The sequence below is a fragment of the Erpetoichthys calabaricus genome, chromosome 10 (assembly GCF_900747795.2).
Source record: "Erpetoichthys calabaricus chromosome 10, fErpCal1.3, whole genome shotgun sequence".
Classification (NCBI taxonomy): domain Eukaryota; kingdom Metazoa; phylum Chordata; class Cladistia; order Polypteriformes; family Polypteridae; genus Erpetoichthys; species Erpetoichthys calabaricus.
This window is the reverse complement of record NC_041403.2, coordinates 157,943,869-158,088,047: the sequence shown is the minus strand read 5'-3', so window position 1 is coordinate 158,088,047 and position 144,179 is coordinate 157,943,869. Positions and strand designations below refer to the sequence as shown.

At 42.3% G+C, this 144,179-nt stretch overlaps 3 protein-coding genes across 4 annotated transcripts in view; 2 read left to right on the top strand and 1 right to left on the bottom strand.

Moving 5' to 3' along the window:
* The first annotated feature begins 3,346 nt into the window (after positions 1–3,346).
* On the top strand, positions 3,347–45,916 carry znf692 (zinc finger protein 692). 2 transcript variants are annotated; one of them, XM_028812198.2, is made up of 11 exons: positions 3,361–3,694; positions 11,710–11,893; positions 13,992–14,023; positions 14,146–15,162; positions 19,056–19,104; positions 22,899–22,994; positions 23,266–23,322; positions 23,426–23,504; positions 38,065–38,179; positions 41,701–41,800; positions 45,559–45,916. In XM_028812198.2, exons 2-11 carry the CDS (start codon positions 11,718–11,720, stop codon positions 45,803–45,805), a joined length of 1,968 nt encoding a protein of 655 aa, XP_028668031.1. In that variant the 5' UTR covers positions 3,361–3,694; positions 11,710–11,717; the 3' UTR covers positions 45,806–45,916. The 2 variants fall into 2 exon arrangements, with proteins under 2 accessions (XP_051788524.1, XP_028668031.1); XM_051932564.1 differs by lacking the exons at positions 38,065–38,179; positions 41,701–41,800; positions 45,559–45,916 and adding an exon at positions 23,597–23,828 and having other exon boundaries at positions 3,347–3,694.
* A 5,056-nt stretch (positions 45,917–50,972) lies between these two features.
* Positions 50,973–119,004, top strand: lpxn (leupaxin). The gene is made up of 9 exons (XM_028812197.2): positions 50,973–51,241; positions 88,242–88,372; positions 88,507–88,577; positions 92,602–92,698; positions 101,089–101,310; positions 105,192–105,365; positions 109,371–109,452; positions 113,562–113,710; positions 117,898–119,004. Exons 1-9 carry the CDS (start codon positions 51,229–51,231, stop codon positions 118,162–118,164), a joined length of 1,206 nt encoding a protein of 401 aa, XP_028668030.1. The 5' UTR covers positions 50,973–51,228; the 3' UTR covers positions 118,165–119,004.
* Positions 119,005–120,640: 1,636 nt separating this feature from the next.
* nphs2 (NPHS2 stomatin family member, podocin) overlaps positions 120,641–144,179 on the bottom strand; it is a 24,494-nt gene continuing 955 nt past the window's right edge. The window contains exons 1-8 of the mRNA XM_028810639.2: position 144,179; positions 140,594–140,697; positions 132,738–132,810; positions 132,543–132,625; positions 129,976–130,179; positions 127,797–127,852; positions 122,994–123,072; positions 120,641–121,073 (exon numbers count right to left, since the gene is read on the bottom strand). The exon at position 144,179 is cut by the window's right edge and continues 955 nt beyond it. Coding sequence (XP_028666472.1) covers positions 120,804–121,073; positions 122,994–123,072; positions 127,797–127,852; positions 129,976–130,179; positions 132,543–132,625; positions 132,738–132,810; positions 140,594–140,697; position 144,179 — 870 coding nt within the window. The 3' untranslated portion in view covers positions 120,641–120,803. The remainder of the gene's footprint in view (positions 121,074–122,993; positions 123,073–127,796; positions 127,853–129,975; positions 130,180–132,542; positions 132,626–132,737; positions 132,811–140,593; positions 140,698–144,178) is intronic.

The window sequence follows — 144,179 nt, the reverse complement described above, 5'->3', positions numbered from 1 at the left end:
GTAACTAGTGTGTGCTTGAAACTGAAACCTCAGGGCATAAGTAGCTATTGTAGCGTGTGTTACATAAATAATATTACACATGCAGCCTCAGAGACCAAGCGGCATTCCTTACCGTGTGTTTCAAAATAAAAACTTAACTTATCGTATGTTACATGTAATTCAAAACCTGACTGTTTAATGTGTACTCGCCAATTATGAATATTCAGGCCGTGCTCACTGGGGGGGAAAAAAGGTGTACAGCAGTAATACTTGTGATAGCAGAGACAAAAATCAGACCTGGATTACAGTAATTAACAATTTATTACCTAGGAAACTCAATTATACAATGTACAGTAACAAAACACTAGTATAATTACAGAGATTCAGTATATTGAGGATAATGGCTAAGACCACAGAGGTGTGTTCTGGGAGATCGCTCTAAAATCTTCCAAATTCTCATGGTGTCCACATCTCCTTATCGTCTGTTGTGCAGCCTTGAGGCTAGTTGCTGGACCACCAACTAAAAACACAGACTGTGAATACAATTCTGTAAACGTTTGCGGATCGATAAGTTGTCAGATGGCATGACTCCCAGGAATGTGAAGCTAAGGTAACAGACTTGACGATAGATAGATAGATAGATAGATAGATACTTTATTAATCCCAAGGGGAAATTCACAAAATTTCCTGACTTTGATGTCAGGAAAAGGAAGAAAATCGTAACAGCTGTGTTGTGCCAGGAAAAGGTTCTTGTTCACGAGAAAGAGCTAAAGACTAAAGTGAACTCCTTGTCTGAGGTGACGTTGGCTTTCTTAAATAATCACCCTCCGAAAAAATCTTAAGTGTCCAGTCTCCATGATGGTGCATCTGAAGCAGGCAACAGTTGTTGTTCCCATCAGATGAAAATCACTCCTCTCACGTTCTGATGGTGTCTACTAATGCAGTGCCTAACAGGCATCCATCCTCCAGTAACTTTATGGTCAGTCAATCAATAAAATATCTTGCTGTCCACACTCTCCAATCTCCAACAACTGTCAGCTAATGAGGTTTTCAATAGGAGTGTGTGAAGAAACGCGACCAGGAACACGTTTACTTGTATAATTCCTCATTTTGACTTTGACTGCGGGCGGTACGGTGGTGCAGTGGTAGCGCTCCTGTCTCGCAGTAAGGAGACCAGGGTTCGCTTCCCGGGTCCTCCCTGCGTGGAGTTTGCATGTTCTCTCCATGTCTGCATGGGTTTCCTCCCACAGTCCAAAGACATGCAGGTTAAGTGCATTGGTGATCCTAAATTGTCCCGGGTGTGTGTGTGCCCTGCAGTGGGCTGGTGCCCTGCCCAGGGTTTGTTTCCTTTCTTGTGCCCGGTGTTGGCTGGGATTGGCTCCAGCAGACCCCTGTGACCCTGTAGTTACGATATAGCGGGTTGGATAATGGATGAGTGGATGGACTTTGACTGTTCTTGTTCTCTTTAGCAGGTCAGAAGTTTTCTTCTTTTTTTGTAGTTCTGGGGGGTATTTGAGGGAGGTTGTTAGTTTGTTGTATTTACTGAGCTCCTGCAAAAAGCTAAATTTCTTTCTTGGGACAAATAAAATTCTGTCTATCATCGGTCATTTGAAAAAGTATGCACACCCAAGGAGAATGTTGACTTTTTTAAAACGTATTTGAACAGGAAAATATGCAGACAGTGCCTGCAGAAAAAGGTGACATACCAGAATAAAAACTCAAGTAACATCTGCCTTTTCAATCATTTATTCAGCAAAAACCCACAGATGTAATGGAGAAGAGAAGAGTCCACCTTTGGCCTCAGGAGCTAGCATTGGCCCCCTTTAGAAGAAATGACATCTTGCATAACTTCCCATCAGTCTTGGTTATCAGCTCAGGGAACTGTTTGACCAGTCGTCCATGCAAAATTTCTTCAGATGCAAGATCTTTGTGAGATTTCTTGTATGTCATACCTGTTTCAAATAAACCCGATAACATGTCAATGAGATTTAAATCAGGGTTTTGAATGGGCCAGTCCTGGCACACCTCGCATGCTGGTCAAAACTGTACAATCTGTTCTGAACTGTAGATGCAAGAACCTTGACGTCAAATTCCACAAGAATTACCTGCAGATACTGCGATAAAATGTTGGGGTTCTTGGAGACTTCTTTTAGCAGCAAACAGTCATCGGCTCTTGGGCTGAATTTGATGGGTCAGCCTATCCTGGACAAATTAACAGTCGTTTGAAATCTACACCATTCTATAATGCATATATTATATACTAGATAGATAGATCTTTATTGTCATTGTCACTTTTACAAAGGAGCAACGAAATTGAAGGTGCAATATTATATACTAGATAGTGCACTTCTGTCTGGCTATAGTCTGTCTGTCTATTTATATAGTGTATCTGTCTTATATAGCACATTTCACTATAATATATACTGCTATTCACTATTATATAGTGCCTTTCACATCTATTATATAGATAGTAGATAGATACTAAATAGATAAATAGATAGATAGATGGTACTATATAATAGACAGAGTGAAAGGCACTATATAATAGATAGTACTATATAATAGACTGAGTGAAAGGCACTATATAATAGATAGATAGATTATCTAGTTGGCACCCTGCCCAGGATTGGTTCCTGCCTTGTGCCCTGTGTTGGCTGGGATTGGCTCCAGCAGACCCCCGTGACCCTGTGTTCGGATTCATCCATCCATCCATCCATTTTCCAACCCGCTGAATCCGAACACAGGGTCACGGGGGTCTGCTGGAGCCAATCCCAGCCAACACAGGGCACAAGGCAGGAACCAATCCTGGGCAGGGTGCCAACCCACCGCAGGACACACACAAACACACCCACACACCAAGCACACACTAGGGCCAATTTAGAATCGCCAATCCACCTAACCTGCATGTCTTTGGACTGTGGGAGGAAACCGGAGCGCCCGGAGGAAACCCATGCAGACACGGGGAGAACATGCAAACTCCACACAGGGAGGACCCGGGAAGCAAACCCAGGTCCCCAGGTCTCCCAACTGCGAGGCAGCAGCGCTACCCACTGCGCCACCGTGCCGCCCGTGTTCGGATTCAGCGGGTTGGAAAATGGATGGATGGATAGATTATCTATCTATCTATGTACATTTCCCCTTGGGATTAATAAAGTATCTATCTATCTATCTATCTATCTATCTATCTATCTATCTATCTATCTATCTAAAATATGATTTTCTATATTTCTTGTTATTGTATAGCACTTACATATATACGAGGCTGTTATTTTTCATCCTATGCCTTTCCCATTTTCTCTTTGGCAGTTCCGTCCACTTTATAAGGAACAGCACTTTTCACAAACGCTGCCCTCTAGGACTCAGGGTCTTCCGTCAAACCAGCGATGCTATCTTGGTTCGTGTGTGTGTGTGTGTGTGTTCACTCGCGTTTTGTAGTGAGAAGTTATCGTCTCTACCTACTAAAGATGGCAGAAATCCACGCCGTTTAACAGAAGCAGTCCCCGACTTCCGTTAGCGAGATGCATTCTGGGAACACCCGAAAACTACATTACCCAATAAGTCTTTGTGCCGCTTTGGCCTGTTACTGAGACGAAACGAATTAAGTCAATAATAAAGTTATAAAATCTAAGAGCACGCATCCATTAGTTCGATTTATCATTTTCTTTAACCAAAAGGAAGGAGGATACGGATTACGCCTGAAAACAACGTATTTGAGGTGAGTAGGCCGGCACGTCTCCATAATTAAAAGGGCAATGTCTCGACAGCGGATGTGTATTGTGGGGTCCACTGCGCTTTTAAATAAAATCTGTGCGCAGAAAAGTTCGGTTTTACTTGTGAACATTACTGCTCTCACTTGATGTAACTTGTTAGAAATATTTCATGTTTTTTTCGATGTATATAGCAGAATGCATTAATAAAGACTACAACATTTCTACAGACGTTTCTGTTGAAGTAAAGCTGCCTTTTTCAAAAAGGAAGCACAGAATCAACGGACAATCCGTGGAAATTAAGAATCGCGCAAAGGCCCTCGGGCGAGGCTGGCATTGTGCGAGGGCAGCTTTGTGGGCCAAGTCCGGGGCAGCACTCGAGGTGCGCATGGGAAGGAGGGGTGGGGTGGGGTGATGGTCTTGTTATTCCATTGCTGTTTGACAGGACAGCTGCGATGACTCCTTTACGCCTTGAGTCACTAAATAGTGCCCGCATATTTAAATACAAGCCTATCTGGTCACAAAGACATGGAGAGTGTCCACCGCAGTTTTACCCTCAGCGAAATTTGGTAGACATTATGGACAAAAAGCGGCCGATTAGATCTACTCACGATCGTCTTGAGAGATTTTGCGAATAGGAGACCACCACCGCAATCAGCTAAGCACTTACTGCCTTCCAGTTTCTCTAAATTACTCCAGTGTAAGAAATGGAGGCTCCTGTCTGCTACTTACTTAACTCCATAGCCCTTCCAAATGACATAAGCAGATGTTAAGAATTTGAATGTACACTTGTGCACGTGACAGCCTGACCACTGGACCACATCACTGAAAGTGGGAGCTCTGGTGATCTTATCAACCGAGAACAACTGTGTGTCAACAGAGTCAGGCTGCAGACCTCTGGACCCCCACTCCGAACATTAGGATCTGCTTCTTAGTTAGTAAGGGACACTACTTTTGTGGTCAAGTAGTGGCACCGAGTTCCACACATGTGGTCCACTACTGACCTTGAGTTATTTTTGTGAATTTCCCCCTTGGGATTAATAAAGTATCTATCTATTTATCTATTATCCCTGGAATTGGGATCACTATGGTTATCATCTCTGGGGTCTGCTTCTGGTCAGTTCCTGGCACTGAGCCCTGTGCCTACTGATTTATTAAACCCTGCCAGTCTGTTTATTGGCACTAGGATCTGTTCTGGTCAGTAACTGGATGTGTCCACTGGCACTTTGAGGTCAATGACTGGTCTTGGGCTCTTTCAGATTGTTTTTTTTTTTCACTGACCACGAGGGTCTGATTTGCTTTTGTCACAATTTAATTATGCAAGATGCAAAAAAAGTGACCACCATTATCCTGTCAAGCAAGTAGCGGAGTAATAGAAACTATCAAGTGGTGCCCACCATCTTGGCCCTCACTTATTGGCAGGGTCTTTCGTGGGGTTATTAATTTCCATGGATTTGTCTGTCAAGCCCTGAGGTGGGTTGGCACCCTGCCCGGGGTTTGTTTCCTGCCTTGTGCCCTGTGTTGGCTGGGATTGGCTCCAGCAGACCCCCGTAACCCTGTAGTTACGATTTAGCAGGTTGGATAATGGATGGATGGATGGACGTCTGTCAATCCAGAACTGAATAAGGTGACATTAGGGTTAGTGGAGGAGGATTGTCCTGCAAGACAAAGACTTTGGCACACTGTAAAAACAGTTTTAATTAGAAACATGTCACGACTATTAAAACCACCCCCCATATTCAATAAACACTCCCCCCTAAAATTATCCTTCTACTAAACCTATAAATAAGTTTATACAATAGGATAAATAAATAGGTCTAAAAGCAGGTTTTATTCTTTGTTAAAATACCCACCCCTTAAACTAGACCTAATAATACACCTATCGTACACCTTAAAAAACCTTTAAAACTGATTTTACAAAGGAATAATTAAAAAAGGGATTAAACTATTGTTTAAAAGGTATTTCTAAAAACAAATAAATAAATAAATAATAAAATTAGTCCATATCTGAAGTCCTACAGGGTACTAATATTTAACCTGAGGGACTAAAAACTATTCAAAATTAGGGTTAAAATTTATATTTAAAAGCAAGGAAAGGGAAACTTTAACATTAGGGCTGCCATAGTAAGTATCTTAAGATTTACTGTAACAGTAGCTGCCCTTTCAATGGAGTTGGGGAAGGAGTAGACCATCTCTAACAGATTCAAAAGTGTGGTTTATGATTAGGGCCCTAATACACCATTTTAAGATTAGGCTCTTAGAATTAAGACTTTAAGATTAGGGCTAAAAACACTAAAAAATCTGATTAGAATGGGGCCAAGGGAGAACATACAAAAGTGACACTAACTAAAATTTAAGAATAGGGTCGGGTCAGGGTAGCGGATACCAGCCTAGACTGGTAATACTGGGGTTCACACACCCCATTATTAAAATATTAGTTATCAAATTTTTATTTTCAATTATTTTATGAAGAGCTATCCAAAATAATTACACTGTATGATAAGTACACTGTAAGATGCAAATTACACAATCCATTATTAACTATTATATATGTAAAAGGAATATAATTAGGGTTAAAACATGCCCTATCCCTGCTTACATTAGGTTTTTTTTTTAAAATTATATTAACATTAGGGATTCAAAATAATTTTAAGATTAGGCATAAAAGGTTACAATCTGCCCAATTCCGCTGACTTAACATCAGGGCCTTTATTTATTAAGGTTAAGGTTAGAATTTGAGCGAGGGGAAGACCATCTATCTTAAATCGGTGTGCAATTCAGCCTCACCCCCGAATGATCTATAAGTTGTATCACGTTTTTTAAGGCCTGAGGAGGATCCAGTCGACTAGAGTTTGATCTTAAATCATCCAACGGATCCATTATAGAACATTGCATCCGATCTAACATTGCTCTATTCATAAAATCAAAAAGTTTTATTTTTACCTTATCCATTTCAAATGTTCTAAACTTAGCCATTATATAAAACTAGTCATTTAGCCCGTTACAATAACGGGCGCTAGAACAGTAGTGCATAAACATTAGTAGGAACAGTCTATATTAAATGGCAAGGGACTTTGACCTCATTCTTTTTGTTGGTCGTATTTTTCTTTCTTTCAGCCTTTCTTTTGTTGTTTACTTGCTGAGCTGACCGTTCTTCGTGGGCTGCCGCCGTGTATTGTGTGTCTTTAATTTGCTGTGACAGTGATACTGTCTTGTACGGCTCTATTCAATAAGGGCGCGCACAAAAAGGCGAGCTTCAAAAGGGTGACCTCAATTGAGCGCGGCGAATAAAGGCGTTCGTAGATAATTTAGTTCAAATGGCTCTGGAATATGTGAAGAGCAACAAAGGTGCACATCTTTATTTACGCGCGCCTTTATTCACTGCACCCTTTTGAGGCTCGCCTTTTTGTGTGCGCCCTTATTGAAGGATACTGTCTTGTACGTCCGCTGGCTTGTACGTCCATAATATACCTTTAATTTTCTCTGGCGGTAATACAGGCATGCACGTCGGTAATATGCCTTTAATCTCCTCTGAAAGTAATACTGGCTTGTATGTGGCTGTAATATGCGTCACTGTATTGTGTACCTTTAATTTCCTCTCGCAGTAGTAATACTGGTTTGTATTTCCGTAAAACGCCTCTAACTTTCTCTGACAGTAATATCGCGCATAGCACCGTGCCCCGCACATGCGCACTTCATCAGAAGACACCCACACATGGACACCTGGACGCACATAGGGATTTTATATATATATATATAGATGATATATAGGACGCTGGAAAAGAATTTCTAACCAGTTTACCAAATTGTTGGACTACTTTATACTCAATTTCCTCTAAACGTCAAATCTCTATTGTCCCAATACAAAAGATTACTTATTGAATCTGGACTTGTGGCACCATCTTTTCAAAAAATCTATTAAATTGTGCCATAAAATGAACCTCAATCACCTCCACCTGCAGACCTGTTGCTCGAAATGGCTTCAAAAATGTACACATTGCATCTCCTATAAATAGGATCGGTTGTCTAAATATAGGTCGCCAATTGTCAACCATAAGGCTGATATTTGGTGTAACAACATCGCATTCAATTGGCGATGATTGTGCCAAAGGAGATATTTCAGAAGAGGTAATGTGCAACATTTTGTTTTTATGACCACTACCTTTCATTATCATATCTTCCTTTGTTTTGTTACCGTTAACCTTACGGTAAAGTCTGAAACAAATGTAATAATTGGTATTAACGCACTCTGTTAAAAAGTATCAAAAAGCCTTGAAATGCTTTAGCAGGTTAAATCTAATGTTCGCACTAATACAAACATTGGCAATCCAGAACTTTTCTGTGAATGGATTTAATTTAAAAAGCACGTTGGATGCAGAAAATATATTAAAACTAGAAGTAAAATATCTATAATCGACTGTAGTTGTCTGACACATCCAAAAGAATTGTGTACTATAGACCATAAATTCATTCAAAAAGTACAGTAGTGTCTGAGATCGGCCCTGAAACACAAGACCCCCCTCAGCATCGTCTGACGTGATTCGAGTTTGCTTGTTGCTTCTTCAGGGCTGACTCTGAATTAAGAAACAAAGCGTGTTGTGGCCACTAGGGGGCGCCCCAGAGACCCAAACGTCAGACTCAACTCAACCAAACACAATTTTAAGTTCAATAAAACGTAGTTTAATGTACAAAGATTTCAGTCATGCCAGCCCAATAGTAATGCACAACTGGTCATCTTCCATCTTGTTCCACCATGAGTGTCACCTGCTGCTCTAACTCACTCACTTCTTTTATGCCAGACCCGGGATTATTTTTGCTGCATGTTGGAAGCACTTCCAGGCCAGGGTGGAAGCCCCCCAGAGGAGCGATAGTGGTCCCCTGTAGCTGTCCCGAGTACCCCAACAGGGCTGGATATGAGGACACCCTGCAGGTGTACAAATAGGAGTTTCACCAGAGGGATGCTGCCACCCTGTGTATATATGGCACCGGGAAGCATCCTCTCCCTCTGTCCTTCCATTATGGCCTCCCAGCCGGGAAAGATACCAACAACCAATCCTGATGGGCTGTGTGTCCAATCACATCCTTCAATTATCGTCCATTTCCATCGGGATTCCAGTCCGTCCATTATGGCATTCACGGTATATAACACGGAGGCTAACGAGACCCCCGTGTGACCACGGCTCAAGTCAAAGTTCCACTCATCCAGCTTCTGAGCCTAAGGCCTGATTCATACCCAGGTGTTCGCCGAGACGCATGTTGGTGGATATGTGGTTTCCTTTTTTTGTTTGTGCATTGACGGTGTTTTGTCCTGATTGAGTCCTGTTCTCCTCTTTATGGCCTTTATTAATAGGACCTTAACAAAATGTCTGACGTCCCACATACTTGCCATTCTTGTCCCATACCGCAGTTCAGTACTTCCTCCCCCTTCCCTTCCACATCTATGACCTCCGACAATTAGACAGAGTAAAAGAACAGACAGCAGAGAGATTTGAAGTGTTAATTAATGATGTTTTATTGATAACAGTTATAAGGGAGCAGAATACAATGTGTGTCGGTAACAAACCAGTACAACCTGACAATGCTAGACATGTAGTTTCAGGTGGTGCAATAGCTTGTAGTGACATTCGATTCTTCTGGTCAGCTCATCATCTGCCTGCCTGTCTCAATATGGCTGCCGGGAAGAAGTCATCTTCTTCATGGAGAAATGGTGAAAGAAAGAGGGGTGGTCTTCTCTTCATGACAAGATGGCGAGAGAGAGAGAGTGCATGCCTTTCTTCCTTTTTATTGCCCCTCTGCGGCTCCTCACACACACACACACACACACACCTCCTGGACACGTCCTCCTCAATGAGTGTCGTCTCCTCCTTCCCAGCTCTGACTCATTCATGTAGCTTCTTTTATGCCTGACCCAGGAGGTTTAGGTTTGAAGAGAAGAGCCACAAGGATTAGGGTTACATGTGATGGAAATCTACTCTCTTTCTCTCTCTCTCTATATATATATTTACAGTATATCTATAAAAGCCAAATACCACTGACTCACTCATCACGAAATCTCCCGAACCATGAGGACTTGGGACTTGAAATTTGGAATGTTGGTTACCCTTTGGCCCATAGGTGCTCGATAAGAAACGGTTCTAAAAATTTCGTGATCCAAGCGTTTTTAGACCTGTTTGTATGTCTGTCCGCTTTTCAAGACAGAACTACTTAACGAATATAGATCAGGTTTTTTTCTATAATTTGCTTGAATATTCTGGATGATTTTGTGACTTTTCTCATTATGCTATGTATCATAGTTCGCTCGCAGTACCAATTTATTAGCGCGAATCCGAGAGAGACTCATCGGGATGCAGGACCATCCACACTCACGCGTCTGCCTCGGGGCCTAACCTTAACTCTGCTTAGTTAGCGAACGAGAGAACTACTTAACACATTTAGATCGAGTTTTTTTCTATAATTTGCTTGAACATTCTGTTGATTTTGCGACTTTCTGATCGCGCTAAGTATCATAGTTCGCTTACGGTACCAATTTATTAACGCGAATCCGGGGTTACGGGGCCCTCCTCACTCACGCGTCTGCCTCAGGGCATAACCTTAACTCCACTTAGCGAATGAGAGAACTACTTAACACATTTAGATCGGGTTTTTTTCTATAATTTGCTTTCTGGTTGATTTTGCAACTTCTCTCATCGCTCTGAGAATCACAGTTCGCTTGTAGAAGTGATATATTCGCACTACTCTGAGACAGAGGCTGAGGGCAGAGGGGAGTGGGAAAGAGTGACGTCAGGAGTAGAGACCTGGGTGGGGCCCTCCTCACTGTCCTGTTTCACTACTCCGAGGGTGGAGCCGCGGGTGATGGCTAGTATATATATATATATATATATATATATATATATATATATATAGTGATGGATTGCCGGCTTCATATTCTGGCCTTCACCCCCAGGCCGCCAGGAGGAGCTCTCCCGACAGCATGGACATGCCCCGAATTCCAGCAGGGCCTCATAGACTATGTAGTTTTTATACACAGCCTTGCTGTATACCTTGGGGACCACTGGGAGTCGCTGTCGGGAGGCCCGTGGACTCATATATGCCCTATAACCTGGAAGTGCGTCATAATCCTGGGACAGGAAGAAACTACGTGCTTCCAGGGTGAAGATAAGGACTGTTTACCCTGACCCGGAAGGAATAAGGACTTGTGGACTGTTGTGCAGGAACACCTCTGGGTCAGGGAGTATAAAGGACTCTGGGAAAGCCCAGTACACTGAGCTAAGCTGGGAGGTAGGGTGGCTAAGTGTCTGGGAGCGGAGGAAAGAGTATTGTGATTGGTTATTGAGTATATGAGTAGTGTGGAGTGGAGGGTGCTTGGTGCACTGTATTATTGCAAAATAAAGAAGTCTTGGACTTTTACCTGGTGTTTGGAATCGTACCTGAGGGTTCAAGAGGTGGATACATGCCTCTACTGCTACAATATATAAAGATTACGTAAATCATGTGACGTTTTCACACTCATTTTTCTTCAATACATCATATTTTATACATCTTTATGTCATTTTTTTATCTTCACTGAGAGAATACAACAATGATACTCTCATTTCAAAACAACCAATTATAACAAGAATACATAAAAAAATACATTATATACTCCGCTAAGAACAGTATTGGTAGAGTTGTATGTTAGCAGTCGACAAGCCACGCAGATAATACAATGGTGGTGCGGCTGTCTTGCATTAAAGAGATTGTGATTTTTGCCTCCCGGGTCCTCCTTGTGTGAAATACTGTTAAAGGAGTTATTTATTTATTTATTTTTTTCATTTAATAAAAAATTTCACTGTCCACCAATAGCGAGCAAAGCGAGCTATCGACAGAGGACTTGGCTGCCAGAGGTGGCCAGGGGGGCACACCCTTAGCAACCCTATAAATGTATAATTGCTCTCCATTCTTCGTCACTTCTAATTTGAGTAGTGTGATTGAAGGATGAAGATAATCCATCACACTTCTCTTTTGTTTCCTCTCTTCGCTTCAGCGTTTTCCATGTCGTCTGCACAGCCCACAGGGGAAGAACTGCGCAAACAGAAGCGAAGGGAGCTCGACGCCCGGCGCAGCAAGTCCCGGATCCGCATTGGGACACACCTGGAGAGCTGGTGTGAGGTGAAGGAGCGGCTGGGTTTTGGTCTGCACTCCGACTTTGCACACTTCCTCCTGCAAAGGTAAGGCGCAGGAAATGTAGTGACTTAATGGTGATTAAAAATATTAAAGATCTCATCGAAGGGAGGGCAGTGATGCCACCAACCTGCAAGGACTGCAGGAATCTGCTAAGGACTTCTGTTTGTGTAGTGCAAGGTCTTTGCTCCAGTGATTTGATTAAAATTGTGTGTTAATGTCCTCATGAATAATTTGATGATAAACAAACCTGGGGCATCATGTATAAGGCCTTGCTTAGATTCTATACTAAAATGTTGCTTATGTTTGAAAGGAAGAACCAGTGTACGTGCAAAAAAAAAAAACAAACTTTATACGTGAGTGTTAGTAGGCTTTGTGCCCTCGGAACCAAGTTACCCAAACCATTCTATGACATGTCAGTAATTATTTACCTCTCTGATGCTGATCTTTCTGGTCACAAAAAAGGTCATTACAATAGTAATTGACGAGAAGAATTCATAATTAATTGCAGAATTACGGTATTTGAGGGTTCCTCTAGAGCATCTCTTTCTCTTGTACAATTTGGCTCAAAAACTAATCAGCACATCATCATCTCATAACAGGATTAAGTTTCAAGTTTGGTATTTTTCCGTACAGCTGTTTTAGCTCTAGACCGTCCAAAAGAAACTGTGACAAAAACAAACACACACACCCATCATCGAGATATCGATTTTTTTCGGTATCGGGGGACCCTAAAATGTCGAGATCCATCAAAAACCGAAGATCAAAATTTTTGATGAATCTAAAGCTTTTGCTCCCCCCGTATAGACGATAGGTTACGGTGGGGAAGGGCGCAAAGCAAAAAATAATGTATAAAGCCATACGTGTGCCACGTGCCATGCCAAGTTCTTGTATAATCTCAAATCAAGTTAAAACTACTGTATGCACTCGTGCATGCGCTTTTAGCCAATCCTACGCCTGTCTCTAACCATATATGGTGTAAAAACACCTTTTTAAAAAAATATTCATGATCTAATCACCATACAACTTTGGCCACGTCCCTGAGTGATGTTTTTATGATACACCAGTAATACACCAGAGATTGTTAAACTGCAAAGAGCACCCCTCACATGTCTTATCGTGACACCGTAATGTTTGTTGTGGTTGCCGGCATTTTGGGCTTAGTTGTGTACTGTTGCTAGCCACATTGCTATACAGGACAACTACAGGTTAGGGTTAGGGTTAGGGTTAGCTATGGTGATGTCACCATAGTGAGGATTTAAATGTCAGTGTCACGCACTTCCTGGTTATTCAAGATTGCAGATAGACACCTCAAACTTTGGAAGGACCTGTATTAGTTATTCAGTCTTCTTGGTGCAATGAAATTTTGGCTACGACTTTGTTTAGTGATTTGGATTTGACAATAGATAGGTCTGTCCCACCATTTTGGACCTTGGCTCATTTTGTGACTATTTCATCTCCCGGTCTTTATTTAGAATTACGTCTGCCTTTTTCCTCAGATGCCATTACAGTTCGGATGTTTGCTTATCTTACCTTGACTCATTTCTTCTTGTATTACAATATAATTCATAACAACTAATCCATTGTGATCATCAGGATGATTGGCTGGGAATGGGACACTTTATTTACATATTCATTGTCTACCCAACACTTGTTGTGATCGGTACAGCGGATTCCGAAATTCTTCAGACTCCTTCACTTTCTGCACACTTTATTGTGTTAAATATTTGTGATAAATTTGCCACTTTTTCCCATCGATCTACATTCAGTAACCCATAATGACAAAGTTGAAACATGTTTTCAGAAAGGTTTGCAAATTTATTACAAATCCAACACTAAAATCTCTCATCCAATGAAGTATCTGGAGCCTTTGCTGTGGCACTCCAGATTGTGCTCAGGTACCTCCTGTTTGCCTTAATTCTCCTTGAGATGTTTCTAGAATGTGATTGGAGTCCACCTGTGCCAAACTGAGCTGATTGGACATTAGTTAGAAGGCTCCTTATTTCCATACTGGGATGTATAAAAGTGAAGTTAGCTTGAGAGCTCATTAGAGATGATGACGTGCTTATTGTTCTACCTTCATAACGCACACGATTGCAGTGTCTCTATGCTCATTCCTGACATGTTTTCTTCTCTTTCCCACAGTTATGCGAATAAGGGTTGTCTATCCTGCACAGGTAAGCCTTTTTTTTTGTCTTTTATTTCCTAATTCGGCAGTAGTAGAAACGTTGCATTGTCACAAGCACAAAGATTCTGGGTACTTCCATTAATATTCATTGCTCTGCTTTTTCACTTACAGCCCGCATCAGCCAAGCAGAAAATTCCAATGTCTTCTTTACATCGAAGGACTCGTTGTGCCGCCTAGTGGTATGGCTGCACAACCACAGTGGGGAATGCCAATTTATACCAAAACTCAGGTCTGTTTCTAAAAACTACCCTGCTGAAAGTCAACTGGCCAACCCTCTAACTGAAAGTGCCAATGAACTTCAGCGGCCCACCTCAGAAGATCAGAACACTTCCAAAGGCAGCGCTAAAATTTCTGCATTTAACTTGCCTACCGAATCTTTGGCCAAAGATGGTAGAAAGATAACAAGTATGGGGTGGCTACAGCCTGTGGATCCCAGCTACACCTCAAACTCCCTGATGTTCTGGGAATGTCTGGGAGGCCACACGTTTCTGTGGAGCACAAACACAGAGAGAGAGGAAAGGAGTGAAGAAAAGGAGGACGCAAGTGATGCTGGTCGGTCTTTTAAGCCAGCTGCTCCTGTGAAAGAAGATAGCAGCAGGATATGCAGGCCTTGTGAGAATGTGAAGGGTTCAAACAGTACTGCTGGGTTTAACAAATCAAGACCCCAGCGGTCATCTGCTGCTGGGCTGAGAAGAAGAAAAAGAATGTCTCTACTCAGTTACCCTCAAAAGGAAGACATGAAGGTCAGCAAAATTCAGAATATGAAACAACCTATAGAGCCAACCATAGAACTGGTCGAAGATGGTAAGAACCTGTCATCTGGATGCACGGCAGTGGAGGAAGTGAGTCGGGATTATTCTGAAAACATTGGAGAAGTCCCCAAAAATACACTGGTGACGGGACGCTGCCTTGAGACCACCAACTGTCTTCCTAAAAGCAGAACTGAGGATGACTGGGCAACAAATACAGAAGGGGAGAACGACCCAGTTGAAGATGAGGACTCAATGACTTCTGTGGGAGAAGAGCCAGAGAATCCCGATGGCGGGACCTTTTTAGGAAAGATGGAGGATGTGGTGGCTGGGGATGATACCAGAATGGAACGAGACACTCCTGTTCTGGAGAGAGCAGGTAAGAAGCTATGTGGTACTGCTTTGGGAAATGATTTCACTAAGAAAGGTAACTCCATTGTCTGAAGTAAAGATGTTGTGTGTTTGGTGCACTCGAGTCACCCACACACACAGAGCAAATGACAAGGAAGCCAACGTTTTTGGTAAATGAAGCCCTCCAGGGGTCATAGTTCAGCAAGCGTTTTCCCCCTGGCTGATATTCAAAGTTGTGTCCCTTGTTAGTTTTGTTTAATTTTATAACATTTATTCATATTAATGTTTATTTTATTTATTGTATCTGTTTTTCTGTGTATGGGTTGGTAAAGGAGACTGACCTTTGTTATGTCCCATGTGTTTTGTGGGTGGCTCCCCAAGGTGTGGAGCCACCTGCCAATTAACACTGGGAACGGCCCTCCATCTGATTTAAGGGAAAGCCTCCCATAGTTCCTGGTGGTTCATTGAACATGCTAAGGACTTGAGGGTTTTTTGTGAGTATCTGTGCTTTTTGTTATGGCTTTTGATTTTTCTGGATTTTTAAAACCCTTGCTCTGTATTTGACATCACCTCTGGATTTCGTTTTTGGGACTGCGTTATTTGATAATCCACCACCTTTGGATTCTGTATTGGGAGTTTGTTTTCCTGTGTATGTCTTGCCTCTTTAGGCATCTCCTTTGAGCTCTTTGGAGCTTTGTGGAAATCAAACTTTATTTTATAAATATTTGTGCTTGGCCCTTTGGGTTTCTAGTCATGGTTTTTGATGGTGTTTTCTCTTACGTGAGACACGACTATGCCGTTGCCTGAGTGACACTTGGGACTAACACTTTTAGTGCTTGTATTTACAGTCTGAGTAATGTGCAGGTCCAATGCTAAGGGGGTTAAGAATATAGGCAGTGTTTTTTGTTATCTGCACTGTCTCCTTTATGTGGAGCCCGAGAGTAATCGTATGGCAGGGCTGTGGAGTCGGAAGCAATTATCAGTTTACTGGAGTCGGAGTCAATGGTGGGGCCTTTTTAGGAAAGATGGCGGATGTGGTGGCTGGGGATGATACCAGGATAGAACAAGACACTCCTGTTCTGGAGAGAGCAGGTAAGAAGTTATGTAGTAGTGCTTTGGGAAACGGTTTCACTAAGAAAGGTAACTCCATTGTCTGAAGTAAAGCTGTTTTGTGTTTGTGTGAGTCGGAAGCAATTATCAGTTTACTGGAGTCGGAGTCACAGTCAGTACAAAAGTGTCAACACCGACTCAGACTTTTACTAAATGTAAATCTGTATATCTATTAGAATGTCTGACTGTATACAGTCAACCCTTGATATACGACCGGTCTGACATGCGAACAACTTGCTTTACGACCAAAATTTTTCTTTTGAATTACGACCAACGTCTTGCATTACGACCTGAATGCGGTCACGTGTATTCGCTTGTGCGATTGTAAACAAACAGCTGAGAGTGTTTGTAAGTGTCAGTCAGAGCCCAGATACATGTGTTTGTGGACGTAATTTCGGTCAGTGCAGTGATTTATATAATTTATTTCGATAATTGCTAAGGAAGGAAGCGAAGGTAACAAAGGTAAAGAAAGCGATCACAATCGAAACGAAGAAGGAAATTGTGTGGAAATATGAGAGTGGTGTTTGTGTGACCGATCTCGCTAATATGTACAGCATGTCGAAATCCACCATCTCGACAATTTTACAAAGAAAAGACTTGTATAAGGAAACTCCTTCCAAACAATAACCACCTTCCATTTCATTCTCCTCCTCCTTCCTTCCTGCAAGCCAAAGATGTCAACTTAAATGGTGAGTACAGTATGAAATTGTTGTTTCTGGTAGGCTAGGCACTTTTTATAACTTTTTGGTTAGTACATTAGAAACATTATTGGTGTTTTGGTAAATTATGCACATTATACAACCCTTTTTTATTATGAAAAGGTTAAGTAAGTGTTGCTGTGGGAGGTTCGGAACGCATTATGGGTATTTCCATTATTTCTTATGGGAAAAATAGTCTTGACTTACAACCAACTTGAGTTACAACCAGCCCTCGCGAACGAATTGAGTTCGTAAGTCAAGGGTCCACTGTATTCCCTATTCAATCATAAACCCTTTGACCAAAATCTGGACCACATTTTACATAGTTACTCTGTAGGACTATACAGACAAGATCAGCTACCATGAAACCTGGACACCCCACCTCCTCCCCGATTTAATCACCTTGACTCATGAAAAATGTGGTAACTTTTTCTTTATTAACTAATTTCAACCAAAATTGGTACCTGTGTGTTTACTGGGTCATAGAATTTTTTTTCGAAATTCATTATTGCAGATCAAAATTTTTCCACATGAAAAATGTAGGCACTGTTTCATTATTAGCCGATTTTGATCAACATTGGTTCCTGGGGGTTTTCTGGGTCACAAATTATGAAGCTGGTTTATTTATTTATTTATATTTTCGAAATTCAGTGTGGCGAACCAAAACTAGCAGCATTAAAATGTAGGAATTCAGGGGTTCCAGGGGTTATTACTTATTTTTTGTTAGTAGCAACAATTTTAACTGGTAATTTTAAATTCTAAACCCCCTGACATGCCGTTTTACTTTTAAGTGACTGCAATATCCAGTGTGAGTTCAGGGCTGTCTTAACAGCATTGTAGGGCCCCAGGCAAAGCAGTGCACTACCACTCACACGAATAAAACTGTAAAGGGTTGATAAAATTAAACACAATATTTATTGTATTGGTACTTCCAACAAAATCAGGGTTTAAACATTAAAAAACATGCTGTACTGCAAAGATTAAACAACAAAAACATCTGAACAATATAACACGTGCCTTGAAAAACACAAAAATTTCAACATTTATATGATGCTCAATTGGTAAACCATAGAGACGGAGATGGCACAGTACGAAATTACTATGAATTATTTATTATTAATGTAGTGTTCAACACAAACATTGGCGAAATTTCTTTGCAGAGAATTGAGTTGAATTGATGTTAACTTGTATGTTTTTACGTGGGTATGACATCTGTACACAGACATGCACGTGAGGTGGCAGAGGTGACTGTGATAATAAATCGGAGGCGAATGCCAATGTCCACTTGTAACACAATAACAAATATTTATAGTTTAGTATAGTATAGCATTTATTTATTGACAGCAAGTCATAACATACTGTACATAGATGTTTGAATGTCTAAGCCCCATTTTTGGGCCTGTGCAGGCCAGAAGCCTGCCGTTAGAGTTTTGGGCCTTGTTGTCAGCTGTGAGGTTTACTCTGTGGAGCCGGGCTTTGGTAGAGTGCTGATATGGCTTGTGGCTTTTCCCCCATTTATTGAGTTTATTGTGGCACAAATCCAAAACATCATCATTGAGTTGACAAGAAAGGTCATGATACTGTCTTGGTGGACTTCTGAGTCTGATAGATAGATAGATAGATAGATAGATAGATAGATAGATAGATAGATAGATAGATAGATAGATAGATAGATAGATAGATAGATAGATAGATAGATAGATAGATGTGAAAGGCACTATATGATACATAGATAGATTAATAGATAGAAAGCTGCCGCTCTGCTCACTTCTTTAAGACACACGGGGGTCTTCCACAGTACTGGCAGGTCTGACCTCTAAATCTGCCACTGATTCCGGACACATTGGGTATTCCGTGCCCTCCATGTTTGATGTAAAGACACATTTTTTTCCTTGATATCCCCCTCTGCTCCACATTTTAAAATTACAAATCAAACAATTCAGAAATTGTGATTAAAGTGCACATTGCAGACTTTCCTTTAAGGGGATTTGTATACATTGTGGTCACACCACACGTTTTATACTTGGTGTCCTCATTTCCGGTGACCATAATATTTGGGACACAGCAATGGCAGGTTTATTGAAACGGTCACTTTCTGTATTTTTTTTAATAGGAAATACACAAGAGGAGCATTTTCAGGAGGCTGCAGCAGGTGAATGGCGGTAAGAGCACTTGAACTTTCTTTATCAGTAGGTTCTCCAACTGATGCACTTCTTTGTTTCATTGAATGAGCCAACAACAGCATTTTTCTGAAGAGTTGGGTTCAAATCCAAATTTGGTTACAACGTGTGTACAGTTTTGCATGGCCTTCTGTGTTCACTGTTGCTTTCTCTTCTTTCTGTCATTTTTCCTCCCATGACTCTACATTGTTCTGGTCACAGTGAGTGTTGGTGGGCACACGAGTGTGTCCTGTGATCACCTGGCACCTGACATCAGCTTGTTCATACTCTGAATGTAATGCTGTCATGGAATTAGTGGCTTTAGGGAGTAGGTGGATATCTTATTATATAATTACACAGTTGTGAGAAAAAGGTTTTTGAACTCTAAGTTCCTGTTTGAATAACTCCTGAAGTATAAAGTGATCTTCATTTCAGTCATAATCAGAAGAAAAGGCTAATAATACAGACAAACATTTCTGTGTTGTATTTTTTAACACATTGTTTAAATACTGTATTTACAACCCAGCAATGCCTTCAGATAGAGAAGGATGCATGCAGTTGCATTGACGGTGCTTGTTGTCATGAGAAGCACCCAACTGCAGAGCCGCAGAGCTACATGTCACTGAAGTCTCTTGGTGGAAGTCACTGAGTACAATGAACAGCAGTTTCACGGTTTAAGTGACGTTACCTCGTGTCTGTACTGCATGCTAACAACATAAACCCCTAACCTTAAGTTATCCTAATCTTACTGTGGTCAAAAACTGTGATGATGTGTAACGCTGCGGCTATGCAGTTGGATATCATTGGTTAGTTTTGCTAATTCACACGGAGTAATACCACCAGGGGATGGAATTCATTGTATATGCATTGGATGGCACAAATAGACTACAGATAGTGGCACCAGGGAGGAAGGCTGGGAATGAAATTGGTAAGAGTTCACCTGGTCATCAGGTGGCAGCCTACTTAGAAGTTGCCAGGGTAGTCTGACTCTTCTTATAAAAAGTTAGGCCATGGAAGGCTGGGGAGATGGTAAGAAAATACAGGCCAATAGTGGGTGGGTCATAGCCTGGGACAGTGGGTGCTATGCTGTCCCTTTAAGGAGGTCAGGCGCTCTGCTCCAGTTTCTACATGCAGAAAATGAGTTGGGAAGATCAAGTGGACCAACATAATATTAGTGTGCTTTGTAACAGTGTGGTGTCGTGCAGCTGAGGCTCGATTCTTTTCTTTTACAATCCTGTAATGGAATAATGTAGTGTTCTGTAATTCTATCTATCTATCTATCTATCTATCTATCTATCTATCTATCTATCTATCTATCTATCTATCTATCTATCTATCTATCTATCTATCTATCTATCTATCTATCTATCTATCTATCTATCTATCTATCTATCTATCTATCTATCTATCTATCTATCTATCTATCTATCGTGGTCAAGAGAAGAAGAGTTGATGAGTCAAAAGCAGTTTGAGGTGCCAGCACAGCCCTCCCTGTTTTCTAGCAGTTCTACCAAACAGACACACAATGGCGTAAAAACAACAGAATCGCCTCACATAGCAAAATGGCTTCAATCATCTCCCTGGTTAAAAGATACCTCCATTCAGGTTGCATTCACTTTTAAGGGAATTTTTTAATTTCCCTCACCAGGAGTTTTCTCTAGACTTTGAAGGAAGAACTTGACAAGGCTGTTAGTGGCAGCTCCCCCTCACAACCTGATGTGGTATTACAGTTAGGTCCATAAATATTTGGACAGAGACAACTTTTTTCTAATTTTGGTTCTGTACATTACCACAATGAATTTTAAATCAAACAACTCCGATGCAGTTGAAGTGCAGACTTTCAGCTTTAATTCAGTGGGTGAACAAAACGATTGCATAAAAATGTGAGGCAACTAAAGCATTTAACACAATCCCTTCATTTCAGGGGCTCAAAAGTAATTGGACAAATTAAATAACTGGAAATCAAATGTTCATTTCTAATACTTGGTTGAAAACCCTTTGCTGGCAATGACAGCCTGAAGTCTTGAACTCCTGGACATCACCAGATGTTGGGTTTCCTCCTTTTTAATGCTCTGCCAGGCCTTTACTGCAGCGGCTTTCAGTTTCTGTTTGTTTGTGGGCCTTTCTGTCTGAAGTTTAGTCTTCAACAAGTGAAATGCCTGCTCAGTTGGGTTAAGATCAGGTGACTGACTTGGCCATTCAAGAATTTTCCACTTCTTTGCTTTAATAAACTCCTGGGTTGCTTTGGCTGTATGTTTTGGGTCATTGTCCATCTGTATCATGAAACGCCGCCCAATCGATTTGACTGCATTTAGCTGGATTTGAGCAGACAGGATGTCTCTGAACACCTCAGAATTCATTCGGCTGCTTCTGTCCTGTGTCACATCATCAATAAACACTTGTGTCCCAGTGCCACTGGCAGCCATGCACGCCCAAGCCATCACACTGCCTCCACCGTGTTTTACAGATGATGTGGTATGCTTTGGATAATGAGCTGTTCCACACCTTCTCCATACTTTTTTCTTGCCATCATTCTGGTAGAGGTTGATCTTGGTTTCATCTGTCCAAAGAATGTTTTTCCAGAACTGTGTTGGCTTTTTTAGATGTTCTTTAGCAAAGTGCAATCTAGCCTTTCTATTCTTGAGGCTTATGAGTGACTTGCACCTTGCAGTGCACACTCTGTATTTACTTTCATGCAGTCTTCTCTTCATGGTAGACTTGGATGTCGATACGCCCGCCTACCCCCTGGAGCGTGTTATTCACTTGGTTGGCTGTTGTGAAGGGGTTTCTCTTCACCATTGAAATGATTCTGCGATCATCCACCACTGTTGTCTTCCATGGACGTCCAGGTCTTTTTGCGTTGCTGAGTTCACCAGTGCTTGCTTTCTTTCTCAGGATGTACCAAACTGTAGATTTTGCCACTCGTAATATTGTAGCAATTTCTCCGATGGGTTTTTTCTGTTTTCGCAGCTTAAGGATGGCTTCTTTCACCTGCATGGAGAGCTCCTTTGACAGCATGTTGTCTGTTCACAGCAAAATCTTCCACATGCAAGCACCACACCTCAAATAAACTCCAGGCCTCTTATCTGCTTAATTGATAATGACATAAGGACGGACTTGACCACACCTGCCCATGAAATAGCCTTTGAGTCAATTGTCCAATTACTTTTGAGCCCCTGAAATGAAGGGATTGTGTTCAAAAATCCTTTAGTTGCCTCACATTTTTATGCAATCGTTTTGTTCACCCCACTGAATTAAAGCTGAAAGTCTACACTTCAACTGCATCGGAGTTGTTTCATTTAAAATTCATTGTGGTCATGTACAGAACCAAAATTAGAAAAAAGTTGTCTCTGTCCAAATATTTATGGACCTAACTGTACATACCTGGGAAGAATTTGGATGATGATCTTCAGATGCACATAGGTGACACTAGCTACACTAGCTCTTTCTTTCTTTCTTTCTTTCTTTCTTTCTTTCTTTCTTTCTTTCTTTCTTTCTTTCTTTCTTTCTTTCTTTCTTTCTTTCTTTCTTTCTTTCTTTCTTTCTTTCTTTCTTTCTTTCTTTCTTGACCTTTGGACTGCTGGAGTTCTCCTTTAGTGCAGTTCATATCCGAGCCCTGCTGCTGCCTCCATCTTAGAGAGGATGCGCATCTGAGTTTGGGTTATCGCCACCGCCAGAGACAACTGGCCTGCTACTCACGCTTTCTCTAGTTGTCCAGTTTCATCACCACTTTATTTATTGCTCTAATTACATTATCCTCCTCATACAGGTTTTTCCTCATCTCTCTGTTCCATTAGCCTTCCAGATTCGGACACCAGACAGCCGCTTCACACCAGTGCGAGTGAGCCACAGAGTGGTGAGTCAGAGCTTGGACAGGAGAGTCTGAAAAGCAGGTGAGGATGTTTTAAAAAAGAAAATAAAAATCTCTCCTCCTGCTTGTGTCTTTCTAATATATACGTAAAGCATAGTGGTTAAGGCTTTGTAGATTTAAATCCCACTGCTGACACCACTGTATGACCATGAGTAAGTCACTTCACCTGCCTGTGCTCCAATTGGAAAAATAACAAAGAAGTGCAACCAATTGTATCTCAAATGTTGTAAGTCAAATAGGATAAAGATGTTTGCCAAAAATGTTAATAATAACACGTATGTTTTAATTTGTAGGAAGAGGGGGAACAAACCAGATGACGATCTTGTGCAGATTGGGCCCAGAAGGATCCGGTTAGTATGCTGGTGGTGCCCTCTCATTGCTGTTGTCTCTTTGCTCTTATCTGTGCTCACCTTGCTATTCAAGTGCTTGAGCCATCGCCTCCTGTTTTTACAGAAAAGCGACTCCAAAAGAAATCCTCCTCTGCGAGTTTGACAGCTGCGGCAAGCTCTTCTCGACAAGGCAGTATTTAAACGTGAGTACTTCTGCTCCTAATTCACACATCTAGACAGGGAGGCTTCACTTATTTGTCTGGTTGTGATTCAAACACATTTTCTTTTTGGTCAGGCTTTATTTGTAAATGATGCCTTCAGAGCGACCGCTCACAACAAGCCTTTTCATACCAGCCAAGAATGATAATGCAAATGGACAGAATGTGTTGTGTTTACTGATTGTAATTTTACTGCTGAAGTCAAAAGACTTGCAAGAAGTACTCAAAGAAGATTCAAATCTATGATCACGGCCAGAGGGGCTTCAAAAAAGTACTGAATTAAGGGTCTGAATCATTACGTGAATGAGAGATTTCAGTTTTTGATTTTTAATGAATCTGCAAACCTTTCGTAAAATATGTCCTCCCTTTGTCATTAGGAGTTATTGAGGTGTAGATTGATAGGCAAAAATACGGATGTGAGCATCAGTAGGCTTTGTGCCCTCAGAACCAAGTTACCTGAATTATTCTGTAACATTTCATTAATTATTAACCGCTCTGAAGCTGATCTTTCTGATCATAAAATAGGTCATTACGATAGCAATTGATGAGAAGAATTCATAATTAATTGCAAAATTATTGTTGAAATTTAAGTTTTGAGTTTGGTATTTTTCCGTACAGCCGTTTTAGCTCTAGACCGCCGATTCCCAACGTGGGGTGCATGCCCCACTGGGGGGCAACTTGATTTTTTAGGGGGGCAATTCGAGAATTTAGGTACATTAAACAATTTATAAAATGATAAAACAGAAATTCACTGTTAAAAATGATAGAAAAAAATAAATAATTTTTATTTTTATTTTTTACAGAGACATTTATCTATTTATATAAACACTAGACATTAAGCCCGTTACAATAACGGGCGCTAGAATAGTAGTGCATAAATATTAGTAGGAACAGTCTATATTAAATGGCAAAGGACCGTCTATTTTCTGTTACAGTAATACTGGCTTGTATGTGGCTGTAATATGTGTCACTTTATTGTGTGCCTTTAATTTTCTCTCACAGTAATGCATCTCTCCAGCAAGTATTTTAATCTGTGCTGGCGTGCAGCTGATTATTGTATGTATGGCGTTTCCCTAGCAATGGATTTTATGTGCGCGAAAATAAATCTACTTTTAAAAGTCATCCTATTGTAATATCATGAAAATTTGTATATTTCGGAAAACACTTTACACTTTACCGGGCCAAGCTTTTTAATCGCAAATCTGACATCCTCAGAGTGAACACTTGCACAGCAACAAACACTAATCCCACCTCTTTGGGGAAGCTGGTCTCCGCGTCTCAGTACCCAATTGGATTTTTTGTGCCTTATGTTTTAGGTGTTACCTCATTTACCGAAATCCGATTGGATCGGCCGCGCAATATTTTATAGGTCCCGCCCTCTCTGTCTTGTGTGACGCGTCAGGCGGCCTTTGAAGCATCGCACCATGCCCCGCGCATGCGCAATTCACCAGAAGACACACACACACACGGACACACACAGGGATTTTATTAAAGAAGAAGATAGAAGGGATGGTGAAGAACCCTTTAATTTATGATTTTACAACTGGCTTGGGTTTTTCCACTTAGAAATTGTTTTTACCTTTAAAATAATATGAATTGTAACAACGATTATAAAATTTTGCAATATAACAAACATACAGAATGATCAAAATGTTACAGAAAGTTATTTTATACAGTGATCCCTCGCTATATCGCGCTTCGTCTTTCGCGGCTTCACTCCATCGCGGATTTTAAATGTAAGCATATGTGAATATATATCGCGGATTTTTCACTGCTTCGCGGATGTCTGTGGTCTACAGTACGTGTGCTTCCTCAGTTGATTTGCCCATTTGAATTCAAACAAGGGACGCATTTGAATTCAAACAAGGGACGCTATTGGCGGATGGCTGAGAAGCTACCCAATCAGAGCACGCGGTTAAGTTCCTGTGTGCTGCTGATTGGCTCAGCGACGGAGTGCTGCATTAACCAGGAAGTCTTATCTCACTCATTCAGCATTAACGCACGTTACTGCTACTGCTTCAGGGGCCGTGTCCAAGCGCCAACAGAAGATGCAAATGATTGCAGAAAAGGTAAAAGTTTTGGATATGTTGAAGGAAGGAAACAGCTACACCGCTGCAGGACACCATTACAGCATCAATGAGTCTACGATTCTTTTTATTTAAAAAGGAGGAAAAGCATATAAGATCTACGGCTGCAGTGTCCTTTTACCAGGGCGCAAAACGAGTTGCAAGTGGACATGATAAGGCAGTAGTCTGGATGGAATCTGCTTTAGGGATTTGGATTGAAGAGTGATGGAAGAAGAACAACGGCGGTGCTAAACAGTCGCCTGAAGAGGCTGTAACGCTATCCTTTGTAGTGCAGTAAAATTAAACTCATTGTTATCGGACAAGTCGTCGTGTCATTGTTGGTGAGAAACCATAATTAATTATTTATGTACAGTACTTATTACATGTACATAGTTTAGTGTCACTGTATACAATTTTTCTTGCAGTGTACGTATTTATTGCTGGTGGCCTGTCTGTCGTAATGGCTGTAACATATGTGATATCGGAGACGCTTGATATCTTTAAAATAATATTTAGGTTTTACTGTATGTAAACTGTGTTTACATACATAATTTCAACGAATCTTACCTAATATCTAAGAGAATACAAAGGGGTTTTGCTGTATAATTGTGCGTGAAATGTTTATAATAGTGTGGGAGAGTTTATAAGGGCTTAAAATATCTAAAAATAACCATATGAACATATAGTTTCTACTTCGCGGATTTTCTTATTTCGCGGGTGGCTCTGGAACGCAACCCCCGCGATGGAGGAGGGATTACTGTATTTATGAATATCATATCTCTTATTATGTTTTCAAAACTGTATTTGCTGTATTTTCATATTACTTATTATATATATATATATATTTTTTAACAATTTCTTTGTGATTTCTTTGTCAATACTTCAACTATCCTTTCCCTCTTTTGTTTCCATGTTCTTTGGAAGCTTGTTTAGACCAAATTAATGACATTATGGGCTTCCTCCACGTGAGTAGGAGTTCACTTTTTGAATAGGTAATAATAAGAATAAGGTAAATGTTACAGTGGGGGACATCATGATTTTAGAGAGGCCTAGGTAGGGCATGGCCAGAAAAAGGTTGGGAACCACTGCTGTAAACCGTCCTCAAGAAACTGTGACACACACAGACACACAGCCATCATCAAGATATCAATGTTTTCTGTATCAGAGGACCCTATAATGTTGAGATCCGTTGAAAACCGGAGAGTGAAAATTTTGACGAATCTAAAGCTCAGGGTGATGTTTGTAGATGGGTGCAGAATTGGCTCAGACAAAGGAAGCAGAGGGTGATGGTGCGAAGAACCTCATCAGAATTGGCCGATGTTAAGAGTGGTGTTCCACAGGGGTCAGTGCTAGGGCCGCTGCTATTTTTAATATATATAAATAATTTAGATAGGAATATAAGTAACAAGCTGGTTAAGTTTGCAGATGATACCAAGATAGGTGGATTAGCAGATAATTTGGAATCCGTTATATCATCACAGAAGGACTTGGATAGCATACAGGCTTGGGCAGATGAAATTTAATGTCAGTAAATTTAAAGTATTACACATAGGAAGTAAAAATGTTAGATTTGAATACACAATGGGCGGTCGGAAAATCGAGAGTACACCTTATGATATGGATTTAGGAGTCATAGTGGACTCTAAACTATTGACTTCCCGACAGTGTTCAGAAGCCATTAAGAAGGCTAACAGAATGTCAGGTTATATAGCGCCTTGATGTGTGGAGTACAAGTCACAGGAGGTTCTGCTCGAGCTTTATAACACGCTGGTGAGGCCTCATCTTGAGTACTGTGTGCAGTTTTGGTCTCCAGGCTACAAAAAGGACATAGCAGCGCTAGAAAAGGTCCAGAGAAGAGCGACTAGGCTCATTCCAGGGCTACAGGGGATGAATTATGAGGAAAGATTAAAAGAGCTGAGCCTTTACAGTTTAAGCAAAAGAAGATTAAGAGGTGACATGATTGAAGTGTTTAAAATTATGAAGGGAATTAGTCCAGTGGATCGAGACTGTTATTTTAAAATGAGTTTATCAAGAACACGGGGACACAGTTGGAAACTTGTTAAGGGTAAACATTAGGAAGTTTTTCTTTACACAAAGAACGATAGAAACTTGGAATAAGCTACCAAGTAGTGTGGTAGACAGTAAGACTTTAGGGTCTTTCAAAACTCGACGATGTTTTTTTGGAAGAAATAAGTGGATAGGCCTGGTGAGCTTTGTTGGGCTGAATGGCCTGTTCTCGTCCAGAGTGTTCTAATGTTCTAATTCTTATTATTTTTTAATATGTGAATGCTATTTGTGCTCATATATAGAAAGTTGTGAATGCTCACATATAGAAATGTCATACTGGGTCAAAGATTAGTCTCTAACCTCTGTCACTTTCAATCTTGTTTCTGATTGGTTCATTCTGGCCTGTTTTTTCACTTCCTAGTTTAGACCCCGCCTCTTTTCTGACCTGTCACATCTCTGTTTCCCTTTCAGTCACAATGGCTGTGTGGCTATACCTTCTAATATACGATTTGAAATTTTATAGATTGATTTTCCTGATCTGTGATTTTGAAGAATAATCATTCAGCCATCCAATTTTATACAATTTTATACCCGTGAGCAGCAAGAGCAAAGCAGAAGTTAACTCAGAATAAGGTGTCAGACTAAATTTCGAGTGCTCACACATACAAGGACAGTAGCTAATGACCTGTAGCAAACGAATAGGCTGTAACCTAGATGCCATTCACAATCCTGTTTTGCGCATTTTCCACCATTTTGCATGGTGGCAGCCATATTGTTTATGCTTGGTATGCCCTTTACCCGTCATGATCTTCTTAGGTTGTGTTCACACTACTAAGATTTAATGAGTTTTTTAATCTAAAATGATCTCCAGCCACACTAGGGTCTTCACATCATTTACAAAAGTATTTCCACCCACACTAAAATGATAACATGTGATGCCCCAGTGCCCACAGCCATGGGCACTACTACCTGTTAGGACACAGAGAAGACTTTCTGTGCCAAAATATTTCTAAATTTTATTACAAAATAAAGAATTAAAGTGTCAGTGCAATCAGTCCTTCAATAAATAACTCTTCTTTAAAAATTGTGACCATAAAACCAATGTCTTCAGGAGTGCAATAAATAAATTTGTGTTTTTAGATATTTTTTATTAAGTAAAATAAATAAATGCTTTTAAAAACGAAATACTCATTCTATGTTGTGCTCCCTTTCCCTCTGTCAATACACTGGAACAATTTCTGACCTGTGGATTCCTTGGCAATTCCCAGTCTGCCACCTCCTTCGGTACCCGCAGATAATCCAGCAACCAGTCCAGCCAGTATTAGCTGTTTGCTCCCTTGTCATGTCTCCTCTCCTGACGAGGACCTCATTTACCTCCGATGCCACAATGCTTTGGACACTGTCCCCCATATTGTTCCTGCTGCAACTCTCCACTTTTCTCCACCTGCCGTCTCTCTCTCTCTCTTGGCCAATCAGCAGATTTGAAGCCTGCTGCCTCCTGGAACTCCTCACAGCAGCCAATTCTGCTTCCTTACACAGCTCAATAATGCCCACCAACTGTCCTCCTCTCGATTGACCGGTTCACTCGAAACCCTCACCCACCAAAACACTTGTCCTGCCCACTTTTAACGGTGGTACATGTTAATTACGTGCTACTTGTCCTGTAATTAACACGAGCAATCATATCTGAGCTGCTTGTCAGCACCTTCAGGAAGTGCAGTTATACTGCTGAAAATGTTTAATACATTAACCCATTAAAACACTCTGTGACAAGCCTTTTCACGATATGATTTAGATGTTCATCTACATCGGTGGAAAAATCCTTGAAAGGTTAATGACCCCATGGGCCATGGGATTGATGGCAAAACTGTTGCCTTTTGCACATGCATGCAGCACTCAAACTGCGCAGAACACAACTTAGATGCATACAGGTAAGCAGCACAACATGCACCATGGAAAACAAGTCTTCGGTGTTTGCAATGTTGGAATACGGTATCCTTCTATGAAGAATGACCAATCAGAGAATGAGGAATAATTAAGCACGATCCAATCAGGGATCATAAGTATGAACAAATCAGAGCGTGATAGGAGTCTGCGTTTTCACCCATCCACATACTAGGGTGTTGTACCGTGTTAGCCATTATGGGTGTAATGAGAAGTCAAGCAAAATGACACCTTTTATTGGCTAACTAAAAAGATTACAATATGCAAGCTTTCGAGGCAACTCAGGCCCCTTCTTCAGGCGAAATGTTCCCTGCAATATCAAGCTGGCGTTTTCAGAAAACATGCGGCTCTGGAGAGCATTTAGAAAGGTCTCCATTATTCAGGGTTAAAAATGTTGGGGTTTTGTGGAAACATAAGACTAATATTTGCATTTTTTGAATGGAAGCATAGTAGTGTGGTTACAGCCTTAGCTTTGACTAAATGTTTGTCTTTTACTTCTATCTTGATTACATTGTTTTCTTTTATTTTTCTTTCTTTCATTTTTGAATGTCTCTTAACAGCTCTTTTCCATTTCCTGGTAAAGTTCTTAAAATAAAATTAATTTCGTTTTAGTCCTTTGGCATGTAGTGTCTCTCATAAATGATTACACCTGCCTGCTTATGCTGAGCCAAGATTGTCATTTAATCTAATAGTCACTATTTAGCAGAGAAGGTGGACATCCCTGTCTTTTACTTCTATCTTGATTACATTGTTTTCTTTTATTTTTCTTTCTTTCATTTTTGAATGTCCCCTAACAGCTCTTGTCCATTTCCTGGTAAATTTCTTAAAATAAAATTAATTTTGTTTTAGTCCTTTGGTATGTAGTATCTCTCATAAATGATTACACCTGCCTGCTTATGCTGAGCCAAGATTGTCAATTAATCTAATAGTCACTATTTAGCAGAGAAGGTGGACATCCACTTGGATATGGGAAGAATCTGCAAAGCTCTGCACAACTATTATCCAATTTTGGAATTCAGTCAGAGTCCGTAAAGCTGAGCTGTCACTCAGAAAATGCCCAGATCAGGATCTGACTTTGGTTCAGTGCTAAAAATCACACCACTGTGCAGCAGTGCAGTAACCTACAGTACATTTTTAGATCTCACTTCATCCAGGGTTGACTGTCCTGTTTTGTGCCTGAGGCAGCTGGGATCAGCAGCCTGAATCGGATTCAGCCAGTTTTAAAATGGATATTTGGCCATTTTACATCTAAAAAAAATAACTTTTCAGTTTATTGCCCACATAGTGTCTTATACCTTTTGTCAGTTCCGGTCTAAAATTAACAGGCTGTGTCTTTGAGATAAGACATTTCAGAGAAAGTGTTTTTGAGAGTGCATTTGTACACCACAGATTTTAGCCACAGTACTGAGGGCTGCCATCTGCAGAAATTATCTGATGACTGTACAAGAATGGGAAGAATCAGGCATGGTGACAAGATGGAATACAGGAACGTAGTGGACCGTTTTGTTGACTGGTGTGAGCTGAATCAGCTGCCGGCCAACACCAGTAAAACTAAAGAACTGCTGGTAGATTTAAGAAGGTCACAATCTTCAGTTACTTCCCTGCCCATTAGGGGTGTGGATGTGGAGATCATTCAGGAATCCAAGTATCTGGGGGTGCATATGAACAGCAAGCAAGACTGGTCCAGGAACTCACTGGCCATATACTGTATAAGAAGGGTCAAAGTCGGCCGTATTTCCTACGAACACTCAGATCTTTGAGGGTCTGCCACACTCTGCTGTGGATGTTTTATGAGCGTGTGGTTACCAATGCTATTTTTTTTTTGCTTTGGCATGCTGGGGGAGGGCAACATGAAAGTAGCAGACATTAAGCAGACTAACTCAGAAAGCTGGCTGCGTGGTAGGAGGGAAACTGGACATCTTGAAAACCAAGGCAGGTCAGAGAATGATGTGTAGACTGAAAATGCTAATCGCCCATTTCACTGTGTTGCGTTCAGACAGAGACAGCAGTAGGCCGACTAGCATGAAGTGCCCTACTGAACGGCACAGGAAATCCTTCCTCCTTCCCCCCCCCCCCCCCGCCTTCTCTTCCTGTCAATCACCCACACTGTAAGCTGTTTCCTTTTTCTGTAATGGATATCCCAGTATAATAACCTGTCTGTTCTTCTCACCTGAATAAACTTTTGTTCTCAGAATGTGCAATATTTTCAATTAATGTGCAATATCATTATGTGAAATACTTCAAGCTCAGTATGCTATTACTGTCTGGTATACTAGGGACTCTATAAGATACTCACATACACAGTATTTATTGTATTTCATTACCATTTACCTGTACAGCTAAGCGAATGATGATTTATTGTACTTTATTTTGATATTCATATTCTATTTATATTGTCATTTTACATTTTATTTTTTATATGTGTGCCTTTGTCTATGTGTACATAAATAATTTCCCTCAGGATTAAGACAAGTTTCTGATTCTGATTTAGAAAGAGGAGCAGCTGATTGTTCAGTGAGGGTTCGCATAAGAGTAGACTGCACATCCAGAACAGACCCCACTGCAGACCAGTTTAGGATTAGCAAAGGCGGTTTAATGAAAATAGCCATCATTAGAAGATAGGAGAAAACGGAACTATTAATGAATACAAAAACAATGTATCAGTAACAAACAATAAATAAATTTGTGCTACCACACCATTTTTGTTTTCCTATGGGAAGCATTTTTAGGACTTTTGTGTTGGTTGTTGCCATAGTAATTCTCCCAGAATCCCCTGCCACTTCTGATAAAATTGGAGTGACAACTTAAGGGTCTGTAACCAGAAATGAAAAATAACTGTTTGAAAATTGTGGTTTGTGAGCCTGAGTGTTTAGCTTATGTGGGGCTGACGTAAGGCGGGTCTTTCAGGCAAGGAGTTTGGTTGATTAAAGCAGGCCTGACCCATCACTTCCAGGCAGAAGCCGTGAACAACAACAACATCTATTTCTATAGCACATTTTCATATGAATGATGGAGCTCAAAGTGCTTTACAAGATGAAGATAGAAAAAAGAAAAATATAAAAATAGGATTTAGGCAATACTAATTAACAGAGAATTAAGTAAGGACCGATGGCCAGGAGGACAGAAAAAAAAAACAAAAAAATAAAACAAAAAAAAAACTCCAGGGGCTGGAGAAAAAAAAACAAAATCTGCAGGGGCCACAAGACCACCCAGTCTCCACTGGGCTTTCTACCTAACATCAATGATCTCAATCAGTCCTCATGATTTTCAGGCTTCACGTGGAAGAATTAGATGATGATGGTCATGTGGACCTCTGGCCTTCCATCCATCAATGTTGGGACTGCATGGTGCCCTGATCAGGTGGTAGTGGCGCAGATCACCACCACAGAAAACCGGAAAAAGAACAGCAGAGAAAGGAGGGGTTAGTACGGATTGTGGAGCCATGAAAAAATGACATTACGGCCAAAACCCGAAATCGGCCAAAGTGGGATGTGTCCGGCCAAATCGGGAAATGGCCAATGTCACTGTAAATTGACCAGCCAATGTCTGATCTTTCCTTGATTTCGGGATTTGGCCAGCCAGTTTGCGAAGTAGCATGGAGCGATTGGCAAAAGTCGGAAGAAAAAGGATGAGCAGCGATTTGTTGTGCACTTAGTAGTGCAATTGCATCGAGTGTAGCCTTGGCCGCCGGTCGATGATTGGGAAAACGCGACGGTTCCTAGTGATTTTTCTTCTGTGCCTACGGATTCCAGTGTGAGCAGTTTGTCATGCAGAATGGAAAACTCACTTCTGAATCTGCTTCTGAAATTTTTAAGCATCTTTGCACCTTGAGTGGACAGTCTTACATCAACACATCGAATTTTGGCCAGGGATTTCTCGCCACTTTGCGAAATGGCCGGCCAAAGTAGCATATACACTGGTCATTTCTAGTAATTCGGACTTTGGCCACACCTCTCTGCCAAATGGCCGGCCAATTTGGGAACTGGCAGAACTTCAGGTTTTGGCCGTAACATATACCGTATAATATCAGGGTTACACTAAAATGAAGCTATGAGAAAAGCCAGATTAAAGTAATGGTTTTTAGCAGTTTTGTTAAGTGCTCCACCGTATTAGCCTGGCGAATTTCAATGAGTAAGCTATTCCAGATTTTAGGAGCATAACAGAAGAAGGTCGCCTCACCACTTCTTTTACGTTTAGCTCTTGGAATGAATGATGAATAAATGATCAGAGCAGGTGCTATTTGGGTCTTAAATGAGCACATAGCTCAGGTGGTAGATACCCGTATGTGGGAAGTTTCATAAAAAGCTCACTGAATATGCAAAATGTGTGACCATTTATAATGGAGAGTAGGGATGCACCGATACCGATACCAGTATCTGGTATCGGCCTCGATACCACATTTTCTAAAGTACTCGTACTCGTTAAAAGTCCCCCGATACCGGGGACCGATACCACGGTCTGAGAAATGTCTATGTTTGAGCGGCGTGTAAGGGGTTAATCACAGGCACCGAGTGCCAAGCCCCGGCTGCAGCTCAGAGCGGGAAGAAGGCGAGGCGAGACATGTCAGCCATGTGGAACTATTTCAAAGTGAATGAAGACGACAAAACAAAGGCGGACTGCAAATTGTGCTCAGCGAAATTGTCCAGAGGAGGCTCAAAAGGTAGCGCATTTAACACAAGTAATTTAATCAAGCACCTAAAATCCCAACACGACAACGAGTACAAAGAGTTTACCCAAGCTTCTAAACCAACACAACCCACGCTGCAGCAAACTCTTGCAAGACGAGAGAAAATGTCCAGAGACAATCCACGTGCTGTGAAAATAACACAGGCAATTATCGAGTACATTGCATTGAGTGACCAGCCACTCTCGGAGGTAGAAAATGTGGGATTCCTGCGTCTCCTCCATGTTCTGGAGCCCAGATATGATGTCCCAAGCCGCTACATGACTGACACGGAGCTGCCTAAACTACACGACTCTGTGAAAAAACATATCCACAGCCTACTGCAAGCCTCCTCTGCGTTTAGTTTCACCACGGATATTTGGACAAGCAGTGTTAGCCCCATGTCGCTAATTAGCCTAACCTCCCAGTGGATAGATGAGAGTTTCACGCCGCAACGAGCCATATTACATGCGAAACAATTCCGCGGCTCGCACACCAGCCAGGCTATAGCGCATGTGTTTGAGGAAATGCTCCAGACATGGGGTATACCTAATCATGTTTTTATTAAGTACTCGGTATCAGCGAGTACTGAAATGCAAGTACTCGTACTCGTACTCGTTTTCCAAAAAAGTGGTATCGGTGCATCCCTAATTGAGAGGAACCATCTAGAAGCTAGAAGCCTTGCACTTCACCGAACTGGGGGCACAGTCATCAGTATCCCTTGCTGAAGAACTGGATGATGATTGGGCTGCTCCATGGGCTTCTTCTTCTTGGATATGTACTGTATGTATAAGTGATTAATACTACTTTATATATTGGGAGGGAAAGCAGCATTTTAAAGCCAGTTAAATATACGAGGGTGAGTCGAAAATGATCCACACTCCGGTTATATTAAAACGTGTATTGGCAACACCGTCTTATCAGCGCTTTCTTTCCATACGAGGTCCCTGTCTCCCTAATCTCTGTTGTGCAGGTTACGTCAGATCATTTGTAACACCGGTGCGAGAAAAAATGGCTGCTCCACTTGTGATTTACACAAAAGAAGATCAACATGTGGTGGTTCGTTTTTTTGTGGTCTGATGGTGTGCCTGGCGCTCACTGAAGAGCTAAAGCCTAAAGCTCAAAGGACTGTTATCCAAGGGCATTGTGTTCTTGCATGACAAAGCATGTCCGCACACCGCTGCCAACACTATTGACACTCAGCAAAAACTTCGTTTTGAGTTGTTACAGCATCCTCCCTATAGGCCTGATCTCGCCCCATTGGACTATCACATGTTTGGTCCCCCGAAAGAAGTCCTACGAGGACGAAGATTCACGTATAATGAAGACAGAGGTGTATCCATGGCTCGCAGCTTGTTGACAGATGGACAAAGTGTATTGAAAAGCAGGGAGATTAAGTCAAAACAATGATGTTTTTGTCTTTCTTGAAAGTTGATTAAAATAAATTCTACAGCCGGAGTGTGGATCATTTTTGACTCACCCTCGCATACAGTTAGGTCCATAAATATTTGGACAGAGAACACTTTTTTCTCATTTTAGTTCTGTACATTACCACAATGAATTTTAAATGAAACAACTCCGATGCAGTTGAAGTGCAGACTTTCAGCTTTAATTCAGTGGGGTGAACAAAACGATTGCATAAAAATGTGAGGCAACTAAAGCATTTTTTTAACACAATCCCTTCATTTCAGGGGCTCAAAAGTAATTGGACAAATTAAATAACTGGAAATCAAATGTTCATTTCTAATACTTGGTTGAAAACCCTTTGCTGGCAATGACAGCCTGAAGTCTTGAACTCCTGGACATCACCAGATGTTGGGTTTCCTCCTTTTTAATGCTCTGCCAGGCCTTTACTGCAGCGGCTTTCAGTTGCTGTTTGTTTGTGGGCCTTTCTGTCTGAAGTTTAGTCTTCAACAAGTGAACTGCCTGCTCAGTTGGGTTAAGATCAGGTGACTGACTTGGCCATTCAAGAAGTTTCCACTTCTTTGCTTTAATAAACTCCTGGGTTGCTTTGGCTGTATGTTTTGGGTCATTGTCCATCTGTATCATGAAACGCCGCCCAATCAATTTGACTGCACTTAGTTGGATTTGAGCAGACAGGATGTCTCTGAACACCTCAGAATTCATTCGGCTGCTTCTGTCCTGTGTCACATCATCAATAAACACTAGTGTCCCAGTGCCACTGGCAGCCATGCACGCCGAAGCCATCACACTGCCTCCCTCCACCGTGATTTACAGATGATGTGCTATGCTTTGGATAATGAGCTGTTCCACGCCTTCTCCATACTTTTCTCTTGCCATCATTCTGGTAGAGGTTGATCTTGGTTTCATCTGTCCAAAGAATGTTTTTCCAGAACTGTGTTGGCTTTTTTAGATGTTCTTTAGCAAAGTCCAATCTAGCCTTTCTATTCTTGAGGCTTATGAGTGGCTTGCACCTTGTAGTGCACCCTCTGTATTTACTTTCATGCAGTCTTCTCTTTATGGTAGACTTGGATATCGATACGCCTACCCCCTGGAGAGTGTTGTTCACTTGGTTGGCTGTTGTGAAGGGGTTTCTCTTCACCATGGAAATGATTCTGCGATCATCCACCACTGTTGTCTTCCGTGGACGTCCAGGTCTTTTTTGCGTTGCTGAGTTCACCAGTGCTTGCTTTCTTTCTCAGGATGTACCAAACTGCAGATTTTGCCACTCATAAAATTGTAGAACGATGTACAGATACACCATCTGCAGCAAGATGTTCTTGCAGGTCTTTGGAGGTGATCTGTGGGTTGTCTGTAACCATTCTCACAATCCTGCGCATATGCCGCTCCTGTATTTTTCTTGGCCTGCCAGACCTGCTGGGTTTAACAGCAACTGTGCCTGTGGCCTTCCATTTCCTGATTCCATTCCTTACAGTTGAAACTGGCAGTTTAAACCTCTGAGATGGCTTTTTGTAGCCTTTTACTAAACCATGAGACTGAACAGTCTTTGTTCTCAGATCTTTGGAGAGTTGCTTTGAGGATCCCATGGTGTCACTCTTCAGAGGAGAGTCAAAGGGAAGCACAACTTGTAATTGACCACCTTAAATACCTTTATATCTCATGACTGGACACATCTGTCTATGAAGTTCAAGGCTTAGCGAGCTCATCCAACCAATTTGGTGTTACAAGTAATCAGCATTGAGCAGTGACAGGCATTCAAATCAGCAAAATTGCAAGGGGACCCACATTTGTGCACAGCCACTTTTTCACATTTGATTTCATTTCATACAACTAAATACTGTGTCACTAAAAATCTTTGTTCGGAAAACACCGCAGTACTCAGATGTTCCTAGGAAATGAAAGACAAACCACTGTTATTTTTTTTTGTTGAAAGGAGTGTCAATTATTATGCAGGCTGAGAGGGGCTCCCAAACTTTTTCATATGACTGTATGTGCTAAATCTGGCTCTGTGTCATCTGTGCATGTGAGTAGAAAAAGACAGATTTATAAAATGTATTTGCACAGATCACAGTGGCATATTAAACTTGTACACTTATTACATGTGCCTAGCCAGGCACCAGAGAGTCTGTATATTGGTTACTAGGACTGTGCACTGTGGGAAACTCTTCCTATAAGATAAATAAAAGCCTTGTGTTTGTCAACTTGTATCTGAGCGTTTTGTGTCCGGTGTTTGGGGAGGTGCAGCGCCCCCTGTTGGCCACAGTTGCTACAATGTTTTACATATAATTATTCTGTAGAAAGGGTCTCTCATGTTTATAGCTACACAGACTGGAGCCATAATGCTGTTCTGTCGTCACTGTGCTAGTTTGATGAACCCGATTTCATCTTATCCTGTACGTCGAGCGTTCTTACTGACAGCACCCTTTCTTTTTCCTCCTAACAGCATCATATGAAGTACCAGCATTTCCAACAGAAGACGTTTACCTGTTCACATGCATCCTGTGGCAAATCATTTAACTTCAAGAAGCATCTGAAAGAACATGAGAAGTTGCACAGTGGTGGGTGTCTCTTGTCTCTCTTTGGCTTCAAACATATGACTTCATGTTAATGACATTTTTGGCACTGGTGGCTTAGAACGCTGGACTAGGAACCTCTGCCCCCATCCCAGGGGAATTCCCGGTCCATCCTTAGCTTTATTCTCTCCTCTGAGTTGCATTTAAATGGTAGTCAGTTGAGGCGAACAGCATCGTGCAGGTGACCAGTCTTTCTTATTGAGCGGTACATCAAAGTGTAACATTAATACAGGTGCTGGTCATAAAATTAGAATATCATGACAAAGTTGATTTGTTTCAGTAATTCCATTCAAAAAGTGAAACTTGTATATTAGATTCATTCATTACACACATACTGATGTATTTCAGATGTTTATTTCTTTTAATGTTGATGATTATAACTGACAACTAATGAAAGTCCCAAATTCAGTATCTCGGAAAATTAGAATATTGTGAAAAGGTTCAATATTGAAGACACCTGGTGCCACACTCTAATCAGCTAATTAACTCCAAACACCTGCAAAAGCCTTTAAATGGTCTCTCAGTCGAGTTCTGTAGGCTACACAATCATGGGGAAGACTGCTGACGTGACAGTTGTCCAAAGACGACCATTGACACCTTGCACAAGGAGGGCAAGACACAAAAGGTCATTGCTAAAGAGGCTGGCTGTCCACAGAGCTCTGTGTCCAAGCACATTAATAGAGAGGCGAAGGGAAGGACAAGATGTGGTAGAAAAAAGTGTACAAGCAATAGGGATAAGCGCACCCTGGAGAGGATTGTGAAACAAAACCCATTCAAAAATGTGGGGGAGATTCAGAAAGAGTGGACTGCAGCTGGAGTCAGTGCTTCAAGAACCACCAGGCACAGACGTATGCAAGACATGGGTTTCAGCTGTCGCATTCCTTGTGTCAAGCCACTCTTGAACAAGAGACAGCGTCAGAAGCGTCTCGCCTTTGGACTGCTGCTGAGTGGTCCAAAGTTATGTTCTCTGATGAAAGTAAATTTTGCATTTCCTTTGGAAATCAAGGTCCCAGAGTCTGGAGGAAGAGAGGATAGGCACAGAATCCACGTTGCGTGAGGTCCAGTGTAAAGTTTCCACAGTCAGTGATGGTTTGGGGTGCCATGTCATCTGCTGGTGTTGGTCCATTGTGTTTTCTGAGGTTTTCAGGAAGTTTTAGAGCACTTCATGCTTCCTGCTGCTGACGAACTTTATGGAGATGCAGATTTCATTTTCCAACAGGACCTGGCACCTGCACACAGTGCCAAAGCTACCAGTACCTGGTTTAAGGACCATGGTATCCCTGTTCTTGATTGGTCAGCAAACTCGCCTGACCTTAACTCCATAGAAAATCTATGGGGTATTGTAAAGAGGAAGATGCAATATGCCAGACCCAACAATTCAGAAGAGCTGAAGGCCACTATCAGAGCAACATGGGCTCTCATAACACCTGAGTAGTGCCACAGACTGATCGACTCCATGCCACTCCGCATTGCTGCAGTAATCCAGGCCAAAGGAGCCCCAACTAAATATTGAGTGCTGTACCTGCTCATACTTTTCATGTTCATACCTTTCAGTTGGCCAACATTTCTAAAAATCCTTTTTTTGCATTGGTCTTAATTGATGTTCTAATTTTCCGAGATACTGAATTTGGGACTTTCATTAGTTGTCAGTTATAATCATCAACATTAAAAGAAATAAACATTTGAAATACATCAGTCTGTGTGTAATGAATAAATCTAATATACAAGTTTCACTTTTTGAATGGAATTACTGAAATAAATCAACTTTGTCGTGATATTCTAATTTTACGACCAGCACCTGTAGATGGAACTGAAGTGCCAGTGTGCTTTAAAAAGACTCAGAAATGCCGTACATCTGTTTCGAGTTGAGCTGGCAGACTGAAATCAGAAGTAGTGCAAGAAGGTGTCTAATTTCACAACAGTGCAATGAAAGAAAGAGCATCTGATCTGTTACAATGGAAACTTGTGGCTACTGTAGCTCTGTGGCAGTGATGTGTGGGCTTGGAGGAGGGGCTGTGGCCACCACCAGGATGGCATTAAACAGGGCAAGTTCTCATTAGAAAGCCTCCAGGACACAAAGAGATAGAGCCACACTGGAAGAATTAGTGGTCCATGGTCCAGCAGATGGTAGCACAGCAGCCACTAAGGGGTGGTATGGTGATGTAGGTATCCTAAAGGGGAAATAGTCGAGGGCACTTACATATAGAAGAGAAAGTGGCAGCTGGGGTGGATGTGTGTGGTAGTTCCAGGGTGCCAGGCGACAGGCAATCCAGAAGCTGGTAAGGATGGAGAGAGAGAGAGAGAAAGAGCAAAACCAGAGAGCGAATGCCTGAAGTATTGATACTTCCTGGCCTGAAGTGGGCACACAGTCCCAGATAGGAATATATGAGACCGTGCTATCTGTCTGAGTGGGCAGACAGCAGAGGACCCATCTAATGCCTTAATGGTTACGGGGACACTGGGAACAGCTAAAGAGAGTTTTCATTTGATGCTCATTGCAGAAAAACGTGAGGCTGCAGGTTTGTTTTAAAGCTACCTCCCGGCCAGAAGGTAGTGGAAACGAGATAGGAAAACACTTCACTGATATGAAAGAAAGAGAAGCCATAATTTACAGTGAGAGCAAACAAACACAGGAAGTGGAGCGATGCTTCTGTGATATTTTAGGATGGGCAACCTGTGTCTAGATAGGCCCAGAAGAGCAGTAGGTGTGATGTTTTAGTGTATTTTTTTTCTGTGCTCATCCATCCCTTTCCACAGGGATGTTTGGGGCTGGCCAGTACTTGGATGGGAGACCATTTAGAAATAGCTTGGGTTGTTGCTGGAAGAGGTGTTGGCGAGGCCAGTAGGGGGCGCTGACCCTGTGGTCTTTGTGACTTTTCCCAATGCCCCAGAGCAGTGATGGGGACACTGTGTTGTAAAAATGATGCCTTGACTCTCTGTGGTCATTAAAGATTACTGGGCATCCTTTGAGATGTCCTGCCTAACTTGAACCTCACAGCCTGAGCCCCCCTAATCATCCCCTGTCTCTCATTGGCTAGCGATCTCTCTCATTCCTTCATCACCTGATAGCTAATGTGCGGTGAGTGTACTGGTGCAAGAATGGCTGCTGTTGCATTGTCTAGGAGGATGCTGCACATTGATGGTGGTTGAAGTGGCTCCCCACTATCTACGTAAAGAGCTTTGAGTTGGTTAGAAAAGCGCTATGTAAATGTCATTAGATTTTTATTTATATTCATCACTGTCATATCTGGCTTGTTTGTGGGATTGCCAGATTTAACTTTTGTCATTGTTCATTTTGTACTTATCCTCGCCTCAACCTTTACGCTTTTAGAATTAGCCTGCGGTCAGTTAGTAGTCCCTCGTACGTGTCTAACGTCCATTCATCCATTTTTGAACCTGCTCAACTTAATTCTTTGTTAGATGATAAATCTGCAATTTGTAATGTATTGCACTGGAGCTTTTCTTGACTCTTCACTTTACTGCTATTCTCTTTTTTTTCCTAACAGACAAACGTGATTATATTTGTGAATTCTGTGCCCGAGCTTTCCGGACAAGCAGCAATTTGATAATTCATCGAAGAATCCATACAGGAGAGAAGCCATTGCAGTAAGTTTTAAGAAATGTCTGTGAGATATCAAAGTAGGAGAGCCTCTGTAATTCAACATCTCAAGTTTATTGTTTGGGCCATCAGAGTCCGCCTTTAGAGCTGAGGCCTCACAACACTTGCCTCATGTTGAATGATGGCAACTACAGACTCCGAAGGGTAGGAGCAAGCTGAGGTATCTTATGAGGCCCTGAAACCCACCTGAGGAATCACAAACACCTGAGATGCCAATTGGCCCAAACATTATGGTGCCCTGAAATAGGGGGACCCTGTAGAAAAACTGTTTGTGTGACCAAAATGTATGCAAATCCCCTTAAATCGTGATGTCTGAATTGTAATTTTAAACTGTGGAGCAGAGAAGGATATCAAGGAAAAATGTGTCTCATAAACATCATGGAGGGCACCATATATACACACACACTCTGGTCTAACTTACAAACACACGGCTGCTGAAAACAACAAATCAGTGTTCACAACAGCAAACGCAGTGAAGCACGTGATGCTCTTCCAGAGTCTGAGCTCCAGTGCCACTCATAACAGCAAGTCAACGTGTGCTGGATATTCTGAAATTTAGCTCAGGGCGAAATGCAAAAGTTCGTATTTTTCTTTGAAATTCTCTCATTGACAAGACTGCATACATTGACTCCTCCTTTCTGCCTTCTGTTGATCTTGTACATGGCACTTGTATAAAAGAGTGAAGATGACTATGGTTTCTTCTCGAGTTTCATGGTCTCTTTCTGTCTCCTGCAGCTTTAATGGTGGTTTTTAATTCTTCTTGCAAGTTTAGATAACATGCTTGACCTGTTACAAGATAACAACTCGTACTGTGCCTATAAAAAGTATTCACCCCCCTTGAAAGTTTTCACATATTATTAGAAAACTCTGAATCACAGTGATTTCCATTTGTGCCTTTTGACGGCAAGCAACAACTTTCTCTCACAGATGGCAATGACTGCTTTGGTTAAAATATGTGCATATTAAATTCTTAAAATTCCCTCGGGATTAATAAAGTATCTATCTATCTATCTATCTATCTATCTATCTATCTATCTATCTATCTATCTATCTATCTATCTATCTATCTATCCATTTTCCAACCCGCTGAATCCGAACACAGGGTCACGGGGGTCCGCTGGAGCCAATCCCAGCCAACACAGGGCACAAGGCAGGAAACAATCCTGGGCAGGGTGCCAACCCACCGCAATCTATCTATCTATCTATCTATCTATCTATCTATCTATCTATCTATCTATCTATCTATCTATCTATCTATCTATCTATCTATCTATCTATCTATTATATAGTGCCTTTCCTATCTATCTATCTATCTATCTATCTATCTATCTATCTATCTATCTATCTATCTATCTATCTATCTATCTATCTATCTATCTATTATATAGTGCCTTTCCTATCTATCTATCTATCTATCTATCTATCTATCTATCTATCTATCTATCTATCTATCTATCTATCTATCTATCTATCTATCTAGCTACTTTTATCATGTCATACTTAAAAACATATTTACCAAATGATTGATTGCTTGTCACTTCTTCTTCTTTATTCGGCTATCTATCTAATGCAATCTCGCCTCTCTGACTTTGTCACCCAACCATCCAACTTGAGCTGACCCTCTAATGTCCTCATGTCTTATCCTGTTCATCCTCGTCACACTCAATGCACATCCTAGCATCTTTAACTCTGCCACCTCCAGCTCTGTCTCCTGCTTTCTGGTCAGTGCCACCGTCTCCAGCCCATATAACATAGCTGGTCTCACTACAGTCCTGTAGACCTTCCCTTTCACTCTTGCTGATACCCGTCTGTCACAAATCACTCCTGTCACTCTTCTCCACCCATTCCACCATGCCTGCACTCTCTTTTTCACCTCTCTTCCATAATCCCCATTACTCTGTACTGTTGATCCCAAGTATTGCTTTTCACTATGGCACACAATTCTCATGTCAGTTTGAAATGCAATACAAAAGCGCATTGGATTTGAATTCATGTTCACAGATAGCATATCATAGCTGAAAGGAAAGCAGACATATTGCATTTCGCTTAGCGACAGCTCCGTGCATTTTGCATTTCGATTCAAGGCCACACTTTACAATTGTCAAAACTAAAAGTAATTAAATGACCAATCTGTGTCAAAAGGTGGGGCAAGGGGCATCAGACACTTCCCACTTGGATGAACTGCCACCTTCAGGTCTCCCCACAGACGTTCTTTGTGTTAAGTTTTGGGTTTCGGCTGGGCCACTCAAGGTTCATCTCCAAGACTTGTCGTAAAGCCACTCACTCCAGCATTGCCTTGGCAGTGTGCTGTGGGTCATTGTCATGCTGAAAGGTGAACTGTCTGCCCAGTTTGAAGTTGTGTATGCCCCACTGGAAGGTTTTCTTCAACGACTGCTTCGTTCATCCTTTCTGACCAGTTTCCCTGTTCCTGCCAATGAGAAACACCCTCATAGCATGATGCTGCGACCACGACACTTCACTGTAGGGATAGTATTAGACAGGTGACGGGCAGTGCCCGCTCTCTGTCCAACATAGTGCTTGGAGTTCTGTCCAGTTTTTGTCTTATCAGACCCAAGAACCTTTTACGTCCTGCATTCAGAGTCCTTTAAATACTCTTTGGCAGACTCCATCTTGGCTACTGAAGAGTGTCTTCCCCCTAATTGATGGATGTCTACTGAGATGGTCATCCTTCCAACAGGTTCTGCCATCTTAGCAGGGACCTTCTGAAGCTCTATTAGTGTGACCATTGGTTTCTCGGTCACTTCCATGACCAAGGTTCTTCTTGCCCAGTTACTCCGCTAGACCAGATGGCCAACTCTAGGAAGAGTCCTGGTGGTCCCAAGTGTCTTCTCTCTCATGAGGCCACTGTGCTGATGGGATCACTCAAAAGCTTTAGAAAATGGTTTTATAACCCTGCCCTGATTTGATTGTGGAGGTCTACAGAGAGTCCCTTGAACTTCATTACTTCATGCTGTGTTAATTGTGGGACCTTCTATACACAAGTGTGCGCATTTCTAAACGGCGTCCAAGCAATTCAGTTTGAAAGATGTGGGCTCCAATCAGGTTCTAGAAACATCTCGAGGAGAATTAAAAGCAAACAGAATGCACCTGAGTACAATTTGGAGGGTCACAGTAAAGGGTCTGAAAACTTCTAGAGACTTCAGTTTTTGATTTTTTACAAAATTTTCTGAAAGCAAGTGTTCACTTTGACATTGTGGGTTATTGTATGCAGACCGTTGGGCAACAATGGCGAATGTACCCATTTAAAATTCAAGTCAACAAGATAATAAAGTGCACAGCTAGTGAAGGAATCCATTGTTAAGTATGGTGACGGTGACAGCAATGCGCCTTTTTGTGGTTATGAAAAACTGATGCCACTTTGAAGGGCGGATGAAGTGAGATGAGAGGTGGACGTAAGATGCCTTTACGGGTCCTGTTCCGCGTCCTGGTCTTGGTGGCTGAGAGTTTTTCTATAATAGTGCCATAAATAAAAATTAATAATGCAACTGGTTGCACACATTTTTACATTTGGAACACAAGCGGGTTAAATGACTGGAGTGTGAGTTGCAGACAGGAATTGAACTGGCAGCCATTTGCTTTCTAGGCCTGCCGTTGCCCACTAAAGCACATTGCCCACCAGAGACCCAAGCTCATCTCGAGCACCACGAGGATTTCCGTCATCCATATTTGTAGAAGGCGGTCTGTGCCCACTCACCCAATCCTTCTCTGTCCTTCTTCCCCACAGGTGTGAGGTGTGTGGTTTCACCTGCCGGCAGAAGGCCTCCTTGAACTGGCACATGCGAAAGCATGATGCCGAAGCGGGCTACCAGTTTGCGTGTGAGCTCTGTGGCAAAAAGTTTGAGAAGCGTGATAACGTCGCTGCCCACAAGAGCAAGAGCCACCCGGAGCCTTCGTGTTCCTTCCCGGGAGAGACGATGACGGCGGCACACCCAGATGGCATGGAGGACGCCGTGCGAGAGCCCCTGGGCTGATGGTGCCCTCTCCCTCTCTCTGTCTCACACATAACAGTGACTGCTTTGATTGATACGTGTATATGTATATATGTCTGTATATTTTTATAAATAATAAATGTTAAAGCTGTATATATGGATTCCTAGACAATATGATAGGATCTCACAGATGTGAGATTCATCACTGCCTGATTGGAGAGGCGGCATTGGCCTGTTAGGATTTGTGCCACCATCTTGTGCTTCAATAAACTTGCAGGCCATTGATCCGTTGTGGCTCTCCAAAGCAGACCCTGTCCCCAAAAAGTCCCCCAGTCCACTCCATGTAACTCCTTCAGGGCTGACATCGATTTCTGTCGACATTCAGGGGTAGAAGACGATAATCAGCTGTAAACTACGACAAGATGTTTTAGATAGATAGATAGATAGATAGATAGATAGATAGATAGATAGATAGATAGATAGATAGATAGATAGATAGATAGATAGATACTTTATTAATCCCAAGGGGAAAGTCACATACTCCAGCAGCAGCATACTGATAAAGAACAATATTAAATTAAAGAGTGATAACAATGCAGGTATACAGACAATAACTTTGTATAATGTTAACATTTACCCCCCCAGTGGAATTGAAGAGTCGCATAGTTTGGGGGAGGAACGATCTCCTCAGTCTGTCAGTGGAGCAGGACGGTGACAGCAGTCTGTCGCTGAAGCTGCTCCTCTGTCTGGAGATGATCCTGTTTAGTGGATGCAGTGGATTCTCCATGATTGACAGGAGTCTGCTCAGCACCCGTTGCTCTGCCACAGATGTCAAACTGTCCAGCTCCGTGCCTACAACAGAGCCTGACTTCCTCACCAGTTTGTCCAGGCGTGAGGCGTCCCTCTTCTTTATGCTGCTTCCCCAGCACACCACCACGTAGAAGAGGGCGCTCGCCACAACCGTCTGATAGAACATCTGCAGCATCTTATTGCAGATGTTGAAGGACGCCAGCCTCCTAAGGAAGTATAGTTGGCTCTGTCCTCTCTTGCACAGAGCATCAGTATTGGTAGTCCAGTCCAATTTATCATCCAGCTGCACTCCCAGGTATTTATAGGTCTGCACCCTCTGCACACAGTCACCTCTGATGATCACGGGGTCCATGAGGGGCCTGGTCCTCCTAAAATCCACCACCAGCTCCTTGGTTTTGCTGGTGTTCAGTTGTAGGTGGTTTGAGTCGCACCATTTAACAAAGTCCTTGATTAGGTTCCTGTACTCCTCCTTCTGCCCACTCCTGATGCAGCCCGCGATAGCAGTGTCATCAGCGAACTTTTGCATGTGGCAGAACTCCAAGTTGTGTTGGAAGTCCGATGTATATAGGCTGAACAGGACCGGAGAAAGTACAGTCCCCTGTGGCGCTCCTGTGTTGCTGACCACAATGTCAGACCTGCATATCCCGAGACGCACATACTGAGGTCTGCCTGTAAGACAGTCCACGATCCATGTTACCAGGTATGAATCTACTCCCATCTCTGTCAGCTTGTCCCTAAGGAGCAGAAGTTGGATGGTGTTGAAAGTGCTAGAGAAGTCCAGAAACATAATTCTTACAGCACCACTGCCTCTGTCCAAGTGGGAGAGGGATCGGTGTAGCATATAGATGATGGCATCCTCCGCTCCCACCTTCTCCTGGTATGCGAACTGCAGAGGGTCGAGTGTGTGGCGGATTTTTAGTTTGACTCTCTTTGCTAGGGTTCATCTCTGTCAAGTTTCTGTTGGAGTCTTCTTGGCAGAACCTGATGTGGTCCGAGTTCTGACGGAATCTTTAACTCTTTCAGGGCAGATGTTGACTTTTGTTGAGCAAGACCCTTAACCTGTAATTGCTGAGCGCTTTGAGTAGTGAGAAAAGCACTATATAAATGCAAAGAATTATTATTATTATTATAGGGGTAGAAGACGGTAATCAGCAGTAAATGGAGACAAAACGCACTGTTATGTTTTAGTTTGACTCTCTTTGCTAGAAGGAAAGTTAGCTTCGTCGATCTCACCTTGATCTCCTGCATGTGTATGAGTAGCGAAGAGCAAACAACCTCTCGAATGGCGTCGGCATCAGTGAAGAGGCCAAAGCGAAATGAAAGCAAAATACGCCGTGGATGATGTTTTGTGTATTATTGGCAAATCGGACTGCGACTTGTCGGACTCTATTTCTGATTCAAGTGATCTGCAGATGGAGATCATAAAAAGCGAATGTGAGGTACCAGCGTCAGCTGATCAGTCCCCACCTGACCGTGGCTCTGGATAGGTTTGTGTTGCTGATGCGCCTACAGCCACGGTTTTCAAACTGTGGTACGCGTACCATTGGTGGTACTTCAAGTCATGCCAAGTGGTACTCGTGTTGTCCTTTATTTTCCACGAATCGATGTTGCTAGAATGCCAATATGTTGCATATAATCATAAATAGTATAAGTATACAACTGTAAATGCGTGGGAGACTCCAAGCCGGCTTTTATTAGCGCGCGCACCCATTATTAGTTTAATATCACTTTAACGTCATAATTATAGTCATTATAGTGATTATAGTGACTTTTTCTTCAAAATAACACGGGCGTAAATTAACGATTCATTGACAGTGGTACTTCAGTTTACTGGTCCTCACGGAGTGGTACTTGTTTAAAAAAGTTTGAAAACCGTGGGCCTACAGCAATATTCCCCTGGGATGAGCGCCACTAACGATGACAAGAGGTACAAACCAGATTGCATCGCATGGCCACCGTCACCTGACGTGCGAAGACAGCCATGCAGCTGGGTAGCAGCGCATTCCTGCTGGCCATCGAAAACCCAGAGACACCGAACAGCAAGACGATCTATGTTGATTTATTTGTGAAGCTATCGCTCTGTGTGCTTTTCAGAAAACGGAATTTTTAAAAAAGAATATCAGTTAAGAGTTAGGAAGGGCATTTCATTACAGAAAACACAATATATGAAATAGTAATGGCTCTACCCGTCTGGGCCTTTCTGAACAGTTCTGTTCTGTCACTCCTGTCTAATGTGACGCACCCAGTGACTGCGAACAAGTAGTCTGCGACTGGCTACAATACAGTGAAACTCGTCTGATTGGTTTGTTAGTCGGAGGGGCGGGCTGTGTACACAGGTCAGCTGACAACCCAATGAACCAATGAACGCTCACCTGGTAGTGCAATGCATGGACTGTAACGATGAGGAGGAAGGAGCGCGCGTGTTTGGAACCTCACAGACAGAAGAGGAGCGGGTCTGTGTGATGCCTCGCGGTTTTACGTGCCGTGACAGAAATTAAAGGCAGAGTTGAAACTAAACCCGCTGTTAACCCTTCGTAACAATCTGACTGACTCCATGACTGCTTTAGTTTAGTTGCATGTTTGACTGTATAATAGTAGTACGGTTCACTCTTGCTGTGTTTTTTTTATCCTTGTTCTCTGTTGCTTTTGATGCTTACAGCTTCTAATCATTCTTGTGTGGATAACGACTTGCTTTGTAAGTCACCTTGGACAAATGAATAATAATAATGATGATGATGATGATGCTACTACGACTGCTGCTCAAACACAACCAAGCTCTGCATGAGTGCAAATCCATCGTGAAGAGAGGCCATAAGATTAAAAAAAAAAAAAGTATGGTCTGTCTGAGACCAGCAGCGCCAGCAGCAAGAAACCCAAGCAATTACTCAAGTCCAAGATCATGGAAGGTGAGGATGCAAGTAGAAGCCACTGCATGGCATGGGGAGTTCCTGTGTACCCGAAGAGCTCTTGGTACTTTGTCTAGTTTCTCTTCATACATTTTCCAGTACAGCTGAGTGAATCCCAGGCATCACAAACGAGCTCTGGATTGGGAGTGTCAGACGTGGTCTCTCTCACACACACACTCACTCATACATACACACACACACTGAACCAATAGGCAGGGGTGTCGAACTCCAGGCCTGGAGGGCTGCAGTGGCTACAGGTTTTCATTCTCACCCTTTTCCTAATCAGTGAGTAGCTTTCACTGCTAATTAACTCCTTTTCCCTTCATTTCAATAGCCCTGTTTTTAAGGATTCAGTGCTCTGAATTGATTTGTTTCTTCACTAAATGGCAGCCAAACAGAAATGAGACATGAAACGAGCCAACAGATGACCAGCTAAACTGGGATTTCAAACTCCAACCAATTTCACTCCAAACAGTCTCTTAATGAGAAGTTGATTCTTGCTGTTAATTAAGCCCGTTATTTAATTCCTTGGCTTGTTGCTGCTCTCATTCTGCCACAGCAGACATTTCCAAATCTGTTGATTTTTCTGTTTTTTCTGTCATATGGTGGCTTGTTTGATGTCTCATTATTGTTTGGCTACTAATTAAGGAAAAAGAAACAATTAAGGGGCCTGAGTCAAGTTAATTAAAACTATAACAAAAGAAGTTAATTAGCAGTAAAAATGGCTCACTAATGAAGAAGATGGTTAGAATGAAAACATGCAGCCACTGCGGCCCTCGAGGACCGCAGTTCGACACCTGTGCAATAGAGAGCCTTCGGTTATTATGACATTCATGGGTTTGAGGCGTGGGATGAAACCAAAAGTCACACTTTGATGCGGAGTGACGGTGTGAATGTTGGGAGGCCTTTGTTTCTTCAGTTTGTGAGCTGCTTTTTCCTTTAGCTGGGGGGGACACTCTCTGAAATAAATAGCGGGCGGCACGGTGGCACAGTGGGTAGCGCTGCTTCCTCGCAGTTGGGAGACCTGGGGACCTGGGTTTGCTTCCCGGGACCTCCCTGCGTGGAGTTTGCATGTTCTCCCTGTGTCTGCGTGGGTTTCCTCCCACAGTCCAAAGACATGCTGGTTAGGTGGATTGGCGATTCTAAATTGGCCCTAGTGTGTGCTTGGTGTGTGTTTGGTGTTTGTGTGTGTCCTGCAGTAGGTTGGCACCCTGCCCGGGATTGTTTCCTGCCTTGCGCCCTGTGTTGGCTGGGATTGGCTCCAGCAGACCCCCGTGACCCTGTGTTCGGATTCAGCGGGTTGGAAAATGGATGGATGGATTTCTGAAATCAGAACAGAAAAGCACTTTTAAAACACGCCTAAGTTATTCTCTGACAAAATCTTTGTTAAATGGCAGGAAGAACTTCTTTCGTTCACGTATCTCAGTTTTGCTCTTCTCGACTTATCTCGATCTTTAAAAGCGCCTCGTGGCCGGGCGCGTCATTTTCACATTCTGTGAGTGGAACTCTCACTAGACGGACACCATCTGCTTAGCTTCACGACTTTCACGTACGCACATCTCTACCTGCCGGCCGATGTCCTCTCGCTGTGGTGCTGCAACCGCGAATGTCACGGCAACTCTGCGCACTGAATTAGGGCAGAAGCGCCGGCGGGAGGTTTGCACTGCACATTAGCACAGGAAACGGCGACACGCTGAGCTAAGCGGCTCTGAAAGCGCAGCCGACAAGCGCAACACACAGAGGAGCGACATGGACGAGCTGGGTGAGTCTGAAAGCTTCATTGTGTAGCGCCTGGCGAGGCGAGCTGGCAGGTGGGCACAGAAGTGTAAAGGGTCACCGTGAGGGGGCTTATGTGGTCAAGAGAGACGTCAAACCGGCAAGGAGCTCAAACGGTAGACCGCCGCTGTAAGACGTGTAAACTGACAAGGGGGACATGGAATGAATAAAACTGGAAGCTAAGGGCATCGATACTTAAATAGATACATAGACTGGAAAGGCGCTATAAAACAGATCGTTTTATTAAGAATATGGCTGTTTTATACCGAGCGTCTCCTATTTTATTACATCATGCCTTCTACACCAATCGATCTGTAATATTGTGCCTTTTATTTCATATAGTAGAGTACGGAGCAGCTTTCCTATCATTGTGTTATGTTGTGCCTCTCATTTCTATCTATCTATCTATCTATCTATCTATCTATCTATCTATCTATCTATCTATCTATCTATCTATCTAATGTCCTCACCCACCTTCCCTCTCTCTGTACTTAAGAAATTGGAACTTTTTACTTTCTGTGTGGTTTCTAAAGATTGCTCTACTCTCAGTGTCTATTTTTGGAAAGGGAATAACTTGCGGGCAGCACGGTGGCGCAGTGGGTAGCGCTGCTACCTCACAGTTAGGAGAGAAGGGTTTGCTTCCTTTGGGTCCTCCCTGTATGGAGTTTGCATGTTCTCCCCATGTCTGCGTGGGTTTCCTCCTTCAGTCCAAAGACATGCAGGTTAGGTGCATTGGCGATTCTAAATTGTCCCTATAGTGTGCTTGGTGTGTGTGTGTGTGTGTTTCCTGCGGTGGGTTGGCACCCTGCCCGGGGTTTGTTTCCTGCTTTGCTCCCTGTGTTGGCTGGGATTGGCTCCAGCAGACCCCGTGACCCTGTAGTTAGGATATAGTGGGCTGGATGATGGATGGATGGATGGAATAAGTTGCAAAAAGTAGAAACGGCAAGTAGGTCTAAATGTTCAAAATGAATTGCGTTGTCGGGCTGAGCACTCGGTTGTATAATTAATTGTGTTTTACACTCAAGGAGAGTAAATCAGGGAGTTTGGAAAAGAGTACGAGAGGGAGCCGGTTATGCCAAGTAACAAATTATCTATCTATTATATAGTGCCTTTCATATCTATCTATCTATCTATCTATCTATCTATCTATCTATCTATCTATCTATCTATCTATCTATCTATCTATCTATCTATTATATAGTGCCTTTCACATCTATCTATCTATCTATCTATCTATCTATCTATCTATCTATCTATCTATCTATCTATCTATCTATCTTTTCTATCTATCTATCTATCTATCTATGCTATATAGTGCCTTTCACATCTATCTATCTATCTATCTATCTATCTATCTATCTATCTATCTATCTATCTATCTATCTATCTATCTATCTATCTATCTATCTATTATATAGTGCCTTTCACATCTATCTATCTATCTATCTATCTATCTATCTATCTATCTATCTATCTATCTATCTATCTATCTATCTATCTATCTATCTATCTATTTTTCTATCTATCTATCTATCTATCTATGCTATATAGTGCCTTTCACATCTATCTATCTATCTATCTATCTATCTATCTATCTATCTATCTATCTATCTATCTATCTATCTATCTATCTATCTATCTATTATATAGTGCCTTTCACATCTATCTATCTATCTATCTATCTATCTATCTATCTATCTATCTATCTATCTATCTATCTATCTATCATATAAATCATTTCACATCTGTTAAATTGCACATTTTATTTCTTTTATAAAGTACAGTATGTGCCACCTTTCCTATTTCTGTCTATCCTTCTCATTTTTATAATTTACTTATTAAGCACAACGTACAGGAAACACACTTCACTCTTAGCTGAGGTGAGAGAATAACAACTTAGTTTATTAAAATAATAAAGAGGTCCATTGGTCAGGGGGCCTTCACAAACCCTGAATCTCCTTTTGTGAATGTCATGGGTTGGATTTCTACTTCGGCCCTCGCCTCTTCACATCATGTCCTGTGTGCAGACCCTCAGACAGAACAGAAATGTCACACTTTGATCAGTTCAATTAGACTTCATGTCCCACTAGTAAAACACATGGAGCTGCAGTCCTAAAATAAAGTGCAATTAAAAACCAACCTAAAGATAGGAAGCTACTGAGAATTGTTACATTTCCTGAACAGGTAGTTTTTGCAGTGTATTTCATTACCTCTGGTGGCTCATCTTCAACAAGCAGAACTTCTCTATTTTGTCGACGTGTTTTTGACATCCAGCTTGACGTGACTTTGCTAAGTGGTGCTCTTCAAAGAAACACCAGTGTGAGAATGCAAAAGCGATGCTTTCATAGTGTGGGACGTTCTGACAGTTTGACGATCTTCTCAATGGTTGCCATACATTTCTGCCCATGGTGGGCGTTCTTGGATTGTGTATCTTGGACTTTGTCTTGCATGCCGTGTTTGTCTGCTGCTCCACTGCTCCATGTTCAGGATTACATCTTGCTTGCCATTGGCTTTCAGCATCTTGTCTTCTTATTCTTTTTTATTCTCTGTCACTGCATTACCTTTGCAATTTGTTTGACGCTCAGCAGATGTTGCTGCTCTTCTTTATTTTCTGCTATTATGGTGGCTATTCGTTTGTGGTTATTGTTATTATTCGTGGTTTTTCATTCACTTTGCCGTAAACACCCTAAGTGTTTTTGGCCACCAGTTTGCCACTACCTATTTTATTTTTTATTATTTCTTAAACATATCAGGTCAGAAGCTTTTGAGTAAGACCAAGATCGAGGTTCAAGCCCCAGTAGATTATGAGTAACAAACGTGACAGACAAAGAGACCGTAGCAATGAAAATTTGTAAATATCAATAACAGGTGAGTTTGTTTCCAAGCTTCCAGGGTGCGTCTTTGTTAAATAAACCTGTTGTGTGACACTTCTTGATTTACATTTTATTCGGCTCTTGTGTTGTGCTACTTAATAATTTTATTTAGACTCATTATGGGATTTCTTTCCTTGCAAAATCCATTTCGAACACCGCTTTCTGTTTAGCCTATGCTATTATAAATATGAAAATGTATTTGTAACGTATCAATCGCCATTTGGGGTTTGTCACAAGCATCGCCATCTTGAGGGATTCTTTACAAGCTTGTCACCGTGAAGTGTGACGTCACTAGCGTCACAGGATAAAAATTCAGTCTTGATGTCCGAGATTATGGTTGTAATTCTAACAAAACAAACCTTTTATGTTTTATTTTCTGATTTTTCTTTACTACTCGCTTTGTTCACCAACAGGGCGCCATGCGCTAGTCACTTTGTGGATCTGCCGCTCACGTATGTGGAAGCGGATGGACAACTTAAACACATTGTTACTTTCATGGGAATTGTTACATATGCATAATACTGTAGAACTAACTATTTTACAAACAGAGTAATTAACCATAGTAAAAAATAGTAAAACGTAATAAATTGAAAGAAAATTATGTTTCATGTTGCGTTAGAGGTTTTCGTTGCATTATACGTTTTCGTTCTGTTTGGCTTTGAAGTTAACATGCAAATACTTTTTAAACGTACACTTTTACCGTAAAACTTAAGTAAAAACAATATTTGGAATTAACTTTTTGTCGATTTTACATTGAAGTTTGATTCCGTGTTTGGACTGACATTGTGACAACACAACATATAACTGGCTGTGAATGAATATCGCTTCTTTCTCTCTAATAAATTAATCGACTTTTTTGAATGTTTGTCCCTATGATTTATTAATTGTCTTTGCAAAAGCTATTCTAACGGGAAACTGTAAACGTTTTAATACGAATGGCATATCACGATCTCCTTTGGTGACTAATGTTATCCACAGAAGATGTACTACATTACCTTTCTTGTCACCTCTTAAAATTTTACATGTCAGAATTGTTTGACCAATTTTGAATACAACTACAGTAATCCCTCACTTATCGCGGGAGATAGGTTCCAAGGCCGACCGCGATAACTGAATTTCCGCGAAGTAGGGACACCATATTTATTTAATTATTTAACGTGTATTTGGACGTTTTTATACCCTCCCTGTATTGTTTACAACCCACCCTTTACTCTATTAATAACAGGGACAACTGCTAAGCAATATGAAATCGGTAGATAAGTTTACACTTACTGTATAGCGAAGTACACGTAGCAGCTTGTAGGCGGTTATGACGTCGTCGACCTTGCTGCAAAGATTCCTAAAGCAGATTCCATCCAGACTACTGCCTTATCACGTCCACTTGCAACTCGTTTTGCACCCTGGTTAAAGGACACTGCGGCCGTAGATCTTATATGCTTTTCCTCCTTTTTAAATAAAAAGAATCGTGGACTCATTGATGCCGTAATGGTGTCCTGCAGCGGTGTAGCTGTTCCCTTCCTTCAGCATATCCAAAACTTTTACCTTTTCTGCAATCATTTGCATCTTCTGTGGGTGCTTGGACACGGCCCCTGAAGCAGTAGCACGTTAATGATGAATGAGTGAGATGAGACTTCCTGGTTAATGCAACACTCCGTCGCTGAGCCAATCAGCAGCACACAGGAACTTAACTGCGTGCTCTGATTGGGTAGCTTCTCAGCCATCCACCAATAGCATCTCTTGTATGAAATCAACTGGGCAAACCAACTGAGGAAGCAAGTAAAAAGACCCATTGTCCGCAGAAACCCGCGAAGCAGCGAAAAATCCGCGTTATGTATTTAGATATGCTTACATATAAAATCCGCGAAAAGTGAACCACGAAGTAGTGAGGGATTACTGTAATCCTGTCCTATTGCAACGCCCATCACTCAGACATAAATTAAGCAATAACATCACGATACATCCTTCTGTGAACAGTAATTCGGCGGGTGGAAGACTGGATGGTGTTAACGGTTGTAGATGTTCCTTGTGATATTGTAAGTTGTTGTTTTCATCTTCCGCACCATCACCACCAACTGTTTCAGCTGAGTCTATTGATACGCATTTAACCAATTTGTCGTGTAACCGATCGACAAGTTTTGCATTAATTTGTTTGACTTCATGGTTCCTCGGTGCTAGGACTGCCCGTGTACTCATTTCTTCTGTTGATAAACCTTTGGGATGAAATTCTTCATTAAGATTTGGACATAATACGTCTTCTTTCATTAGGAACTTAAAGTGAGGAAAATGTAAAAATGTATAAGAGCTTGTATTGAGCTTTCATCTTAATGGTTTCCATCTAAATACGTCTCATCTTCTGATCCTAAAAACTAATAGCTGAATCTTCCATCTTTGCGGTACATTAACATCAAAGGTTGCTGGACCTCGGAGTTACGTTACGTGAACAAATGTGGCCAGACTTGCTTCACAGACTGAGCTGCCTCAAGTTGGATGTTCTTCCACAATCACATATGGTATCTCTCATATCTGTCTTAATGTTATATAGTGTATTTGAGCATGAGAAAGCTGCTATATAAATAAAGTGTATTCTTGTTATTTTTATATGAGGCGTTTTCAACCTGTCTTAGGGACCTCATCTGGCTGCTGGATTTTGTACCAACCAATTTACAACACAACACAACCCCACTTGTTTTCATATACAACTCTTCACTGGGTGCAGGCGCAGAATGCTGCTGGCAATTCTCAGTTAAAAAACTGATTAATTACTAAATACAGATGCACATTAAAATATAGATTTGCTAAAACACACAACGAACAAGGGAGAAACTGATTAAACATAAATGGGCACCAACAATATAGTTAGGTCCATAAATATTTGGACAGAGACCACTTTTTTCTAATTTTGGTTCTGTACATTACCACAATGAATTTTAAATCAAACAACTCCAATGCAGTTGAAGTGCAGACTTTCAGCTTTAATTCAGTGGGGTGAACAAAACGATTGCATAAAAATGTGAGGCAACTAAAGCGTTTTTTGAACACAATCCCTTCATTTCAGGGGCTCAAAAGTAATTGGACAAATGAAATAACTGGAAATAAAATGTTCATTTCTAATACTTGGTTGAAAACCCTTTGCTGGCAATGACAGCCTGAAGTCTTGAACTCATGGACATCACCAGATGTTGGGTTTCCTCCTTTTTAATGCTCTGCCAGGCCTTTACTGCAGCGGCTTTCAGTTGCTGTTTGTTTGTGGGCCTTTCTGTCTGAAGTTTAGTCTTCAACAAGTGAAATGCCTGCTCAGTTGCGTTAAGATCAGGTGACTGACTTGGCCATTCAAGAATTTTCCACTTCTTTGCTTTAATAAACTCCTGGGTTGCTTTGACTGTATGTTTTGGCTCATTGTCCATCTGTATCATGAAATGCCGCCCAATCAATTTGACTGCACTTAGTTGGATTTGAGCAGACAGGATGTCTCTGAACACCTCAGAATTCATTCGGCTGCTTCTGTCCTGTGTCACATCATCAATAAACACTAGTGTCCCAGTGCCACTGGCAGCCATGCACGCCCAAGCCATCACACTGCCTCCACCGTGTTTTACAGATGATGTGCTATGCTTTGGCTAATGAGCTGTTCCACGCCTTCTCCATACTTTTTTCTTGCCATCATTCTGGTAGAGGTTGATCTTGGTTTCATCTGTCCAAAGAATGTTTTTCCAGAACTGTGTTGGCTTTTTTAGATGTTCTTTAGCAAATTGCAATCTAGCCTTTCTATTCTTGAGGCTTATGAGTGGCTTGCACCTTGAAATGCACCCTCTGTATTTACTTTCATGCAGTCTTCTCTTTATGGTAGACTTGGATATCGATACGCCTACCCCCTGGAGAGTGTTGTTCACTTGGTTGGCTGTTGTGAAGGAGTTTCTCTTCACCATGGAAATGATTCTGCGATCATCCACCACTGTTGTCTTCCATGGACGTCCAGGTCTTTTTGTGTTGCTGAGTTCACCAGTGCTTGCTTTCTTTGTCAGGATGTACCAAACTGTAGATTTTGCCACTCGTAATATTGTAGCAATTTCTCGGATGGGTTTTTTCTGTTTTCGCAGCTTAAGGATGGCTTCTTTCACCTGCATGGAGAGCTCCTTTGACCGCATGTTGTCTGTTCACAGCAAAATCTTCCACATGCAAGCACCACACCTCAAATCAACTCCAGGCCTCCATGACATAACGACGGACTTGACCACACCTGCCCATGAAATAGCCTTTGAGTCAATTGTCCAATTACTTTTGAGCCCCTGAAATGAAGGGATTGTGTTCAAAAAATGCTTTAGTTGCCTCACATTTTTATGCAATCGTTTTGTTCACCCCACTGAATTAAAGCTGAAAGTCTGCACTTCAACTGCGTCTGAGTTGTTTCATTTAAAATTCATTGTGGTAATGTACAGAACCAAAATGAGAAAAAAGTTGTCTCTGTCCAAATATTTATGGACCGAACTGTATCTGTCCATTAATTAATTGATTAACTACAGCCAGCTGACAATCTTCTTCTTCCTCTTTCGGCTGCTCCCATTAGGGGTTGCCACAATGGATCATCTTCTTCCATATCTTTCTGTCCTCGTCATCTTGTTCTGTCACACCCATCACCTGCATGTCATCTCTCACCACATCCATAAACCTTCACTTAGGCCTTCCTCTTTTCCTCTTTCCTGGCAGCTCTGGTGGGGATTAAAATCACACAAAGAGAAAGTCAGAAATCAAGTCACAGTCCTGGAGACCTCAGCCAACTAGCTGCCCACCTACTCCTGGGTTTTCAATAGTGGAGTCTGTGCTGGCCATCCAATCTGATGAAAGAATCCTTCCATCCGATGATTCCAATTCTCCCTTATCCGAGATGACTTTTCCATAACCAGGAGAGCAGCCTGGCAGTAGAGCGGTGGCACCAAGTGTCACATCCACACACAGATAAGAGAAACAGAATAGAGGAGGGTTAGTAATGGCTTAAACACATTTTATATTTCTGTAGAATGACTAACAAACAGAGATGCAGTATGCTCAGCTAATCAGCAGCTCTAGTCAGGGTATTCTGGGCTAAAGATTTGAGTCTGCAGCCTGGATTTAAAAGTTAAAACCGAAAGGGCATTTCTCATAGTAGCAGGCAGATCATTCCACAACTTTGGGGCCCTGTAACTAAAAGCTCTTCCTCCTGCTGTTATTTTATTAGTTCTTGGAATCTTCAGTAGTCCAGCATCTTGAGATCTCAATATGCACTGTGGTGTGTAAGTAATAGTAAGTTAAAAAATGTAAGCAGGGCCCCACTAGAGTCTGTGCTGGCTGTACAATCCGATGACAGAATCCTTCCATCTGATGATTCCAGTTCTCCTTTATCCGAGATGACTTTTCCCTAAGCAGGAGAGCAGCCTGGTAGCAGAGCAGTGGCACCAAATGGCACATCCACACACTGGGAAGAGAAACAGAATAGAGGAGGGTTAGTAATGACTTAAACAGATTATATTACTTATATTTTTGTAGAATGACTAACAAACAGAGATAAGTATGCACAACTAATCAGCAGCTCTAGTCAGGGTATGCCAATCTAATGTTGTGAGTCTTTAGCTTGGATTTAAAAGCTGAGACTGAAGGGGCACCTCTCATAGAAACAGACAGATCATTCCACAGCTTCAGTTCCCTGTAACTAAAAGCTCAACCTCCTGCTGTTATTTTATTAATTCTTGGAATCTTCAGCAGTCCAGCATCTTGAGATGTCAGTGTGACTCTGGGTTGTAAGTAATGATATGTTCAGATTAAGTAAGCAGGGCCTTTCTATAGTGGAGTCTGTGCTGGCTGTGCAGTCCCGTGAGAGATTCCTTCTGTCCGGTGATTCCGACACTCCTTTATCCAAGATAACTTTTCCTTACACAAGAGAGCAGTGGCACCAAGTGGCATCAAGTGGCACTTCCACATCCAAGTTTCACAATCAGTCCATCATTTTCCCGCTAGCTTATCCTCTTTCTTCAGCGGCTCTTTGTTTTTCTCTTCTCTTATTCTCCATTCAGTAAAAGCACAGCAGGGTGATTTTTGCATTCATTAGACATTTTGACATATTGGTATTTCTGCTATAGCTTTAAATGCTTAACTGCCTTTTGCTGTCTCCTTATTAATCTGTCATTTTTCTGTGTAGTTTCCATAACTGTATCCTATAAATGACAATTAATAATCACACCTGGTCAGGTGACACTGAAGGCTAAAAGGACAGCAACCACTTCAATGCCAGCCCCACTAATGTGCTACTTACTAAATAATTAAGTAAAGTATAAAGTAAGCATTTATGTTATTATAATAACATAAATAATGGAAGAAATACGAATGACAATGCACATGCAAGTTAAAGAAACATGACATAAATGCTAATAACAATGCATCATCATTGACACTAAAACAGAGAAATTGGGAAATAATTACACCAGGAGTCCAACTAAAAACGAGTGGTCCCCAGTGCTGAGTGGGAGAATCCATATTGAATATACTTTTCATTGACATCTACACTCTTAAAACTGAAGGCACTAGAGCGGTTCTTCAAAGCGATGCCATAGGGGAACCATTTTCTGGTTCCTAAAAGACCCCATCCATGTGAAAGTTCCAGAAAAAATGTCCATTTATTTAGATTGGTAGCCATACAGAAAATAACCATCGACAGATGACAACATGTTTGTGAAATACCAATGGGTCCTGATTTTCAAAGGACTCTTTCTGCAAACATCAACACAAGCAGGTTTTCTAAATCTGTTAATGTTCAGCTCGGTAACCTGCCATACATTAAAGATTTCAGTTTATTTTTCTACGTATCAGAAAGTTTTTGAAAGCAGGGAGAACCAACTTCATATCCAAAGGAACCATCCTAGAGTGACATGGTGCTTGGTCAAGCTGTAGTTCAACGAGGAGCCACACATCCCTTTAATAATAATAATAATAATAATAATTCTGGGCGGCACGGTGGCGCAGTGGGTAGCGCTGCTGCCTCGCAGTTGGGAGATCTGGGGACCCGGGTTCACTTCCCGGGTCCTCCCTGCGTGGAGTTTGCATGTTCTCCCCGTGTCTGCGTGGGTTTCCTCCGGGCGCTCCGGTTTCCTCCCACAGTCCAAAGACATGCAGGTTAGGTGGATTGGCGATTCTCAATTGGCCCTAGTGTGTGCTTGGTGTGTGGGTGTGTTTGTGTGTGTCCTGCGGTGGGTTGGCACCCTGCCCGGGATTGGTTTCCTGCCTTGTGCCCTGTGTTGGCTGGGATTGGCTCCAGCAGACCCCCGTGACCCTGTGTTCGGATTCAGCGGGTTGGATAATGGATGGATGGATGGATAATAATTCTTTGCATTTTGTGAGACGTGCCCGGACACCATCAGTCGGGGACTACATCTTTATACAAAAATGCATGTTTATCAGAATAAGTTCTCCAATAAACACAACACTGTCCTGCACAGCACACTGTGCTCCTCGCACCAATCACCTTAAACTCGGGCCGTTCTCTCACTGTCTCCGTGGGCCGCCTTTCCCCTCTCCACGTGAGCTTCCTCCTGCTAAAACTCCCAACTCCAGCTCTCTGAGCGGAGGGAGGCGGCCCCTTTTATTCTCACCCGGATAAGCTCCAGGTGCTCCGCCTGACGACACTTCCTGGTGTGGCGAAAGTGTCAGGAGTTTCCCTGGAAGGTTTATCGTCCATGTTCCCAGGTGTGGCGGAAGTAGACGTTTCCCGGGCTCCATGAGGCTCGGGGCGCCACCCTGGCGGCTTGAACCACCTTGCTCCCCTTCCGTGGCCCTCTCCCGATCCAGGGCAGTTGCCCCCTTGTGGCCTGGAGGACGAATACTCCACCTCCCGGTCCCTCCAGGTGTCCCGGCTGGGTCTGTCCCCCAGCCTCCTGCGACAATTTATATAGCACTTTTCAGTAAAGAACCATAAAGTGAACCAGCATTTTTAAGAGTGTATTTCAGATTGTTAGCATCTATTTTTGGTAAATGTTATTACTTCATTTTATTTTGTAGATGATGTACAGACATTTTGATACGATATTATCATCATCACTGACACAGAAAATGTGATCAAGTGCATGGTCACATACAGGAGCAGAACCACTGACCAACTGACCAACACTGAAAGAATCGAGGAAATCATACACTACAATAAACATGAATGTTAAAATCACCTAAGATCAGTATTTTATCAGGTATAGTCATGACCAGCGACAAAAAAATGAGAAAATTCCCTAATAAAATCTTTACATAATTTAGAAGGTCTAAATGTAACGCCAATGAGCATCTGAAATCGGCTCTTAACAGTTGTATCTCGTAAGTTGAACACATTTCAGTAGGAGATATGTGACATTTAAAGCCATTTTTATAAACAACTAGACAAAGAGCCCGTTTCGACAACGTAAGATGAAACGGGCACGAATGGAATAGTAATAAGTATAAGCACCACAAACCTGATATAGGTGTATTGAATGAATGCGTAGTTAGGCCTTGAGCTGTAGTCGAAATCGCCTTTCAGGCCTCTAGAGCGTTAATCGAAGTCGCCTTTCTCTTTGAATTTTTGCGGCCGTAAATCCGCTGCCTCCCGCGATGTTGGGGTTGGATGTCGGTCGAAGTGGCCTTTCTCTTTGAATTTTCACGGCCGTAAAGCCGCCGCCTGCCGCGATGTCGGTCTCGTAAGGTTTTTCAGGCAGCTGCGCAGAAGGCAACGTGCACAGAAGGCGACTGCACATTCGGCTTCGGACGAACGTGAGTGAGTGAGGAGACTGGCGAATTATGTATTAAGATGGCCACCCCCGCCTGCCCTACCAGTAAAGTTCACAAAGCTGCAGTCAACAGGAGAAACTTCTAAAATTGGCCTGGACTCACCAGCTTCCACATGCGTCTCTGTGAGAAATCCACGAAACCCAAGCAAGCTGTGCTTTTGAGAGATCTCACATTAAACAAATCCATCTTCATTGAAGTGGTCACTACAGTAGGGAGTGATATTTATTCAAGTTCACAAAGATTACGATGATCGATCCCTCGTTTGTGATCATGGGGGATGCTAACAGTAGCCTCTCCCAGTGTACAGGTAAATGTGAGTTTTCCGATCGACAAAGGTTATACTGATCGGTTGTCACAACCACAAACATGTCGCCTCGGCGATGGACAACAGGGGACTGGTTACGGAAGCAATTATAATTATATTTTAAAATGGTTTATTGGTTATGTTGACTCAAATAGGGAGACTCTATTTTTAAAGAGATGGACCAGCTGCACTTTCGCAAAACCCGAAAATTGAAGTCGAAAAATGTTGTCAAAAATTTATATCTCTGAGACAAAGAAAATAAAGGATCTCAGTGAGCCTCTTTTAGGAAGTTATCCGGAAACTCGGATACTAAATGGCTGACCATTAACCCCGCGGTTCTCAGACTGTAACAAAAAAGGGGGCACATGGAGTTTGCATGTTCTCCCCGTGTCTGTGTGGGTTTCCTCCCACAGTCCAAAGGTTAGGTGCATTGGCGATTCTAAATTGTGTGTGTGTGTGTGTGCCCTGCCCAGGGTTTGATTCCTGCCTTGCGCCCTGTGCTGGCTGGGATTGGCTCCAGCAGACCCCCGTGACCCTGTAGTTAGGATATAGCGGGTTGGAGGATGGATGGATGGATGGATATAATTTCAGTAACAACAGCAGAAATAATAAGACAAGAGAAATGTCACACAAAGGAAGGGACATCTGTAGCTTGCTTTGAATTGCAGTTTTTAATCCTAATATACACTGCAGTATAATTATTTTTTTATATTTTTATTTGGACAGTGCAGCTGTCTTCCATGGGTTCTTTGATGATTGCAGTTCTATCTTACGATGGATGTCGACGTCACATCCGACTTCCTTATACTGAATATGCTCACTTTCCACAGCCTGACACCGTGTATGGGTCACTTCCAAATTAGCACATTTAGTAAGCTCTCTGCATGTGCTGTGTATGGATTTGGCTCTCTAAGACCCCCAACATGGCACATTCTTTCATTATCTACGAAAAGTGCATCTGCTCTCATCACTTAAGGTCACCTGCCTAAAGGAACTATGCTTGCTTCAGCTAGAAAACCTATGCATGCTAAACGTATCGAAGCTCACAAATCACAGTATCAAACATTTCATTCCCGACTCTGGTTACCTCACAACATTTTGTTTTTTTACTGGTGCTAGTGGCTCAGAACCATCGATGTCTACAGCGGGCATGGTGCCACGTCTATAAGCTGCGATTCCCCTGATTTGTTAGTCAGTCATTCTAAAGGTCCTGTAGTGGAACTAAGTGCAGAGCATGTCCGACTGGCATATCATAAGAATGAAGAGTTACACCAGAGGTGACAATTTGTGAATTTCCCCTTGGGATTAATAAAGTATCTATCTATCTATCTATCTATCTATCTATCTATCTATCTATCTATCTATCTATCTATCTATCTATCTATCTATCTATCTATCTATCTATCTATCTATCTATCTATCTATCTATCTATCTATCTATCTATCGATTTTAATTTTCAAGACCTAACATGTTGCCTCAAATTGACTGGAAATATTTACACAAATCATGCAGTGATCACAGGTGGCATGGTGCCCCCCATTACAGCCCCTAGGACAGATGAGGACTCATATCTCGGTGTATTTCTGCATGTTCTCCCAGTGCTCCTGGTTTTCTCCTGATGTGCCAAAGTAATGTTGGGTTAGCTGCCATCTATTCATTGATTGGTGCCTACAGGGCTGGTGCCACCATTAAGGTGAATTAGGCATTCTCTTAGGGTGGAGATCATAGGGTGGGGGGGGACCCATCTGCACAAGTTACCTACCAAGCAGTTGGTTGGCGCACTAAGAAGCGTGGCCTAGGGTGCAAAATAACCTAGGTGCCTGTTCAAAATGTAATTCTTGTCTTTTATTCTATGTTGGAGCCCTGGAGTGGCAGAAACACACTTGGTAAATGATGTGAGTGGATGGATGAATTTATGACACAGGAAATTCAAGGGGGGGGCGGGGGGGTTCCCTTATCATGGCCTACCAATTAGGTTTTTGAGGTGTGGCTTAACTTGACTATTACAGCCAAACACCCCTGTGCCCAACCTGGCTGTGGCATACAGACCAGTGACATACCAATCATAATAATAATAATAATAATAATTCATTACATTTATATAGCGCTTTTCTCAATACTCAAAGCGCTATCCACACAGGGAGGAACCGGGAAGCGAACCCACAATCTTCCACAGTCTCCTTACTGCAAAGCAGCAGCACTACCACTGCGCCACCTGTGAGGACATATGGGCAGAATAATGATGGTGGGCACCCCCAAGGGTTTCCTTTTGTAGAGTGTTGGGAGTCTGGAGTTAATCGAAGTTCATTATCAGCAAAGGTGATGTAAAAATGGGTCGAGTAAAAGGTGGAAAGGAAATACAAAAGGGGTCACCACAGGTGGGCTTTTAAGGTGGGCTCTCTTCATTGGGACAAACACTTCCATGATGCCAGACACCAAAAATCCCAAAAAACTGATAAATACAAAATGATGCTCCACACGTTGTCTACCTTCAAGTGCCCATACAAAGTAACAGGTTTTACCTTTAAAGTTTCAGAGTTTTATTATATACTATATATAAATATGCATATTTAATTTTGTTATATAATTATTAGCCCTACCTTATACTATGTCAGCCGGGGGGCTACGTCCACTTTTCCACTTTATTTGTTTTTTTTGTGTAAGTGTTGTGTGTTCTTCTAACAGGATGTGCTGAGGTGACCGCCAGCTTCATTTCCTGTCACGTCGTCATGGCAACAGTGGGCTGTTCAGAAGTCAGCCGAGTTTCGTTTACAAATCTGATTTAATTAAACCCAACAACAGTATAGTCACGTAATACGGATGTCGAAAACATACGCAAATATCTATCAGTTTTATAATAATGTCTGTAAAAACTTTTAGATACTTCAAATTTAAGAACTACAAATTAGTGACAACACAGAAATGTTGCCAGAAGTTTTCAACTTCATGTTTTCAGATGGAATCAAACCTCAAGTGTGTGTTAATATTCAAGATTTCCTCTTCTCTACCGGTGCTGATAAGCGGGTTTTACTCCTACATGTTCCCTTTGTCATGGCAGGTTTTTGAAGTGTGGCTTCACCCCACACTCATGCGCACCTGTGGCCAACCTAGCAGTGGCATACAGACCCGTGAAAATTTGCAGATTTATTAAAAATCAGAACCTGAAATCTTTCATTCACATAAGTATTCGAACCCATAATTTAATGCTTCATAGAAGCCCCTTTGGCAGCAATTCTGGCTTTGAGTTCTCTTCGTAAGTTTCTGCAAGCTTTACACACCTGCTGTGGAACTCAGGGGGCACGCAGCTCCCCAAATACCTGACACAGCAGACACCAGGACACAAGATCAGCACAACACATGTTTATTCAGCTGTGGGAAACGCTTTTGTCTCATTTCCCACCCATGCAGCACAGTACAGTAAGCGTTGTGACTACAAAGACCTTTCTCTCTCTTCTGCCTCTTTTCCACCTCCACTCCTCCTCCCGCAAGCTTTGTCCTCCACCTCCCAAATCGGGCTTCTCGAATGGAGTGAGGCGGCTCCTTTTATAGGACCCCTGGAAGTGCTTCAGATATTCCCATATTCTCCTTTTGGCCACACTTCTGGGTATGGCGGCAGTCCTGCAGAGAAGGGCTTTGCTGTTCTCCATGCACCCCTGGTGGTGGTCAGCAGGCTTGAGCTTCCATGCTTCAAACCTGTGGCACCGTAGTAAGCTTGGGGGGCTGTCCTCTATTATCCCAGGGGAGGTAATGCCCCGTGCAAGCTCCTTCCCTTACGATGGTGTCCCGGCTGCCTGTTATACTACATTTGGGCGGTTTATTCCATTCTTCCTGGCTGATCCTCTCAAGCTTTGTTAGATGGGATGAGACACATCTGTAAACTGCCATCTTCAGGTCTCTCCACAGATGCTTTATGGGGTTTACAGTAAATTGGGGCTTTGGCTAGGCAACTCAAGACCACTAAGAGACTTGACCTGAAGTTGTCCAGTGGAAGGCTATCCAAACCAACAAAGTCACAAATGTTCTCTCGGCTGTATGCTTCTGGTAATTGTTGTGCTGAAATGTTAACTGGCGCCCCCATCTGAGATGGTGTGTAATAATTTTTTAATAATTTTTTGCATTTATATAGCACTTTTCTCACTACTCAAAGCGCTCAGCAATTGCAGGTTAAGGGCCTTGCTTAAGGGCCCAACAGAGCAGAGTCCCTATTGGCATTGACGGGATTCGAACCGGCAACCTTCCGATTGCCAGTGCAGATCTCTAGCCTCAGAGCCACCACTCTGATTTTCTTCGAGGACCTCTCTGTATTTAACTGCATTCATCCTTCCTTTACTTCTGTCTGGTCCTCCTGTCCCTGTTGCCGAGAAGAACCTCCACAGAATGATGCTGCCACCAACCGGCTTCTCCTTAGGTTTGGTATTAGGCAGCTGATGAGCAGTGCTTGGTCTTCACCATGGAGTTCCATGAACACACAATCTTTTCCCTCATGCAGTCAGAGTCTTTCTGGTGCATTTTACTCAAGAATGGTTTCTATCTAGCCCCTTTACATAAATGCGAGATTGATGGAGTGCTGCTGAGATGGGCATCCTTTTCTCAGCAGAGGTCACATCAGAGTGACCATTAGATTCTTGGTCACCCCAAGGCTGTTCTTGTTAGGTTACTCCATCTGGCTGAATGGCCAACTGTAGGAAGAGTCCTGGTGGTTTCAAACTTCTTCTGTGTCACTGTGCTGCTGGCAACACTCAAAGCTTTAGAAATGGTTTCACCCTCTTTCCCTGATCTGGGCCTCCCCACAATGTGATGACGGAGGTCTACAGAGAGTTCCATGGACACCATGGCTTGTTTTTGCCCTGACGTGCAGTGTGAATTTTGGGATCTTCTACACACAGATGTGTGTGTGTGTGTTTTCTTAAAGATATCCAGTTAAATCGGTTTGTCACAGGTGGGCTGCAATCAAGTTCTAGAAACATCTCGAGGAGAACTAAAGCAAACAGGAGGCACCTGAGCACAACCTGGAGTGCCACAATAAAGATGCTGAATACGTAAATGGATGAGAGATTTCCCTGTTGGACTTTTGATAAATTTGCAAACCCTTTTGAAAATGTGTTCTCACTTTTTCGTCATGGGACACTGAGTGTTGATCAATGGGCAAAAATGGTAAAGGTATCCATTTAAAATGAACTCTACAACACCACAAAGGGTATGCAAAGCGACGGGGCCTGAGGACTTTCTGAGAGCACCGTATGATAAGCAGATGGAGATTTTCCTGGCTTGCATTGCACAATTTCCCGTCCCACTTGTACTTTGGTGAGCTGAGGTCATCACAAGCTACAACATGAGCATTGCAACACACTGCTGACCTTTGTACATTTGTTTTTTTGAAAAACCATACTAATGACCCAAAGGCAAATCTTTTTTTTTTTTTTTTTTAATATTTTTATTTTATTAATTTTCATTGTAATCATTCCATACAAACAGATCAATTTATAACCCAACAAATTTGAAAACAAATCAAACCCCACCCCTGAGAAGGAGAGCTTAGCTAAAGGAAAATTTCTTTAAGCTTTTTAATAAGGCAACATTAGACAAAAGAAGGGGAGAAGTAAATATCTATATAAATAAGAGATGGAGAAGGGAGTTAAATGCAATAATAGTTATTTCTCTTACTCTGAAATAATATTGATTAAATCCTGCCATGTTTTGAAAAAATTTTGTACAGATCCTCTAACTAAAAATTTGATTTTTTCCAATTTCAAATAATATAAAACATCGGTTTCCCACTGACTTATAAGAGGAGATTTAGGATTCTTCCAATTTAACAAAATAAGTCTGCGTGCCAAGAGTGTAGTGAATGCAGTCACCGTTTGCTTGTCCTTCTCCAATTCAAGTCCATCTGGAAGGACACCAAACACAGCTGTTAGTGGGTTAGGAGGGATTGTGATACTAAGGCTGTCTGAGAGGCACTTAAAAATTTTTGTCCAAAATGATGTTAGTTTGGTGCAGGCCCAGAACATGTGACCCAGTGAGGCAGGAGCTTGGTTGCAGCGCTCGCAGGTTGGATCCTGGCCTGGAAACATTTTGGACAGTTTTAAGCGAGACAGATGAGCTCGATATATAATTTTTAGTTGAATAATTCTATGCTTTGCGCATATAGAACTCGAGTGAATTCTCTGCTTTGCTACCTTCCACTCCTTTTCTGATATATTGATTAAGAGATCTTCTTCCCAATGTCCTCTTGGATCTTTGAAAGGTAGGGACTCTAATAAGATTTTATATATTGCGGAAATAGTGTTTGTTTCCTCGGAATTGAGCAGTATTTTTTCCAGCATTGTGGAGGGTGCAAGGTGGGGGAAATCGGGCAATTTCTGTTTAACAAAATTTCTAATTTGAAGATAGTAAAAGAAATGTGTAGCTGGGAGGTTAAATTTTGAACGTAATTGTTCAAAAGATGTAAATATGTTGTCTATATAAAGATCTCTGAGCATTTTAATCCCAAAACTTTTCCAGGTATTAAAAACTGGATATGTTTGCGAGGGTTGAAAGAGGTGGTTCCCTTGCAGAGGTGCCACTGATAAAAGATTTTCCATCTTAAAATGCTTTCTAATTTGGTTCCATATTCTGAGTGAGTAAAGCACAATTGGGTTATTAGTATATTTGCGATAACTTTCATTTATTGGAGAGCAGAGCAGGGAATATAAAGAAGTACTACAGGATTTTACTTCTATTGCGGACCAAGCCTGTGTATGTTCATTTATTTGTGTCCAGGTTTTTATGGCTTGTATGTTTGCTGCCCAGTAATAAAACTGAAAATTAGGTAAAGCCATGCCACCTTCTGCCTGAGGTCTTTGTAGGGTCGCTCTTCGGATACGTGGGTGTTTTGAGTTCCAAATGAATGAGGTTATTATTGAATCTAACTGTTTAAAAAACGATTTATTGATATATATTGAAATGTTTTGAAATAAAAAGAGAAGGCAAATCTAACGCAAACCAGCTACCATCATCACAAGTGACATCAATATGTTGTAGGTCGAGAGGCACGGGGCAGGACTTGCTACCAGTGACATCACTTTTGTTGGAGTCACCCAGTGCCGTAACCATGACTGGATTAAGACCTCCAAAGACCCTTGGATGACTTGAAGGACAGAACTCAACCACAATTAATGGACTCAACCATTGCATGAAGTGAGAAGTAGAGGTTCATCCCCCTGTGAATGCTAGGGGTCGCTGTTGCCCCTTTAACTCCAACAGTATGCTGCTGCTGGAGAATATGAATTTCCCCTTGGGATTAATAAAGTATCTATCCATCCATCCATCCATCCATCCATCCATCCATCCATCCATCAGACAGACGCTGAGGACACAAGGTAAAAGCAATGAGAAGTAATAATAATACAATAATCTTCTCCTCCACACCTCCCAGCGAGCTCTGTCCTACTCCTTTCGACTCTGGGTCTTCAGCAGTCCTTGATATAGTGCCCGACCCGGAAGTGCTTCCGTTCTTCCGGGTCAGATGGAGAACTCCAATTCTTTAGTCAGCCCAGAAGTACTTCAGGGCTCCTGTGCACGTGATCCATAGGGAGGGTATGACTCCCCCAGTTCTTCGACAGCTCCCCCTGGTGGCACCCATGGCACCATACAGGGCTGTGAAACTGCCCTCCAAGTCCCAGGATGCCCTGCAGGCACTGCTATACTCCAGGGGAGCTGCCATCTAGTGCCTTGGGGGAGGCAGTGTCCTAAAAAAGCTGCCTTGCCCCATCTTTTCCTTCTTGGGGCATCCCGTCCATCCATCACACCCCTTGGTAATTTCAGCCTGTAGTGACTTGACCGTTTTCATTGACTGGGGAAGACATTTGACCCTTTCATTGAGCGGTGACGTGGGGGGGGGAGGGGGGGGTACTTGATCTCTTCATTGAGTGAGAGGGGAGACATCTCAATCGTTTCATCAAGCAAGAAGAGAGACACTCGATCTCTTCACCAAGTGGAGAGGACACTTTGATCGTTTCATCAACGGGAAGAGTGACAATTGTTTCATTAAGCGGAGGGGGCGCTCAGTCATTTCGTTGCGCGGCGAGGGGGGGGGGGGGCTCTCGGCACAAAACATTTTTATAGACAGTCATTTGGGTGTCTGCCCCTCCCTCTCATGGAGTCACCCAGTGTGGTCCGCAACCCCTACGCTCCCCTAGTGACGCCATTGTAGACTACCAGGGATTGTGGGAGTTTGAGACATTATTGCTCAGTTTGCTGGTGTATTTCAGTCAGGGTCTCAAATCCCCCCCCCAACCCATCAGTTGGAGTTCAAATTCATATATTATTATTATTATTTTTGTGTCTATATATGTAAGCTGCTTTGGTTATCTGCCGTGTGTTTTGTGGGTGAGTGAGTCCCCAAGTGGTGGGCCCACCTGTCTGTCACCACCAGGCATTGCCCTCCACACTGTAAATCTGGAGGGTCTCCCACAGTTCCCGGTGGTTTCTTTCAAATAAGCTGGGGAGTTTTGTGGAGTTCTTGTGTTTTGCTGTGCTTTGGTGATTTTTAGATTCTGATTTTTCTGGATTCCTGACCTTTGTTCCGGTCGCTGCTCTGTAGCAGACCTCTCAGTGCATCTCTCCGTGTTTTGTACCTGTTTTTTTGTTCTTAAATCGTGTAAAATTGTTTTCTTTTTCTTTTCTTTTTCTTTTTACTAGTCTGCAAGTAGTTATATATATCCTGTTACCTTTTTTTTGGTATAAATATGTTTTATCTAACTGCCTTACCTTAACCTTTCTTATTTCTATTTGTCTGTTTTATTTCATTCTGTCTGTTACCTGTTATTAGATGCAACTGAGAAGGCAAATTTCATGTTTTCCTGTGTAAACATGACTAAATAAAGAAACCTAACCTAACCTAACCTAACTTGTTGCTCAGTTTTCTGACCATTCCCTGGATTTGTGACTTTATTTGCTTGGATTGCCTTGTGTATTCAGTAACTCCATTTTGCCATTGTGCTTTCTGGAACTTCACAGAGCATCTTTTGAGGAAATTAAACTTCCTTTATTTTTATAAAGTTTCTCTGGTGTCCATTTTTTTCCGAGCAATTCCAGCTTTGTGTCTTCTTGGGTAAAACCTGCAAGCTTTGGTGGTTTGCAGTATGTCCCCCTCTAGTGAGCATTATTGGAAGTGTTTTGGCAACGTTTGGGTTTTGTGTGCTTTGCAACTCCTAGTTCACAATAACAGGCAGGTCATACTGTGTTGTGTTGCAAATTCCCAATTTACTTTGGAACAAAAATCCATTCAAAAATTTGCTCGATCACTCAATTTTAGGGGTCTGCAGAGTTGGTCCCGTTAGGGTCTTAGTGGCTGTCGGTTTTTGTTCCAACCCAGTTGCTTGCTCTGGAATTCTTGGCCACGGCGGATCTTATTTAGTTGTATGGCTTGTTAGTGTTTTCCTTTTGCCGTGTCCGCTCAATCTTACCATATTGTAGATTTTTTTTTCCTTTCCCAGGATATCAGCCAAATGCTTTGTAGTCTGAAGCGTGGGAGTCATTTTCCTTTTCCACTTCAAAATATTTTATGAGAGCAGATATCCCATGAGGAATACACACTGGTGGAAAGGGAAACAGCTAACATGGAGAACTGCTGGTTCTTTTGCCATTTTATCTTGTTACCAATACCAAGGAGCCTTTAAAAACAGTGAATGCGGCTGTTTATGACTACACTAAGTCATTAAAGGTGGGAAATCTGAACAAGCGAGACCACTGAAATGAAGGTCAGGAGCAGTACGGGCTTCAACAGCAAGAACTGACTTCTCATTTAGAGATTGGGTTGAGGCAAAAGCCTGCAACTGCTTTGTCACTGCAGGACCGACTTTATCACAGTGATACTCCACTAGAGCAGGGGTCCCCAAGTCCGGTCCTGGAGGACCACCATGGCTGCAGCTTTTCATTCTAACCCTTTTTCTTAATGAGTGCTCCGTTTGTGCTGCTAATTAACTTCTTGTGAATTCACTTAAATTGACTTCTCTTCTAAGATTTGTTCCTCTGAATTGCTTCATTTCTTTCCTTAAATGGCACCCAAACAGAAATGAAATGTGAAGTGAGTGAGCCAACAGAAGACCAGCTAAGTCAGGGCCTCAAACTCACACCGGTTGCTTCATTAGGCGCCGATTCTTGTTGTTAATTAAACCCGTTCTTTAATTCCATGGCTCGTTGCTGCTCTCGTTGTGCAATAGCAGACATTTCTGAAATTGTCGATTTTCTCTTTTCTAAGAGCGCCATTAAAAATTTTTGGGGACCTGGGCAGAGCAACATTCTTGAGACCTTCTTTGTTTTCAGATATTGTATGATGGACACCAGGGGCCTCATGTATAAACGGTGCGTACGCACAGAAATGTTGCGTACGAACGTTTCCACGTTCAAATCGTGATGTATAAAACATACACTTGGCGTAAAGCCACGCACTTTTCCACGGTACCTCATACCCTGTCATACGCAAGTTCTCCGCTCAGTTTTGCAGACTGGTGGCACCCAGCGTCAAAGCAGTGCTACTGTCCCTGTGTGGTTACCCTTTCTTAGATCCACATCTACGAAGGCAGCTCAAGTGCTCCTTGTAGAACTGTTTGTACTTGCAAGTTGAGGTAATTGTACTTGTGATCCAGTTATAATATTGCACAACCTGAGCCACTTTATAAAGCGCGTATTTACATATGATGACGATATCATTTTTAAGATGAAATGCAGCAAAATATGTTGATTATATTTTATAGATTAAACTTTAACTACACGGTGCCACAGCGCTAGCGAGCTTGAGCTTCATTCACGGTTTGTTCCTGCCTTGCGCTGTTTTCATGCTGTGGCTGGCGTGACACTGGAAGGACAGATGCATAGAATAATTAAACATTACGAAGATATTTCGATGTTCCTTAAAAGTTTTGAAGAATCGGCGTTCTAAGCTTACAGATGGCTTAATGTCTATTACATAGCTGATTGTGTGGCGATTGGGTATTTGGAGAAAGAAAAGTAAGGACAGGAATTGTGGGTTAGTACGTTTGAAAGAGACAGTACTGCTGCAATAAAGCATTTCATCGAAGGTCGCGCATGGCACAGCAAGCATCTTGTGTAAGACATGAACAATCACTGCGCCACCGTGTTCCCAATGTTTAATATCATGCTTTAACTCATATCATCATGAAAATGATATCACGTACACTTCTCAGTATTTTAATTACTCAGAGAGCTGTAATAGTTCAAACGTAATGGATTCTGTGTCCTGTCGGAGGAAGAGCACGTAATGATTCACACACAGAGCACATAGAAGATCAATACACAACAAAGCATTTAACGTGCTACTTTAGTTACGATGGGATTTGAGAAACGAGTAAATGAAACGATTTTAAGATGAAGTTTATGATCTCCTACTTTAATGACAAAATAAACTACGTGATTAAAGTGGAAATTTCGATATTAAAGTTGACATTTCGTGTTTTTTTCACACTGTGTGCCTTTTTGTTTTCTCTGTACCCTAATAAGCTTTCACATGACACTCAGACGGTGGACTACGAGTCGCCTTTTCACGGCGACTTTGATATCTGACATCTTTTTTATTTCGGGCACTGTGCGACTTTGTGAACTTTAGCTTTCGAGTTTCTCCGACACGCTATGTCACTCGATCAGCTTCCTTTTGTTGCTTATATAACTGTTTAAACCAACAAATAGTGTGTTTTTCTTTGCCTCCATTTGGTATTCGCTGAAATTCTTCTATTTTTCCTTGTACTTTTGCCATTGCCTTTTCACAGAACGCTGGGCTTAAGGGCTATTTATATTGATTTGCATATTCAAAGAGGCGTAATTCTGGGAGGAGTTGAGGCGGGACAGCAAGCGCGTGCACGTGCGTTTATTTCCACGCTGAGCGGGATTTATGTAGCGGAAGAATGCGGAAGTTGGCGAATGCACAGATTCCTGCATCTGGATTTTTCTGTGCGTAAGCACACTTCGGCGTTTGTGCTTACGTCATGTTATAGTGTGAGTTCTATGCACGGCGTTATGCATGAGGCCCCAGTTGTTTTGGCTCATTTTGTATATCATTATTGGGGGGTTTGAGTCTTGAAGAGCAGGTCAATTACAATGAATTCAAAAGAAGTTAATTAGCAGCAAAAATGGGACACTAATTAAGAAAAGGGTTAGAATGAATACCTGCAGCCACAGTGGTCTTCCAGGACCAGAGTTGGCGACCCCTGCACTAGAGGCCCACCATTGGGCTCTTCATTTAAAGGTGGCCAATAGGCATGGTCATGGTGACATTGGGACAGCTGCACTGCCACAACAGCATGGAAAGAATGCCAGAGTAACACAGGCTGGTCGGTCACATTAGCACATGAGTTGAGTTCAGTTTAGTTTCTATATAAAGCAGATTTAAAATGTCCATCGTAGACCAAAGTGCTGTACATTAACATAAATGAGGTAAACAGAACTACACGTCAGTTACGGCACTACGGCCATGTGGATTCCCCGAAGGTGATCCAGCTCATAAGATCCTCATTGTTGGGGACCCGAGTGTCTGGAGCAGACCAAGGAGTCGCCCACGTAACACCTGGCTCTGGCAGATAGAGGGTCATTTCTGCAGGGTGGGATTGGACTGCGCGTCTTCCTGGGGGGTGGCAAACCGGGATCCCGAGTTGTTTCGTTGTGTAGTGGGTGCGGCAACACACTGTACCAGTGCATGCTCCCCAACTTGAATTGACTTGCCAAGAAAGGGTAACGTTAAACAAATGCATTAAACATAAAATACTGCACAAATATTAAAGGAACAAATTCTAAATAAAAGCCAAAGAGAAAAGGTGTGTTCCAAGTGTAGATTTAAAAATGGCCACAGTTGGTGCAGACCTGACATGAGCAGGAAGATTATTCCAAAAGCTTAACGCTTTAGTCGACCCCTAAGAATACGTCGGCAAAAGTTTTGATATAACAAGACATACAAGTTGGAAACTTGTTAAAGATAAATTTAGCACAAATATTAAGATGTTTTTCTTTGCACAGGGAACTGCAGACGCTTAGAATAAGTGACCGAGTAGTATGGTAGATGTTTTGTCTTGATAGAGTTCTCTACATTCCTCTTTTGTATTATTAATGAGTAGCCTTTGTCAGAAGGCCTCAAACCCAATAGACGTAACACTGTTTATACAGTAAGGTATTGTACTTTATAACTTCTCCCCACCTTCCCTTCTACATCCACAACCTCGGGCAATCACAGAGAAAAAGACAAGCAGGAGTTAAGTTACAACTTAAATAATGTATTATTGGTAACTAGCCGACGCCCGCTGTAGCATACGGCGGTGTAAGCATAGGAACGGAAAACAGTGATAAAGGAATTCAGAAATCAAGAAGAAATAAATATTTCTTGAAAGACGCAGTGTGCATGTAGAATTTTCGGCCAAGCAGGATTCCATGTGAAAGTAATAAATAAATCAGGCTTTTCAAATTCATGAACGATGGCCATGGCATCCTGATAGTTTTATTGCATGTACAGTGGACCCTTGACTCAATTCGTTTGCGAGGGCTGGTTGTAACTCAAGTTGGTTGTAAGTCAAGACTATTTTTCCCATAAGAAATAATGGAAATGGCCTTAATGTGTTCTGAACCGCCCACGGCAACACTTACTTAACTTTTTTTTAGTAGAAAAGGGTTGTATAATGTGCATAATTTACCAAAAACACCAATAATTTTTCTAATGTACTAACCAAAAAGTTATAAAAAGTGCCTAGCCTACCAGAAACAACAATTTCATACTGTACTCACCATTTAAGTTGACGTCTTTGGCTTGAAGGAAGGAAGGAGGAGGGTAATAAAATGGAAGGTGGTTATTGTTTGGAAGGAGTTTCCTTATACAAATCTTTTCTTTGTAAAATTGTCGAGATGGTTTGATTTCGACATGCTGTACATATGCGTGAGATCGGTCACACGAACGCCACTCTCATATTTCCACACAATTTCCTTCTTCGTTTCGATTGTGATCGCTTTCTTTACCTTCGTTACCTTCGCTTCCATCCTTAGCAATTATCAAAATAAATTATATAAATCACTGCACTGACCGAAATTACGTCCACAAACACATGTATCTGGACTCCGACTGACGCTTACAAACACTCTCGGCTGTTTGTTTACAATCACACAAGCGGATACACATGACTGCATTAGGGTCTTAACGCAAGATGTTGGTCGTAATTCAAAACAAAAAATTTGGTCATAAAGCAAGTTGTTCGCATGTCAGGCCGGTCGTATATCAAGGGTCGACTGTATCTTGGACTTCCTGGAAATGTGGACGGTAATATGATCATTTTGCCTACATGTATGTTGTTATTTTCAGCGTGTGCTTGCAGTGTGTCTGATAGTCCTTTGTATTGTTCCACGCGCAGATCTTGTTGATGTAATCTGAGATAGTTGAGATGTGCGCCCTCTGTTTTAACATACGCATTTACAATGTACTGTTGGAATAGTTTGCCGCTGGAGTGCAAAATACGCGTAAATCTGTACGCGTAAAATTGGCATTGAGTAAGCCTTATTTGCTTGGCGGTTCTTTTATCGGAAACATGTTGTAAATCTTTGTGCCAGCCAATGTCTCCGTAAGATAATAAAAGTGGGTAAACCATAGGATCGCAATTCATATTGAGCGTGGAAATCTGTTTACAGGAGTTGCCTATGGGATAGATGCAAATGTCCCTTTCGGCAGGCATTTCGCCATCTTCTCCAATGAAAATCGCTGCAACATCGGTGTGACATGTCGGGGCATTGTATCGTCGTAAATCCTGCGTAGGGTTTTTCTTGAAAACCTTTCATACAGATGCTGTTGGATTGGACTGAGCGATTTCATGCATGTGTTTGTATGATTGATTTTGTAAGCGTACTTCAGTAGCTTGCGCTGTGTCAAAAACATACAACTGTCCATATCCTGGAGAGTTAGAAGTGTTAGCGTATAGTGGAGAGATTTGGTGATAAATTTGCCCATGTATTTTAAAACAATATGGTCCGTGGCCAGGAGTTTGAGTTATCTGTTCACCCATGGAAGAAAACGCTAGAGAAGAGTTGTATTCTCGAATGTGTTCACGATAATTTTTAGCTTCCAATGTTTGCTGTGTAAGAAGCTGTTGTAAAGACACAGGTGGCTCCCACAAAGGTGGTAAAGCTACTTTACCGTTGTGGAAGCACCTCGAGTACTTGTTGGATGTATTACGCTCAGCAGGCCAGTATAGTGCATGACATGGAAGAGGACGAATAGGAATCGAGAAATGCTGTGTCGGCTGCATGTGGGCGGGACCGGTTTTGAAGTGGAAGCAGAACGAACCATAAGAGAAATATATATACGAGATATTAATAAAATAATAACAATAAGCAAAGTACATGTGAATATTGGCAACCATACCACCTGGTAAATGCTGATGTGTAGTTTCAGGCGGCACACAGACTTGTAGTTACTCAAAATGTCTCTAGTTAAGGCCTCATTTTTAATCTGCTATCTTCAGAACAGGCCGCATGCCTGTCTCAATATGGCTGCCGAGTTGTGCTTCTCAGTGTGGCCTTCTTTTCAGTTCATGGTGTGTGAGTTGCTCCTTCATCATGATGGTATGAGAGAGAGAGAGGGGTAAAGCAACCAAATTTATTCATTCTTTGTCCAAATCCTTACACCAATAGTGGTGTCGTGCTACAGAATGGCCTCTGATTCAAACCAATCCCAAACAGCCATACTTCAGACTAGTGGGGGCACACAATACCTTTCACACCTGTCCCCCCCAAAACCATTTGTTGAGCTGATGCTTGCCAGGTGGGCCGTCTGGCTTTCCTTTGGGGGCTGATTGAGAGATTCATTTTGCCAAATTGGTTTGAGGCAGTTCCCCCCAACCCTGTCATAAAATTCCTCGCTCAGTCCCAAAAGGGGGGCGTGGATGGTTAGTTAAATATCAAACTATTGCTGTTCTTATCAATGATACAATTGCTTTGCCAAAGTTACAAATAAAGACTGTGATGGATGGCCGGCAACTTATCCAAGCCGACACATCCAGGCCGCTAGATGGTGTCTTCCCTGCAGCATAGAAGTGCCCAGGATTCCTGCAGGGCACCATGGGAGATGGAGTTCGGTTTCACAGCCCTGTTGGGGACCCTGGGGGCCACCGTGGGACGCTGCACGAAGACAAGGGGATTTTTATTTCCCGGATAGTCTGGAAGCACTCCCAAGTCATGGGGACGGAAGAACTGAAGTACTTCCGGGCTGAAGAAAAATATAACTCTTTATCTGACCCGGAAGTGCTATGGAATCACGTGGACTGAAGGACAGGAGCACTTCCGGGTCAAGGACTATTTAAAGGTCTGTGGGAAACCCAACAGGAGAGCCGGAGTTGGGAGGAAGTGTGACGGAGCTGCTGGGTGGAGAGGAGGATTTATTGTTGATTATTTGTATGATTATTGATTATTATTGTGTATTGTGGGAGTGGAGGTGCTTTGTGCACATTATTATAATAATTAAAATTATTAGTTGGACTTTTACCAGGTGTTTGGACGTGTTGTCTGTGGGTTTTACGGGGCAACGGTGACCCCTAGTGTCACCAGACATACAAAATATTTAACAACTTGTGTACAACAGTAGACAAGAGGACTTTAGGGGCCTTCAAAACTTGACCTGATGTTATTGTGGAAGAATTAATAAGATCGGCGAGCTTTGTTGAGCTGAATGGCCCGTTCTCGTCTAAATTTTCGTAGTGTTCTAATGTTCTAACATGTCTCCTGTGTTTCCGACATATTTTTCTGATAATAAATGGGAACTGGGGTAATTATTTTATCACATATTCCCTGTTACTATTCTTCTCGAGATAAGGATGCGTTTTCTGTTGGCTTGTGTGACAGCAGTGACTTTGTGGGAGAGGTTCTCGCATAAATACGGAAGTCAACACGATACCAGGCACATAGCAGGAAAAGTATACTGTGATTTGGTCTTTTTGAAAGAATACCAGGCCACTGGGGGTGAACGGTTATTGCGGAGGAATCTTCTTTTAAAATGTCTCATAATGTTGGTGTTTTTTGGTTTGAGTGTGACACCTATAAGCTATTTTACAATGTGGGTATCATCTCAAGACATGCTTTGATGCTCGATAAGATTCTTGACTTGAGAAAAGGACATATTTGGTTAGTTGTTAAGCTTTTATTTTCCAGTGGTGCTCTGTGCCCCCGTATATATGTGTGTGTCTGTCTGGTCGCTTTGAGCGAATTTGATTGGTAAGTTTGGCTTTGGTGATGTGATCAATAGAGGAAGTTCATGGGAAGAGAAGCTAAGCCATGCATGGAGAAGTCGAATCATAGGAGGCAAACATCCTGGCTTGTCTCCAAACCCTTTACCTTGTCTGATTATAATACAATACATTGTGCAGGACAGCCAGGTCCCATGCCCGGCAGGGACGCCCCTGCTGCATCTGTTCCGGGGGAGCAGCCATGGACACTTCAATACCTCCCCCGGGACGCTTGGTGGCAGCCTCCCTGGCGGACGATGATTCCCCAACCTGGTGCATGGCTCCATGGGAGATGGATTCCTCCACAGCCTGGTTGGGGGCTCAGATGGCTGCTAGGGGGAGCTGCATGGAGTCTGCAGCCCAGCTGGTCGAATCTTCAGCCCCACCCAGAAATGCAATTAGGACCAGGTGATCGAGCACCTGGAATGCTTCCGGGTAGGATATAAAAAGGACCAGCCACCACCACTCAGAGAGCCAGGGTCAGGAGGAGGAGGAGGAGGAGGAGGACTAAGCTTGCGGAGGAGTGGTGGGAGAGGAGAAAGAATTGTTGGTGTGTGGAGAAGAGTGCTTGTGGGACTGTGTATTGCCTGTGGGTCACGGGGAAGACGTGCACCCACGGGTGAAGAAAAATAAAAGTCCTTGGTTTATTACGTGCCTCTGTGTCCTTCTGTGCCGGGTTGGGCGCCTGTATAGCGCCTTTTCTACAACGTATATAACATGTGACGGGCGGCCAGGTCCCATGCCCAGCCAGGACGCCCCTGCTGCATATGTTCCGGGGGAGCAACCATGGGCAACTCAATACCTCCCCCAGGATGCTTGGTGGCAGCCTCCCTGGCCGATGGTGATGTCTCAACCTCCCGCAAGGCTCCATGGGAGCCCGGTTGGGAGTTGGGGTGGCCGCCAGGAGGTGCTGCATGGATTGCACAGCCCAGCTGGACAAATCTTCAGCCCCACCCGGAAGTGCAATTGGAACCAGATGGTCAAGCACCTGGAACACTTCTAGGTGGGCTATAAAAGGGGCCAGCCACCACCACTCAGTGGCCAGAGTCGGGAGGAGAGGGCAAAGCTTCAAGGGAGGAGTGGTGGTGCCAGAAGGGCGTATTTGTGGTGATTAGGAGTGCTTTATTTGGGACTGTGTATTGCCTGTGGGTCACAGGGAAGACGTGCGCCCACAGGGGAAGAAAAATAAGCAGTTTGTGCTTGGATTTTACACATGCCTCTGTGTCAGTTTGTGCCAGGTTGGGCTCTATATAGCGCTATTGTTACAAATAATACACTAGCCACGCTATAGGTAAGAGAATACATTTCAAAATAATTGATGCACATTATCTCTTGCCCTGAAGTGTACCCTCATCCTAGTCAAGGAGATTTTAGCAGATACTGATGACTTCCACCTGCATCTCCATTTTGGACCATTGATCGTTCATTTCTTCCACAATTGTCACTCATTTTGTGTGTTAACTGAACCACCTGTTTTGGGCACAGCACCTCCATTTATTCTTTATTTTCTGGCAACTCTAAAACACAACTGTAATGGGACCACTCGGAGAGTCCAGGTGGCTTAAATGCTGGTCTTTGGACCATAGAAGGAGGTCAGGAAAGCAAAATTGAAAACAGGACATGGACATCCAACACATTTTAGTTGGGAACCAAGACAGATCCTTCTTATACCCCGATAGTCCTGCACTTTAGAGATCAAGTAAGGGTGGAGTTAAAATGAGTAAGTGGCTTATGATATAAAAAAACAGACATTTCTAATGAGGCGACAATCCAGAAATTCTCTGCATGTGTCAGTTATGAGGAAGGCAGCTGCAGTTCCCATTCTTGAAGCCCTCTGTGCTCTCGGCCCGACACGTGAGAGGCTCAGTTCCTGGTTGCAGCTACCTTTAGTTTAGTTTCTAAATCTGAATCATTATGGGGGGGTGGCAGCAATAACATCCCAGAAAGGCAGTTTGTGTATTTCCAGTAACAGCTGAGAAAACGTAACTGCGTACATCCATTAGAAATTAAAAAAACAGTAACGATGACCTCAGAGTGGTCAGACATCTCGAGATCTACGTGTAGGGCGAGTCTGCTGTGACACTGGAAGGCCACACGTGACCCTTACAAAACTTCACCAGTTACTGCTGAGTGTCACTCTTTGCTTTCTTAGCGGGTGGCAAGTTTCCCTTCCTGTGGTTGTCTTCACGGAATTGGGAAGTGAAACCTCGGCTCGTGTTTGTCAGACGTATCCTTTCTGGCTCCATCACATGAGGCTCCGGTAACAACTCTAGCATGTTTTATATTTGTGAAAAGTCCAACCTTATGAACAGGGCACACCCTGGTCATCATCATCATCTACAAAGTGATCTTTCTCCCAGATTTAATTCTAAATGTCACGGTTGGGAATTCTGTGCACTTTTCGGATTGCATTCCTCCTTCCCTCAGTTCAGACTTGAGCCTGCAATAACTGTAACAGGAGGATTGAGTGCACTGAAGCTGAGATAGCGGGGGTCTGCTGCTGTATAAGAAGCCCCCTAACTGGCTAATATTCCAAAAGGAGTTCTACTTGAGAGCCACAGACTTGAAAGGGTTGATCTGTAATCCCAAGGCTCCGAGTTCATGTCCCACTGCTGTCATGATCTGGACTTGGTGTAATCAGAATATAAGTTTAGGATGTCACTGTGTTCTGTGCAAATATTTTAAATCTGCTTTTCTTTTCTTCTAACATGTACAGCTAACGCAAAGCCAGATTTAGGACACAGGGGCCCAGCATTTAGAATTGCTAGGCAAGCATCTTAAGACAAGACAAGTTAAGGACAACTGCGAAATGGGCAACATGTAACAATCAGCATGACATTGGATCTTCTTTGCCTTGTTTGGAATGGCATGATTCACCTAAGTGAGGGCCTGCACATGGAGGAAGAGTATAAAGCCTTGGAACATTGCCTGGCACACCTTTGAAGCCGACGGATGGATGGGAGATCACGTCATCCGATCCGGAAAATCCTTCAAATGCAGCAACGAAAATGGCAGACTCTACACATCGGGCTCCCACTTCGGTGATGGTCTTGTCATGGCTTTCTCGTCTATTATGCCGCGTGTACCATTATTTTTTACCGCCATATCACTAAGGGAGGGGTATCACTTTTTAAAAATTATATCTATATTGTTTCGGGTTATGTAACATGCCGCAATTATATAAGAACTTATTCCATCAAGGGAGCTAGCGCCCCCTGCTGGATACAACTTGGTTTTGTAATTTTTTTTTACCCTTCTCCTTGGCTACTAAAAATAATGGACAGCAATGTCACTGCAGTGGCTTTAGAGGTCAAGGAATAAAATGGAGTGATTATTTTTTTTTTGTTTTTTATTGAATGTTTTGAATAAGTTAATTCTGAAATGCCACTCTGCGGTGGGTTGGCACCCTGCCCGGGATTGGTTCCTGCCTTGTGCCCTGTGTTGGCTGGGATTGGCTCCAGCAGACCCCCGTGACCCTGTGTTCAGATTCAGCGGGTTGGTAAATGGATGGATGGATGGATGAAATGCCACTGGCACTGTTTGTTTTTTTGTTTTTATTGTTACTAGTGAGGACAATCAGGAGAGTGCGACTCTCTCGTTGTGGGGTTAGTAGAACTCATCAAGTTCATTATTGGATTGGTCTTCTCTCACACCCTAAACTTCTCACACACACACGCACACACACACACACACACACACACACACACAGAGACCCTATCCACACTAATCCATAAGAGCGATGTCCACAATGCCTGTCACTCCATACAGGACTCACTCCCACCATATGGGGTGTCCCTGGATATAACCCAGAAATAAATGCTGCTTTGGTTCCCAAGAATATTCTTGACCCACATGGAGGCTCTTTGATTATATGCCACTTACCAACCAATGATTTTTTTACTTCTACCGCACTGTTCTTCCACTGGGCATCCCCTACAGCGTGTGTCATGTAGTTACTTTATTACTTCAGTCACTTCTGAGTACTGTGCTGGACCTTCTCCCTGAGGGGGTACCCAATCCAGGTGGTTCGTCATGTGGCAGATGCGGCAAAGTGATCAGTGTATGCTTACAACCAATATATATATATACAGGGGTTGGCAAACTAGGTTTACAGTTGTTCGTATGGAAAATGACATGCAGGTTGTGATTATTAAAATAGCTTATTTAACTTTATTAATGCAAAAGATTATCACAATGGCACAGTTCACTCAAAAGTGCTGAATTTACACTAAAAGATATACATGTTTTGCATACTCCCAGCTGTAAACCTACTTTTGTCCACCCCGTATACATATATTTATATATATTGTCACGCACGTGCACATAGGAGGCAGTCCACAAGGCCAAAGGTGAGTGAACCATCGCAAGACGAGGGGTTGATATGCGGTAATAGTGTATCTCTCCTTCTTTTCATCAGACAAAAAGAAGAAAAATGAACACTTACTTCCGGGTTCCAAAGATGGCCACCAAAAACGTCACATCCGGCCCTTCCATATGACACTACTACCAGCTCCTTTTGATGACAGCACTACTGTTACCTCATCACTTCTGGTCCACCTTTGATGACGTCATATCCGTCCCACAGTTTCGACGTCATCCCCTGCCAACTTACTCCCCATCTCCATTTTGTCCTCTGTATAAAAACGGCATTTTGTATTGTAACGATGTCAAATAAAATACAGTACGATACATGTTGTTGATCACTGCAGTAGTCTTTGCGTTTCTCTTGGTCCAACGGACATTATACGGGGATGGTTTCCAAATCTTTTTCTTTGTGGAAGTCTTTTTATTCCATAAGAAAACCTATTACAATTTATTACAATTTATTTATATATACAATTTTGTATATATATATATATATATATATATATATATATATATATATATATATATATATATATATATATATATATCTATATATAATATATATTCACGGCATTCGTAGTCTGTGTCACAATCTGATTGTATGGGTGGTTACCTACCAGGTAACGCTTGTGGTTGGCCAGCAATCTGCTAACATCCGCCACGGTGCCCTCAGTTTGTGAGGAGCAGATCATAGAATGGTTGAAATAGTTTACTGTCAAATAAATGCAAAGAGTACACTAGTCGTTCCCCACAGCTCCGCCCACGTAGTGGTGATACAGGACAAACTTTAAAAATCAATAATCAAAAAGCTATCGCTAGCTAAGCGGAGACATATTACGCTCCAAAACACAGAGGTAGGCTGGCTCCCCACTCCTGATGTTACGTTTTCCCCTCCCCTCAGCCTGCAGCCTCTGTCTCGGATTAGCATGAATATATCGATCCTGCAAGTAAACTATGATTCTTAGCCCGATGAGAGAAGTCACAAAATCAACTGGAATGTTAAAGCAAATTCTGGAAAAAACCTGATCTAAATCCATTAAGTAGTTCTCTCGTTCACTAGCTAAGCGGAAGATACACCCCGAGGCTGGCACATGAGTGAGGAGGGAACCGCCACCCTTCCCCTCGGTCCACTGCGCCTGTCTCGGATTTACGCAAATAAATTGGTACTGCAAGCGAACTATGATACTTAGTGTGACGAGAGAAGTTGCAGAATCAAGCAAATTGTAGAAGAAAACTCGATCTAAATCTGTTAAGTACTTCTCTCATGAAAGCGGACAGACAGACAGACGTTGGATTTTATATATAGAGAGATACTAGAGATACATCCTCTGCTCCTGTTGGGGGGTCCCGCTCTCGAGGCATACCTCTATGAAGAGGAAGATTTTCTATTCTTTTAACTGAGAGATGGAACTGTCCCCTCCTTAAACTTAAAGTTTAAATCCAAATAATATATACAATCTTTTTTCGCTGTTCCATTATTTCACCGAGTAATATTTTCTGTTTTGTTAGCGCTAATGCGATCTTTACTATCATTTTTTTGAGACTTTCAAATTTTCCTACTTCCATTATCTCTAACCTGCACTTCATGTGTATCGCACCAACGTTTTTGAATTCTTTATGACAATCTACTTTGTCATATACTCTTTTTCTTTTATTTCCGGCCCCGGGCCGTGGTTAAATCTCTTGGCACAAAGTCTCATCTCACAGAACGTGAAAGTGTCTCTCTGAGAAAATCACGTCTCATCACTCTGAACAGGTCTCATCTCGTCCCAAGATTTTTTTATAGATAGATAGATAGATAGATAGATAGATAGATAGATAGATAGATAGATAGATAGATAGATAGATAGATAGATAGATAGATAGATAGATAGATAGATAGATAGATAGATACTTTATTAATCCCAAGGGGAAATTCACATATATATTTGGATTCGGGGGAGCAGCCATGGGATGCACATTACGTTCCCAGGAACACTTGGTGGCAGGTCCCCTGGGTTGCATCGGGGCCACAATTATGTTACACTGGCGCTCATCCCTGTTGGGCTCCATGGCCACCGCCAGGGGGAGCTACATGGTTTAACGAGCCCATGTGGGCTGGAAAGCAGCCACACCCGGAAGTGCAGCCTAATTAGGCCAATTACCACCTGGAGTGCTTCCGGGTGGGCTATGAAAGAAGCCTGGAGCCGCTAATCAAGGTGCCAGAGTCGGGAGGAGGAGGACGAAGCTGCCTGGGAGGAGTGGAGGATATTTCTTTGGTTTTGGGTTGGTGTACTTGGGACTGTGTTGTGCCTGTGGGTAGTAACAGGGAAGACATGCCCCATAGGTGAAGAAATATAAAAGTTTATTTATTTTTATACGGTGTGAGTCTGTGTCAGTTCGGCGCCTATACAGCACCTTTGTTACTATATACAGTATATACTGTATGTACATGTGCTTTCTCAATTTTTTTATTTTTAATAAATTTGCAAAAACCTCAAGTAAACTTTTTTCACGTTGTCATTATGGGGTGTTGTGTGTAGAATTCTGAGGAGAAAAATGAATTTAATCCATTTTGGAATAAGGCTGTAACATAACAAAATGTGGAAAAAGTGATGCGCTGTGAATACTTTCCGGATGCACTGTAGGTAGATATATATTGCACCCAGGAGTGCTTTTGTGGAGACCATAGTAATATTTAGGACTGAGACACACCTAAGACATCACACGTTGTTCATGCCAACAATGAGTAGGTCTCTTTCAGTGCCTGGAGTGACGGGCTGCGAGTGCGTCATTCATACGGCAGTTATGGGGTTAGGGTCTCTGTGTTTGTGTATATTTTTGTATATGTGTGTTAATCTTAAAATGTGAGAGTAGACCAACCTGCTACGAACCTGACGAGTTCACATATCCCTGGAAAAACACATCTAGCCCCTACAAGAAAGCTAGTAAGGGTACTTTGAGGGTAGTGATACGAACAACGCACAATCCAATTGAGAACTTGTGGGCAGAGTTGACAAAAGCTGTTCAGTCACAAACAACATGACACCCGGCAGAGCTTTTGAGCAGTTTGGCAAAGTATAATGCCTGAAAGCTGTCATGGTTGTCACCTACTATATACTGACTAAATACTAATGCAATTAATCATTTTGTTTTTTATATTTGTAATTGATTAAACCACTTGCGGAGATCTTTTTTCACTTTAACATTTTTCTTCAGATCTGTGTCAATAAAGCCAAATGAAATCCACTGGGATTCATTGTTGTAAAATATGAAAATGTAAAGACTGCCGAGGGGCTGAACACTTTTTATAGGCGCTGTATACTGAGCCGTCCGTACATTTTCTAATCTGCTGTTCTCTTTTCACGGGGGTCAGCGCTAACCCCACTTATTGTATTCATAAACTGCAGGACTCAGCTCACCCTTTTGTTTTCCCTTCTTCCCAGATGTATTACTAGAAGAGCTGGCAAAGACTACCCACCATGCAGCTCCAGAAGTCACACCTGAAAACAGCGATCAACCTGTCGGCACGGAGCAAAATGCAGCTACAGACGGGGGAGCAGTCTTCACTGGACAGGTACAGGATGGGTCAGCAGGTTGAGGGTTCTCTGCAGGGGCACTCGTCAATCTCTGGGTCACCTTCAGCATTCTGTGTGACGTACGCTTGATCACTGGGTGGTCACTTTGAATGTCCTGTTCTTGTCTTCCAAGGTGCAACCAGTTTACACAACACGATTCCCGGTAAAAAAAGAAGGTGATGAAGACGAGGAACACGTATACAGGTAAGATGGTTTATCTGCTCGAGCTGCTCATACAAAACCTGTGAGCCCATTTATTGTAGATTCACGACAGTTTATAAGTCATTAAGCAAGAGGACATGCCATCAAGTCGGATAGGGGGTGACCCAGTGACGTGGCACACATTCTGAACTGGTAAAAACAAGACACGAAAAAGTCAAGGAGTCCCAGAGTTATCCTCAAATTGGGAGTTTGGCAAGCAATGCCGGTCTTCAATGTCTAGAGCAAGGGTACTCAACTCTTGTCTTGGAGGTCCGCAGTTGGTGCAGGTCTGAACTCTAACAAGTTTTATAATTAGAAGTCTGGTATTTATTTACGTATATGGCTTGTTAGTCCTTTCATTCCTCCAAGACAAATCTTTATTACATTGTAGATTTTGCATTTTCTGATAACTTTATTCTCATGTTTTTGGGTACAGAAGACATTTGTACCTCTTAGCTCTACCCTTCTCTCTCATTTATTTCAAAGCATTATATTAACACCGATGCTTCATGATGCATACACACAGATTTAAATGGCAGCACGTTAGCTGGCGAGCTGGTGGCTCCGTTGTTATTTGCACATCATGGCTGCTTAAGAAAACAGGAAACAACTAGAACTCAAATGGAGGTGTTTAAATCTAAATTTTGGAAGTTAAGGGTTCTGAATCACAACAAATGAGTTCGCTAAACCTAAGCTGATAAAATCTTTATATATAATACGCTACCGTGGCTGTCCGTTTGTCTGTCCAGGATTTTAAATCACCTGTAGCTCGCAAACCGTTTGACTGATTGACCTGAAATTCGTCTACTATCCGCTTTTGGGGTGATGATTGACCTCCAAGGTTATTCCTATTTTTATTTTAATGTAATATATTAACTCTCTGTAGTGGCCAGCAGGGCGGCCATGCGGCACATGTGTACGGGCGCCATTCTCATCCCTACCACCTTCGCTGTCACTTCCCCTACCTCTTCATATCTTAAATCATTCTTGAGGCAGATTGAAGACTTAAGTGCCAGCTTAAGTGAAAAATTAAAGAAAATGTACTAAGAAATTGCATCACAAACACTGACTTGATCAGTTTTAACACAAAAAGATGTCGACGAAAGAAAAGAAGAAGCAGCCACTAGGGTGGGGAAAAGAAGAGCTGCTCAGGAAGGACAAGCGCATCAACCTCTGAGCAAACGAATGATAAACGTACAGAGAAAGAGTAACGTGCAGTGCGCCATTACTGGTATATTATAATTCATCCATCCATTATCCAACCCACTATATCCTAACTACAGGGTCACGGGGGTCTGCTGGAGCGAAGCCCAGCCTGCACAGGGCGCAAGGCAGGAAACAAACCCCGGGCAGAGCGCCAGCCCACTGCAGGGCACACAAACACACCCACACACCAAGCACACACTTGGGACAATTTAGAATCGCCAATGCACCTAACCTGCATGTCTTTGGACTGTGGGAGGAAACTCATGCAGACACGGGGAGAACATGCAAACTCCATGCAGGGAGGACCCGGGAAGCAAACCTGGGTCTTCTAACTGTGAGGCAGCAGCACTACCACTGCGCCACCATGCCGCCCTATGTTATAATTAATTTACATATAAAATAAAATTATACAGTGGAACCTCGGTTTGCGAGTAACTTGGTTTACGAGTGTTTTGCAAGATGAGCAAAAATTTTTAATAAATTTTGACTTGATAAACGAGCGAGGTCTTGCAATACGAGTAGTATGTATACGCTTTGTCTGCTGAGCGTCATGTGATCACAACTGAGCTGATGGTTCTTCTCTCTCTCGCTGTGGGATTGTGGGCAATCGTCTCCTATTCTCTGTCTGAGTTGGCGTGCCTCACTCATATAGTCAACATCCGTACGAGCGTATACTGTTTACTACAGCATTGTGACTGTGTGTGCGCGCACGCTTGTGTGTGTGTGCTCGCTCGCACACGCGTGTGTATGTGTGTGTGCACGTGTGCGCTCGTGTGTGTCTTGCACACTAAAACACAAAGCTGAGTCTCAGTACTTTAGCAACACCAGCTTTATTCAGCTTGAAACAGACACAGCAGTCAGGCAGGGCCCTGCGCATTTATAACGTTCCTTGTTCCTTGTATCACCCATCGACGGTAGGCGCTTATAGCATGGCCGCGATCTTTTCGGATTCACTTTTACGGTGAACTGCTACAGCGCTGGGAGACTGCGATTGCTTTGGGACGCTCTTCTGCATGTCGTCCCGTTGGGTGGAATCCCACAATAGTTTAGAAACTCACTCACACCAGCCATGATTCTTTTCAAAGGTAAAGTGCAGGTTAATTTGCTTTATGTATTTTTACTTTATATTTTGTATTAATCATTTTTATATGAATAGTTTTGGGTTGTGGAACAAATCATCTGAGTTTCCATTATTTCTTATTGGGAAATTCACTTTGATATACGAGTGCTTTGGACTACGAGCACGTTTCTGGAACGAATTATGTTCGCAAACCGAGGTTCCACTGCATTTATATTTTTATATTTTATATAATTTATATATTTATTATATATAAATAAGATCTAATTAAGAAATTGATTAAATTGAAAACCTGCTGCCACTGTGGACCACCAGGACCAGAGTACCCCAGCAAGTGTGAAAAGTGTCTATGCTGCTGTTTCTATTACAGGCCAATAGAGGGCAGCATTCCAGCAGTTTCTGCCTGCCTAATGAGATGAGGACCTAGTGGAGTGGTAAAGATGCTGCTTTACAGCTGAAGTATCGTGGGTTCAGATCCCACCTTGGTCACTACCAGTCAGGGATTTATATGTTCTCCTATCATCTAGGCTTTCTCCACATCCTAAAGATGTTTAGGTTAGTATGACTCAAACTTCTTAGAGCCCATAGAGTCTTTAGAGAGCTGGTTTGTCCCATCTTCAGTGACATGCGTGTTTGACATTAACCCATACTCCATACTCCAGATACACATACACATACATAGTTTGTGAATTTCCCCTTGGGATTAATTATCTATCTATCTATCTATCTATCTATCTATCTATCTATCTATCTATCTATCTATCTATCTATCTATCTATCTATCTATCTATCTAGTTTGACTAAAACTGGCATCACATTACACGACTTCAAGCTGGAGGGGACTCTTGCCGTCAACGGACGTCAGAATACATGACCAGAAACCACATGGTTGGACACACGTCACGACTCTGTGATGACTTTCCAGCAGAGTTCCCCATTTCCATAGTAGAGCCAGCTGGTTCTTTTTTCCTGGGAATTCAATAACGTGCTGTCAGATGTCTCCCGTGCGGTACAAACGCTTCCCAGGTATTTTGAGCTCTGCCGCAATCTCAGCCTTTTTTCTCTTTTTTTCTATAAAACACTAGACATCAGAGACACAAGCTGGTTGGTTGGGTCCAAAACCCCAATTCCTTGTCGTTAAATTATGTATCCTGTGCTTCCAGCTGAGCACTCATTGGTTCCTTCGCACATCCATGGCCTGCTCCAATGACTTGATTGTGTCAGAGCGAGTCTTAGACTGGTTAGACGAAAACACTGGGGAGGTCAAACTACACGACTGTGACTCACTAAGGTATGCTAATGAAGTCTACATCTAAAAGTTGCTAGAAATTCCATGTAATTTGACAAGCTTTATTGTATAGAGTGTCTTTCATATTGACTACTATACAGTTTAACAAGTGGCCTACTGGTTCAAACTATATCCTCACAGCTCCACTCCTGTCTTGATCACTGTCTGAGTGCAGTTTGTATTCTCTCCTCCATGTCCATATGGTTTCCTCTCTCTGGGTCAGACTGATGGACTTCCCTTACTCTTAGTTCTTCTGATAGGATTTGCCCACGCCATGGCTCTAAAACTGAATGAACATTTCGACATAGTAACAGCTTAGTCAGCCATGTCTTGCATTGTAACTTCTAAGCTAAACGTTCTGTTAGAATGCTCTCGCTATGAAAGTCACTATGAAAGCTTCAGACTAAATGAAATGCTGCAGTTTTGTGTTTCTAACTCCATCTCCTCCATGCCAGTGAGCTTCCTGAACCGCAGCCTAGTCTTCTGAGCCCAAACTCGGCCTCCCGAGAACTGGATGACATCATGAGGGGTCTTTTACAGCTGAATTTAGAGGTGAGTGACGTTACACTTGCATTATTTAGCCAGACTTCTGTTCTTTTTTTTTTCTTAATAAAGTGTGTGCAGTGTGTGAAATAATGTGAGATGTTATTAGATTTATGAATAATTAGCATGAATATTTATATCATTTAGGGCAAATAAATGGACTGGCACTCTGCCCGGGGCAGCTTCTTGCATTGTGTCCAGTCTTGCCAGAATAAGTTTTGAACTTCCAAGACCCTGAATTAGATATAGTGGGTTTGAGAATGAAATAAAATCACATCATTAATATAAATTACAATTAGACTGTGGCGGACGGCCGGGACGTCCCTTCGACGTATGTTCCAGGGATCAACCATGGGCTGCTCAACACCTCCCCCGGGACGCTTGGTGGCAGCCTCCCTGGCTGACGGTGGTGCTTCAGCTACCCGCAGGGCTTCATGGGAGATGGAGTTCTCCACAGCCCTTTTGGGATCTGGGGTGGCCACCAGGGGGTGCTGCATGGGTCACTGAGCCTGGCTGGATGAGTCTTCAGTCCCACCCAGAAGTGCAACCGGAAACAGGTGATCAAGCACCTGGAGCACTTCTGGGTGGGCTATAAAAAGGGCCGGCAACCACCACTCAGTGGCCAGAGTTGGAAGGAGGAGGACAACGAAGCTTGACGGGAGGAGTGGTGGTGCCAGAAGGGAATGTGTTCTCTGCTTGTGGCATTTGGACTGTGTTGTACCTGTGGGGTTCACGGGGAAGACGTGCCCCACAGGTGAACAAAATAAAGAGTTTCTTTATGCTTTTACACGTGCCTCCGTGTGAGTCTGTGCCGGGTCGGGCACCAATAAAGCTCCTATTTTACAAGACAGATATACAGTGCATCTAGAAAGTATTCACAGCGCATCACTTTTTCCACATTTTGTTATGTTACAGCCTTATTCCAAAATGGATTAAATTAATTTTTTTCCTCAGAATTCTGCACACAACACCCCATAATGACAACGTGAAAAAATTTACTTGAGGTTTTTACAAATTTATTAAAAATAAAAAAATTGAGAAAGCACATGTACATAAGTATTCACAGCCTTTGCCATTGAGCTCAGGTGCATCCTGTTTTCCCTGATCATCCTTGAGATGTTTCTGCAGCTTAATTGGAGTCCACCTGTGGTAAATTCAGTTGACTGGACATGATTTGGAAAGGCACACACCTGTCTATATAAGGTCCCACAGTTGACAGTTCAGAGCACAAACCAAGCATGAAGTCAAAGGATTATTGTCTGTAGACCTCCGAGACAGGATTGTCTCAAGGCACAAATCTGGGGAAGGTTACAGAAAAATTTCTGCTGCTTTGAAGGTCCCAATGAGCACAGTGGCCTCCATCATCCATATGTGGAAGAAGTTCAAAACCACCAGGACTCTTCCTAGAGCTGGCCGGCCACCTAAACTGAGCAATCAGGGGAGAAGGGCCTTTGTCAGGGAGGTGACCAAGAACGAGAGGTCCTCTGTGGAGAGAGGAGAACCTTCCAGAAGGACAACCATCTCTGCAGCAATACACCAATCAGGCCTGTATGGTAGAGTGGCCAGACGGAAGCCACTCCTTAGTAAAAGGCACATGGCAGCCCACCTGGAGTTTGCCAAAAGGCACCTGAAGGACTCTCAGACCATGAGAAAGAAAATACTATGGTCTGATGAGACAAAGATTGAACTCTTTGGTGTGAATGACAGGCGTGACGTTTGGAGGAAACCAGGCACCGCTCATCACCAGGCCAATACCATCCCTACAGTGAAGCATGGTGGTGGCAGCATCACGCTGTGGGGAACTGGGAGACTAGTCAGGATAAAGGGAAAGATGACTGCAGCAATGTACAGAGACATCCTGGATGAAAACCTGCTCCAGAGCGCTCTTGACCTCAGACTGGGGCAACGGTTCATCTTTCAGCAGGACAACAACCCTAAGCACACAGCCAAGATATCAAAGGAGTGGCTTCAGGGCAACTCTGTGAATGTCCTTGAGTGGCCCAGCCAGAGCCCAGACTTGAATCTGATTGAACATCTCTGGAGAGATTTTAAAATGGCTGTGCACCGACGCTTCCCATCCAACCTGATGGAGCTTGAGAGGTGCTGCAAAGACGAATGGGCGAAACTGGCCAAGGATAGGTGTGCCAAGCTTGTGGCATCATATTCAAAAAGACTTGAGGCTGTAATTGCAGCCAAAGGTGCATCGACAAAGTATTGAGCAAAGGCTGTGAATACTTATGTACATGAGATTTCTCAGTTTTTTTATTTTTAATAAATTTGCAAAAACCTCAAGTAAACGTTTTTCACGTTGTCATTATGGGGTGTTGTGTGTAGAATTCTGAGGAAAAAAATGAATTTAATCCATTTTGGAATAAGGCTGTAACATAACAAAATGTGGAAAAAGTGATGCGCTGTAAATACTTTACGGATGCACTGTAAATGAAAGACCTGTGTGTGTGTGTGTGTGTGTGTGTGTGAATGGAGCAGTCTGCTCTGCTCACGCTCAACCACAGCCACTCGATGGCACATGCATGCACTTTTACATTTTTTCGGTGGTTGAATGCATTTCAGCTCTCACTTTGGAAAACCTGTGTGTGTGTGTGTATGTGTGTGGAGTGGTGCGCTCTGCTCGCACTCAAGTACAGCCACAGGAGTTGGTGTGAATTCTACAGAAGATGAAAAAGCTTATACAAGTGTGAACTTGCTCGTGGTGAGATGGCACATGCAGGCACTATTAAGTGCACCTCACTTCTCATTAAACCCAAGTAGACACACTCAGCTTTGTAGTACACGCACACGTTCACACAACGAGATGCCATATGTTTGCCTGAGACAGGTTCCACCTGGTCCCGCTCCGTTTGTGCCACAGCTGCACTCGAGTACACGTCCGTATTGGATGAGATACGACTTCTCCTGGCCCACTTAGCTGACGCCTCTGCAAGTTCACCAAGATAGTAGAACTGCTAGGGAGTCTTCAGGTTGTTTTTGTCCCGAAGAACACAGACAGCTTGTTCATAATTATGATCATAAACGCTGTTAGTCACAATAGTATGTGCTGCTGCTCCCCAACTCCTAGGACTTCATTTTGAAACCAGGTCTTTCCTGTGTCTGTGAAAAGTTTTCAGGCTGCAATGGCGACCCTGTGCAGAAAAGTTTTACCACATTGCAAATCTGAGATACTCTGTGGGCTGAGTTCTCTGCAATTCACTTGGCAATGAGGATGGGATTTGTACTGTGAAGAGGTGGAGTGAAGTGGTGATGCTGCAAGGAAAAGATGGAGGCTGATAGAAAGAGTTGGGAATTAAATGTGAGATGGACAGCTGGCGGTTCAGTCTGGCCGGGACGTCCCTGAAATTAGAGAATGGAAGAAAGCAGCCTTTTCAGGACACTGCCTCCCCCGGGGCGCTAGGTGGCAGCTCCCCTGGATGGCAACGGTTGCCCAGATTCCCTCAAAGAATCCTGGGATGTGGAGTCCGTTTCCTCAGCAGGAAGCTGAGGGGAGCTCACAAAGAACCTGGGGACTACTACTGTTACGACAACCCGGAAGTACTTCGGAGTCACAAGGACGGAAACCTGCAGTACTTCTAGGCTACGTGAGGAAGGACCCAGGGGAAAACACTTCTGGATTATGGACTATTTAAAGCAGTGGTCCCCAACCTTTTTGACAGCAAGAACCACTTTACTAGAAGAAAATTTTTCAAGGGACCGTTTTGTTGAGGATTCGGGGTGCGTTCGTAGGGCAGTTTTATACACAATTTACATTACATTTCTATTACTATTAAGTTATTAACCCCTTAACCGCCCTCTGCCGGATATATCCGGCATCGTAGCTTTATTGCTGACGCCTTACTGCCGGAATTATCCGGCACATTTGCCTGTGGTTATATGAATGCCTGGCGCGTAGTATAACTGACAGTTTGGCGTGGGTATTATTACTACGTTGTATTTCGACAACTCTGCGGTTGTATTGGCCGCTCACGTGATGTGATTCGAAAGTGAAAGCTGTGAATATGGCGAAACGTAAACTGACTTCAAGTGAGGTTTTGCAGGCGATTTTGGACAATAATTCTGATCATGATTGTAGCAGTTCTGAAGAAGATTTTAGCGACAATGATGATCAGCAACGTGCGCTGCATGATACTGTGAATGATGACGCATCGGATGATGGCGATGAGTGGGTGTATCCCCAACATCTCAACTGGACTGCTGCCCGTTATCTGAGCCAGATATGAAAGATCCAAACCGTGACCGCTTGTTCAAGCTACGTCCTTTGATTGACCATTTATTTGAAACATTTCAGCAGGTAAATACTGCTTGAATAAATGTAAAGTAAAAAAACGAAAATTGTTCAGATTTCTCCTGGCATGGGGAATATTTAGGGAGTTGGCGGTTAAAGGGTTAAGCAGTTTGCATACATTTGCAACCCGAGATTTTTCTTCTTTTATTGCATACTAGACATTAAGCCCGTTACAGTAACGGGCGCTAGAACAGTAATCCATAAACATTAGTAGGAACAGTCTATATTAAATGGCAAGGGACCTTTTACCTCATTAAATTTTCTCCGTAAAATGCCTGTAATTTTCTCTCACAGTAATACTGGCTTTGCTGTCCGTAATATGCGTTTAATTTTCTGTCACAACAGTGGGCAATCAGCAGATTCTCCCCAGCAACTGATGTAATGTGCGCGAAAATAAATCCACTTTTAAAAGTCATCGTATTGTAATATCATGAAAATTCGTATATTTAGGAAAACCCCTTCAACGACTGACACTTTATACTTTACTGGGCCAAGCTTCTTAATCGCAGATCTGACATCCTCAGACTGAACACTTGCACAACAATGGGGAAGCTGGTCTCCGCGTCTCAGTACCCAATCGGATTTTTCATGTTTTCTGTTTTAGGTCTTACCTCATTTACCGAAATCCGATTGGATCTGCCACGCGATATTTTATAGGTCCCGCCCTCTCTGTCTTATGTGACGCGTCAGGCGGCCTTTGAAGCATCACACTGTAACCCGCGCATGCGCACCTCACAAGAAGACACACACACACGGACACTGGACGCACACAGGGCTTTTATTAAAGAGGATAACAAAGACATATGCATTGCATTTGTCATTCCAACAGATTGCACATCACAAACATTAACACTGTTATCTTTTTTTCTTGTCTGCCGTCTCTATAGGAGGGTGACAATGAGTTAAATTCCAATGGATGTTTATCAAATGTTGACAAGTGTGGCACCCGGCTGGGTTTGTCGCCCGGCCGGGATGCCCAGGAGGAGGGGAGGAGGTCTTGTGCCTCCTCCAGGACACAAGGGGGCGTCCTCCCTGGTTGCTTTGGGGGCCACGGGTACAGAGCTTGGAAGCTCTACCCTGTACGGGCCCGTGGTCACCGCCAGGGGGCGCCCCGATGCCTTGGGAGCCCTGGACCTCAGTACTTCCGCCACACCGGGAAGCGCTGGGGGGAAGAGTATTGGGGACATCCGGTAGACTTCCGGATACACCAACAGAGCTTCCGCCACACAGGGGTGTGGCTACAGAAGCCCTTAGGATGCACCTGGAGCCCATCCGGGGTGGATAAAAGGGGCCGCCTCCCTCCAGTCAGGGGCAAGAGGACGAAGCTTGGTGAAGAGGAGTGGAGGCGGACCAGAGACTGTGAAAGGCATTGTGAGTGTGGCCAGGGACTTAAGGGGTGATTGGTGCTGAGGCACTGGGATTGTGCGCACTAATTGTATATAATAGTTGTAAATAAACGTGTGTGGTGAAGAAACAACATGTCTACCTTTCTGTGTCCGGGCTGTTCCCCACACAAGCAATAAGCAAAAGGTATCACTGAAAACCACTGAAACAACAAAAACAGCACAAGGAAAGTAAGAAAGAAATTTTTTTTACAATGTTTCTGTTTGGGGATCATTCTTCAAATGTGCACAACTGAGCTGCGACCACAGATGTAACTGCTCTGTGGATGATTCATTCAAGCATTTCAAGGTCACTTCGTTGTAATAAAAGTATCTGCTGAATGTACTTCATAGTAACGAGATTTCTATAGACTCGTGTCATATGGGGAAACTGTTGGGACCATCAAAATATTTTGTTGTAATAGTCTCTCACCTCGATCTCTCTCCTCTCTCTGCGCCGCTGCAAAGCCCCGCCCGCCAAGCGTTCTGAAAAGTCTGAGCGAGTCTCCGTTGCCGGCAGTTCTCTCGCGGCCCGGCTGTCAGACGGCTGCGGCCCGGTAGTGGGTCGCGGACCGGTGGTTGGGGACCCCTGATTTAAAGAACTGGTGAAGACGCAGCAAGAAGAGCCGGAGTTGGGAGGTTGGGTGACTAAGCTGCTGGGAGTGGAGGATTGTTATTGTATTGATTATTGTTTATTATTATTGAGTATTGGAGAATTGTGGAGCGTGTTGTGCTTTGTGCACTGTATTTGAAGAAAATTATTAAATTCTTCTTGGTGCTTCTTAGAAGTGTGTCTTGGACGTCCGTCTGGTGGGTTTCACGGAGCAACGGCGCCTCAAGCGTCCACAGCGTATATCACTAGCTCTCAGCATTTAAGGATGGTCTCAATGCAGTTGTCCTCCAGTTAGCTCACTCTGTAAGGAGATCACTTCCAAGTAGATGTCGCAGGTTTGTGGCTGAGCACCAGCAGTTCACCACAGTGCAAAACTGTGAACTGAAATGCTTTGTGGTGTGAGGCCTCAGCAATTTATTTGGCAACGAGCATGGGATTTGCACAATGGACAGGTGGAGTGTTCTGGTGACGCTGTGAAGAAGAGGTGGGGGTTGACAGAGAGAGAGAGAGAGAGAGAGATCGATCAGCTGGCATCACCAGGAAGTTCTCCGCTCTTGATGTTCAGAGATGGTCACAACATGGTTGACTAAAGGAGTTCTCCTCACACTGTAAGGAGATTGCTTATGAGCAGATGTCACCAGGATTGCAGCTGACCACCAACAGTTCACCACAGTTCAAAACTGCGAACTGAGATGCTTTGTGGTGTGAGGCCTTAGCTAAACACTTGGTGATGAGGATGGGATTCGCAGTGTGGCAGGGTGGAGTGTAGTGGTGACACAGTGAAGAAAATGTGACAGAGAGAGAGAGAGATCAGCTGACTTTACCAATAAGTGCTCCGCTTGCAGTGTTCAGAGATGGTCTCGGCATGGTTGACTAAAGTTCTCCTCACCCTGTAAGGAGATTGCTTATGAGCAAAAGTCCCAGGTTTGCAGCTCACCACCAACGGTTCACCACCGTTCAAAACTGCGAACTGAGATGCTTTGTGATGTGAGACCTCAGCAATAAACTTGGCAACAAGGATGGGATTTGTACTGCGGCAGGATGGAGTGCAGTGATGACGTTGCAAAGAAAACTTGGGACATCACCAGGAAGTGCTCCACTCATAGTTTTCAGAGATGGTCTAAACATGGTTAACTAAATAAGTTCTCCTATCAGCTCACACTGTAAGGAGATTGCTTCTGAGCAGACATCGCAGGCTTGTGGCTTACCACCTCCAACTGAGAACTGTTAAGCTTTGCGGTGTGAGACTAAAACAATATCCTTGGCGATGAGGAAGGGACTTTCACTGTGGCCGGGTGGAGTGCAGAGGCTCAGTGGTCTTCACTTGGAAGCGTTCCACTAACAGTGTTCAGAAGTGGTACCTGAGTAGTTCTATTAGCTCATACTGCATGGAGACCACTACTGAGCCACGTGTTGCGAATTCACGGCTGACCACTGGCAGGCCAGCACAGAGCAATTCTTTGAACTGAGATGCTTTGTGGAGTGAGCCCATGGCGAGGTATAGCTGACAACTGTTTGGTCTACCTTGTGCCGAGGTAGTATGTCTGTTTGCTTGAAGCAGCTGTCTAAATACAGATACTGTAAGGCGCTATAAAGCAGCTATATTAAAGTACAGATACATTTCCATGATTATATACATGCTCTCCCTGTATCCATGTAGGCTTTGCTGTAACATCCAAAGACATGCAGGTTATGTTCACCAGTTATTCAAAATCAGCCTTTAAGAATGAGTGTGGAATCCCATCCAGGGTTGGTTTCTGCCTTGTGATCCTAAACTGGAATAAGTAGGTTCAAAAAATGAATGGATGGATTTTATTGCCATGTCACATAAGAACATTCTGGTCTTGTGCAGTATGACGTTATCGTTGGTTACCTTTGAAAGACTTAAGACCAGGCCTAATCAGTACACCCTGCTAGCCTTTACATTTACCAGTTTTAAATTTTTTGGGGTCTATGGTAACCTTTTTACCTGTTGTCAGATTGGACATCAAGGCTCTATTTTTCCATTTGGAAATAAAATTATCTGAAGGCACAAAGGCTATTTCATCATTTTCGGAACTGACAAACAGCTCGTATAATTACTAATGGGAATATCGATTGTTTTCAGATTGGTGAAAGCCCCGAGTCCAGCTGTTACAGTGTCCTCAGTGGGAAGAAGCAAGCAAAGGGTGAAGACAGCAAGCCGCCAAAAACCACAGTCCACTCTTCGAAAACAGGCCAGGAAATCGACGCCCTTCTTGGTGACCTCAGCTCTGGCATGGAGAAGATGGGCGTCAAGACGACAGTGATAGGCGACTGTGCGGCTTGTGGAAAGTGCATCACGGGGAAGGTAGGTGGCAGCGCTGGCTGATGGATGTGTCTGCCGCTCCAATGAAGGAAAAAGCAAGGGTCCTAGTGAGAGTCACAACAGAAGGTGGCACAGTACTTCTAAAGTTCTAAGCCTTGGCATGAAGTGTTTAGTGAACAGCCAACATGGGAACAAATGAGGAAGGTCGTGTCACACTTAATATGCTGATGAGGAGCAACTAAGTTAAGGCGATCAGAGAGGTGCTTCTGATATTATTTATCTGCGTTTTCAGCAGGTATTTGATAAAGTCGCACATGAGGGGTTAGTGATCAAACTCACTCTGTATGACACACTAACACTGAGAACTTTCAGCCATCGAATAATTTAGCAGAAGTGTGTCAAGAAATGGCAACATGTCTGCATAAGGCCTCACTGGGACTGGGACAGCCAAGGCAGAACTTGTCTTCTTTTGATTTTTTCTTGCTTTATAGTCATTCCAGTGTGTGTTCAGGCCAAAGTGTGTGTGTGTGTTTATTTATTTATTTATCTACCTATTTATTATTTATTTATTCATTTAAAGAGCTTCTGGAAAAAGCCAAAATATTCCCCCTGGGGACAAATGAAGTTCTATCTATCTATCTATCTATCTATCTATCTATCTATCTATCTATCTATCTATCTATCTATCTATCTATCTATCTATCTATCTATCTATCTATCTATCTATCTATCTATCTATCTATCTAGATGAGATGCGTAGATGGGTGCAAAACGGGCTTAAATATGGAGAAGAAAATAAAATGGTGGAGGAAATTTTCCATGTTGAAAGTGGTGTCCCTAGTAGATCAGAGCTGTGACTGCTGTTCTTACTACTAGCCACCCAGTGTACAGGACTCGGGGGGACTCTTTGCCTATAGCAGGCAGTCACCCACTCTTTTGACCTTTTGGGTACCCAATCTCAACCAGGGAGTCCCTCTGTGCCCCCTTGTTGTTGCTGCGACCCCTGCCCTGGTGTAGCTACTGCCACAGCATCATTCTGTGTCCATGTCCTGGCATGGAAGGAGAATATCACAGCTCCCCCACTGACCTTCCTTTCCCATGGCCCCCTCAGAAATTCATTGGATAAATTCTAAGACCCCTGATAAATATAGTCACTGTTTACTTATTTTTACATCATCATTATGACGTCCTCTCTTCCACCTCAGTATAAAAGTGAAGAGCAGTTCCAGCAGCAGCGATTATCAGGGGAGTCAAAACACAAGAAAGAGAAAGAAAGGATGGGAGCAGGCGCTGATAGCGAGTTGTTGCACCCACCACATGATGAACCACCTGGATTGGGACCCGAGTGCAGCGGGTGACACCTCAGCACCACACTGCGACAGTGGGAGGTTTTTTACGGTGGCTAGAGTGCCAATCCTGCCATCAACCCCCCCATGTTTTCTTCTGTAAGTTGGATGTCCTGCATGCAGATTAATGTCTTATCCATGACAGACAACACAAGGGACAAAAGAAAATACACAATAAATAAATATTAAATAATACATCAACAGAGCAATGTTAACCAAATGTATATAATAACAAAAAAAAACACATTGGTGTTGAGAAAGAAAATTAGGACAGTTGTGGCCAGAACAGACCCTTCAGTCCAACAAGCTCACCAATGCTATTCATCTCGACTCTCCAAAATAAGATCAAGTCGGTCAAGTACTGAGGTAGAGAGTGTTACTTTACGGACCTCCAGATCTCAACTGGAGAAATTAGGTGAATAGGATTGATGAGCTGATAGAAGAGAGGTGAAAAAGAGAGTGCAAGTAGGGTGGAATGGGTGAAGAAGAGTGACAGGAGTAATGTGTGACAAACGGTTATCAGCAACAGTGAAAGGGAAGGTCTATAGGACGGTAGTGAGACCAGCTATGTTATATGGGTTGGAGACGGTGGCACTGACCAGAAAGCAGGAGACAGAGCTGGAGGTGGCAGAGTTAAAGATGTTAAGATTTGCACTGGGTGTGACGAGGATGGACAGGATTAGTAATGAGTACATTTGAGGGTCAGCTCAAGTTGGACGGTTGGGAGACAAAGTCAGAGAGACGAGATGGTGATGGTTTGGACATGTGCAGAGGAGAGATGATGAGTATATTGGGAGAAGGATGCTAAGGATAGAGCTGTCAGGAAAGAGGAAGGCCTAGAAGGAGGTTTATGGATGTGCTGAGAGAGGACGTGCAGGTGGTGGGTGTGATAGAGAAAGATGACGAGGACAGGAAGATAAGGAAGAAGATGATCCGCTGTGGTGATCCCTAACAGGAGTAGCTGAAAGAAGAAGTAGAAGGATTGATGAGCTTTGTTAAAAAATGTCCAAGTGTTCTTATTTCCTGGCTCAACGTGGATGAAGCCAGTGCGTTAGGCTTTACTTGATATGAGATGACGTGTCATGCAGCTCTTTCAAGTATGAGGTATTGCTGAGGTTAGAAAGCACAGGCTTCCTCAAGCTGCTGTTGTCAGTGGAGCTCTAACATACTGTGAGAAGGTGCTGATGCTTGAACGCTTCCACAGTTGATGAAGTGAAGGTGGCCAGCGTGGTAGTACTGGTATGACTGCCCCAGTTTACAAGCAGCATTACTGTACATGATGGCTGATAAGCCCCATTGGTTTAGTAAGACTTGCACCTTTGCAGTCCAATTACTGGCAGGCAAACTGACTCACTTAGGTTCACCTTGTAAGTCCAGGACAATGAATGAACAGGAATCTTCAACATTCCATAAAAGACGTTACTACAGCGAATGCCACACCACCATTTTCTAGTACACAGCCATAACACAATTGTTTCCATGTATTGACAGGTCACAGAGAAGTGGGCAGACTTCTCCAATAAAAAAAGAATAATAATAATAATAATTCTTTACATTTATATAGCACTTGCTACTTAAAGCGCTTTACATTGGGAGTAGGAGGGGGTGCAATTTCACTATCGTTAATGTGTAGCATCCACCTAGATGATGCGATGACAGCCATTTCTGTGCCAGTACGCTCACCATACATTAGCTACTAAGTGGTGAAGGGATGAAAGACAAATTAGAGACAGTGGATGATTTGGGGGCCCGAATGACTAGGCAGTGGTGGGCAATTTATCCAGGACATCGGGACACACCTTACTCTTTACGAAAGGATGCCTAGGGATCACTTATGACCACAGAGAGTCTGGACCTCATTGAAGGGGAGCTTTGCAGCACAATGTCCCCGCCATGGGTTCCCCATTCAGACCACAGGGTAAGCGCCCCCTGCTGGCCTTGCCAACACCTCTTCTAGCAGAAGTGTAAGTGGTATGGCTGCTGGCTGACACACTTTGATACACTAGTGAGGCCTTACCTGGAATGTGCAGTTACCTACAGTATCTTTGTAGTATTCATTTTATGGCGGCCCTTACTCGGTGAACCTGAAGGACCTGGGGAGAAGACAAACATAGGACAGTACCTCCCTTGTGCCGCTAGATGGCAGTCCTGCCACCATGCAACATGAGACTTGAACATCAGGACAGCCCTGTTGGGTGCTGCGAGGGGGAGCTGCAGAGCCCTATTTTGTTGGCCTTCCGCCACACATGGGAGTACTTCCGGATCTTGCTAATGAGCCACATGGAGTATTCCCAGATGCAGCAGAGAAAGACCTGCCCACCTTCATGCCAGGATTCAGAGTTTGCAGACGAAACTGAGTGGAGGTGAAGGAAGAAGAATTGTGGGTTGTTGATCAGTTACTGTGTACTTGTGGCTTGTTATTGGGAGAGAATTTGGGGAATTCATTATTTTATTCTATTAAGATGTGTTGTATTGCTGGGTCTGCGGTTTGGGGCTCTCTGGCGCCCCTGTCTGGTCACATAGTATAAAAACAGCATGAGCTCCACATTCATAATCACGTCTCCATTTTTGTTTCAGGTGGTAACTGCTTTGGGGGTGACCTGGCATGCTGAGCATTTTGTGTGTGGCCACTGCGGAGTAGAGCTCTGCTCAAGGGGATTCTTCGAGCGGGATGGCAAAGCCTACTGTGACACCGATTACCACAACCTCTTCTCACCTCGGTGCGCCTACTGCATGGGGCCCATTCTCCAGGTGGGTGATTGAATTGGTGCCCTTTCTCAGCTCTTAACTCGATTTTAAGGGCATTTCTGGGGTGTTTTACTCTACCTTTAACTATAAAAAGTGTCCACTCACTTTCCTTGACTTAGGATATGCCATTAATGACGCTATATTAAATAAAGATGAGTGGATCCATTTTATATCATTCATTTTCACCTAGACATTGGCACTATTAGAGGAAATGTATTTTTTTCTGGCCATTGCAATACAACATTAGCTTCTTAGCAAATATGAAGAACTTGTCAGCAATCAAATGGCTCTTATGATTTACTACCAGAAGAAGGGGAAACCACTGTAACAACCCTGGCCACACTAAGAAAACATTTAATAAAAGGTACTGTTATGGGAAAAGCAAGAAACCACTAAATGAATTAGTAGAAATAAAGATAAGGAATAAGAGAAGGGGATATTAACCAAACAAAATGCTAAAGTAATCCTAAATTAGAATGTCTGCGTGGGGTTTTATTCTGGTGCCCTCTCCCATCCTTATTTTATGTCAACTGGTGACCCTAAACTGACACCATGTAGTCTCGCAGTGCCAGACATGATTCGTTACTGAGAATACATGTGTGGGGGCAACACTTTCAAAGGCCTTGTGAGGAGCGGCAAATTCTGGCACTGAAAAGGCTCTGCCCACAGAGTTTCTTCTTTAAACAACACCCCAGCTTCCTCCAGTCCGTGCATTTTAAAGCTTTGGGGTTTCAGTGTCCTATTTCTTCTCATGCATTAGACAGCTATGTAAAATAAATATGTAGTGGGAAGTCAAGCAAAATGACATCATTTTGCTTGACTTCTCACTACATTTGTAATGGCTAACACGGTACAACACCCTAGTACTATAAAATGAATATGGAAAGAAAGGAGAGAGAGAGAAAAAGAAATTAAACAAGAGAAATTAGAAAGGAAAACTTGGTGTTATCCATTGAGGAGCTCGGTAGCACAAGGTAACTGAAGCTAAATAATTAATTTGTACGTTGTAAAGAGCGTGATGACAGAATAGACAGACAGACAGCCACACACATGTAGACCACTGCAGGTACTTGGCCCCACTCATTTGATAAGTGCTTCTATCTACTATGACATCTTTCTGTCATTTTAACTATGACATCACTGTAGGCCAAAACAACAACAAATATGTAAGCATTGTGGTCCATGGATTCACTACGTGTTAAAATGACACAGGGCTCTATTCTGCCATGGCATGTTTGCTTTTCCAATTAGACAGTAATGTTAACTTACTTTAGTTGTTTGTTTAGACATGCAGTCAGAAGGTGCATGCTGGGCAGCGTGGCCCATGGTTTGTCAGGCACATTTACTGATTCAGGAGTTTAGAGTACGGAAATCTGCATCCCCAGAGTCTTTCCATTATCATCTCTCTATTTCACTTGCTTTTGATGTGGTGTGATATGTCATTTACTTAGAATGAACATTTTGCATTTCATATTTCCAGAAAAATTGCTACCGATTCTTTCAGCCTTACATCCGGCACTATTGTTATAACTGTATATCATTCACTTTTAGCACTAGTCCATTGATGTCTGCAAATACTAATGCATCATCTGATTTCTTTTGCAGCAGGTTATGCTTATCTTCAACACACGCTGTGTGCTCTTCACACACGTAATACACATTTATGAGTCTTTTTAGGAGTCTTTTCGGCTGTAGACAGTTCATTGTAAGCAGAAGCCTGCTGACTGTCAAACCAGGTTAATGAAAGCACTGCTGCTCTTTACAGTTGAAAATCTCTGCCCTTATCTTGAGCACCACCTTCATGAGGCGTTGGATTGGCTTAGAAATGTGACACTCAATGAGCCATCTAATTGTTCCCACCCACTTTTTAGCAAAATTTATTCATACTTGTCTGCAGACATATGTATTAAACGTCTGGTTGTGCGAGACTAGGCACCATGTGGCTGCGGGAGAGAGTGCGTATATATGTGACTAGGCCATATAATGTACACGCTCTCCGTCCAATGTTGCTTCTTGGTCCTGCATCCAACAATGCGGTGCTCTGCCCTTTGTGGTTCTGAATTGATTAAGGAGGTTGGAGAATGTTATGTTATGTAACCAAAAGCAAGTGATGCTCTTTGACACCTTGAAAGAGGTGAACTATGTGTTACCTGCAAATTTAATGTGCTAGCGAAGTCTGTTGATAGATAGATAGATAGATAGATAGATAGATAGATAGATAGATAGATAGATAGATAGATAGATAGATACTTTATTAATCCCAAGGGGAAATTCACATACCAATATTTATAAGGAACATTGGTCTCTGGTAGTGTCTGTAGTTCATCCTCTCAACAAAATTAATTCCTCCATTATCCAGCTGTCTTAATCCAATTCAAAGAACCTGGGAGCACCTGGACAGGGTGCCATTTCATCAGAGGGCCACCTCATGCAAGCACTTAACTACACACTCACAGAAGGTCAATGCAAGATCACAAGTTAACCTGACTGGTGCATCGCTGACGATGTGAGAAAACAACTCATGCAGGTGATGGATTGCCAAATTATCTAGAATCCATTATATCATTACAGAGAGAGAGAGCGCACATACAGGTTTGTGCTGATTTGTGACAGATGAAAATTAATGTAAGTAACTGTAAAATATTAACATATAGGAATACACAATGGGATGTCTGAAACTTGAATGTTGAAAGTACCCCTTATGTGAAGGATTTAGGAGTCGTAGTTGACATATCACTGTCAACTGCCAGGCAGTGTTCAGAAGCCATTAAGAAGGCTAACGGAATGTCAGGTTATATAGCGCCTTGATGTGTGGAGTACAAGTCCAAGGAGGTGATCCTTAAACTTTATAACATCACAGGTGAGGGCACCTGGAGTATTGTGTGCAGTTTTGGTCTCCATGTTAGAAAAAAAAACGTAACAGCTCCAGAGAAAGTTCAGTGAAGAGCAACTAAGCTGATTCCAGGGCTACAGGGGATGAGTTATAAGGAAAAGGAGCTGAACCTTTTCAGTTTAAGCCAACGGAGGTTAACAGGTGACATGACTGAAGTGTTTAAAATTATGAAAGGAATTAGAAGATTGAGGGGAGGCACGGTGGCACAGTGATAGCACTGGTGCCTCACAGTTAGGAGACCCGGGTTCGCTTCTCGGGTCCTCCCTGCGTGGAGTTTGCATGTTCTCCCCGTGTCTGCGTGGGTTTCCTCCGTGCGCTTTGGTTTCCTCCCACAGTCCAAAGACATGCCGGTTAGGTGGATTGGCGATTCAAAATTGGCCCTAGTGTGTGCTTGGTGTGTGGGTGTGTTTGTGTGTGTCCTGCGGTGGGTTGGCACCCTGCCCGGGATTGGTTCCTGCCTTGTGCCCTGTGTTGGCTGGGATTGGCTCCAGCAGACCCCCGTGACCCTGTGTTTGGATTCAGCGGGTTGGAAAATGGATGGATGGATTAGAAGATTGAGGTTGTTATGGTAAAATAAGTTCCACAAGAACATGGAGGTAGAGATGAAAGCGCGTTAACGATAAATTTCACACAAAAGTTAGGAAGTTTTCCTTCACACACAGAACTATAGACACATGGATTAAGAGACCAAGTAGTCTGGTCAAAACATTCAAAACTCAGCTTGATGTTGTTTTGGAGAAATTAGGTGGATAGGATTGGCCATCTTTGTTAGGTTATATGCCTTGTTCTTGTCAAAAGTTGTTCTAACATTCTAATGTTTCTAAAGATAACAACCAGAAAATGGATTTCAGGATGCTGGATCCATGAGCCAGCCATTGCACCCCTCACTCAAATGTTAATAATTCATGAAATATCCTTTTGTCCATCTTTTGCCAATGCTCTCATCACTTTTAAGATAAAACTCAACATTCAATGGGCGAGAACCATAACATCCGCTGGTTCACAACTCGGGTTCATGTATTGTCAAGCTGCTACATCCCATGTTGGATTCTTTGGCTTTTGGACTGCCTCGCCCCTTTGTGGTTCTCTAATTTGATCACTTTGATTCCCCACAGAAAGTCCTGGCTGCTCTGAATAAGACGTGGCATCCGGAGCACTTCTTCTGCAGCGAGTGTGGCAAGGTGTTTGGTGATGATGGTAAAGTTGATCTTGATTATTCTCCCAATTTTTGTTAACAGAAATGAAGAAAAAAGGAAATGGCCATATGTTCTGGCTTTTAGAATTTTGAAACGAGGGTAGATCCTGTGGCGGTCCTGCAGTTGCCACATGAAATGTTTAACAGTTCTGACCAGGAAGATGCGGGTGGTGCTTTTGAACATTTCACTGTCCAACTGGCCCTAGTTTTACAGATTGACTTTATAGTTTATAGATGGAACTACGTAAAAGTCTTCGTCCAGCCAAGAAATGTATTTGTAAAGCTTTGGGGTTGTAAGCAGTTATTTGTTTGTGAAAGTACAATATAATGTCAGAATAAACAAAGTAACACTGATGTAACAAATACTTCGTTCACATGCTCTCAGACAGGCGGTAAATCCAAATTTCCGAGTTAGAAATTCTGTGTGAACGCACTACAAAATCGGAGCTCCGGAATATATCTGGACAAAACAAAGCTACCTGAAATGATTGAGTTGTGACATAACACTGAACTTTCACCTTAATCAATTGTATAAAATAAAACACTGTTTTGTCGTATAGGGTCCTAGGTGACTCTATTTTCCCCTTTATACTCTTTACTGTGTAGATTTTAACAAAATGTCCTGAATCCCATACATTTAGCCTTCATATGTGTCATCAGGTTTCATTTTTTTTTCACTTCTAATTAAAGTTAGTAAATTTTTAAATTTTGAATCCATCATTAGGGTCACATCTTATGTTCCCAGAGATGTGACCTATGAGATTGCAACCACCGGTTCATCAATGCGATGGAGAAAAATTCAACTATGAGCTCATTTCTTTATTTAACCCATGGGTACGATACCTTAAATAGAACCTCTAATTGCTACTCTTTTCTTCAGGTCTTTCTTGGTTTTGACTTCTTGCCTCGTTTCTGACTCCAATCCTTGCCTCTCATCTGGATTTTGATTGCTTTTTAATTTCTATTTGTTTTGTTTTGCTTTTACGTGTATCTCCAGGTTCTTCTTTGAAAAAGTTCACATGTCAGTTCTGAGGCAGGACAGTATTTTATTACACTGCCTGTCATGCTTATGCCCTCAGGCAACAGGACAAAGAAATGAAATAAATGGGAGAGAGAGTTACACTTTTAATTAATTATCTGTTATAGATTAGGGATGTAGCTAGGAATAGATTTTGTGGTGGGCCTGTGTAAAAATGGATGTCCTAGATTTTAGTAGAATATATAAGGGCACTTTTCCAAAAATACATCTATTCATACTGTGGTACTTTCACATAACTGAATTATTAGGACCATGCAAAAGTTGAGAGAAAATTATTATTAGGTAATCAAATGTTGTTTAGCCACAGCGGACACACCACACACAAAATCAGTCCCTACCTGTCCTATAAGCTTTAAGCCAGAAGCAGGCATCGGAGCTTTAGAATGAACTGCTTGATGATTTTGTCATAATCTAGATTTTCTGCAAGAACATGTTCAAATGATAAGATAGTTGAGTTGCTGAGACGAACTTATGATATGGATGATCTTAAACGCACCTTAATCCAATTTACAGATGAAAAAACTCTCTCGACACTGCAAGTTGTACTTGAAAGTGTGACCATTACTTGATTAGGGAAAATGTCCGCAGGGCAGCTGTCAAGCACCTCCTAAACAGATGACAAGTTTTGTTGCCTTGTTTCCACTTTTCTGTTAATTTGTTGGAAAAGCACTGTGTATTCTACAGGACGGTAGTGAGACCAGCTATGTTATATGGGTTGGAGACGGTGGCACTCACCAGAAAGCAGGAGACAGAGCTGGAGGTGGCAGAGTTAAAGATGCTAAGATTTACATTGGGTGTGACGAGGATGGACAGGATTAGAAATGAGGACATTAGAGGGTCAGCTCAAGTTGGATGGTTAGGAGACAAAGTCAGAGAGGCGAGATTGCGTTGGTTTGAACATGTGCAGAGGAGAGATGCTGGGTATATTGGGAGAAGCGCGCTAAGGATAGAACTGCCAGGGAAGAGGAAAAGAGGAAGGCCTTTATGGATGTGGTGCGAGTGGACATGCAGGTGATGAGTGTGATAGAACAAGATACAGAGGACAGAAAGATATGGAAGAAGATGATCCGCAGCTGAAAGAAGAAGAAGAAGATTCTGCATCCTGGATATTTATTAAATATAGCCAACATGGTAATTTCAGTAACTCTTTTTTGCCAAAAGAGTTGAATCCTGGGTGAGAGGCAGCTGCAGCACACATAATGCCATACGCGTCACCTTTAAACCTGCTGTGTAGTTCCATAATCTATCAATCTAAAATGTCACTCCAAATGTGTCTGAGATCTGCAATGCTTTTAACGCTAGATGACTTACCCAGTGTGGAAGTTAACGAAGTGTTCGTCAACTTTGCAGGCAGCTTCTTCTTACGTGAGAGTGTGACATCCCACTTACTAATCTCGTGTTTGTTCATTAACTCTTTTGTTAATGTTATCATTTTATCCAAATCACCATCAGAATTTTGTCTGAATTTGGCAAAACCCGCCTTGAGAGTCTCAATCAGATCGAGACAGTCTAAAACTGACGAGGCTGAAGTGAACTGATTGGCTGAGCCTATACCGTAACTGCTCATCCAGAAATGCCATTTTTTTGCATTTGGAGCAAAGTGATGCAAATTTAATATGTTTATTTTCTTGTTTTTTTCCACAAAAAAAATGCTGTTTTTTTTCTAATTGTTTCTTTTTGGCTGACTAAGTAACAAATTGATTTGAATGGTTCAACTGAATATCCACATGAACTTGGAGCTCCACATAGTCTGAGAGCATGTGAACACAGTAAAAAAGCAATAAGGAAGCCCCTTGTTTATATTCTTGTTGAATAAGTTAGAATTTTGTGTGGTTTCCCTTACAGTGCATAACTGAGTCCATTCACATTCCAACACTTTTCATTTGTTGTCCAGTCTTTCCTTTGATAACTTCATCTAAACTTCTTGTGGGATTTGCCATAACTATTTCCTTTGGTTTTGACTGCTCTACAGGTCTTAAAGAGACCCCCCAAACCATAACCCCACTCTTAAGTGTTGTGGACAATCACAACTAATTGAAGTCAAAAATCAGTTTCCCGTTTGGTAGGCTGCCCTTACCAGTGACTCCTTCCTCTTAAATGTTATCTTGTTGTCAGCAGTGAGAAATTGTGCTGCATCTTACAGACTTGGAGCTCCTCAGGTTCATGGGCAGCCCCTCTGTATATGTAGACATGAAACGTATAGGAATGGTGCCCTGGGTGATTTGGTACTGATGACATTTGGGGGTTTCTTCATGATTGCACAGGGCATTTGGTTAGAATAGCGAGAGAGAGATTAGATGGGAGAGACCACCATTTAATGTGGCAACCTTGCTTATGCAGATATAAGTCATCTTGAAGAGGCGATTTCCATTGGTTCATCTGGAAAAGCTGCTGCTTACTGACTTGGAGACCTCATATCTGCGGTGACCCTCTTCATGTGAAACAGATAGGATCTTGAATGCTTTTTATTGATGACATTTGGTGTCTCCTATGTGGTCGCTCAGTGTGGAGGCAGGTGCTGAGAGAGAGACTGTGTAATATGAAAGCCTTGCATTTCTAGTATTGAGTCACTTTGGGGTGGTGATTTCTTTCAACTCAGCTGGAAAAGCTGCCATTGGATGCTTCATATTCATGGCCAGCCTCCCCATGTGAAACATGAACTGCAGAGTAATCGAGCTTTGAGTGATTTCTGGCCGGTGGCACCCGTATTTTTTTGTGTTTTTTGCCCCTATTCCTCCACTATGGGGGATGAATTCCAGTCAACTGCCCATATTCCCTGTTCTACAGAATGGCTTCTCATTAAGGGAGAATAGAACCTACAAGAGAGAAGGTCTCTGAAGACGAGGCCCCAGACAGGAGTATAAGGCTCAAAAGAGAGGGAGTGCTTGCATTGTAAAAATGGACCCCCATGTGCCACAGGTGTCACCAGGGAAATGTAACTAAACTAAACTAAAAACTAACCCTAACCCTAACCCTAACCTTAAACTAAACTAAGTCTAGGGGGACAGAATTTGTTGGTTTTGTAGCTTGCCTTACCAGTTACCACCAATTTTTGATGCTTCTTCTTTTCAGGATTTCATGAGAAGGATGGGAAACCGTATTGTAAACCCGACTTTTACCGTCTCTTTGCACCAAAGTGTTCTGGGTGCAGTGAGCCAGTGAGAGAGAATTACTTATCGGCTGCCGGCGGCCAGTGGCACCCCGATTGCTTTGTGTGTGCGGTAAGAGTTGTGATTCTACGTATTTCCTTTAACTAAATCAAGTGATGTATATCCTAAAACAATGATTTATTCCAGTAAATGACTCATATAAGGTGAAAAGACATCTTTTCTTCCCGGACTCTCCCATATGTAATCCTCAGTTTAAGCTTCTAAAGCTATTCCTAAATAACCCGTCTTTACTTCACTTTAACAAATTTCTTATTCAACTACAGAAACCTATGCAGACATTAAATTGTGCCCACTGGTGCACATAGATCTTCACTAACAGTACACTGGTGTGCTACGTTTCATTACCAGCCACCTTGGTGTCATTCTAAACAGACACAAGATGTCCAGTGATTGTGAAACTCATGCTTACGTCGACGTGCACGTTGGTAAGACAACTCACTTTAGAGGAGTCCGCACCCAATGAAAGACTGAAAACTACACTCCTCACACACAAGGTGTTAATTACAAGAAGGGGTCCTAGAGGATCAGAGACAAATGATTAGAAATGTGCTTATACTCCAGTACACCAGCAGAACCCAACATCAGAGAAAATAAAAAGAGCAACAATTTATATAGCTCACTTTGCAGGGTTCTGATATATTTATTATCTAAATCCAATACATTGATTAGGTAACAATCTCCACCTTCATTTTCTTTAGAAACGGATTAAACTGACTGAATGATTGAGTCTTATTTAAAAGAGAGTTCAAGATATTGCAGGTAGTGCTTTTCATACTAGACCAGCGAAAGGCAACCTTTTTCGAGTTGCGGCGCACCTGAGGGACTGCCCATAAATAAAGTCGTGACAACACAATCTATGGACAACCGCCAATAAAAACAGTTAATTTTACAAGTTTGAAAGACATTTTATTAATAAAGGAATCAAAGGATGAATCTTAAATTTAATTAATGTGAACGTTGAGATTGTTTTTCAGCACATATGAGATTGATGCGAGGATCAATTTTCGAAAGACAAACGCGCATTTCCTTGTCGATCATTTGAAGTCTCTCACGTTTCTTAGACTTAATTTCCGTAAGTGTTGAAAAACGTTGCTCACAGCGATAAGAGCTTCGAAAAGTTCAAAAACGCTAGCAATTTTAAATATTTTACAAAAGTTTTTGCGGCGCCCCTAGAAAATTCTGCGGCGCACCGACAGTGTACTAGACAAACAGATACAGTCTGTATTGTATGATATGATATGATATGATATGATATGATATGATATGATGCTCTCAAACCTACTTAACTTCAGAGTTGAAGGTGTTATGACCTAGGTCATATACAGTGAAACCATCGGTTTGCGAGTATAATTTGTTCCGGAAACGTGCTCACAGTCCAAAGCACTTGTATGAATACTGACTGGAACATGCATCTGCACTTTATGGAATATGCATCTGCACTTATAAAACATTATCTGTGCAATAACTGTCATTTGTACTTGCTGCTCATTCAACTCATATTGCTCTATAACTTCTTTTAAAACATACACATTTTATTTTATATGACTTGTCTATTTTTAACTTGTAATCTTTTTTTAAGCTTTATTGGATCTAGGCTGAGTGACTTGTTTTTCTCGTCATACACATTTCATTGTATGTTGACCCTGTGTTAACCTATATATGACAAATAAACCTAAACCAAACCAAACCAAACCAATATCAAAGTGAATTTCCCTTTAAGAAATAATGGAAACTCAGATGATCTGTTCCACAACCCAAAACTATTCATATAAAAATGATTAATACAAAATATAAAGTAAAAATACATAAAACAAATTAACCTGCACTTTACCTTTGAAAAGAATCATGGCTGGTGTGAGTGAGTTTCTAAACTCTTGTGGGATTGCACCCAACAGGACGACACGTGGAAGAGCGTCCCAAAGCAATCGCAGTCTCCCAGCGCTGTAGAAGTTCGCCATAAAAGCAAATCCGAAAAGATCGCGGACATGCTATAAGCGCCTGCCGTCGATGGGTGATACAAGGAACAAGGAACATTATAAATGCGCAGGGCACAGTACTTGGCCACGACCCTGCCTGACTGCTGTGTCTGTGTATAGGAGAGTGGCAGATCCCGCTACAATAAATAACTGCGCTGTTGCTCTTTCAAGCTGAATAAAGCTGGTGTTGCTAAAGTACTGAGACTCAGCTTCGTGTTTTGGGGTGCAAGACGGGGACTCGCATGTCACAGCACACACACACGCACACACACACAGTCACAATGCTGTATTAAACTGTATACGCGGGTACGGATGTTGACTATATGAGTGAGGCACACCGACTCAGACGGAGAATAGGAGACGATTACCCACAATCCCGCAGTGAGAGAGAAGAACCTTCAGCTCAGTTCTGATCACATGATGCTCAGCAGACAAAGCGTATACATACTACTCATATTGCAAGACCTTGCTCGTTTATCGAGTCAAAATTTATTAAAAATTTTAGCTCATCTTGCAAAACACTCGTAAACCAAGTTACTCGCAAACCGAGGTTCTACTTGTATTATATAGCAAACCTGCTTAATCCATCTCAGAGTTTTAGGACCACAAGATCTAGGTGATATGCTATGCTATACTATGATATGATATGATATATGAGACTACATTTTAAAACCTGCTTAATCTATATCAGGGATGTAGGAAGACAACACTTAAGTGATATGATATGATATGCTGTGATGACACATAATATTTTGAAAGCCACTTATTCCAGTTCGGGGTCACAGTTAGACAGACCTTAAGTTAGATGATATGATATGATATTACATTTTAAAACCTGATTAATCTACAACAGAGTGTTACAATAACAACACTTAACAGCAGGTGATATATTAACTCTTTCAGAGCTGATGTCGACTTGGAGTTGACGATGCTAATCGACTGTAAACTGTGACTAAACCACCTGTTATGTTTTAGTTGGACTCTCGTTGCTAGAAGGAAAGTTAGATTCATTGGTATGACCGAGATTTCCTGCACTCGCATGAGTAGCAAGGTGCAAACAGCGGCAGAAATGGCACTGACATCTGGCGAGAGATCAAAGCGAATGTGTAAAGCAAAATACTCAGTGGACAACGTTTTGCCTATTATCTCTGAACTGGACTATGACTTGTCGGACTGAGATTTTGATACAAGTGATTGAAAACGAATGTGAGGTAAAAGCTTCAGCTGATTGGTCCCCAGCTAATCATTGTACTGACATTATTCGCCAGGGAGGACTGACACTTAACAATGATAAGAGGTAGAAACCAGATTGCAATGCACTGTGACTTTGTCCCAGCTACGCAAAGACAGCCTGATGCACATTCTTGGCAAACTGGCAGCCACAGCATGCAGCAACAGATGTTTTATGTTGATTTCTGTGTGAAACCATTGTTTTTTGGAAAAAATATTCAGCCCTCAAAGAGTTAAGTGATATATGATATAATATTTTATTATATGAGATAACATGATACTGCGGAGGGCTGGTGCCCTTCCCGGTGTTTGTTTCCTGCCTTGCGCCCTGTGTTGGCTGAGATTGGCTCCAGCAGACCCCCCGTGACCCTGTAGTTAGGATATAGTGGGTTGGATAATGGATGGATAACATGATATGATGACACATAATATTTTGAAAACCACTTACTCCAACTCAGCGTCACAGGGGTACAGAGCCTAAATTAGATATGATAAGATATGATATGATATTCTCGAACCTTTTTAATTTCAGGGGTGTAGGTGATAGACCTACAAGATATGACATGACCTAGGTAATATTATATGATATGACAAACTGCTCAAGCCATCTCTGAGTTGTAGGAACACAAGATGAAGGTGATATGATACGATACGATACGATATGATATGACAAATGTGTTCAATCCAGTTAAGGTTTGTAGTGGGCTGGAGTCAACCCCATTGACTCTGAAGATGATGCCAGTCTAACATAGTGCACACTTACACTCACACACACACACAAAGGACATTTTTGGGAGAATGTGTGAACATCACATAGTGAAGACCAGGCCTTGGTTTGAATCCTGTCTCCTGGACAGCTGAGGTTTGAGCTCTAGCCACTGTGCCGCCATGCCACCCAAATGAAATACTGGATGTACTTGTGTGAAAATGTGATTGCATTGTCTTTGGTGTTTCCATCCTTCTTTGTCTTTATTTTTTTCCCAGATTCCATTTGTGCCCATTACCGATTGTCTGTTGTTTCTTTTTTTGCAGGACTGCATGTCGCCGTTCTTAGACGGCTGTTTCTTTGAGCTAGATGGGAGACCTTACTGCCAAACCCATTACCATGCTCGCCAAGGAACCCTCTGTGGGGGGTGTCAGGCTCCAATCTTGGGTCGCTGTGTGTCTGCCATGGGTCGCAAATTCCACCCAGAGCATTTTGTCTGTGCCTTCTGCTTGCATCAGCTGAGACAAGGAGTTTTCAAGGAGAACAACGAGAAGCCGTACTGCACCAAGTGCCATGACAAGCTGTTTCTTTGAGTCGGTGAACAATCGCACAAAGTCTTCAAGCAGTCTAAAGTGATACAAATGAAGACAACGCATGAAAACAAGGTGGACGACAAGAAGATTCACCACATATGTGTTTTGTCCAAGACAACATGTGATTGAGATACAAGAAGGTCATTTCTGGCGATAGGACCAAGTGTGCTTCCATTTCAATGTATAAATCTTATGTTTCTAGTAAACACATCAGGGCAGATCTTTTGATATACCACTCGCTCATTTCACTACTTGCATAGAAAAAAAAATCATTAAAAAAGTTTGGCTTAGTTTTATTATGAAAAATATCCTGAGGTAAACTTGTCTTCTACACAAATGTGTTTGCCCTTCTTACCTCTGACTGGATAAACATAGGAGATAGTAGGGTGAAGTGACGCCTTTTATTGGCTAACTAAATAGATTACAAATGCAAGCTTCTGAGGCAGCTAAGGCCCCTTCATCAGGCAAGGTGTAACACCTCGAAAGCTTGCATTTGTAATCTATTTAGTTAGCCAATAAAAGGCGTCATTTCACCCTACTTTCTCCTGTATCAGTTTATGGCTAACACGGTACAACACTCTACTGCTATGGGTAAACATATGAAGATAAAAGCCCAAAATTCATTTTCTTGCATAATTTCTCCCGGTAACATAACACTTTTTATCACTGACTGATTCATTGCACATGTAGGCTTTACAAACACATTTAATATCATTGACCAACAGCATTGTGCTTTTCTGTTAAGACCTGCTATGGTACATCAAATAAAAATATGCATTAAAGAAATATTGTTCACGTCCTAATTACTACAGCCTTCCAGTTCCTGTTCATAGAAAGGATGGTAAATCTCCCAAATGGCACTCGCTGGTCCCTGTCTTTGCTGGCCTTCACAGCGGTTGAGGGGCACGTTAAGACCATTAGAATGACTTTGATGAGAACAGGCTATTCAGAACAGCAAAGCTCGACAATTCTATTCATGTAATGTTTCCAAAACAATACCAAGTCAGGTTTTGAAAGACCCTACAGTGCAATTGTCTACCACACTACTTGGTAATTTCTTCCATGTGTCTGTGGTTCTTAAATGCCACACCTCTACTATTTAACCAATCACAGCAGTTTGTCGGCAGAGTAGATACCACCATCTAGCCCTCTTAAAACACGTCTTCTGTACCTGATTGTCATGAGGATGGTGTAGTAATATGATAAAATATATGCACTTAGAAATCAACTGTTATACTTAATACAAGTTAAAACTAATAATCTCAAAAAGACTGATCGGCTAGCCTGGGGGATTACAGGTGGGCTGAGGTGAAAGGCCATTAAAATTGCCTGCAATGGAAAGAATAGATCAAATTTGTTACACCTCTCCTCCTGCGGGAAGAAAGAAGGGGCTGAAATGGGGGCCGAATCTACCGAGCCGAGTCACACTGGCATGAAGTATGGAGTCAGCTTATCCTACGGGTCTGAGAGGTACATCAAGGAAACCGGGCCAACGTAAAGTCAGGGTAACAAGGAAACTCCTCCTCTCTCTCTCTCTCTCTCACTCCCTCTCTCCCCATCTATCTCTCTCTCCCTCCCTCTCTCTCTCTCTCTCTCTCCCTCTCTCCCCCTCTCCATCTCTCTCCTCCTCTCTCTCTCTCTATCCCTCTCCCTCTCTCCCCCTCTCCCAGTCTATCTCTCTCTCCCTCCCCTTCTCTCTCCCTCTCTCCATCTCTCTCTCCTCCTCTCTCCCCTCCATATCTCTCTATCCCTCTCCCCCTTTCCCAGTCTATCTCTCCCCCATCTCTCTCCCTCTCTCTCCCCCCCCTCTCTCCCTCTCCCTCTCTCTCTCTCCCTCTCTCTCTCACTTCCTCTCTCCCCCCTCTCTCTCTCCCTCTATCTCTCCCTCTCTCTCTCCATCTCTCTCTCTCTCTCTCTCCCCCTAACCCATGCTGTCTGTGACAAGACATTTTGTTAAAGTTGACATAATGAAGAGTATAAAGGGTCACCCAGAACTCCATACAACAAAACACTGATCTTCAGTAATATGAAGAAACCAAAAGTCACAGGTATGACTAAGGTTATAGTGCCGGTTATCCATTTTAACTTCCCATGAAGAAATATGTTTAATAAAACTTACACTTTTTAGATGAATGCTAAACTATGCTTATCTCCCATATAACAAATCGTTGCTTTTACAAACATTTAATTGTTGTTTTTTTTATCTCATATACTGAATATCTGCTGCTTTAGGTAAAGAGGAATTGTATATAAGGCATTACATTTCAAAATATTTAAATATGTAATACAATAACTGAATATTATCTGAACTTAGGTGCTTAGTAACTAAAAACAATGAATCTATCCACTTCACTATAGATCTGTTAGTGCAATTTCTGTTAAAAATCAATTCGCATTTATATATTCATTCATTCTTTAATTATATTCATTCATTCATTTTATGGAATCACTTCAATAAGGCTTTCCTGTCCCATATATTTCAATTTATTGTTATACAGCAGCTTTCCATTTACAAGCCCAGAGCTCTGTACACCTGTACATACTGTATACAGCAGTATTAAAATTCCAACAAGCAGTGGACACAATGCACTCCTCACAGATCCCCCCTCAGCATGTCCGTATTTAACAGGCTCTGCTTTTCAAAGCATCGGAGAGTCGTCCTTGAGTTCTTTCTGCTGCCTCTTGGCCTCACTTTCCTGCTTAATGCCAACAGTTTGTGCTGAACAGGCAGGGCTGACAGCTTTAAAGAGGTCAAAGGGCAGTGGAAGAATGACCGAAGCCTTTTCATTGGACAGATTATGCAGGGTGTGCAGGTACCTCAGCTGCACCGCAGTTGGGGAGCCTGAAAGGATGTCCGCCGCCACTCGTAACGCCTCTGAGGCAGCTTTTTCCCCCTCTGCGGCGATGACCTGTGAAGAGTAAATGGAAAAATTTAAGTTTAATTAAAATAAGGTGGAATAAATAAATCCTGATGTGTGACCAACCTGGTGAAGGGCAAATCGGGAACCAAACAAGTGTTAGGAAGGCTAATGAGTTATCTGTGTTGAAAGAGAACATTAGAACAGCTGTGATGAGAATAGGAGGTTTAGTCAAAAAAGCTGACCAGTCATTTCACCTCCATTGTCCAAAAAGACATCAAGTTGAGATCTGAAGGTCCCTAAAGCAATAGACTCCAGCTGCAGACCTCCAGAACTCCACTCCACTGAGGAGGCTGTTGCTTTTTTTTCGATATTATATATATCTATTGGCTGCGGTGGGTTGGCACCCTGCCCGGGATTGGTTCCTGCCTTGTGCCCTGAGTTGGCTGGGATTGGCTCCAGCAGACCCCCGTGACCCTGTGTTCGGATTCAGCAGGTTGGAAGATGGATGGATTGATGGATATCTATTGGGTTTAAGTCTTTTTGTTTGATGCCACAGAATTTAATGTTGGTTAATTGTCAAGTGTTAGCCTTTGTGATTGATGTTCTTAGTTTTTATTAACTCTTTGAGGGCTAAATATTCTTTCCAAAAAACATCATTTTCTGAAACACAATGGCTTCAGACAGAAATCAATATAAAACGTCTGTTGCTGCATGCTGTGGCTGCCAGTTTGCCAAGAATGTGCGGCAGGCAGGCTGCCAGGCTGTGTTCACATGGCTGCACAGGGCAGCAGCAGCAGTCACGGTCACAGTGGATTGCAATCTGGTTTCTACCTTTTTTCATTCTTAAGTGGCTATCCTCCCAGGTTAACATTGCCATAGGCTGTGTCAGCCACATGAACCTGTTCAGCACCACGTTTAGCTGCAAAACCACATATTCGTTTTCGATCGCTTGTATCAAAATCAGAGTCCGACAAATCTTAGTCCAATTCAGAGAGAACGGGCAAAACTTCGTCCACGGAGTATTTTGCTTTATGCATTTGCTTTGATCTCTCGCCAGATGTCAGTGCCATTTTTGCCATTGTCTGCGCCTTGCTGCCCACGGGAGCGCAGGAAATCTCGGTCAAAACCAATGAAGCTAACTTTCCTTCTACCAACGAGAGTCTAACTAAAACGTAGCGATTGGTTTTGTCACAGTTTACAGTTGATTACTGATTATCGTCAGCTCCTCCTTTTGACAAAAGTCGACATCAGCCCTGAAAGAGTTAATCCGGGTTGTGTTTTGTGGTGTTTAGTTTGAGTGGAGTCGCTCCAATGGTCCTGGCATGGGATAGATGGTAGATCCCTAGGCGAGGGTCGCTTGGTGTGAGAACTGGGAATTGAACCTTCTTAAAATGGCCTGCGAGGGGCTGTAGAAGGGTTTTGGCCAGACAATCGAAATGAGACAAAAGGGGTGAGAGTGAGAGCGAGGGGCTACTGGTGAAGGAGGGCTTGTTGGTTGAGGGTTTGGCCGCCCAACAGAAGCAGACTGAAGCTCCAGAATATTTGGGACATTATCTTCGTGGGTTGATTCAGAGCCCAGCGTTTGTTGGACCGACTTAGTATTCGGGTAAGAGCATTGTTTTTTTTTTTTTGTTTGTTTAAATGAAATCATATTTTTGCTTTGTGTGTATTTTTTTCTTTTGAATATTTTTCACTATATTTGTTGCATCATGCACTGTAAGTTCAGTTTTTAAAATCTACCTGCCATCTTCATTGCCTCTCGTTGCTCTTTGGGCAAAACTCCAAGCGCTATGTCAGGTGTAGACCATATACTGCTCATCTAATGCCATCCCTACAGTAAAGCACAATGGTGGCTATTCAAGGTGCTTCTCAGCAGCAAGAACAAGGAGACAATTCAGAATTGCAGGAAGGATTCATTCAACCAGAAACAGACAGCTCTCTAAAACCATGTCTGATCTGATATCTCACCCTTGTCTTGGCCAGCCTTTGGGCCTCAGCCTCCATGGCCAGAGTGTGTCTGAGTTCATCTGGCAGCTGCAGATCCTTTCTGTGAAAAAAAAAAAAAAAGAATTGTCCGTGTTAAAACCCCTTCATGAAACCAGACAATCTGCTAAGGCAGGGTAATACGCTGATTTTCAAACATCTTCTCTCAACACTGACAAGCTCCTTGCTTTACCACTTTGGCATTTCCCATCTCTGGTTATGCTTTGGCATCTCATATTTGTATATGGTTCCAACAATACCACTTCAGCATCACTCCATAAAGGGGAACACTTACCGTATATATTCGCGTATAAGTCGGGTCTTGAACCCTGAAAAATCGATCATAAAATCAGACCCCGACTTATACGCCCATTCAAAAATGCGACACTTACATTTTTTTTTTACATCTTCTTGCTTCCTCCAATCTCACATCAGTTTCTCAGACACATCAAATTTTGTTGCAGCAGCGCAGTTACCAATTTCTTTCGCTACTTCAACGATGTTTAATTTAAAACCAGCTTCATATTTTCTTCTGATCGAACGTTCCATCCATTGTAGATAAAGGGATGCTCTTACGATTAAGGTGTATGAGAGTGTGAGATACAAAAAACACAAAAGAGTGCAAACGTCACTTCGGAATAGTTCGGGTTTTACCGTGTGGTCACGTATGCACGATAGAGAGAGTGAGAGAGGTTAGGAGCACACACTGAGAAGACATTGCCGCACCGACATAGAAACTAAAGGCCATGTGCTCCGTGGTTACTCTCTCAGGTGGGTGTTAGCATATCATAATCTCTTGGACCAATAGTGTGAGTTTTCTGCATTCGACTTATATGACCGACATTATAAAATACCAGAAATTATCCAATAAAATCAAGTCGCAACTTATCCGTGAAAGAACTTAAACGTGAGTATATATGGTACATTTCTCTGTCTTTAAGTTCCCTTTCATGTGGGAGCTTTCAAAAAATTGCGGAATGAAGTAATGCAGCCGTTTTCTTAAAAATTGCCAGAAAAGTGCAGACGTCACTGGTCTAGTACTGAGCTTGTGGGAGAGCTCAAAAACCCATATACTTCAGAGAGGGTTCAAACCCAAAATCCCCCTTGTCTACCTGGCTAAACCCATGGGGGCATCACACTGGTAGCAGTACTTGTGCACACCACAAGGGGGAGCACACGCACATACATTAGGTTGTGCTAAATGTCATGGACCAATGAAAGCATCTTTAGCAGGCAGAGGTGCAACACACTGTTTTGAAGTGGATATGCCAGATTTTTTGTTTTGGCCCCCGTAGAGATGCACCTCATTTAGTGGGGTACTTAGAGCCATCCACGTTTGAAAAAAGAGCAATGTACTTTAGTCCACTGCAATCATCCCCCTTGATGACAAAACACTGTATTCTACTATGCAGCAATCTGGAGGTCATCCTCCCTAAAGACAGAGCACTATACTTTTGTCCACCATGACCAAAAAACAGCTGTGGTCACTAAATAAATGAGCAAGACTCTTTACAGGCCCCCACCACTATGGACCCCTATGTAATGCACCCTCGGCACAAGATTATTGCAGGTCTCTCTACTACAGGAGACATCGCCGGAAGTGATAATCTGTAATGTTATAAAGATAATTAAAAACAATTCAAAGTTACCTTAAAGTTGCTACAAATCACAACTCTGTATGGGCGTTAAAGTTTAAAGGTAGAATTGCCTCATCATATTGTCTTCTTCTCCTTCTTTGTTTTCCTGCTCATCTTTCCCTATGTCTATGGGGAGTCAATGTGCTTGATCAACCTTCTCCAAACAGCTCAGTTCTCAGACCTCCTCCCCAGTCAGGCCCCTTTTCCTTCAGACCCTCTTTTATTTTACCCATCCACCTCCACTTTGACCTCTGTCACTTTCTCTTCCCCTGGACTTCCATTCCCATCACTCTTTTGCCCTCGTATTCATGGTCTCTCCTCATCACATGTCCGTACTATTTCAACATCCTTTCCTGTACTTCCTTAGGTATCTGTCCCACTTTTGTGTCTCATTTCTTATTCTTATTCACATATCCATCTCAACATTCTCATTTCTGCCACATCCATCTTCTCCTGCACTCCCTTTACTGGCCATGTCTCAGCTCCACACATCATTGCTGGCCTTACTACTGTCTTCAAAACCTTACTTTTGACCTTCACCTTAATTCTTCTATCACACAATACTCCTGATATCTTCTTCCAATTGTTCCATCCACACTGCACTCTATCCCTGACTCTAATTTTCTATCTTGGCCTACCACAGATCCCAGATATTTAAATATTCCCACTATTTTCAGTAGCTTTCCCTGCACGCTAACTTCTGAATCCTGATCATCATTGAACCTTATACATTTAATATTTTTTCCAATATCTTCAGTTCCCTGTCTTTTTATGTTAAATAGCCATTGTCCATGTTATTTGATGTCATGGTTTATCCAGGGCTTTAATGTGGTTTCATTTATTTTGTTCTTTTTCCCAATATTTAAATGTATTATTGTATCTATACATACGAAAGGCAAAGTCCTCACTAACTCATCACAAATTCTCCCACTTTCCATATAGGTGGGAAGCTGAAATTTCACTTGCTCATTCCTTGCAGTGTACTTACAAAAGGTAGGTATGTTTCATGTCCTATTGCAACACCCAAGGAGGGGGGATAGGTGTACCCCCTAAACTGTTTATATAGATAGGGGAAATCCCTCCTCACTATTTCTGCAACTTCCAATATACGTACAAAGCCCAAATTTCCCATGCTCATCCTTTACACTGTACTTACAAACGTTAAGTATGTTTTATTTCGCGCCATGCCCTGCAAGAAACTTTCAAACATACCTTCTTCTTTTTGGCAGTTCTCACCATTATGCCGTAAGGAACTTTCAGAACTGACCTCTCCTTTTGGTGGTTTCATTCCTTATTTCTGTTAACAGATGATTTATTTCACAACAGAGACGCACAAGGGCCACCCCCGGCCCCCTTTCTGTTTTCCCAGGCCGCTGTCCGCGCATCTACCACGTGATTGGCTCCCTACCTAAAAATGTGCATTTCTCATACATGACATTTACAAATCAGAAATTGAACTCTTTACAATCATCAGATTCACTCTCAATACTAGAATAAGCCTACGACAATTACATTGACAATCATGTTACGTTATTTTTAAAATGTTTCCTTTTCTTTTTCATAACTTCTTTAACACACTACTTGTTAAGGTAGTTTGCTAGTTTACTATATTTTTTGTCCAATACTGGGTATTGTTTAAATTATTATTTATTGATTGTTTATGCCATTTAAGTTCTATATGAGTGTGTTTAGTCATGTGCCCTGTCCCCTTAAGACAGAGTTTCAGGTAGCAAGTCCACCATGACATACAGCTGGAGGACGGCCATCTCCCTATATTTTTCAGGCATAGTGTTAGGTCCACCTGATAGGCATTAGGAATTATTATTGTTCCACCAAAGCAGAATGATTTTTTATTTCTGAATGAGAATATGAAGTGAGAACAAAATGGAGTGCATGCTGGAGTGAAGTCCAAAGAATGAAACCGCTCTTTCACCAAGTCAGGAATGTAAGACAAGAATCAGAATTGATAACGGGAAAGTAAGTCAGAAAACCGAGAACGAAAATACTGAGAAGCACATGTTATTCTTTTAGCTTTATCCAAATCACGGATACCTGAATGGCATATAAATTACCGTTTTAAAGGGTTGCATCGATGACATCATAAGACCACACTCCTGGGGACTTTTAGGAAGTTGTCTCCACAACAGCCGACATGAAAGTCACAAAACAGCACTGCTCATCGATATTCAAAATGGTATTCTGATAAGAAGCTTAAAAATTACGACTTAGGAACCGAAATAGGATGAAATAAATGTCTTAATCAAATTCCTCAACCTCAGAAACGCTAGAATAGCCACCAAGAAGTCCTCAAAATGCCTTAGGAAAGTGTTAAAAAATTAATAAAGAATACCAATAATATGTGGCACCTCTATTTGTAAGTAATGTTACACATGTGTGTTAAGGAAGGTTGTTGAGCAAAACTACGCAATGAGGACGGATTATGTGAACGCACACGTGCTAAACTTTCTTGCTCTTCCTGTTCAAGAGTGAAGGAGGAGCCTTAGAAAGAACACCAATGTCACCTCTGGAAGTCTCACCTATTCCAGTTCCGGGCCTATATAAGCAATGCGATTGAAGTTCATTTTCGGATTTGCAACTGCTGGAGCCGCACTGCCTCACAGAAGCAAGAATTATCAGCCCGGAATGCCACCAACGTTCTGTTCATCTTTTGTGTATTCTTCATTAGTAACCTTGCCACTAATAAATGGGCATCTCTGGCAGATGCTTCATTGTGTCTTGTCCCATTTCACCCCATAGTACTTTTTTGAATCTTCTGCTTTTTTGTTTGTTTATTTTCTGATATTTCTTGATCCAGTTTTGTGGATTCGGATTATTGGACTGACTTTGTTTGTTCTGGTTTACCTTTTGCTCTTTTCCTTTATAAATACTAGGGGGCTTTGCCCCCTGCTCGCTTTGCTCATCCTTTTGTCTCACTGCCTTGTCTCGCTGGACGTTAAAGTGTCTCTTGCAGAATTTTAAAGTGTTTCCGAGAAAATCACGTATCATCTCTTTCCAAGCCTTCCAAGATTTGTTTTTATAATAGAGAGATAATTTCCTGGCAAATAAAAGTAGGCAGACGTCTTATGTATTGCCATGCACACCAATGCCAGATGGAAGCTCATTTCTAATGTCTTCTTTGAGTTGTACTTACACATCAGCCCTCTCCACCTTGATTCCCCATTGACAAGTGATGGCATCCAGGGCAATCTAGAAAACACACAGAGAGATGACATCCAAAGCAGCATTCAGAATAATTTCAGGACAAGAACAATTGTACCTTTATACCTTGATGTATATAACACAGACTTGCCCCAGCAGAAACTGACAGTGAGACCCTCATGCATTTAAAAATAGGAAATGTTTACTCAGGAATCTGATATATCAGAATATCCTAATCCACTTTAGTGCCACTGGGGCCAATCCTGGTGTCAGCGTGCACAAGGCAGGAGCCAACTTCTGTCCATCACTGGGACAGGGATAGGCTCCAGACCCCCACAGATCATGAAGTGTTTTCAATAATGCATGAATTAATATATATATGGGGGCAGCACGGTGGCGCAGTGGTAGCGCTGCTGCTTCGCAGTTAGAAGACCCGGGTTCGCTTCCCGGGTCCTCCCTGCGTGAAGTTTGCATGTTCTCCCCGTGTCTGTGTGGGTTTCCTCCCACAGTCCAAAGACATGCAGGTTAGGTGGATTGGCGATTCTAAATTGGCCCTAGTGTGTGCTTGGTGTGTGTGTGTGTTTGTGTGTGTCCTGCGGTGGGTTGGCACCCTGCCCGGGATTGGTTCCTGCCTTGAGCCCTGTGTTGGCTGGGATTGGCTCCAGCGGACCCCCGTGACCCTGTGTTCGGATTCAGCGGGTTGGAAAATGGATGGATGGATAATATATATATATGTAGTATTTAGAGACATTGCAATTCAGAGCATTTCAAGTTTGGTACATGCCATATGTGTCACTACCTCCAGGAATTGAATGCCAAAGTGAAAACAGGATTTTAGGCTATTTTGCAAATAAAAAATTAAAATGTTAGAGTGACCTAAGTATTTGGACCCTTTGCTCTGATAGATGAAATCTGGCAGAGGTGCATCACATTCTATTGATCATCATTGAAATGTCTCATCACCTTGTTTGGAGACCACCTGTGGTCATTTTGCTTGATTGGACAGGATTAGGAAAGGCATAACTCTGTCTACAGAAGATTCCACAGCTGAGCAAAAACCAAAGCCATGAGGTCAAAGGAATTGCCCGCTGAGTTAGGAGACAGAATTGTGTCGAGGCTCAGATCTGGAGAAGACTACGAAAAAATTCCTGCAGCATTGAAGGTTCCCAAGAGCACGGCGACTTCCAGGACCTTCCTACACTCCATTAAAGACAAAGCTATTAAGCATTGCATCTACCAGGCCAACAGCATTATGGAAGACCACTTCCACCCTCCCACTTCCTACTTTAATCTGGCAAAAGGTACCGTAGAATTTAAATCACTTCTGCCAGGTTCTTCAACAGCTTTAAGCCCTTGGCTGTCCACAATGCTTGATTAAGACCCCCCCAGAGGCCCCAGGGTGTCAAAACTTAAAAGCTCTACAACTCACTACACCCAACAGGCACACACGTATCCACAACTTTATATCAGGCTCCACAAACACTAATGATCAGATCTTTGTAATACTCTGTGCATGTATTTTTACTGGGTTTGTTCAGCAGACATGTCCAACATAATCGGACCCTGTCTTGTCTTTTCCTTTTCATGGTAGGCCCAATGTGTGGCCCTGTAGTGGTAGTTGTGACAACTACGTAAACCTAATCTTCCACATTCCTGTCCACTCCGACCACCAACAAATACGGCAGCATTTCTCAACCTTTAAGTATTTGCGACCCGAGTTTTCATAACAGTTTTAATCGCGCCCACTTAACGTTTTTTTGAAAGGATCCCACTAATACCAATTTTTTCTTTTTTAATTAATGATATATCATAGATGCATATTTTATTATACCTACTTAACTTTTATCAACATTTAGCTAACTCTATATTTATTTTTCTAGTATCAGAATGTAGTTTAAGTTAATTTGTTTTGGTTTCAATAGATGTATTTTTTATATTTTTGATTCGTGTTTTCTTTTTTTCACATCTTCACACCCCCCTTTTTGTTACTTCACACCCCCCTAGGGGGGCCCGCCCCACAGATTGAGAACCACTGAAATAGTGAGTAGAATTATTTTTTTTTGTCAAAAATTGTATTTTATTAATTACTTGCATACTTGCATAAATTAGCTCTGGGCAACCCATAAAGAAACAGAAGAAGGAGAGGGTGTGGCACAATATAGGCTTCATACCTTCATTTCATCCGCGATACTCTTCCTGTTCTGAAGAACATCTGCAAAGCAGTGATGAGCCAAAATAGACTTCATGGTTGTCTGGACGAGCGTCTGTAGTGCAATTGGTGCATCTGATACGGCGGTAAAGGAAAGCGATGCATTCTCCAGTCGGTAATAACAGACAGCATTCAACTGCATGGTGACCATGTCCTTCGTCACAACCTAAGGATAGGAACAACATTACATGGGGTAAACAATTATGACTTTACATGACTTTACATGGGGGAAAGGATTTAGAGTTATACACTTTGCCAAGAGCTATCAGATCTAGTTAAGTCCAGGTAGAGCAGCAATTCTCCATTCACTAAGTAGGACACACGTTAACACACTCTGTAGTCAATACGAGAGGAAAGTCTGGACTTTTGACTAAATCACAGAGGTTTCAGAGATGTCAAGCTCTCTCAGTCATCCCATGTATGGACTGGCTGTCAATTAGTAACACAGATTGAGGCCCAAAGTCGTATGTCCAGTGCACTTGGGGACTAGCAATTATCTAAGGGGAGGTCTCAATCCAAGGTTGTCTTCTCTTATAAGCTTTGCATAGTGGCCCTCCATATGGACAATGGTAAAGAGCTCATTCAGTATATGCTCCAGTGGAGGACTTGTTACCTTTACAACTTGTGCAGGAAGTGAAATCTTTCAAATTGATTTCTTATTGTAATGTCATTGCTGATTTAAATAGTGGATAATCCATACTTTTAAAATTTGATTTTAATGAGTCAGGGTAAGTTCTTCAGAAAACAGGGCTCCAGGTTCATCTGTACTTAGTCCTTATTTAGACTTCATATGTTCTTCCTATGTCCTTATGAGTTAACCCACATTCATATATTTAAATAAATAAATAATAGTTGATTTTCATGCTGAGCAAAATGCAATGAAGCTTTGGGGCACACTCATAATTCAGGTAGGACATACTGTACAGTGGATTTAGAAAGTGTTGGACCCCTTGCACTTTTTTCCCATTTTGCTATGTTGTAGCCTTGTGCTAAAATCATTTAGATTCATTTGTCCCCACATCAAGGAACATTATGTACCTCAAAATGACAAAATAAAAGCAGGATTATAGAATTTTTTTTGCAGATACATTAAAAATATCACATTGACACAAGTATTAGTGTCATGCCTGGAGGAAACCCGGGACCGTTCATCACTTGTGGGCCATTTTTCCCCCACATCAAGGAACATTATGTACCCCCAATGTGAGAAAATAAAAGCAGGATTATAGAATTTTTTTGCAGATTTATTAAAAATACCATATTGACCCAAGTATTCACACCCTTTGCTATGGGACTTAACATCTGGCTCAGGTGCATCTCACTTTAGCGATCATCATTGAGATGTTTCTACATCTTGTTTGGAGTCCACCTGTAGTCAATTTAATTGATGGGACATGGTTGGGAATGACACACACCTGTCAATAGAAGGTCCCACAACTGAGGAAAAACCAAGCCATGAAATCAAAGGAATTGCCTGCAGAGCTTAGAGACAGGATTATGTTAAACTACAGATGTGTGGAAGACTACCAAAAAATTCCTGCAGCATTGAAGGTTCCAAAGAGTACAGTGGCCTTAATCGTTCTTAAACGGAAGAAGTTTAGAACAATTAAAACTCTTCCTAGAGTCAGCCACCCAGCCAAACCAAGCAAATTGGTGAAAAGGGCCATGGTGATAGAGGTGACCAAGAACCCAATGATCACTCCGGAGAACCTGTACAGAGATGGGAGAAAAACCACTGCAACACTCCACTGATCTGAACTTTGTGGAAAAGTGGCCAGGCAGGAGCCTCTCCTCAGTAAAAGACACATGAAAGCCCGTTTGCAATTTGCAAAAAGGCACCTAAAGAACTCTCAAACTGTGAGAAACACGATTCTTTGGTCTGATGAAACTACAATTGTTATCATTTCTGGAGGAAACCAGGCACCACTCATCACTTGTGCAACGGTGAAGCATGGTGGTGGCAGCATCATGTTGCGCGGTTGGGGACTGGGAGATTAGACGAGGTTGAGGAAAAGCAGAATGGAGCAGAACACAGAGATGTCCTTAATAAAAACCTACTCCATGGTGTTCAAAACCTCAAACTGGGCCGAAGGTTCACCCTCCAACAGGGCAATGACAGTAAGCACAAAGAAAAGACAACACAGGAGTGGGTTAGGGACAACTCTGGAAATGTCCATGAATGGTTCACATAGAGCATGGACTTGTAGCCACTTGAACATCTCTCAAGAGACCAGAAATTAGCTGACCACTGACTTTGTCCATCCATACTGACAGAACTTGAGAGAATCTGCAGAGAAGAATGGCAGAAGATCACCAGATCCAGGTGTGCCAAGCTTGTTGTATCAAACCCCAGAAGACTCCAGGCTAGAATCACTGTCAAAGGAGCTTCAACAAAGTACTGAGTAAAGGATCTAAATACTTGTGTCAGTGGGATATTTCAGTTTCATATTTTTAATAAATTTGCAAAAATGTCTGAAGAGATATGTTGAAATCGATACAGTATTTACACGATAAGGAAGAAACAAATACCTCATGGAATGGGATTTGAAAGGTTTTAATCCGAAGGTCAACTTTGTGACAAACATCCAAGCAAGGCAAGTAGAAGCAGAGCCCTAAATTCAGAGAAGAAATACAAGGAAGTGTAGTAAATATTAATTAGTCATCTTATTGACTAAAGAAAATAGTTCAGAAATCGTCATACAGCACTTCAGCGTGTGGTGATACCTGGTCCTCTTGCCTTCCCTGGCCTTAAATGGCCCAGTCTGAAGATTACAGCTCTCTCATACTCACGAACAATCTGAAAAACCAGGAAAATTAAAAAGAGAGAGTCACTTTGCCACCTGCTAGAGTAGAAGCCCATTTGCTCTGCTGAAATGCTTCAGATATTCATCCCAGGATGCATTAGGGACTCCATTGAGTCTCCGGCTTCTAAATTTTTTGAGTTGTAATAACTAGGTCCTTGGTTTTATTTGGAAATGACTTAAATTCAGTTCATAGTTTTTAGGTGAGCACTCTCCTGACATGTTCACAAAAATCGCTGTCCCTGTAGCACAGGTTCCTAGCAATGGGCTTTCTGGAGGAACCCTTGAGCTCTCTGGTCATACCATGTTGTGTTACCCTGTGCAGCACAACCGACACTTGAACAACAATTAAAAGCAATTTTGGGCCTGTAAAGGATTTAGAAACTATTGGATGAGTTTAGTCTGCCTGGAGTGAGGCCTGTTTCTGAGGCTGACCTGTAAGGTCCTAGTTAGGTTTTGGGTCATTCTGAGGCCCATCATCCATTTTTGACCATTGTGTGCTGGCAGCTTTACAACAAAGGCACAAGCAAAAGGAAAAATAACTTCAGAAACACTCAGTAAAGGGCATTGTGAAGATGTCATCAAGCAGTTCCAGAATAAAGTCAAGGAAACAAAGGAAACAATTAAACAAAGGTGGTTCCCCAGGCTCATAATCCCAAACCTAATCTAAATATGGCTTTCTGTTGGTGGGTACTAGTCAATATGAATTTCCATGATATGAAATAGAATAAATCCTAGTCTTGGTTCTGTAAGCTGTGTTAATAAAGCACTGATGTCAAAAGAATTTGAATGAATTGAAGCAACGCTGACACACTAATCAGTCAAGTACTTGATTGACAAGAAGATTTGTAACAAGAGGGCAGCACCATTATGAGCAGACATCTTACACTTTAATGGGCAAACTCATACCCACAGAATGGACCTCTTTCTTAGATAACAAACTACAGTTAACCAAAGAACAGCATTGAGTAGGGGCCACCAAAACTGTGGATAAATGTGTTAAAGGTTGTAAACAACACAGTGGATGTCTATAAATCCAATGCTACAGACCACATTTATTATGTCACAGCCAGGATTCCCACCCACTGGCATCATTGTGTCATCTGTGTTCATTATTGATTCTTTTGTTTGTGTTAATATTTCTATTTATTTCATGCATTATTCATTGTTTTTAATTTTGCCAATGCATGTATGCCTGTGTTATATTCCATATGTTTTGTGAGTGGTTCCCCAAGAGGCGGGGCCCTTGAGTCCAATAACAGTGGAGGGTATCCCAACCCTACCATGCGGTTCATTGTGAATGCGGTCTGGGGTTGGTGGGTTCTTGGATCTTTTCCTGTGCTTTGTGCTTTCTGTGATGTTCTGGATTTTTTACTTCACCATTGGATCACTTTATTGGAACTTTGTTTACTAAAAGTGTCAGTCATTAAACCATTACTTAAAAAGTCAGACCTTGACCCACATATACTAAATAATTATAGGCCTATTTCAAATTTACAGTTTCTCTCTAAAATACTAGAAAAAGTAGTCACCAGTCAGCTTCAGACACACCTTACGCATTACAATTTATTTGAGAAATTCCAGTCTGGTTTTCGCACTGGTCATAGTACAGAAACGGCACTAACACGGGTTGTAAATGACATTCTCATATCCTCTGATGAAGGAAACTCCACTGTAATTATGTTGTTGGACTTAAGTGCAGCATTTGACACCATCAACCATTCTATTTTACTGCACAGGCTAGAAAATCATGTTGGGCTCGCTTGGTTTAGTTCTTACTTATCAAATCGATTCCAATATGTACAGAAATGTGCTGACAGTACTCCATCATTATACACAGAAGTTCAATATGGTGTCCCGCAGGGCTCAGTACTGGGACCTTTACTGTTTTCACTGTACATGCTTCCACTGGGATCTCTCATTAGGAAACATAATGTTAATTTTCACTCGTATGCAGATGACACCCAGTTATACCTTTCATTTAAATCAAATGAAGTTTCTCCAATGTTGTCTTTAATTAGTTGTGTTAGTGAATTAAAGGAGTGGATGAATAAGAACTACTTGTCTTTAAATACAGATAAAACAGAGATGTTAATTGTTGGAGGGAATGATGCTGATCACAACAATATTTTGTCATCATTTAACTCAGTGGGAATCCCAGTCAATTTTACTGAATCAGCCCGCAATCTAGGAGTTATCTTTGACTCTAGCATGTCATTTAAAGCGCATATTACAAAGTTGTCCAAGACATGTTTCTTCCATCTTAAAAATGTTAGGAAATTAAGGCGCTTTTTAAATAAACAGGATTCTGAGAAACTAATTCATGCATTTATCTCTAGTAGGATTGACTACTGCAATGCGGTGTTCACTGGATGTTCAAACTGTTCTTTATACAGCTTCCAGTTAATCCAAAATGCGGCTGCGAGAATTATTACAAGAACAAGAAAATATGAACACATAACTCCAGTTCTTAAATCCTTACACTGGCTCCCGGTTAAGTTTAGGGCAGATTTCAAAATCCTTCTTTTAACATATAAAGCATTAAATGGTCGAGGTCCGGCTTACTTGTCTGAACTTATCATGACTTACAAACCAGAGCGCACATTAAGATCTCAAGATGCCGGTCTGCTTATGATTCCAAGGATTAATAAAATAACAGTGGGAGGTCGAGCTTTTAGTTACAGGGCCCCTAAACTGTGGAATGGTCTGCCTGCTACTATAAGAGATGCCCCTTCGGTCTCAGCTTTTAAATCCCGGCTGAAGACTCACTACTTCAGTTTAGCACACCCTGCCTAGAGCTGCTGATTAACTGTACAGACTGCATCTCTGTTGTTAGTCATTAGCACTTAAACATAAGTAACATGACAGTTATAATTGTATACTAACCCTCACTTATTCTGTTTTTCTTCTCGGTACTCAAATGTGGCACTTGGTGCCACGGATCACCTGTCAAGTTGTTTTGCCTGCCTAAGGAAAAGTCATCTCTGATGGAGGATCGCAGGAATCGTGGGAAAGAGGGGTCCTTTCATCGGATTGGCTGGCCCAGCACTGTTTCAGCCGTGGAATGGCCAAATGGGGGAGGCAGCTTGAAGGATGAGGTCTCCAGGACTCTACACAAATCCAAATCTTATTATGGGATATATCATCTACTGTTAAATTCTGCTCTGTACTTCTAAAATTTATATTTTTTATTTCTTACTATATTGAGAAATTGTTCTGTTCTGTGTACTGCATTGTATTGTATTGACCCCCTTCTTTTGACACCCACTGCACGCCCAGCCTACCTGGAAAGGGGTCTCTCTTTGAACTGCCTTTCCCAAGGTTTCTTCCATTTTTTTCCCTACAAGGATTTTTTTGGGAGTTTTTCGTTGTCTTCTAAGAGAGTCAAGGCTGGGGGGCTGTCAAGAGGCAGCGCCTGTTAAAGCCCATTGCGGCACTTCCTGTGTGATTTTGGGCTATACAAAAATAAACTGTATTGTATTAGATTGTCTTTGTTACAGGCAACTCCTTTTCCCTTTTGTGCTCTATGTACCTTTATTCAATGAACTAACAAAAGAAGGCTTATAGTCTATCTATCTATCTATCTATCTATCTATCTATCTATCTATCTATATCTATCTATCTATCTATCTATCTATCTATCTATCTATTTTATAGTGCCCTTCACATCTATCAGTCTGTCTATTGCAATAAAAGGCAGGACTGGACTGACTTCCCAAATGAGATGGATGGACCCTTACCTGTCTGAAAGGCCTATATCAGGGGTGCCCAACTCCAGTCCTCGAGGGCCGCAGTGGTTGCAGGTTTTCATTCTAACCCTTTCCTTAATTAGTGATCTGTTTTTGCTGCTAATTAACTTCTTTTGAATTAATTTTAATTGACTTGGTTTTTAAGAAATGTTCCCTGAATTTCTTCATCATTCCTCTGAATTGTTTCATTTCTTTCCTTAAATGGCACCCAAACAGAAGTGAAATGTGAAGTGAGTGAGCCAACAGGAGACCAACTAAGTCAGGGCCTCAAACTCCAACCAATTTAACTCCAACCAGTTGCTTAATGAGGCTCTGATTTTTGTCATTAATTAAACCCATTCTTTAATTCCATGGCTGGTTGCTCCTTTTATTGTGCAATAGCAGACATTTCCGAAATTGTGGATTTTCTCTTTTCTAAGAGCAGATCAGCATTCCTGAGACCTTCATCTTTCTATATTTTCAGATATTGTATGATGGTCACAGTTTGCTGGTCCTGTTTTGGCTCATTGTGTATCTCATTATTGTTTGGCTGCTAATTAAGGAAAAAGAAACAATTGAGGGGTCTAAGTCTTCTAAAGCAAGTCAAATAAAACGAATTCAAAAGAAGTTAATGAGCAGCAAAAACAGGTCACTAATTAAGAAAAGGGTTAGAATGAAAACCTGCAGCCACTGTGGCCCTCCAGGACTGGAGTTGGGCACCCCTGGCCTATATAATGCAAGGGCAAGGGACTCTATACTCTCTTAGGGTTCAAGGTAGCAGTCTCTCTTTGTGGAAGCACCCGTGTTCATACCTGTGGGAACTGTAGGCCCATTGGGCCCTCAAGCAGGATGTAATGGGTGCCACCAGAAGGAGCTGTCAAGAGTAGTTATTCTTTTTTCTGGGGGGCTTCAACCTGACCCAGAATTGCTTCCTCCATGCATTGTTTTGTTATCAGAACAACTTCTGGGTCCAGGATAAAGGGATTTTATTGTACATGGGGAGTCATAGTTGGACAATGCTTGCTTGGGAGGAGTGGATGAGTGAAAACAGAATAAGAAAAAGAATTGTGTGTTGAATTGTGATGATTGGGAAGAAGAGACCTATTGGAAATTACTGTCTCTCTATTATAAAAGGAAATCCTGGAAAGCAAAGCAAAAGCAAGACTACAGTATGTGATCCTCTCGAAAGACAATTTTAAAGACCCGCGAGACCAGACACTTGCCACGGTACAAGACACACCTTACTTACTTACAAGATAAGACCACGGGCAGAAAAAAAAATCAGTAGTGTAAAGGCAGTCACGCAGCACACACAGCTCCATGGCTCTCAGTGCATATAAAGTGTATAAGGTCAATACGGTAGAAATGAAATGAATAGGGTAGAAATGAAACGTCGACGATTAAACGAAGACAAAAGAAAAGCGCGGAGAAAAGAGACCCAAATGCGGTGGAGAGAAAAAAATGGTAAAAAGAAAAACAATAATCTAGGTGCAAATTTAGAAAATAAGGAAAGAGAAAATCAGTCCAGAACAAGTGGAATTGAAAACAAAGCACGTCCAATAGGGCTCAGAATTAAAAGATTAGAACTTCATAAACGGGAGCAGCGTTATACGTTCTGCAAGAAAGAGAAAATAAAGGAAATAAAGGACAATTATTGCTTTTTACAACGTCGCGCGAGATAAGTCAGTGAGCCATCATTTAAAAGAAGTCCACAGACCTCTAACTAAGCAGTTGTTGGATTGCTGTTGGCAGACATGCATCATGTGCTCCCAGCTCTTAAAACAACGACATGCGACAAGCGACAAGCAGAACAGGCAGCTCGCCAGCAGGTTGAAGCCTTTTTTGTTTTAAGTGACTGATAGGTCCGATTGAGGGGGGCGGAGTACAGCACGGAAGACTGATAGCGGGGTACTGATTGATGCGGTAAGGGGGAGGCGAGACCCGGGGGAGGAGGGGTCAGAGAGGGTGCTAGACAGTTGTGTTTGGGGTTACGAAGTAAAACGTTTGTGACACTTTATTACGTCAGTCGCTACAGTATCAAAAAAAATAAAGATAGTAAAGATCTTATTAGCACAAACAAAAGGTGATTAATCATCAGAGCCAGGTGTAATTGAAAAAATAGCAGGACAAAGCAAGGTCGTCCCACAACAGTTAAAGCAACGACAAGTTTAATTTCAAAGAATACACAATTCGGTCAGGTGTATATTTATGATGATGGAGAAGTGATGCAAATTTTAACAGGCGACAAGTAAGGTGATGTATATATTCCACGAATAACATTAGACACCAAAGGAGATCGTGATATGCCATTCGTATTAAAATGTTTACAGTTTACCGTGAGAATAGCTTTTGCTATGACAATTAACGAAATCAAAGGGACAACATTAGAAAACGTCGGATTATTTATTAGAGAAACAGAAACAATATTCACTCACAGGCGATTATACGTTGTGTTGTCACAATGTATCTCCAAAAACAGATTCAAAATTCAATGCGATCTTGAAGAAAAGGTAATTCCATATATTGTTTTTAATAAACCTAAAGTAAAAAGTGCAACTAATGAAACTGAAGCAATTCCAAAGAAAAAAAAAGCTTTTAAAATTGTATATCCGATTAACCAAACAGCGGCACGGTGGTGCAGTGGGTAGCGCTGCTGCCTCGCAGTTGGGAGATCTGGGGACCTGGGTTCACTTCCCGGGTCCTCCCTGCGTGGAGTTTGCATGTTCTCCCCGTGTCTGCGTGGGTTTCCTCCGGGCGCTCCGGTTTCCTCCCACAGTCCAAAGACATGCAGGTTAGGTGGATTGGCAATTCTAAATTGGCCCTAGTGTGTGCTTGGTGTGTGGGTGTGTTTGTGTGTGTCCTGCGGTGGGTTGGCACCCTGCCCGGGATTGGTTCCTGCCTTGTGCCCTGTGTTGGCTGGGATTGGCTCCAGCAGACCCCCGTGACCCTGTGTTTGGATTCAGCGGGTTGGAAAATGGATGGATGGATGGATATCCGATTAACCAAACAGCGGTACGGTGGTGCAGTGGGTAGCGTTGCTGCCTCACAGTTAGGAGATCTGGGGACCTGGGTTCGCTTCCCTGGTCCTCCCTGCGTGGAGTGTGCATGTTCTCCCCGTGTCTGCATGGCTTTCCTCCGGGTGCTTCTTTCCACAGTCCAAAAACATGCAGGTTGGGTGGACTGATGATTCTAAATTGTCCCTAGTGTGTGCTTGGTGTGTGTGTGCAAGCCCTGCGATTGGCTAGCGCCCTGCCCGGGGTTTGTTTCCTGCCTTGCGCGCTGTGATTGGCTCCAGTAGACCCCAGTGACTCTGTAGTTAGGATATAGCAGGTTGGATGATGGATGGATTAACCAAACACAGGGGTTGGCGAGCGAAGCGAGCAGGAGGCGCAGCCCCCTAGTGTTAAATAAAACATAAGTTTATTTGAACCCAGCACTGTTGTGGTATAATTGTGTCCGGGGTTTAGAGCTCTGGCTCACCCCTTATACAATTTATACCTAACTATCATTAAAGTTATTATTTAGGAGAGAAATCAAAGTTTGGAAATAAAGCAATGGGCAGCACCATATTTTATAGGCAAAGAGAAATGAAGTTATAAATCATAAACCACAGAACTAATAATGGAGGTCACTGTCACAAACAGTATGGCATCACCCATAAAACCAACTCACAAAATGGCAGCAACTGCAAAGGAAATGATCAAAATGGTAACAGCAGTTAAAAACATGAATGAAAAAATAGAAACCAAATAACATCATTGTCATAATACAAAAAAGAAAAAGAAAAAGAAGTAACATTAAGTGCCAAAAACAGGATGTGAAACCTTAAATGTCAACCACAGACTCCCAATAATGTATTGTACCAGACTGAGTCTGTAAGGAGTGCTACATTTATTAATCATGACAAAAGAGGCCTGTAAAGACTTGTTTTATCATCAAAAACACAAAATGGCTTCCAACTGTTTGGCTTCCAACTGTTTGATAGTCAGAAATGTACTGGTTACTTAGCTCAACTTGAGTCCAAATAAAGCAACAGAAAAAGTTTTCTTACCTTTAAGCAGAACCAGATGGAAATGGGAAAGGATAACAAAATAACCAACATCATGGCAAGTGTGAGGATCCACTCACACAAGTTCAGCTTCCGATGTTTAATGCCTGGTAGGACGAGATGAGGTGAGTCTGTTAAAGGACTTCGTCATTATTCTAACCAGCCTGTAATGGATTCATAATCAAAATCATTTTTAATATTCGAAGAGCGCAGGTAAAATTCTTGACTGATATGGCCGGAAGTGGTGGAGCAATTTCAGTCTTTCTTGTGCAGATCCAAGATCCAAGGATCTTTTCAGGGCTCACTGATATTTTCAGACTACATGCTCCCGTAAGGTGAGATTATTTAAAAACACAAGGTGAACAACCACAGTTATGCAGATGACATACAGCTTTACATATCTACAGCATCTAATGACCCTGAAAAGCTGGGCCTTGTTGTCCAATGTCTTACTTGCATTTCCAAATTAATGAGTAGTAAATTCCTCAAGTAAAACAACCAACAAAAACAGAAATCAGTTGTTGGCAAAAATAGAAACAGTGAGTATCTTAGAAATAAACTTGAACCCTTAACATTAAAAATCAGACAAAAGTAAAGAATTTAGGTCTCATAATGTACTCCGGCCTAAACTTTAAATTGTATATTAACCATATAACTACAATTACTTTTTTTCATTTAAGGACTGTACAAAAGTTAGACCTCTTATTTCTGAGAAATTAATTCACACTCTTGCTCTTAGCCGACTAAATTACTATAATGGTCCCCTAACTGGACTTCCTAAGAAGTCATTCATTGTGCTGTAATTAGTTCAGAATGCAGCAGCAGGAATCTTAACCAGCAAAAGGAAATCTGTGCACATCTCGCCACTCTTAGCATTGTTACATTAGTTACCTATGTCCTTTAGAATTGATTTTCAGATACTATAAACTGAATATAAAGCTTTAATAATCTTGCTCCTTCTTATATTTTGAAATGCCTGCCTCCTTATATTCCCAGTCATAATCTTAGATCATCAAATACTGGTTTGCTTATTATTCTAAGAGCAAAGTATAAAAGAAATGAAGCATCCTATTGCTGTTATGCTCAGAAAATCTGGAGCACTTTACTGATAAAGATATGCCAGGCTAGCACCATGAGACATTTTTAAAAATTCCAAAAACCTGCATTATAGTTCTAGTTCTCATAGATTATATATATATAATAGAAGGTTCCCCCCTGCTTGCTTCGCTCGCCAGCCAGTTTGCGTCTCTGCCACTCACATTGTGAAGAGGGGAGCTGAACGCACCCCAAGGAGACACAGTTGCTCCTATGAAACCCCCTCTTAAACAGTGATACAATGGGAAACAAATACAGTTTGTTTTTTTTTACCTCCTCTTTGCTCGATCAGCTGCTGGATTGCTGCTGCTGTTCCACGTGATCTGCATCTCGCACAGCGCTTTGAACATTTAAGAGCTTGTACAGCAGCTGTCCTACTCTTTGTGTTTTATTTCTGGCCCCGAGCATGGTTAAATCTTTTGGCACAAAGACCCATCTCGTGGGATGTGAGTTCCTGATATTTTTTAGTTTATAATTTAAAAATGGAATAAGAGTCTGAAAATCAAACAACATCACATTAAAGTTGGATAAATTCTGAAAAGAATGATAACAAACATATATATGTAGGTTTTAAAATAAACCCGATTGAAAGCGTGTCAAGAAACGTGACATAAAAACGTCACCGTTGCACTTTTAGGATTAGGATTTTATATATATAGAGTAGACATAATATAATATAATATAATATAATATAATATAATATAATATAATATAATATAATATAATATAATATAATATCCATCCATTATCCAACCCGCTATATCCTAACTACAGGGTCACAGGGGTCTGCTGGAGCCAATCCCAGCCAACACAGGGCACAAGGCAGGAAACAAACCCTGGGCAGGGCACATACGCACACCAAGCACACACTAGGGACAATTTAGGATCACCAATGCACCTAACCTGCATGTCTTTGGACTGTGGGAGGAAACCAGAGCACCCGGAGGAAACCCACGCAGACACGGGGAGAACATGCAAACTCCACGCAGGGAGGACCTGGGAAGCGAACCCGGGTCACCTAACTGCGAGGCAGCAGAACTATCCACTGCGCCACCGTGCCGCCCATAATATTCATCCATCCATCCATTTTCCAACCCGCTGAATCCGAACAAAGGGTCACGGGGTCTGCTGGAGCCAATCCCAGCCAACACAGTGCACAAGGCAGGAACCAATCCTGGGCAGGGTGCCAACCCACTGTAGGACACACACAAACACACCCACACACCAAGCACACACTAGGGCCAATTTAGAATCGCCAATCCACCTAACCTGCACGTCTTTGGACTGTGGGAGGAGGAAACCCACGCAGACACGGGGAGAACATGCAAACTCCACACAAGGAGGACCTGGGAAGCTAAACCAGGTCCCAAGATCACCCAACTGCGAGGCAGCAGCGCTACCCACTGCGCCACCGTGCCGCCATATTATATTATATTATATTATATTATATTATATTATATTATATTATATTATATTATATTATCCATCCATCCATCCATTTTCCAACCCGCTGAATCCGAACACAGGATCACGGGGGTCTGCTGGAGCCAATCCCAGCCAACACAGGGCACAAGGCAGGGAACCAATCCCGGGCAGGGTGCCAACTATCTATCTATCTATCTATCTATCTAACCCACCGCAGGACACACACAAACACACCCACACACCAAGTACACACTAGGGCCAATTTAGAATCGCCAATCCACCTAACCTGCATGTTTTTGGACTGTGGGAGGAAACCGGAGCGCCCGGAGGAAACCCACGCAGACACAGGGAGAACATGCAAACTCCACACAGGGAGGACCTGGGAAGCGAACCCGGGTCCCCAGGTCTCCCAACTGCGAGGCAGCAGCGCTACCCACTGCGCCACCGTGCCGCCATATTATATTATATTATATTATATTATATTATATTATATTATATTATATTATATTATATTATATACTATTTTAAGATGTGTGACTCATCTTCTCCCTTTGTGGATATCTAGCTACAAATATTCAAACTATATCACAGACCTTTGGCTCTCTATATACTTTATATACTTCATAAATGTTCAACCATTACCAATCTCTACTTTTCTCTGCTTTCATTTCTGTTTTTTCTGAGGTAGCTTTTACTGTCACCACCACCTGATCCTGTGGAGCCTCCTGTAATGCTGGAATGACAGTGGAAACTCCAGCTGTCGACGAGGTCCATTGCATCAAATCTTCTAGGACTAAGCTCAAAAATAACTGAAACCACTTGAGCACATTTATGTTTAGTAGAATTACGTGTGTATTGATTTATTCCTAGTTACTATTTTTGGTGTTTTAATTATTCATTTTTATTTTTTTCTGTTTCTAATTTATGTTTCTTTTTTGCAACTTTGTCTTTTAACAGCTTGTAAACACTTTGATCTGCACTCTTTGTATGACAATTTCCTGTTGAAGTAAATGTTGTTTTTATCTCATCATGGACCACAATTTCCCCCTTTCCTCAGCAGTCCCTTACC

Coding starts and splice junctions, on each gene's coding strand:
- znf692 (XM_028812198.2), top strand. CDS start 11,718: ATGTCGTCTGCACAGCCCACAGGGGAAGAACTGCGCAAACAGAAGCGA. Junction 19,105..22,898: donor GCTGCAGCAGGTGAATGGCG/GTAAGAGCACTT, acceptor CTGTTCCATTAG/CCTTCCAGATTCGGACACCA. Junction 41,801..45,558: donor ACAGGAGAGAAGCCATTGCA/GTAAGTTTTAAG, acceptor TCTTCCCCACAG/GTGTGAGGTGTGTGGTTTCA.
- lpxn (XM_028812197.2), top strand. Junction 88,373..88,506: donor GAGCAGTCTTCACTGGACAG/GTACAGGATGGG, acceptor TTGTCTTCCAAG/GTGCAACCAGTTTACACAAC. Junction 101,311..105,191: donor GAAAGTGCATCACGGGGAAG/GTAGGTGGCAGC, acceptor TTTTTGTTTCAG/GTGGTAACTGCTTTGGGGGT.